At 47.2% G+C, this 144,179-nt stretch overlaps 1 protein-coding gene and 3 pseudogenes across 1 annotated transcript; 2 read left to right on the top strand and 2 right to left on the bottom strand.

Annotated features, from left to right (window-relative positions):
* Positions 1 to 26,230: 26,230 nt before the first annotated feature.
* Positions 26,231 to 27,299, bottom strand: LOC127678172 (tubulin alpha-1B chain-like; annotated as a pseudogene).
* A 4,725-nt stretch (positions 27,300 to 32,024) lies between these two features.
* Positions 32,025 to 32,123, top strand: LOC127679607 (uncharacterized; annotated as a pseudogene).
* A 1,649-nt stretch (positions 32,124 to 33,772) lies between these two features.
* Positions 33,773 to 98,937, bottom strand: Lmntd1 (lamin tail domain containing 1). Its single transcript, XM_052172934.1, has 11 exons — positions 98,861 to 98,937; positions 95,096 to 95,346; positions 92,378 to 92,573; positions 86,088 to 86,274; positions 83,854 to 83,973; positions 81,200 to 81,405; positions 78,619 to 78,791; positions 41,497 to 41,577; positions 41,066 to 41,175; positions 40,382 to 40,526; positions 33,773 to 33,867 (listed from the first exon to the last, which is right to left on the bottom strand). The coding sequence occupies exons 1-11, from the start codon at positions 98,935 to 98,937 to the stop codon at positions 33,773 to 33,775; spliced, it is 1,641 nt and encodes a 546-aa protein (XP_052028894.1).
* Positions 98,938 to 128,714: 29,777 nt separating this feature from the next.
* LOC127679563 (uncharacterized) lies at positions 128,715 to 128,833 on the top strand (annotated as a pseudogene).
* The last annotated feature ends 15,346 nt before the right edge of the window (positions 128,834 to 144,179 follow it).

Genomic DNA, 144,179 nt, shown 5'->3' on the forward strand with positions numbered 1-144,179 from the left:
AGTTTAATCATTAAGCAACTTTACGGAGCACCTTTACAAATTTAAGACGATTGGAAAGTCCGCTTAGTTCACTTTGTTTTCCCAAGCTGTTTATTTCTAACTCACATTAGATACCCCTGACAGCTACCATGTTAAACCGGGACTAGGGCGTCTGTAGTTGGTCTGAGATCAGGGACAAACAAAGGTATCACTGTCACAGCCCCTCCCCCCAGGGACAGGTGCAAAGGGCAGCTAAGAGCCTCTGAGAACTGTGTGAACTCTGGCCCTGGCTCGCATCCTACCAGCCATTGGTCGCAGTGAGTCTGAGAATTGTTTTCTTATCTGTAAACTGGGCTCAGCTCACCCGATAGTGTGAGAGTTAATGGTCTCATGTGTGTCGGAGACCTCCACATGCTGCCCACAGGACTGTCCTGTGACCAGCTGCCTTTGTGTTCAGCCTCGCTCACTGTCGTAGGGACGGAGAGTAGAGCCAGTCTGGCTACCGTGGAAGAATCTTGCGATTGCCAGGGAGCAAGCCCCAAGCAGGGGAGGCAACAGCACAGATTCCCCAGATGTCAGACAAAGGAACGGTCCAGCTTCACATTATCCTTGGCTTTGTGCAAAGCAATGTTAGATCCTGGATCTGCTCTGAGTGTGAGCCCAGCCTGGGGTACACAGCTCCAATCAGCCTGGTCTATAGAGATCTATCTCAAACACACCTTTCTAAGGAAAAACAAAACAAAATAAAACAAAAATAAACAAATAAACAAAAAAAAAAACAAAAGGAGACCAGGCACACCCCAGACCCTTTGTGGGCAGCAACCCAACCCTGGCTTACTGAGAATTGAGTTTGTGGAGAAAGCTGAGGAGCCTTTGTACCCTGCATTCTAGTGAGGGTCTCTCCATTCGCCACCTGTACTTTTGGTTAGGGTGGTAATGCCAGTACTTTAGGTTAGCTCTTCTCGTGGGATTTCTACAAACCCATCTAACAGCCAGACTATCCTTAAATGCATCTGAGGTCTGCGTCTCTAGCCACTCAGGCACCCAGGCACGCTAAACTTGGTCAGTGTCTGTCTCCCTGGGGCAGCACCCAGTGCCTGAGCCCACGTCAAGACCAAATTCTGCTCTAAGATAGAGTTATAGGGGAGGAGGAGAGAGGAAGCGAGCCAGCTCTGCAGACACCGGGTCCTATTCAGGGCTCCTCCGTCCTCTGATGTCATGCGCTTCCTGCTTTCGCACTGCAGAGTCTGGAGGTCAATTGACTGAAACGAGCCGATCACCGCCACTATCTTGCATCTTATTTTCCGTGATCACACTGTCACCTAGCCAACTGCCCCGCCCCCTAATCCCACGACTCTTGGCTTTCCAGCTCGTATTGTCCTCTCCCCACCCCCCAACCCCCGCCCCGGGAAGGCGGCTTTCAAGCAGAGCGTACCAGGAAACCCCACTACTGGTGACTCCGACTGAGGCTTGGGGTGGGGTCGGAGCGAATCGTCTACTCTTCCCTGAGAGTCCAAATCCCTAGCTTAAAAAAAAAGATTTAAAATATATAATATACATGTATATGTAAATTCGTACGTATAGTCAAGCTGGGCGTGATGGTGCACGCCGGTAATATCGCTGTGCAAACTCAGACTTGAGGCAGGAGTTTCGCTGAGAGTTCGTGGTGGACAGGCCAGCTTGTGTTATACAGCGATATACAGTTCAGCTTAGGTTGTAGTAAGAGTCTGTCCAAAGAGCTAAAAAAAAGAAAGAAAAGAAAGAAAGACAAGGGGAAGGAAGAAACATTAATTGTTCAAGTGACAGAACTCTTCCCCTGTCCAGGAGCCCAGGCTAGGCTGCGGGGCAAGACCACTGCACCGTGCACTCTCCGTCCGGGCCCAGCCCCCTCCCCGCGGACACCCGCCACCGCGCAGCTCCGCGCCGCCGCCCAGCGAGCGGGAGACTCCCCAGGGCTCTTTAAATACGAGCTATAAATACCACCGGGCTCGGCGCACGCGTCACCGCCCCGCCGGCTTCCGATTGGCCGCCCTGGGTATCTCATTTGCATATGGGCTGACACAACCCTGCAGAGACCTGGGCGGGAGCGCGCCTGCCCCTCCCGGGTAGGACAGTGGGCGGGGTCGCCGGACCTGCGGATCGCCAGGTCTGAAGTCCGGCGGGGTGTGGTGGCGTGTGTCGGTCATCCCTGCCTCGCAGAAGCTGAGGCAGGAGGATTGCCTCAAGTTCCAGGCTGGCCTGGGCTATGTAAAAATGTCGAGACAGAACTATGATATATGCATACATATGGATACACACACACACACACACACACACACACACACACATTTTTAATAAAATAAACTGGGGCAGGTGGTGGTCCAGTAGGACGTCCTCCTTCTTCAGGGAACATCAGCTCTGCCCGGCAGTTGACACTGGATCTTTTTTGCTTTCTACGAAAAGTTTTCAAGGAGACCCGGGAGCAGATGCAGCGGGTGGCTCCTAGCGGCTAAATTTAAACCACGTGAGATCTGACCCGCCACGGTTCTGTGAGATGACTGGCCACTTGGTTGCTCAAAACAGACTGAGTGCTGTGGTCGCTGTAAGACGCAGTGAGCTGGAGAAGAAAGCCAGCCGCGCTCGGAGATGCAGGACGTACGGTGCCTCCTGGTTTAGATCCAAATGAAAACTGCATCCGAGCCTGGTGCGGTGAAACTGAGGCAGGAGGACTGAGAGCCACATAGTGAGACCCTAACTGCAAACAAACACCCAAGCCGAATTTAAAAAGAAAAAAAAAAGTCAGTGTCTCCCTCCGGCCGGGGTTAAAAAGCCCTGTCCTTAAAGCAGGCGCGGCACATACAGGCGGGTCTGCCAGGTTGTGCAAAGTCGTCAGACAAAAAAGCGCAAGCCACAAACATCTTGCTAAATTATATTAACCGACGTTCTCCCGTGACATCGGTGTAGTCCTAAATAACCCAGAGCTCATTCGGCGACTTCACGTAAGAGTGAAGACAATGCCTCGAGCTTTTTCAAGCGGGGAGCTTGGTAGTTTGCAGTTGTTTCTTCTTTTTTAAAAAGACAAGTAAGCTCTTTGGATTTTAGCAAAAGAGCTCCCTCTCCTGGCAAATGCTTCACCATCCCTGAAACCCAAAGACAAAGACAAAGACCGGGCAGGCTGGGATCAGGGCTATCAGGGCGAGCTGCAGGAGCCTCAGGATGCTGTCAGCTGAAGTCACAGATGTCAGGTTTTAGCTACTGTCAAGTAAATGAAATCACACAGTTGCGGATGTTGCTTTACAGACTTTTAACCTACACATGTCAATAAAAGCCATTTTTTTAAAAAAACCTTAACAACTAACACTGATTAAATTAAAGCAAGAGACAGATGTGTTATGTAAACATTATTTTCTGAGTTAACTGTGTAAATATAGAATATTTGCATGCAAGACACTTTCCGACAGTTTTATTATTGTACAGGGTTTTTTAAAAAGAAGATTTTATTTATAGTTTTAGTTATATGCATCCATGTGAATGTCTATCTCCTGTGTGCTGTGTCCACAGAGGTCAGAAGAGGGAGGGACTCTTTGATCTCTCCTGGAGTGGGTGCTGGGAACTGAACTTGGATCCTCTGGAAGTGCAGCGAGCTCAGGTGTAAGCCTTCTCTCTGGCTGGTCTAAATGCACACTGCCTGGCTGGCTTCACTGTTACCTATTTGCATGCTTAGTAAATGCAAAGGCTTTAAAATGCCCAGAAGGCACTGCTTTAACAAGAGGGAAGCAGGCCGGTGCTGGAAACCTAGCCATCTACCCAGAGCTAGTGGAGACTGGAACCCCAGAGAAGAACTTACCACAGATACTTTCCCCCTAATTACAGTATGAATATTTGTCCTTATACCCACAGACAAGCATAGTTCTCACTGCTAATCAAGGGAACTTCTTTTTGCAACAGAGAAAAGGCATTGCCAAAACCCAAAATGAAACAAAACAACAGAAACTGATAAAGAGAATCCGTGGAACTTAGTCCCAGAGGATCTGTCACAATAAGGATCCTGCAACCGACGCTCAGGGCTTGGGGAGACTGTAAGAACCAGAGGAACAGAAAGTGTGCTATGATATCGTGTCCCTGGAAACACAACTGTGGTTAAGATCATGACGTCCCCTCACCCACGGCTGCCCAAACAAGAATTAGATGACCCCACAGATTCTCTTTACCAGCTTCTGTTGTTTTGTTTCAACCTCAAGGGAGATGCTAATACAGGAGCAGAAGGTCCAGAGGCCTCCACCCTAGAGAAAGAACTATGTGCAGCCAGGAAACGCTGAGAGAGTTTTTTTAAAAGAAGATTTTATTTTTAGTCTTCCCTAGGTAGAATACATCATGGTTATCCAGTGCTAGTTAGTGGTCAGCCCTCTAAAGGGTTTAAAGATTTATTTATGTTATATATGATTACACTGCTGCTGTTTTCAGTCACACCAAAAGAAGGCATCAGACCCTGTTATAGATGGTAATGAATCACTGTTATGTTGATGGGAATTGAACTCAGGACCTCTGGAAGAATAGCCAGTGCTCTTAATCACTGAGCCATCTCTCTAGCCTCCAGGCCTGAGGTTTAAACACAGGTAACATTATCAAGACCAATTAGCAAGCGGGTTGTATTTATGTATATATGTGGTGGTTTGAATGAGAATGGATCCCAATAAGCTCATATTTTTGGACACTTAGACCCGGGTTGGTGAACTGTTTGGGAAGGATTAGGATGTATGGCCTTGTTGCAGGAGGTGGGGCCTTATTGGAGGAGGTGTGGCCTTGTCGGAGGGGTGTGGCCTTGTCGGAGGGGTGTGGCCTTGTCGGAGGAGGTGTGGCCTTGTCGGAGGGGTGTGGCCTTGTTGCAGGAGGTGTGGCCTTGTTGGAGGAGGTATGGCCTTATTGGAGGAGGTGTGGCCTTGTCGGAGGGGTGTGGCCTTGTTGCAGGAGGTGTGGCCTTGTTGGAGGAGGTATGGCCTTATTGGAGGAGGTGTGGCCTTGTCGTAGGGGTGTGGCCTTGTTGGAGGAGGTGTGGCCTTGTTAGAAAAAGTGTGGCCTTGTTGGAGGGGTGTGGCCTTGTTGGAGTGGGTGTGACTGGGGCTTGCCACCTCTGGGAGCTGCTTGTTTTGGGGAGGAATGATCCATGTTCAGAGTTCACTGTTGAAACTGCTCGGAGTTGTTAGGAGGCCTGACGCGACCCGAAATCAGCAATGAAGAGATACAGAAAGGACCCTTGTGTCTCCATGGCGACAGCTAAGATGTCCCGCAGTAAGTGCATTGCCCTCCTCTATAAAACACTGTAGATAATGATCACAAATTGCCGGTCGTCTCTATTCTCTTGACTCAGAAGAAGACTTGGAGGTATTAGACATTATTATAAGAAATTCTTTAGAGAAGGCTTGAGGGCTGAGAAAAGGACTCGCCCTGGGTCTGCCCATGGTGTCCTGCACTCTTAAGAGAATGCCAGGTTCTTCCCTGCCTCTGAACTCAGCCTCTCTGTGATGAGCTGCCTGTCCCCACCCCTCACTTCTGTTGTTAAAGTCTTCCCAGGATGACTTTATTTATATACACCTTATAGGGCAATGGCTGTATTTGGATAAAGCTTCCTCTAGAACAGAGTGAAAGGGCATTCTCAGTGTGGGCTCCCAGGCTGTGTGGCTGTGTCTGCAAGAAGAGGGGGGCAGAGCTTGGTCATGGAGGGGCCATGCCTGCTGATGACCTTTGACTTCTAACCTCCAGAGTGGTGGCTGCATATGCTACATATAAATATGGTTGCTACTTTGTTTCTGAGGTCCTAGGAAGAGAGTAAAGGCCATTTCCCCAAGGCCAGAAACCCTGTCTCCGGGGTATGACTTCACGTGTACCGCTAAGGCCCCACACCTCAAGACAGTTTTAAAGGCCCCGTTCAAATATACCTGGTGGCAGCCTTTTCCTCTGTTATTAAACAGTGACTACACACCATTCAGTTGTAATTCACATTTGTAATATGCACATCTAAAAGCTCAGAGGCGGCTTTGCCGTTGACCCAGTTAGACGTGAGGTGACAGGGTCCTGTCCTGGAGTGACTAGTGAGCTAACAGTTAGGCTAGCAGTGAATGTCACTGTTTATGTTGCAGAAGGTCATCCTGAACTCTGATCTTCCTGCCTCTATCTCCTGAGCATCGCGATTACAGATGTGAGGCAAGAATGCATGCATTCTACCAAATGACCCACCTCTCTGACCTGCTAATTTGTAATCAGCTGCAGGGCTGGCTCTTGAGTCCCATAGGTTTAAAAATGGCCCTTCCCTGTCATCCATACATGCTAAACTCCAGAGCTCTTTCTGTGTTGATACATGACTTGAGTTTTGTATGTTACCAAGTGAGGTGTGCTCCTAAGTCTGGGTTATAATATCAAACTATTTTAGGTTTAAAAAAAAATTATGGGCTGGAGAGATGGCTCAGTGGTTAAGAGCACTGACTGCTCTTCCAGAGGTTCTGAGTTTGATTTCTAGCAACTACATGGTAACTCACAACCATCTATAATGGAATCTGATGCACTGTTCTGATGTGTGTCTGAAAACAGCTGCAGTGTACTCATCTACATAAAAATAAATAAATCTTTAAAAAAATAAAATTTAGAAAAAATTTCAGTTGTCTTAAAAAGCCAATTATTTCTTCAAAGTTATGCCTTATACATAATTTCCTTTAGGTTATTTTGCTCTATTGATCAATAGCCCAAAGGACATGTAATGAGATGTTATGACATCAGGGCCAAACCAAGGTCTCTTCCAAACCTTACTGCCATAGTATAGAAGCACTACAGGACTCACTGTTTACAAAGAGGGTCCCCAGGGAAGCCACATAACTTGTTATGGTCAGAACTGTGTTTCAGTTCGGTGTGGGCCAGTATGACACTGCTGCTTGTATTCTAATGCTAACTACTGGCTCTCAAGATGTGGTCCTTCTTTCAGATAACTCTGGCTTGTGCCAAGATGGCACAATATTGGCCACCACACCATCTGACTTCCAGGTTAACTCCTCAGGCAATAGAGGACATTACCAATATATAAAATCAGAAATAGTAGCCGAAGGCTGAATACTAACTGCGTTTACCTTGCATGCAGGGCAAGCAATACTTTAGAAATCGCTCTCAGAAAATATCAATTCTGCACGATACACTGAAGCAGCATGAAGAATAAAGAAAGGCCCTGTGGCCAAACACATTCTAGAGACAATGGATCAAATGGAGTTCTTTGTTGTTCTGGACAAGTCTGCAACATTAGAGAGAGCCATCTGCTTGTGACGTCTCTGTCGATCATGTCCTTATATCTTTCAAGAAATAGCAAACATTAACGAACAGGGGCATTTTCTGTTTGCATGTGGAGACCATCTGCGCTATCCTTGGGCCCAGAGATGGTGCAGAAAGAGGGACACTGGGACACTGTTCTATGCCAGGTATTGCCACCACCACTTTCTGGCATTAAAAAAAAAATGTTGCTTATCTGTAAAAGTAGTTAATTAGTTTTAGGCTCTTTTAACGCCTTTGGTTATTGTTTATACATCTAAAAGATATGTTTGAAAGATAAGCGTTTTTCTAGTTAACAGATTTTTCAAATATAGTGTAAGGACTTGGGTGTGCTTGTAACAGGAGCTTTGAACTAGTGGTACAAGCTAATAAACCGGAAGTCAGCTTGGCAGCAGCAAATGTGGCCTGGGACTCCTCCTTCCTGGCTGATTGTGAGTTCTAGACTGCTCAGAGCGACCCTCACAGTCTCTGACACCAAGGTTTCTCCACTGCGTGTGTCAACTGCCAAGGTCCACCTGCACTGCCTCTCTGCCTTCCTTCTCCCTCCTCGCGCCCGATGCCAAGAACTCCGGAGCCTTCCCAGTTTCCTTTTCTATCCGATTCCAATAGACCATTTTTTAGTTTCCTTTTGAGTCTGTTTCTTTTTTTTTAAATTATTCTTTTATTAACAGGGCAAAGCTAATGGTTGTTGTGATAGGAAAGAAGCCGCACACTCACTTGAGTTTTATTTTATTTTATTTTTTGCTTTTTATTGACTTATTATCCCCTCATTTCTGCCCTTCACCCTTGCAACCTCCCCTCCCCCCAATAAAACGCACAGGCAAGCAACAAACAATAACAACAGAGAACACCGTGTCACAGTGTGTCCCATGGTATATCCCTGTGTCCACACACCATTACTTGTAAATGCTCACTGCAATGGGTCATTGTCTGTTTGGAGATCTCTGGCTTCTGCGTCAGAATTGGATGTCGTCGGGAGGGAGGGGCGCCTCCTGGCTCTCCTGTTGTTCTGTGGCATGGAGATCCTGCAGCTTTGGATCAGCAAGACTGGCCCTTTCACACATCCCAAATGTTCACAGATGATATAGATTTTGGGGTAGGCCAGCTCAGAGCCCTAGATCTGCGCCTGAGCTGGTCAGCCCATCTCCAGCTAGGCTATCCGAGGCTGTCATTAGGAGGGGTAGGGTCAGCTCTCCTGCTCTCACGCCCCAAGGGATGGCTCGCCCACACCCACACCTCCAGAGCCAGCTCTGCTGCGCTTGTCCAGGTGCGGTCAGCTCCGGGGTCAGTTCTCCAGACTGTCACAGCCGGTGAGGGGTGTCGGGGCCAGGTCTCCCATGCTTTTGCCTTCAAGGCGGGTTCACCTGCACCCCTCCTACCAAAGCCAGCTCTCCTGCGCTTGCCCAGGTGCTGTCAGCCCGCCCACTCAGGGTCAGTTTTCCCTACTGCCTCCGGTGGTGAGGGGGAGGGCATACCCCCAAACCCACACCACTTCACAGCAGGGGAGTGGCAGGGCCAGCTCTCCTGAGCTCTCGCCCTTGCGCTTTCAGTTGGCTCACCTGCCCCTCCCCCGCTCTTGCCCCCCCTCCCCCCCCCCACACACTACCACGATCAGCTCAGCTGTGCGGTTCAGGCAAGGTGTCAGGCCTGCTCTCCTGAATGCTGCAGCTCCTGAGGGGCAGGGCTAGCTCTCCAGAGTGCATGGCAGGCTTTCTCAACTGCAGGAGGTAACAGGGGTGGGGGAAGGGCAGGGGTCTCCCTGTCTCTCTCTCTCTCTCTCTCTCTCTCTCTCTCTCTCTCTCTCTCTCTCTCTCTCTCTCTCTCACACACACACACACACACACACACACACCACCTCTGTGCCTGTGCCATCCTATAGCAGATAAATGGCAGGGTCAGCTCTCCCACAAAGCCTTCCAGGCTGGGTCACTGCAACCCTGCCACCAGGACTGCTGTACTGCTTGGTGGAGACACAGGGCTCGCTTTTCCAGGTGCTGCTGCCGGTAAGAGATAGGGCCAGCTTTCCCTAGAGCTGCATCCCAGGCCCCCGTTATACACAGCCCCTGGACATTCCCATGATTCCTAGCAGTTGCCCTGACCAGGGATATCCCCACGTTCTCCATTTGAGCCATGGACATCAGAACCTACCCCACCCCTGTGGTCCTCAGTGACAGCTCGAGCTGGGACCTCAGCATGGCTCCGGGTGACAGGGCTGGCCACTCACAGCAGGCTGCTCCTTTCCTTCCTGGACTTTCCAGTTCCACCTCTCTTCTCAACGCTGAAGCTGCTCCACTTCTCTATCTTTCCGATCTGACCACAACACACTCACACATTGTGGTGGCTCCCCCTGCAGGCTGGACACATGTATTGCAGGCCTCGGGGTGACATCTTTCCTCTGTGTTGTGTGGCTTGGTGACAAGTGGTATCTATGGCTTGCCTGTGCCATGCACTGTAGGGCAGGTCTGTGGGTGACATGGCGGTCTGCACGTCTATGTCTGTTTGTCTTTCTCCTCCTGGCCTGTGTGGCCTGGATTAGATTAGATTTGAGTTTTCAGAGTGCTGGGTATGAGATACCTCTGGCTATCGCCAGGGATCTAGCTAGGATGAACAAAGGATTGATTGCTATTTGTTCTGCCCCTGACTGATATGAGAACAATACCACCAACAAAGCCTTGTTGGAGTAGGCGTGGCCTTGTTGGAGTAGGTGTGGCCTTGTTGGAGTAGGCGTGGCCTTGCCGGAGTATGTGTTATTGTAGGCGTGGCCTTGTTGGAGTAGGCGTGTTGCGGTAGGTGTGGCCTTCTTAGAGTAGGTGTGACATTGAGTAGGCGTGGCCTTTCTGAAGTAGGCATGACCTTTGCTTAGTGCCCGGGTTGGGGGGACAGCATTCTTGAGATTTTTAAGGAGATTTGTTAATCAAAAAGATTTTTTCCATAGGATAGACTTAGGGATTTTACAAGAAACGTTGAGACATCAGGGATTATGAGCGGTGGGGATCCATTGCTCCCTAGATCTGAGTGTGGGAGAGACCATATCATCAGGGTGGGGGAAGGTGGGGTCCTCCAACAACAGCAGTTCTGGTCAGTGGAGGAACTAGCACCAGTCAGAGCAGGCAGAGCTTGGTGTGAGAAACCAGCACCCGCTGAAGACAGGAATGAGAGGGCAAATCCCATGGTGAGTAAGTATATGCTCGGCCCAGGGAGTGGCACTATTAGGAGGTGTGGCCTTGTTGGAGTGGGTGTGTCACTGTGGGTGTGGGCTTTAAGACCCTCATCCTAGCTGCCTGGAAGTCAGTCTTCCACTAGCAGCCTTCAGATGGAGATGGAGAACTCTCAGCTCCTCCTGCACCATGCCTACCCGGATGCTGCCATGTTCTTGCCTTGATAACGGACTGACCTTCTGACCCTGTAAGCCAGCCCTGATTAAATGTTGTCCTTATGAGAGTTGTCTTGGTCATGGTGTCTGCTCACAGCAGTGAAACCCTAAGACAATGGACACACACTCCTAAGGCACAGAGCAGGGAGGGGATGGACCCAGCTGAGAACCATCGCCTATAGAGACTGGGGATGAAAGTGGGAATTTAGAGCCAAATAAGTCTCCTCGCTCAGGAAGGTCAAGGCAATGTCTGACTGTGGGGGCTCCCTGGGGCACAACAGAGAGAGCCTGGGAGTTATTGTGAATCTGAATGATGGTGAAAGGTACCCGGGTATACTGACCACCTGTGTGTCGGCCTGTCAGAGTGCACGGTCACCCTTGTGATCCTGTTAGAGTGCACGGGTCACCCGTGTGTCGGCCTGTCAGAGTGCAAGGGTCACCCATGTGATCCTGTCAGAGTGCACAGTCACCCGTGTGTCCCTGTCATAGTGCACGGGTCACCCGTGTGATCCTGTCAGAGTGCACAGTCACCTGTGTGTCGGCCTGTCAGAGTGCCCGGGTCACCCGTGTGATCCTGTCAGAGTGCACAGTCACCTGTGTGTCAGCCTGTCAGAGTGCACGGGTCACCCCTGTGATTCTGTCAGAGTGCACTGGTCACCCGTGTGCCCCTGTCAGAGTGCACAGGTCACCCTTGAGATCCCGTCAGAGTGCACGGGTCACTGGTGCAATCAGGATTACATTTCTTTTGTTTTCATTGAAAACTGAAGAATTTGTTCATACACTTCTTTGTGAATGTTTTAAGGGGAACCATTTTTTTTAAAACACGTATTTAATTTTGTTTGTGGACACAGGGCACCACATCATACATGTGATGCCCGAGGAGAGTTTTCTCCCCCCCTCCCCACCATATGGGCTCCAGGGATCAAACTCAAATCATTCCACTTGGTGGCAAGCCCCTTCACCCACTGAGCCATGCTCTGCTACCAGAAAACAATTATGATTTCACAAAAAAGTAACAATTAAAGCTAAAAACTAAGGGAAAAATAAGAAAAAAATAAGTAAAGGCAGAGTAATATATGCTTGCCTGTAAGGCTGATGACCTGAGTTTGACCCCTGGAGGGAAGGACTCCTGAAAACTGTCCTCTGACCTGCAATCCACCTATAAATTAAAAATAACTATAAAAAAGACCTGGTGATATCTCTGTGTATTTGTATATTCTGGAATATTTTAAACTAAAAATTTTTGTTTCTTAAAATTCTTTAATTTTTTTTTACATTTGTATTTCCTGGGAGAGGGTACATACACACACACACACACACACACACACATCCCAGGCATTTCTGTGTTCTAAGTCTCCTGATCTGGTAGTTTGTTATGGCTCTAGGAAATGAATCAGCCACCGTCCCAAACTGTTGTTATTGAAATTGGCCACACTGTAAATTCTTTTTTTTTAAAAAAAGATTTATTTATTTATCCTGTGTAAATACACTGTAGCTGTCTTCAGACACTCCAGAAGAGGGAGTCAGATCTCATTACGGATGGTTGTGAGCCACCATGTGGTTGCTGGGATTTGAACTCAGGACCTTCGGGAGAACAGTCAGTGCTCTTAACTGCTGAGCCATCTCTCCAGCCCCCACATTGTAAATTCTTACAGTCAACTTTGCTATTTAAAAAGACAGAGATTATTGTTATTATTTTAATTATACATGCCTGCATATGTATATGTGCACGTGTGTATAGCTCTGTGAACATGCATGCGGGGCACACAGAGGACACAAAAGCACAGGAGAGCCACTGGGGCTGGAGGGTGCTGCGGTCAGGACCACGCGGGTGCTGCGGTCAGGCCCACGTGTGTGCTGCGGTCAGGCCCACGCGGGTGCTGCGGTCAGGTCCACGCGGGTGCTGCGGTCAGGCCCACGCGGGTGCTGCGGTCAGGTCCACGCGGGTGCTGCGGTCAGGTCCACGCGGGTGCTGCGGTCAGGCCCACGCGGGTGCTGCGGTCAGGCCCACGCGGGTGCTGCGGTCAGGCCCACGCGGGTGCTGCGGTCAGGCCCACGCGGGTGCTGCGGTCAGGCCCACGCGGTGCTGCGGTCAGGCCCACGCGGTGCTGGGAACCGAAGGCGTGTTCTCTGGAAGAACAAGTGTGCTCCTGGCTTCAGAGCCGCCTCTCTAACCCTGCCTGTGTTTCTGTAGGATACATGCAGGCCATGAAACAGTGCATGTGTGTGACGTGTCAGTGTGTGTGTAACACGCGGCACACCTCTAACTCACTCTCACTGGCATTGGTCTCATGTGCAAAACCAGCAGTAATGTTCATTTTTACAGGGAACAGGACTGGAGTCGGCCATTCCGAAGGAAGCCTCATCGTCACATAGCGTAGTCACTGGACTCACGCACGCTTAACCCCGGTTCCGTGAACCGAGTTATTATTTACCAGTGAACGCTGACGTTTTAGAGTCCTCTAGTTTTAACCCTGCTTTGGACTCAAGGGCAGGATGGATGCTCGGAGGCCCCACAGGCCTTCCCAGCAGGTCTAGGCTGGCTGTCCTTCAGAGGCCGCTCTCTGTGGCCCTGACCTCCCGATCACCCTCGGCCCCTGCAAACCTCTCCTCCTCGCAGCCTGCTCTCTTCCTCTGGTCTCACGGGTTTATCAAATTAATTTTTCTGGGAGAAAAAGGCAACAGACTCTGATATCGATCGTCCCTACAACTTCGGGTAAAATGCATGTCTTTCCTCAAAATTTGCTTCTCTTTAAGACTGGAACTTTAGGCGCAAGGGAAGAGCTGTTGAAAATAATAAATGGTTAAATTGTTGTGCCCAAAGTTGAACTGCCAAAGGCCCGGTCAGCATGGCGTGCCTTCTATCACTCAGTCCTTGGGCTGAAAACTCCCAGGAGGAAAGCGGTCCACTGTCCACTGTCCACTGTCCCCTCTCCTCCACGCCCCATACTCCACTGTCCCCTCTCCTCCACGCCCCATACTCCATTCTCTTCTGAGGCACAGCGGATTAGAACCTAGGCCACCCAGGCTTGCTGAGGGAGAGCGCCATCGCTGAGCTGTACCCCAACCCCCGTCTGGTCCTCTGTTCAGCAAAAACACCAGGAGAGGAGAAAGAAGGGGAAAGGTGGTTTAACTCGGAGTGCCCCTGGATGGACCACAGCTAGCAAGTCCCCGGTTCTCCTGTCGCCCTGTGAAGAAGCTGTCGGCAGCCCTGCATGTGTGAAGAAGGAGCTTCAGTGAGGAACCCAGCAGAACACCACTGAAGGTGAGCACAGCTGCTCGGAGGCCTCCCCTCTTCCTCCTCCCATTTCCTTCCTCCTTAGCGTGCCTCCTCTCCTGCCAGCCCCTCTCTACCCCCAGACACTTTCCCTTCTTGGTCTTAAAGGATCCTCTGTTGTTTTGACGGCGCCAGCCAGCAACGCTGAGTAGGAAAGCTAACAGTGTTCATGTCTGCACTTCTGTCACCAGCCCTTTCAGTTAGACGCAAGATTTAAAAACAAGACAAAACAAAACAAACCCAGCTATCTATGCTTTACAATCAGAAGTAGCTTTGAAACGCGATTCTCATTTATTTGCCTTTATTCAAGAAGTGGCGGAGGATTCTGGAATCCAGAGTTCTACTGTGCTCTTGGGTGCAGTTGAGGAAACAGGGAGGAGAGGGAAGGCTCTTTGGCCAGGAGAGCAGCTGCGGTAGGTTCCCCTGTGCTGTGCACGCCCTAGCCAGGGACGGGTGCAGCGATGCACGTTAGACATGCCTCCCTAAAGCTCAGGGTGACCCCAGCAAGCCAGGCTTACGTGAGGCAGCGTGGGTGTGGAGAGAGGAGGCGCCAAGGACACAGAACACTGGGCTCCACTCAGAGTGTGAGTCTGTGTTTCAGTGTCTCTGAGAGCTGTTTACCAAGGGAAAGGATGGTAGAAAATGTACTCATTACGGGGCTGTTCGAGTGTCTAACCCTGACTTCAGTGTCTAAGGTGAACGGCCTGTGTAAATAAAACCAAGATGACCTCAGGTTTCTGTCTGCAGTAATTTTCCCCTGTCGGGCTGTTCTGCGTTGGGTGAAGCTAAACAGGACATCAGCCAGGGCTCCCACAGTGGGCCGGGCTTCCATGATCTCAGAGGCCGTAGCTCAGCACACTGGTGTGGAAATCCACTTCACCCGAGAAAACCGAATCTTTAAACGTTTTAGTTTATTTTTGATTATGTATCTGTGCATATACGGGCACACGGGTGAGAGCAGGTGTCGAACCGGGGGGTCAGGCCCGCTGTAAGACAGAGAGCGCCCCTGAGCTCTGAGCCACTACTCTAATCCCCCGAATGCACACGTTAACATTTTGATGGTTTTGGGATGCATTCCATGTACAGATCACTGGGTTCTAGCTCTCACACTACCCCATGTTTGCACCTGTGATGAACACCCGATGTGGTGCCATGGGACACTGCAGGTTTGAGCAGTTGGTCCTTGACAGAGTTATCTATTTACTTGTGGGGGGATGGGGGAGGGGTGCTTGCCTAGAAGGCCTGAGGTATGGTTTCTGACTCTGGAGCTAACAGGTCTCAAATAGCAATCACCTAGTGTTCGTATGATTATAATAAAGATAAATGGCATAAAACACACAGACACACACATACACGCAGACATACATATGCACTGACACACACACACACACATACAGACATACACAGACACACAGACACACACAGATAGACATACACACATGCACAGATGCACACACACAGACACACACAGACACAGAACTCCACCCCCCACAGAGGCATACACAGACACACAAACATACACACACGCACAGATGTATACACACACAAAGACACACACAGACCCAGAACTCTGCCCCCTACAGAGGCATACACAGACACACAGACATACACACATGCACAGAAGTACACACACACACACACACAAAGACACACAAAGACACAAAACTCTCTCCCACTTGGAGACACACACACACACAAACACACACACAGACACACAGACACACACATAGACACAGACTCTCTCCCACACAAACACATAGACACGCAGACACACAGACAGACACATAGACACACACATGCACAGACACACAGACACACAAACATGCACAGGCATTCAGGCACTCGAGTGTTATCCCAGGGAAATCTGACTAACGGTGACCTGAGTTTTATTTATTCACAGCATTCATTTTAGAACTGTACTGCTGAGGAGCTATAGCACATGTCCAAGAGGAATCCGAGGAAGAAACTGAAGAGAAGCCGGTGGCTAGAGCAGAGCCTGCAGAGAGGGAAAGGCGGACTGGCTTTCAGGGAGGACGCTGGGCTCTTCACACGAAGGCTTTTGGGCCATCTGGGAGAGTTTGGTTTTACTCTTAAGCAGCTGAAACATTTGAAGCTGAAGAATGATAATACTAATCAATTTAATTTCAAGTGGATAAAATAGGGGCTGGAGAGATGGCTCTGTGGTTAAAGTACTTGCTGCTCTTATCAACGACACAGTTCAGTTCCCAACACCCACTTCTTCAAGTTTACAACCTCCGGCTCCAGAGGATATGGTGCCCTCTTGTGGCCTCCATGTGCATTGCATGCACATGAACATTCTCTCTCTCTCTCTCTCTTTCTCTCTCTCTCTCTCTCTCTCTCTCTCTCTCTCTCTCTCTCTCTCTCTCTCTCTCTCTCTCTCTCACACACACACACACACACGGTTAAAAAGAGATGAAATATTTATTTCTCAGACTGGGCCTCACCGTGTAGGTCTGTCTGCCTGGAACCCTATGTGCACTAGACTACCTTTGAACTCACAGAGATCTGTCTTACCGCCCAAGTGCTGGGATTAAAGGCATATTCCACCCTGACAAGTCTCTCCCCACCCTCAGTACATTAAAAATGAATGAAACAAAGCAATTCTGGTCCACACAGGAAGGATGTAGAAGGCTCAGGTGTATGGTAGTTCCATCAAAGGACACTCCCCTGGCCCCCCCCCCCCCCCAATATTGGCCCGAGAACCCTACTGCCCAGATGAAGGCTTCCCGTAGGATTTGTGTAGACCTGACTCTCCCTTGTCACGACCCTGGGGCCCTAGTACTGTGTGATACAGTGCTCACACCCCTTCCCCCCACCCCCTCCCATTTCAGCCTGTTCTAATGAAGATTTCTCTACACGCTTGGCCTCAGTGTTTGGGTCAGATTTGAGAAAATGACTCATTAGTCTAATTAATACACTTTATTTTTCCTGCACAGACACTTGGGAGGAGTCCCCCTCCCAGCCCCCCTCAGCCCCCATCTTGCCCCTTTCCCTCTAGGATTCTAGTGCTAAGGATTAGGACCATCAAGGGAGAGATGCCCAGGGAGCTCTACCCACGGAGCAGAGAAGGCAAAGGCTGGCACAGGTGAGCCATGGAGGAGGAGACAGATTTCTGAATAAATTAGGTGAAGCCAGGATCTAATCATCCCCTTGGTTATATGAATTTCTGTCCTTTCTAATCAGAAGCAAGATCAGTACTTGGGATAAGAATATATGCAGGTTTGCTGGGGAAGGGGAGACAGGGGTTCAGTGGTAACCAACTTTTACGGAAGCCAACTGGTTACTGAAAAAAAGAGGAAAAAGTAAGACTGCACAGGGTGAGGAAGGAGTCGGAAGGAGGGGTCCGTGGTGGAGGCGTCGGTGGGGGAGGGTCCATGGTGGAGGGGCCTGTGAAGGAGTCATCGGAGGTGGGGTCGGTAAGGGAGGGGTTGGTGGGGGTCGGAGAGAACCAGAGAGGGCAATGGGGTGAGTTCGATTAAAATAAACACGTATGTAAAAATGTCATAGTGAGGCCCGTTGTTGTGCTAACAACAAAGAACAGCTGCCCGGAGTATTTTCAGGGTGGCAGAGTTCCTCCAACTGTGGACTGCGACCCTTGCAGGCTGCCAGCTAGGGACCCAGGAAGAGCAGTCACTTCAGCACTGAAGGCAGGACGCCCGCTCTTTCAGACCCTCACTGAGTAACAGGCCCTCATTCCAAGGAGGGCAGTCTGCTCCACAGACTACCCTCTGAGTGAACCCCACCCAAAACACCCTCCCAGAACACCCCAAAGGATGCTTGGCCAGACATCCTGTGGTGCAGCTGGCAGAGAAAATCAACCACCCTACCCACCCTCAAGAGGGGAAGGTTAAGCCCCACCTCCTAAAGAGGTATTTATGGATATTATTCATTATTTCTCAATAAGGAAGATTTGTCTACCATACCCTATTGAGCGTTTTTGTGTCTCTTACATCCAGTGTATTTTAAAATAGGAAGACTAAAACTAGTGAAGAGAGTATAAATATCCCTCTAGTCCAGTGTAATTTTTAAGTAGCAAGTGCATTTTTTAAATTTCAGAGTGACATACTATACTGTGCAGAATTTCATATCTTGTGCTTGACCCCTGCTGAAGTGGGCCTCCCACTGTGTGCTTGGGCTTCCCTACCCTCATGGGAAGGTGTGCCTACTGTGTGCCTACAAGGCTGAGACAGCATGCTCAGCTTTGATAAGGAACACGAGCTGTCTTTGTTGTCCTTTTCTTGGATCATAGGTAAATTGGTTAAAAATTATTTGTGTTCTAGAAAGTAAAGATAGTGACAGTAAATAATATGTTGTTACATTTTTCTCTTCAAAATGTATTCCATGAATGTGTCTGTGTACCTAATGTGAGCAGTAACCTGAAGATGCCAGCAGAGGGCACCAAAGCACCAGGAACTGCAGTTACCAATGTTGTATGACAGCCTGGGTGCTGGGAACTGACCCTGGTTTGTCTGCAGGAGTGGTCAGTGCTCTGAACTGCTGAGCCTACTTTCCAGATTTTCATCCTATTTTTCATAGTAAATAAACTGTTTGTGAGAAGAAATGCAGCTTTAATTTTTTTTGAGATAAAAAAATTTTTTATGAGGGTCTTCATTACATGCACTTACATACTGAAGCCATGGGTGTGGAGTCCATGGAGCTGGAGTTACAGATGGTTGTGAGCTGTCCTGTGAGTCCCCTGGAAGAGCAGCTAGCTCTTAACCACTGCACCATCTCCAGACCCTGGAAACCCAGCTTCTACATTGTCATACAAATCTTATCTACCATTCTCAGTAACAACATATAGATACAGGAAAGAATAGATGTTTGTCTTAGTCAGGGTTTCTATTCCTGCTTAAAAACCATCATGACCAAGAAATAAGTTCGGGAGGAAAGGGTTTATTCAGCTTATACTTCTACACAGCTGTTCATCACCAAAGGAAGTAAGGACTGGAACTCAAGCAGGTCAGGAAGCAGGAGCTGATGCAGAAGCCATGGAGGGATGTTACTTACTGGCTTGCTTTCCCTGGCTTGCTCAGCCTGTTCTCTTATAGAACCCAAGAGCACCAGCCCTGGGCTGGCACCACCCACAAGGGGCCCTCTCCCTTGATCACTAATTGAGAAAATGCCCCACAGCTGGCTTTCATGGAGGCACTTCCCCAAGGGAGATTCCTTTGTGATAACTCCAGCCTGTGTCAAGTTGACACAGAAAACCATCCAGTACAATGTTATTAACCCTAACTTTCATAGCGTCAGAAGTTATGTCTACGATGGAGAGACATTTCAGCTGTTAATAATGCCTGCTACCAAGCCCAATGAAGTGAGTTCAACACATGGGACCTACTTGGTGGAAGAAGAGAAAAAACTCCAAGTTGACCTCTGACCTCCACCTGGGTGCCACGGCAACACACACGACCCACCTCTCAGTACACAAGCACCTGAAAGGCTGTGCTTGGCTCGGAATGCAGGCCCGCCACTGTTTAGACAGCAGCCCACCTATTTTTAAGAATCTTCTTGGACACACCTAAAACACCATGATATAAGACAGCCAAAGTCTGGTCTGTGTTCCTTCTGGCAGCACACCTTCTTCTGGGGAAGGCATATTTGGAAATGGGTTGTTCTGGTTTTGATTCTTACATTGAGAGAGAGAGAGAGAGAGAGAGAGAGAGAGAGAGAGAGAGAGAGAGATCCTGGCACTAAGGAAATAATACAGCCATTTCCCATCATATCATCAGGGTGTTTGTTGGAAGTCTCTGTCATATTTCCCAGTCTGTCTTTCATCGTGGCTATTATTTTGGGAGCATACAGTATTCACAATTCATTTTGTCAAAGAAGAGATTCTGTTTAATGCCAGTAAATATGCATGACTGTTTGGAGAGAGGGGCATTAAGACGTGAGAGAGGGTAGAACTCTGGAGACAATTCAGGATGGTGGCATGTGGGTGCCGTGTCCCCGGCCTCATCTACACAAATGCGGAGGCTGAGAAAGGACGTGGGCGCCGTCCCTGTGTAAATCCATCACTGCAACATTTTCAAAGGCAGATCAGAAACAGATGGGAGAAGCAGTTTATTTTGTTTGGAAAATCAGATTCCCTTCTGGGAGACCTGGGTCAACAACCATCAGGATCTGGCTCTGCTCAAGTTTCCTGGCTCACTCTGAGACTGGAATATACGGTTCAAGGATGGTTCAAGAAAATGTGTGTGTGTGTGTGTGTGTGTGTGTGTGTGTGTGTGTGTAGCGAGAGAGAGAGAGAGAGAGAGAGAGAGAGAGACACACACACACACACACAGAGAAGAGAGAGAGAGAGAGAGAGAGAGAGAGAGAGAGAGAGCATCGAAAGCTAGAAGGCTTGGGATCCTCTGGAGTAGGAGTCACAGCTGCTGTGGGCCACCCAGTGTTGGGTGCTGGGAACCTGACTCAGGTCCCCTGGAGGAGCAGCAAGCAGTCCTAATTGTGGAACCATCTTTTCGGCCCTGGAATTTTTCTTATTTGACCAAACAAGAAACTTGACACTTTTGTAAAATTATTGTTCAATCCACTGTCTCTCTAATCTTTGGGTTGTAGTTAACATCTTATGTAGTTAATGTCTTATGTAATTAAGACTTAACCAAGGATCCTGTGTCTCTCAAGTCTGCCTTCCTGTGGTTCAACTCTGACCTTTCTCTTTTATGACCTTGACATTATGGAAAGGACAGGCTAATTATTTTGCAGACTGTCCTTCGTTTTGTGTCAGAATTTTCTTCATGGTTAGATTTAGGTTACTTGCCTTGGCAAAAATACCCCATAAAGACTACACTTTTCTTATGGTATTGATCCAGAAGGTGAATGGAACCTCTCTGTCCAAGCACTAAGGGCATTCTCTTTGATTGCTAGACAGTGTATTGCTTAATAACTTTTGCTCCTATAAAGTACAATTTTCCAAGAGTTTCTTTAGGGCCAGGGTTTGAAGATGATTCTAGACAAAGGATGTTTCCCTGTAGTGAAAGAGTGTCCAAGTCTGTCCCACATGACAGCCAGTGACACATCTTGAATATAACGAGGCTGATGTTTATTGAAGACATTCAAAGGCGATACAGTGGGAATGTCAAAACTCTCATAAAACACCCTGTGTGCACCAACATCTCCTAAAGTAGACAAGTATTTTGCTTTGGACCTTTTTTTTTTTTCAAATGCTCTAGGTAAAAAGGGGCCAAATGAGGGGGTCAAATAAGCCAGGACTCCCTTTCTGGAGCGTACCGTGAGAAACATGGTATAACATTCTACCATCTTGAAATCTACACATTTTTGTTTTTATCCATGGTTGCCAAGTGTGAGACTGCCAGCCATTTATTCCGGGTTCTCAAAGGCCTCCTTAATTTGTGTAAAGGACTAAGTGTCTTAGTGAGGGTTTACTGCTGTGCACAGACACCATGACCAAGGCAACTCTTATAGGACAACATTTAATTGGGGCTGGCTTACAGGCTCAGAGGTTCAGTCCATGGTCATCAAGGCGGGAGCACGGCAGCATCCAGGCAGGTATAGTGCAGGGGGAGCTGAGAGTGCTACATCTTCATCTAAAGGCTGCTAGGCAGCTAGGATGAGGGTCTTAAAGCCCACGCCCACACCGACACACCCACTCTAGCAAGGACACACCCATTCTGACAAGGCCACACCCACTCCAACGGGGCCACACCCACTCCAACAGGGCCTCAGCCACTAATAGTGCCACTTCCTGGGCGTAGCATATAGAAACCATTTCTAAAGGAATTAATACCAGGATAGCGGCCCTTGCTTACTCCAGGAGAATCTCCCTGAAGATGTTGCGTTGTGCTCCTGTGGTAGGCTTCCGGCAAGCAGTGCTGGTTTATAACTGCCTCAAAGGCATCCAAAGAAGAACAGTTGTTGAAAGGGGGTTTAAAACCTCTCAAAGTCACACGCACATCCAGCTGCTGCAGGGAATCTATACAGCCAGACAGAAAGTATCAGGGAAAGAGTTTTGCACAGCTCAGGGAGGAGAACGTGCTCAGAGCTGAAGCCTCAACTCCTGATGCAGCGGTTGCCTGGGGTTAGGGTGGCGGCCTGGGAGGGAAGCCGCCTCCCTCCTTTATTTCGACCTTAGCGGCTCTGTTCGGGAAGCTCTAGGCAGAGCGAGGGTTAGCACGACTTCACTCTGTAACCCCGGCTGTTGTGATGACTGGCTCACTTTTGGGGCGGGGCGGGGGGGGGGGGGAGAACCTCTGAATCATTCTAAGAAAATGGTGCTTGGTTTGTTGGATGGGCTGTGGCCAGCCAGGTGAGGTCCTGCAAGAACACTGTGTTGTCTGGAGCTATGGTTCTTGAAAGTGATTGGGGTTCAAGCACAAGTTCAGGGAGAACGATTGTATCCCTCATAAAAGTGGACTATGTTCTTTTTAAGGTGCGCAATAGAAGCTGTGACCCAGACTCGCCCCAAAGGCATCCTCGAGGGCATTTCCGTGCACAGATGGGCGTGCAAGCCCCTAAGGAAAACCGACTTTGAAACGCCCACGTCTTAAGCTATCTGCTGTGAACCTTTGTAAAGATTCATTTTCTCTTGCCAAATATAGCATTCAGTCACCAAGTGGAATTGTAAAAATTTACGTTTTCATGAAAATTCCAGTAATGTTTTTCCCTCCTCCACCAACGTCTTCTCAAATTCACCACTAGGGGGCACTGTTGGCAGCGAGATCGATTAGGAAGGAAGCAGAAACCCGCCTATGTCTAGTGTTTCTTTGCTGTGTGTGTTTTTAAAGAACTTTAAATTACTTTCGGTCAGTAAACGAAAATGTAAGAGCTACTCCACTTACAGTTTATATGGACTTGTGTTTCCACTCACCTCAGCTACTGACCTTGTGTGTACTCCATTACTACTAACTCCATTAAAACATTCCTACAGTAAAATGCAGTTCCGTTTTCTCCCAAAGGTTTCCTTTCCCCAGGCGTCGCACACTCCGGCACATCCTGTTTGGAATGTTCCCAGCACTTGGAGACGCCTTAGTTTTTTGTTTCTGAGACAGTGAGGCAATTTTACATTCCGAATCACCCTTTCCTGTCATTTGCTACCAGACCCCAGAGCAGCGAGGGACTTTTCTGGTATCTAGTTCAACTATTTATTTCAGCGGGCGTCCATCCTATCCACTGATGATAGGTTCCCCAAACCTGAAAATTACAGAAAGCCTCTCTATATTTGGGGGGAACAATATTGTTTACAGGAAAGTTTACCTGAAGGTAAATTCTGCTTGCTTCTTCCTGCCCCCATTTATTGTATTAAAGGAAATAAGTTGTAAATAATAGAAATTAAATTATGTTTATTCGTGGGGGAAAAGCTAAGAGGTGGCGTGGAGGGCTTTATTCTGCAGGGAAAGAGCTCCTGGGAGGGAACTAAGGCCCGTGAGGACTCAGCACACCTGTGAGCTACGCATGCATCCCGCATTCTCACACCAGGCTGCCTACAATGGATGCATACAGAGCTGCAGCCTGGGTGTATGTCCTGGCTGGCTGCACTGCAGCAGGGCTTCCAGGCTGTGGACTGCCCTCTGTAAGCCCCGGCAGTGGCTAAGGCTGTGTGGGCAGGGAGGGCAAACCCGAGGCTCCTCCTGGGCGGAGCAGAGTCGCTATCGAACACGGAAGGCAAGTGTGGCCTTCCTGATCTAACATTGTGTCCTTTGAGACCCTCACAGGGCACAGGCATTTACGGGCCGTCTACATAACTATGTCACGTCTTGGGTTTCTGCTCTAACTTCTCTGGATGATGCACTGTAACCTATAAAGTGGTTCCATTTTCTCCCGAACACTTCCTCTTAGACAAACCCTTTCCTCCCCAACTTGATTTTTATCAATTTTTTTTCAATATATTTTTTATTTACATTTCAAATGATTTCCCTTTTTCTGGCCCCCCACTCCCCGAAAGTCACATAAGCCCCCTTCCCTCCTCCTGTTCTCCCACCCACCCCTTCCCACTTCCCTGTTCTGGTTTTGCCTTATACTGCTACACTGAGTCTTTCCAGAACCAGGGGCCACTCCTCCGTTCTTCTTGTACCTCATTTGAATGTTGTTGTTTTTTTTTTAATCACATAAATAACAACCTAGCTAGGACACTGGGTGCATAGGGCATTGGCTCTGTGAGCACGAGCTTTCGTCCAGATCTCCTGCGCCCCATAAGAAGCAGGAATGTACCACATGCATACATATCACATTCACATGAAACACACTCACGTCTGCCACACTCACATGTACCACACTCACATGTCCCATGCCCACATGTACAACATATACATGTATCATACTCACAGGTACCACATTCACATGTGCCACACTCACATGTACCATACTCACATGCACCACATACACATGTGTCATGCTCATAAGTACCACACTCATATGTATCACACTCACATGAACCACACTCATATATATCACATTCACATGTACGTACTCATATGCACGACACCCACATGTATTACACATGTACCATACCCACATGTACCACATATACATGTATCATACTCACAGGTACCACACTCATATGTATCACACTCACATGTACCACACACATATGTATCACATTCACACGAACCACATTCACGTCTATCACACTCACGTGTACCATGTATATATATTCTGCACATACACACACACACACACACACACACACACGCACGAAAGAACTCAGCAGCAGCAAACTCCACATCATCATCTCCATTTAGAGGTTGCAGAGGGGGTGCGTCTGCGTTCTGAGGGTACATCCAAAGCTTCATGCCCTTGAGAACAGCCTCAAGGATGACTCCAGGGCAATCCCCGGCTCCTACCAGCCCAGGCTGGGGAGTGTCCCCATCCTTCAGGTTCACAGGTTAGCCCAGTGGCAGGCTCTCACACATCCTTCAGGTTCACAGGTTAGCCCCGTGGCAGGTTCTCACACATCCTTCAGGTTCACAGGTTAGCCCCGTGGCAGGCTCTCACACATCCTTCAGGTTCTCAGGTTAGCCCCGTGGCAGGTTCTCACACATCCTTCAGGTTCTCAGGTTAGCCCCGTGGCAGGCTCTCACACATCCTTCAGGTTCTCAGGTTAGCCCCGTGGCAGGCTCTCACACATCCTTCAGGTTCTCAGGTTAGCCCCGTGGCAGGTTCTCACACATCCTTCAGGTTCACAGGTTAGCCCCGTGGCAGGCTCTCACACATCCTTCAGGTTCACAGGTTAGCCCCGTGGCAGGCTCTCACACATCCTTCAGGTTCACAGGTTAGCCCCGTGGCAGGCTCTCACACATCCTTCAGGTTCTCAGGTTAGCCCCGTGGCAGGCTCTCACACATCCTTCAGGTTCTCAGGTTAGCCCCGTGGCAGGCTCTCACACATCCTTCAGGTTCTCAGGTTAGCCCCGTGGCAGGCTCTCACACATCCTTCAGGTTCTCAGGTTAGCCCCGTGGCAGGCTCTCACACATCCTTCAGGTTCACAGGTTAGCCCCGTGGCAGGCTCTCACACATCCTTCAGGTTCTCAGGTTAGCCCCGTGGCAGGCTCTCACACATCCTTCAGGTTCTCAGGTTAGCCCCGTGGCAGGCTCTCACACATCCTTCAGGTTCTCAGGTTAGCCCCGTGGCAGGCTCTCACACATCCTTCAGGTTCTCAGGTTAGCCCCGTGGCAGGCTCTCACACATCCTTCAGGTTCTCAGGTTAGCCCCGTGGCAGGCTCTCACACATCCTTCAGGTTCTCAGGTTAGCCCCGTGGCAGGTTCTCACACATCCTTCAGGTTCTCAGGTTAGCCCCGTGGCAGATTCTCACACATCATCACCCAGGTTCCGCATCGGCCTGAAGACTGGAGGGAGGGGCGGGTGCTCTATAAACCATAGTGCTGGGGAGTGCCTTCTATAGAGTCTCCCAGAGCAGAGGAACTGCTGGCTTACTAGGTTCCCTACTTTGCCTTCTGTTGCTGCGGCAGCACCATGACTAAAATCAACCTGGGGAGGAAAGGGTTTATTTTAGCTCACAGGTGACAGTCCATCATCAGAGGAGTCAGGGAGGAACTCAGGCAGGAATCTGGAGGCTGGAGCTGAAGCCGAGGCCTTGAGGACCTGCGCACTGGCCTGCTCACTGGCTCACCGCCCGCTGCCTTTCTGATCTAGCCCCGCCCACCTGCCCAGATGCAGCCACCCACAGTGGGCAGGGCCATCCTCCATCCATTAGCAATCAAGACAACGCCTTGCAGACACTCCCACCAGCCAATCTGATGGAGGCGACTTCTCAACTGATGCGCCCTTCCGCCAGCGTCTCTAAGTTGCTGTCAGGTTGGCAGGTGAAGCTATGACTAGGCAGGGACAGAGAAGCCACAGGAAAACTGCAGAGCCAGCACCCGTACAGCCATCTCCCTCCTCCCCCACCATGCTGCAATGGCAGCATTGACATCTTTGGGAACCACATCACCACGGTACAGCAGGCAGCAAGCCTTGTATTTACCACGGCGAGGGTCACATTTCACCATCTGGTTGGCTGGCTCAAAGCAGGCCTTGGTGATCTCTGCTACAGAAAGCTGCTCATGATAGGCTTTCTCAGCAGAGATGGTGGGTCATAAGTAGCCAGAGGGAAGTGGATGCGAGGGTAGGGCACCAGGTTGGTCTGGAATTCTGTCAGATCAACATTCAGGGCTCCATCAAATCTGAGGGAAGCAGTGATGGAAGACACAATCTGGCTAATAAGGCGGTCAAAGTTAGTGTAGGTTGGGCGCTCGAAGTCGAGGTTTCTACGGCAAATGTCATAGATGGCCTCATTGTCTACCATGAAGGCACAATCAGCGTGCTCCAGGGCGGTGTGGGTGGTGAGGATGGAATTGTAGGGCTCAACCACAGCAGTGGAAACCTGGGGGGCTGGGTAAATGGAGAATTCCAGCTTGGACTTCTTTCTGTAATCAACAAGAGCATCGCTCCATCAGCAGGGAGGTGAACCCAGAGCCAGTTCCCCCACCAAAGCTGTGGAAAACCAAGAAGCCCTGCAGACCTGTGCACTGGTCAGCCAGCTTGCGGATCCTGTCCAGGACAAGGCCAATGATCTCCTCGCCAGTGGTGTAGTGGCCATCGGCACAGTTCTCGGTAGCAACGTCCTTGCCTGTGATGAGCTGCTCTGGGCGGAAGAGCTGGCGGTAGGTGCCGTGCGAACCTCAATAACCGTGGGCTCCGGGTCTACGAACACTGCCCGGGGCGCGTGCTTGCCAGCTCCTGTTTCACTGAAGAAGGTGTTGAAGGAGTCATCTCCTCCCCCAATCAGGCTGGATGCCATGTTCCAGGCAGTAGAGCTCCCAGCAGGCATTGCCAATCTGGACCCCAGCCTGGCCAGTGTGGATGGAGATGCACTCACGCATGATAGCAAGGGGTTAGAAGGCGAGGGTGACCGAAGGAGACCCCGGGTCTCGGTTCCCGTTCCCGACAACTGAGTGGAGGTAAGTAACGCAACCAAGAGGATCCTTTCAAATAAATGCATGTCCACTGTCCTTCCTCAGAGCAGGGCTTCTTCAGTGTATCTGTTTGTGACCCTTTCTTGTCTGAGACCTGTATCCTGCCCTGGGTGTATTAGCAGATAAAACAGGTATATAAATCAAATGTTTACTTATAGGAAGCCTTCAGGCTTTGGAAACAATGTGTTGATGCATATATCATTTTACCATTCGTTACAGACAGAATCGTTTGCACGTTACTGGGATGGATGTGCACGCTTGTTTAGTTCAATACAATTAGATGTGCACTGTGGTAGGAAGCATGCAAAGTCTTTTTCTCCATAATTAGACTCTTGTGCTTCCACAGGAGAAAGCTTTGTATAGACAGTCAAACCCAACAGTTTGTAATATATGATAGTTTTAAATCTGAGATGGGTACTTGATGACGTGTTCCTTAGCCATGTGGTGTCTCTCGCAAAGCGTAACGGTTGTTATGTTAGCAACTGAGAACCCCTGTGTCTGGAAGGCCGAGCAGCTGATAAAGCCCCAAGGACCGTGGAGGAGTTGGAATGTTGCAGGTCCAGAACCTAATTACATTTACCTTAGGTGACCTTTAGCCTAAGGTGACCAAGTAGCCATTCACCTCACACCGCCCTAACATCCTTATTATACGTAGATAAAACCCTTCTGGAATGTGTTCACTTAGCAAACTCCCAATTTCTCTTCCAAAGAAATAGCTCAGGGTCATCAGGGAGCAACTGAGACTTCTCTGCTTCCCCGAGACCGCCTACGTAATGCATTTGAAGTGTCTTGGTTCAGTTACTATAAAAACTTCATGAAATTCCTTTTGCGTTGGAACATTGGATTTGGGGGTTACTTAAATCCATGTTTCCAGGCCAGGGTCTCCCATATTTGGCTCCAGAATAAACCAGCTCTTGTTCTCTTTGAGGTGAGAGTTGGTGCGGACAGGTGCACACCTGTAATGAAGTTTCTTCATACAGCACAGGTGAGTTTTGTCAGAGAAACCCCAGATCCGTTCTGTGTTGGATAGCAAGTTAATTTCCACGCATGTTAGAACCTTTCCCCTGTTGCTGATTTATCTTCAGCTCAACCCTGTGTGGAGTCAGGACTTGCAGCCCGTGGACACCTGGCTTAGAGGCTGGCTGTCCTGGGAGACCTTCATATTCACTTTCTTTGTGTTGCTGTGAAAAAATATTCTCCTATGACTTATATACAGAAACTTAATCATTCTCTATTAAAAATGTCCATCTTAGGTTGTGGGTTCCTTTGGGGCCAGTGAAACCCTTTGAGTATATACATTTATATCCAGACCACAGATCTATGGGATGGGGCACTGCCGTCGTCTCAAAGCGTCCCACCCTACTCTCTCTGCACATAATCAGTTTCAAGCCTGTTTGTAACTTTACTTCCTCCTTCAGACAAATATGCCTGTAACTCATTAAAGACCCCGGGACTTGCGTCAGCCAGCAGGAATGCCAATGAACCGCACAGTTCTAAGCTGATGTTTTCATTAGTACTGCGAGCGCTGGCCGGCATGGGCATCCACACTCTCCGCTGTCTGGCCATGCCACCCCGATCACACCCAGCCTCGTTCTGCATTCTCTTTCAGATCACAGGGCCGAATGGAAGAAATAAACCTTGCTGGTCACATTCTGGAATTCACTTCTAGTCTGTCTGTCTGTCTGTCTGTCTCTCTCTCTCTCTTCTTTTTTTTCTTTTTTTTTTTCTTCTTCTGAGACAGGGTTTCTCTGTGTAGCCCTGGCTGTCCTGGAACTCACTCTGCAGACCAGGCCAGCTGAGAACTCAGAAATCCGCCTGCCTCTGCCTCCCAAGTGCTGGGATTAAAGGCGTGTGCCACCACCGCCCAGCTCTAGCCTAACTCTTACACCTCTCATTATGGTCTAAGCATTCAGTGGAGCCTCTTTCTTCTGCAAGGTCTCACAAAGTCTCATGGCCAGCCTGTGACCGAGAAGTGCTTTCTTTTCTCAGCCATTAATTCACAGTGGACCAGGTGTGCTCAGACTCAGCGGAGCACGGGTTCTATGGAAAGGGTCTCTTTAAAAGAAATGGCAACCGCTTTCTTTCATCTTTTAAAAAAGGGTTAGTGTGTGTGTGTGTGTGTGTGTGTGTGTGCCCATGTGTGTGTTCAGACACCAGCAGAGGCTAGAAGAAAGTGTCAGATCCTTGGAGCTGACGTTGCAGGAGGCCGCACGTGCTGCCCAGTGGCTGCTGGGATCTGACAGAGCAGGAGCTTATGACTGCTGAACCATCTCTCCAGCCCTCACCCCAAGTGGGGGGGGAGATGTGGGTGTCCACCCTCGGACCAAAGAGGCTGCCCTTGCTCTTCTGTGGTTGGCTTAGTGACAGCCAACCACTTCAGCACACACTGGAGCGTCCTGGCAGGAACCACTCCTGGCAGGTTTCGAGAACACCGCGGCCTCCGTGGTCTTCACGGGCCTCGTCCTTTCTTGCCTGGAACGGCCTAGGCGCTGCAGATTTTCTAAGTGTATATTGGAGAGTCTAGTTATGCCTTGCTTCCTGTAATTAAGCCATTTTTTCACAGTACCAACAACAATTAGCTTCTGTCCTTCCCCATTAAGTGATTAGTGTACTCTGTCTGCCCCAGACTTCTCGTAAGAACTCTTCCACTGTGTGGAGACCGCAGTGTGGAGACCACAGTGTGGAGGGACACTCTTTCCCAGTTCCAAATCTCTGTCAGTCATGTTCCCTAGAGAGGCAGCCAGAAAGGGAGATATGTGAGAAGGCATTTCGTGGTGGAGCTGGTTCACACAACCACAGGGCTGAGAGGTCGCACAACAGCCGTCTGCATGCCGGGAAGCCCCTGGAGATGCACACAACATGGCTTAGTCCAAGCGTAAGGCCCAGTGATGTTGTAAGAGCCTGTTGTTCACTGAATAATATCCCAGACTCAAATAGTGTGCAAAGGCAAGGGGTGTTTTATTCTGCAGAAGACTAAAATGCGGGGGGTCCCTCATTCCAAAATGGAGAGACAACCAAATGAACTCGCAGGCTACATTTAAAGTGCGTAGGGGACTCTGGGGTAGGTGGCCTTTATCTTGGCCCATCTCTAGGGACATTCCATTAAAGGGCGTGGGAGCTGGAACGGGTTACTGGGAAGGTCTGGAAACTTGCTGACCCACTGTCCTTGCTTCAGGCTAGGTGGCTGGGCACCTTCCAGTTTCCGACTTGCCCAGTTCTTAGGTCTAGTCTCCCAGACTGCCAACCTGTCACAGAGTCAGCCTAGCCGGCTTTCTCAGTGTAATGGCGTACCTCGAAGCCCAAGGCTGAGAGCCTATGTACCCCAGTGGTGGAAATCCAAGAGTCTAGGGGCAGAGGTTCTGATGGTCCGAGCAACAGGAAGATAGCATTACCCCCTTTTATTGCGCTCACATTGTCTTAAGGATCTCCCAGCCCAGAGTGCCTTCAGACCTCCCTCCCTGACCGAGCCGCAGTGCTCCGGGTCCCTAGCCGCGGGACTCTGCTCTCAGTCCAACTCCGCGACTACATTGTTCTTATTCTCTCAATAACGAGCTATATTTACCTGTGTCTTTGCACATACTTTAAAAAAATAATAAAATATTTTGTTTATTTTAATGAGAACACGTCCTGGTTAGGTTTTTTTCAACCTGGGGTGGAGCTACAGACATTTGAGAAAAGGAACCCTCAATTAAGAGAAGTCCTCACCAGGTTGGTCAGCGGGCAGGCTTGTGCGTCATTTTCTTGATTAATGATTTATGTGAGAGGGTTCAGCCCACTGTGGGCCGTGTAAGCCCTGGGGAGGTTGCTCTGGGCTGCACTAGAAAGCCGGCTGAGCGAGCCAACAAGCAGCATCCCTCTGTGGCCCCTGGTTCAGTTCCTGCCTCGAGCCCCTGGCCGACTTCCTCAGTCATCTATGATCGCTGTGACCAAGATGTGTAAGCTGAAATTAACTCTGTCCTCCCAAGGTTGCTCAGGTCCTGGTGTTTTATCACAGGAGAGAAACCCTCGTTGCTGTTTCTTAGTTAAGACAGTCGCAGGATAGCCGGTGTGACGTCATCACTCATGCAGCACGCATGCTCCCCTCGTATCCACGCCCCTGCGTCACTGTCTTCTTCCTTCCTTCCTCTCTGCCAGTTGTCCCTTCTCCTCCCGTGTCTTGTGGCTTGGTTCCTAATGCATGCTGGACCTGGTGTAAAGCTACTTAAGTAGCAGAAATAGATTTCTCTTCGTAAAGGGCACACTTGCCCTATTCCAGAGAAGTGGAAGGCTTTCCCCTTCGGTCTCCTGGGGAACTGCATTAGCAGAAGGCAGTTGTAGGTTGTTTCCTTCCCTCCTGGCTCCAGGTTTGTTGAGAGCACCACGCTCCCTCCGCCCATCTTTGTGATCCAAGCACTCGAGGACTGTCACGCTCTTTGCTCTTTTGTCCCAGCTGCGCCCACTGTTCAGAACGTAACAGAAGTCTCCTGGGTAGAAGGTCGCGTTCTTGGCAGAGCCTCTGGATTCCAGCACGTGACTCATGCTCGGTGGCTATGCTGAGCTCCGCTTCCTTCACAACAGTCCCAGGGCAAGCTTAATCATTACAGATCCCAGTCAGCGCGGCCAGGGAAGAAGCGGGTCTGCTACACTCCTCAGCATTCAGAAAACAAAGATGTGCTGTGTCCCGCGTGCGTCAGCAGGTGGCAGAGAGGAGAGAGGCCGCGTTGGTGTGCAGTGTTCTGACCTGTGAATGTCTAACGATTAGTCTCCACACACTCCCCGTAAAAAGCGAGCCTGCGGTGACCACCAGTCAGGTACCACACCGGCTCCAACAGCTCCGAGGACCAGGGGCCAAGCTAGAGAAGAACCGTGCCTGGCAGGCACTGAGTGCGTCGCGGGCAGGAGTGAGCCCAAGACAGACAACCCTCCAATGGAGCCACTGGGGTGGGGGTGGGGCAGGGAGGGAGCCTGAGACGACCACCAGACTGATGTCATGAGGCCTGACCAGGAAGCTAGCCTGAGACAGCTAACGGTCCAGCACCACACAGGCCTGGGGGTGCAGACCATACCTGACTCCATACCATACCAGGCTCCTAAGGCACACGCGGGACATAGCACCTATGAGACCACGCCTGAGATGACCCCAGACGCTTGGAGACCCTGGGCACCACTAAGGAGCAAGTAAGTGGTGGAGACATGGAAAAGAGAAACAGAAGGAACTAGAGATTTGAGGGTAGTGAGGAACAGCTGGATGTGAGTAGCCAGCGATGCTACCTGGGACCATGGTGGGGGCCTGGCCTGCGCTGTCACTGGGAGACATGTTTGGATCTGCGGCCCTGCAGCAGCAGGGATGTGTTACCACCAAAGGTCAGGTGGGTGTCCCTAGTCTGGGTTGCTGGCAGCATGGGGACTTGATGTCTGAGGACTTTGCAGCACCGGCCCCACCCTTACCTGGACATTGTGGGAGAGCTGGCCCTGGGGGCTCGGGATCAGGAGAGCTGACCCCACCCCTAGCCAGCTGCAGTACTCAGGAGAGAGGACCACGCATTGTGGAAGTTGTGGGTGAGCTGGTTCTACCACTTGTCTCCTGTGAGGAGAGATACCCCCCTCGCCCCTATCCTCCTCACCACCTGAAGCAGGTAGAAAGACCTGACCCTGTGGTCACCTGAGGGCAGGAGAGCCTGTGCCTGCCCTCACCAGCTGCAGCACTTGGGAGGGCGGGCCTTGCACCTCACCCGGGCAGCACAGCAGAGCTGACCCTGGTGGTGGGGGTGCAAGTGAGCCACCCCGAGAGTGTGGATGTGGGAGAACTGGTCCCGCTGCTTGTCTGCTGTGTGACACTGGCAAGGAGAGATGAGACCACCCCTCACCCCTTGCCACCTGTGGAGGTCAGGAAAGCTCTTCCCAAGGTCATCAGAGTGGGAGAGCTGACCCTGTCCCCCACGGGCTGCATCATTCAGGAGAGCTGGCCCTGGGAGGGGCTGTGGGTGACCTGGCCTGAGGACCTGAGCTGGGAGAGTAGTCCCTGCCTCTTGTCTGATATGCAGTGGTCTCTGGGAGGGAGACATTTTTCTCCCCGCCCCCCTACCCTTTGCCCTCACCACTAGTGGAGAACTGGAGTTGGCCCTAGATGTGGGGGTTGTGGGTGTGTCTGGGAGCCGGCCCTGCATCTTGTCTGCTGGGTGACTGCAGTGCAGATGAGGGGGCGATGCCCTCATCTCCTCCCTCATCCCTTGCCATTTGTTGCAGGCAGGGGAGCTGGCCCTGAGGTCATCAGAGAGGGGGAGCTGGCCCCTGGCTGCAGTGCTCAGGAGAATGGGTTCTGCACCCTGCCTGGGCAGCAGGGTAGAGCTGGTCTGGTTGTGGGGCTGCTGGTCAGGCAGCCCTGAGGGCAGGAGAGCAGGAGGGCCGGTGGGCCTGACCAGCTCAGATGCCTCTCAGGCCCAGATCCAGGGCTTTGAGTTGGTCCACCCCAATGTCTGCCCCATTGATGAAACGCTGGAACACATGCCGTGCCAGTCCTACAGATCGAAACACGGGACTCCACGACAGAGGGCAACAAGGATTTCCAAGAGGGAGGTTCCGGTATCTACAGAGTAGCAGAGGCCAAGGCCTCATTCCAGACCAGCAAGTCATCCCAACGGACATTTGCAAGCCAAGAAGTGTAGACAAAAGGGTGCATTGTGGGACACACTGTGACACACTACAGCTCCCACAACCAATTTTTTTCTGTTGGGGGGTTGCCAGGGTGGAGGGGTGGGTGTGGGGGGAGGAGATGAGATTGGGGTGCATGATATCAAATTAACAAAGAACCAATAAAAATTAAAAAGAAAAAAAAACAAAAATTGTTTTCAAGAATTGTTCTACCTTTTATCCTTTAGTTAATAGTGAGCCCATGGCACATCACAGACTTTCATATCATAACCTGAAGCAGAATCTGCCAAATTATTTTTAGTTCTTTTTTTTAAAGATTTATTTATTATTATATGTAAGTCCATTGTAGCTGTCTTCAGACACACCAGAAGAGGGCAGCATATCTCATTACAGACAGTTGTGAGCTACCATGTGGTTGCTGGCATTTGAACTCAGTACCTCTGGGAGAGCAGTCAGTGCGGCTAAGATAACTGCTGAGCCATCTCTCCAGCCCCCTATTTTTAGTTCTTATGAGAGCCGCGTGTATAAGATACTGTTCTCTGCTTGACCATTGAAGGTGGTTCTTAGGACCACTGGCCCACCATCATCCTGTCTGTGAGCCACCGTGTCAGCATCTCACGCGGAGTGAAGTGCCCTGACTCCAGAACGCACGTCCCACTCCTTCCGGAGCCACGGCCTCTCTCTCTCACGATGCCTTGCTATGCACAGGGGCATGTCACATACTCTCTGTGTAAGAGCTCATTATGCCTCCTTCTGTAGGGAGGAATTACTGCACTGCTAATCATTTGTTTGTTCTGAGTTAATCTTTAGTCTAGGACGCTGGGGAGGAATGTGGGGCTCTGTGGGTGTGGCAGTGGCTAGCCTCCCCTTCTACACAAAGGGCTAATGAGTGGCAATGTGTGCTTCTGAAAGCTAAGGCTGACCACCTGCCCAGAGCGACAAGGCTAGACTTCAGAATGACTGGCTGCCTTTGCAACTCCCCCCTCCCCCCGCCTCCCTCCTCCCATACAACCTGCTGGCTAAAGGTAGGAGTTGGAGTTTTAGAATCAGTTATCTATTGTCTCCCATTGACTGCTCACGGAGTAAATCACGGCTGGGTTTTCCCCACGTGTCAGGTGGGGCAGATCTGGTTTCATGACAAGGTGATTCAGAATTTTTTAAAAAAATGTTCTGTGGTTAAGTCAACCTAAGAGATGCTTCAGGCCTCCCCTCCACTGAAAGGCTGGTACTGCCAATCGGCCCGTTAGAAGCCAGGCCGCTAAGACTTGTTTAGTACAGTGTTCCTAAATGCTCTCATCCCCAGGACTTCCCCTCACTTCAGCAGTCAGAATCACGCGGGGCACACTTTGCACAGAACAGCCCCATGTTACGGGGCCCAGACTGCTGTTCATGACCCTGTAGATGGTAACTGCATTATTTAAGAGTGTCTCCCCAGAGCATTTCTCAAGAATCTGCAGAGATGGGTCTTATTAATTACATTGTTTCTTGTGGAAGAGACAAAGACTTAAAAATGATAAATGTAATGGAGGACACAGCATAATGAAGTGTATTTTTATGTCAAATGTGTTCCCTCCCCCAAGCTGTGAAGACAGCTAGCTGCTCTCTCCACACCATGCCAGTGACATTCGGTGGCACTCAGAACTGAACTGAAGACAAGGGCAGTCAGTCCACAGCCCAGAAACTTGAAACCTAACTGCAGAAGCCAGAACAAGTGTGTCCCCACTGTGCTCCACAGTTTTTAACTGTACGAGTTAAAAAAAATCCTGTATTAAAAAGTACACATCTCCGGGGGGTGTGTGTGCGTATGTGTGTGTGTGTAATGTGTGCTGTTTTACCTGCAGTTTTGAGACAGGGTCTTTTAGTGTAGCTCAGGCTATTCTCAAGGTCACTAGTAACCCAGATTGGTGCAAACTAAAGTTCTTAGATAAGAGCTATACCCTGTTTAGGATTCTTTAAGGCTGATTGACTTCTGTGATTTTGGACAGGAGAGGCCTTGTAGGTCAGGAGCCTAATTATCTTGGGCTACTTTTAGCCCCCATGAGAGCCAATCATGGATTACCTGTGTGTCATGTCTAACATGCCCTGTGACTATTAGGAAAGCAAACTTTCTGGGATGTACAAACAGAGAGGCTCTCTTCCACCAACCCAAAGGCCAACAGATCACCAGGCAGTATTGAGGCCTGCAACAAAGATCATCCCCTTTCATGTAACCTGCCTGCCGTGTCCTCCATTCAGGCTTCTGTCAGTGTCTCGGAAGATAACTTTGGGGTCACTGGACCTTTCTGATTGTTCTTCCCGGCACACGGATTAAACCTCCTCACTGTTTTTTCCTGTTACACCTCTGATGGGATGTGTTGGGATAGACGTGTATCATGGCTAGCTCAGGCTGTGGGAAGTGTGGCATCTGCCCTAAAACTGATTGTAGAGGTTCTATGTGGAAGAAGGCACAGCCTGGGGTGTTGGGTTTATAAATAATGCCAAGGGGCCCTTTTCTGGCTTCTGGCCAAGGACAAGAGTCAGAAGCAGTCACTTTGTACCTTTCGTCCTTAAAACTGTCTGACTCAGTTTTTATCTCCTGCTCTTATGTTTTTTGTCTGTTGGTGCCCTCTCTATCTGAGGTTTTACAAAGCACCCAGAAATGGCTTTGCAGACAGGCCGACTCCTCCCATGTTCTGGACTGGTGGCTATGCCTTCCTTTGAACCTTTACTGTCTCAGACCCTTGCCAACTCTGAGCTATCTCACCCCTCTTCTATGAGTTATCTCATTCCTCTCTTCATGGAAGCACCAAGTTGAACCACTGTTTATCTTGGCTTCTAGAAGTCCCTAGAGCCCCCCAGGCGAGGGCAATGGAGGCAGGGCCAGCTGAGAGCTCACATCTTGATCCACGAGTAGGAGGTAGAGACAGGCACACTGGAATGGTATGAGTCTTTTGAAACGTCCACGCCCACCCCCAGTGACACCCATTCCTTCAACAATGATGCCACACTTCTTAATCCTTCCAAACTGCTGCACTAATTGAGGACCAAGTATTTAATTATATGAGCCTATGGGGACATTCTCATTCAAACCACCACACCTAGCGTTCTTTTGGCTATTGTATTAGACCATTCTGTTATCATTTTAAATTGCATTGTGTGTGCATTCCAAGGCTAGATGAGATCAGAGGATAATTGGTGAGAGTTGGTCTCTACAGGGAATTCAGTCACCAGGCTTGGAAGCAGGCCTTCCTTTATCTGGTGAGTCATCTTCCATTTTGAATATATTAACGTAGACCACATCAGATAGCACATGAAATCTATCATGGCATCCCTGTTTTGACATAACCCATCTACCTGATTTCCCCACAATTTTGTTTGGTTAATGTATTGACTTATTGTTATCTTTTGTTGCATGACTGTAAAAGTTCACTTTGGCTCAAAAATATGCTATCTTTCATTTATTTGTAACAGAACTGTGCTTCTAACTCACACCAAACTCATAAAGTCTGATAAAGGATTTTATTTTAAGATAAAAATGTAATCATGTAGCTAAGTCATGTCACACATCTATAAATGCACACACTCATACACACATACACTGACTCACTCACATACACAGACTCATACACACTTGCACACACACACACAAATGCACACTCACAGGCACACACGCATACTTGCTCGCACTCACACACCACTTGTCTGTATTGCTGCTCCAACAGGGATGGGAATGCAACACAGAGTTTGATTGGCTTATGGTAGTGATGAGTCACTAGGACCAGACATTCTTCAAAGCTCTTGGCTGATGGGGCTTGCTCTGGCATGAGCTACCGAGAGATGACATTTTGGAAAATGGGAAGAAAACCATGGTGTCTTACTGTCTCCCCGTGAAAGGTGTTTGCCAGCTGCCTGGAGGATTATTTTCATCCCCGCACATCCTGCTCACGAGGCTTCCTACGCCCACTTCTGTGCCACCTCCCATGACATGCAAATTCCTGTTATTCATCCTTCAGGTCCACGCCAGGGAGCTTTTATACAAGCATGACTGTGCAGGCCATCACTGAGCGCAGCCCCAGCTCCATCCTTGGCATTGCGGTCTCATCCTTGGTGGTTTATGTGTGCTAGGCGCCAGGGTTAGTGCTTTGATGTCGTGTTTCCTTTAATTCTCTAGACACCACCCAGGGCAGTGAGTGAGCTCCCTGTGTGCTTGGGCAGAAGGAAAAGGATGGGACCACAAGCTTCCTCTCCTGTCTACTGAGGCTCAGTGGTTGCAGATGGCCTCCAGACACAGCTGAGTGGACCATGCAAGTGACCTGGCCATTGTATGATGCACCCACTCACCTTGGTCTGTTTTGGTTTGGTGTGTGTGTGTGTGTGTTGTTTGTTTTGGTGACAGAGTCTCATTCTGTAAGTCAGGCTGGCCGTGACTAGAGATCCTCCTGTCTCTGCCTCCCTACTATTGGAATGACAGGTGTGGGCCACTAAGCCTTGCTTGTCATGTAAACTCTCCTCCACTGTCCCCACACTCTCTTGCTGTCATGGTAACAGAATGGTTACAGGTAACCACCACCAGAGCAAAGACGTGGAGAGACAGCCAGCTTCTAGAGATGCAGATACCTGACATTATGAGCAGCCCCCTTTAGTCTGGGACAGGAGCTTGGTGGCCTTTGGGCACTCCTCTGTGGCATGTCAGAGTACTAGAGGAACAGGGCCGGGAGAACACATACACACACTGTGACTGTGTAAACATATATACACATTCTTAATCCGTGAGAATTCACTAGATTGACTGACCTGATAGGGCTGGGTAGCCCAGTGGCTGTCTGTGCACTGAAGAGGCTGAGAACCCTAAACTGGAGGCTTCAGTAGTACTAACCCGCAGCTGAGGGACTAGAAGGTTCCCAGAAGCCGCTTGTCTTCAATTTTTGTTGAAATGCTGAAGAAAGGGGTCTGATGTCAGTAGAGGAGACACATGGACCAGCAAGAAGTGAAGACAGATGGACAGACAGACGGGCGGGTAGCCAGGTGGGCAACCCCCTGCATTTTGGTTCTGTCCAACTAGCTGTTCTCCTGTGGTAGTTACTGGATACTCTGGGCATTTTCATCTGCAAAGTTAGACAAATATGTTTTCTTAAATCATTGTGAAGAGGAAAACAGCCATATGGTGTGGTGAATATGGGAGAGGCAAATGTCTCCCCCACTTCCCTCCCCCATTCTTATGTCCACCAACATTGTATCTCCTCCTATTTGTCTCTTTGAAAACATTTGATAAGGCCAGTTAACTAAAACCTTTAAGAATTTAAATTTGTCATTTACTGGATACTTAAACACCCAGAGAGTAATATGCACTTTGCCAGAGAACTAAATCAGGGTGCTGTGCACAAACCCCATGTCAATTCTCTGTGGAACAGGAAGGTTGTGTTCACCATGGCTCTGGGGTCATGACCTTTGATCAACGTGGGCTTTATCACTCACGAGCTTCCCACAGATGCTGCTTATACAATCCCAGGGCATACTTTCCTCCAAATTATTATTTTGGCAGAGCAGAAGATGAACTAAGTCTGCAGGGTCTGAACAGAGGGAGCGAACCCCGGAGCCATGGGCTCTGTGAGTTTGGGAACTTGAGAGAGCTTTGTTGGTAATCAAGGCTCTCGGGCTCTCACAGCCAGAATCTAGTTCTGGCCTGGAAAAGGGCATCTGTTTCTTACCTGTGTCCCGACATTGAGCTGTGTGTACCCGCAGCCACCTGTAGGACCCTCCTTGGAAAGCCCCTTTTGTAATGTCAGGCCTAAATCTGTGTCAAGTTCTGCGTTGACAGCTGGGAAACCCGGGGGAGCCTCAACTGGCCTAGCTGCAATCCCCTCCCAACCCTACTCTCACATGGAAGCCCCAGCCCCAGCGGACCTCCTCACTAGGGACCAGACCTAGCACCTGCCTGTCTCTTGGAGTTACTTAAGCAGGCCAGTCACACACACACACACACACACACACACACACGGGTAAAGACCGGGATCAGCTCCCATTCTCCGTACCGTGAAGCAGGTCCTCCACAGTTGACAGGTCCCTGTTACTGAGTGTAGGCCCATAGAGGTGTGATGTATCCTTCCTCCTTGGGCTGTGGGTCCATATGATAAATCGAGGCTGATCTCATTTGTCTTGTGTTTAGAGTCTCATTCATTTTTCCATGTTCATAAACCCTCCCCTACAGGGAGGCTATGAGCCTTGCCTGTAGGGAGAACAGGAGGTGGCCATCTGATGCAGTGCTGGCCCACAGGTGCCATCTAGCATCACTTTCTGGTCTAAGGGAGGAGCCGGGGCACCACTTCTACAGTGATTCCATTGGCATGCATTTAAAAGTTCAGTCAGCGTCTCCAGACCATCAGACTTAAGTGTAGCCCTCACCCTCATCAAGGAACTGTCTCTGCAACAGATGGAGGCCTTTGCAGAAATCCACACTTATCAAACGGAGAGAACAAGAGATCATGTTGAGCCCCGTCACAACAGATATACCAGCAATACAACTCACGCACAGCAGGGTCAGGGGGCACTGCGGAAGAGAGGGGGACAGGTTGTGTGAGAGAGAATGGGGCGTGTGCCCTGAGAACATGTCTCTTAAATGTCAGAAGCTAAACCCGTGAGGTTCCAACATTCTGCTAAACATAAATCACATGAAAGGAGACACCAAGTTGTCCCCTAACCTCTGCCGTGGTATCTAGGCTCTTGGGTGACTGCTGGTGTGTGTCAAGTTGACAGCTAGAGCCAGGCAGACAAGCAAGCTCTGTGGCTCCAGGCAGTAGGTAGGAGTCATGTGCTCAAGGGCCAGGTAGTTGTGACCACCTGAGACTGTGCCCAGGCGACCATGGTGTTACAATCCCAGGACTGGGCTGCAGAGCTAGAGCCTGCAGTGGTCACCTGGGGGTGAGGGGTGGGAGTGGGGGGGGGTAAGTCTTCCCAGATTCACCTGGAGGGAACTGATGTGCAGTGGTGAGGAGAGTCTGTGGCTCCTTTGTTACCTCAAAAAGCCACCAGAGGACACATCACTGACGCTGTTGGCAGAAGAGGCCCCAGAAGGATGCTTTCCCAGACCGTGGGCGACTGGTACCGGCTTCCTGGACTGACACGTTTCTCAGCACAGCCCTGGAGAGTGATGGCTGACTTCTGGTCAGAAAGCTCCGGCTCACCCCCAGTCCTCAAACCTGTACAAGAGGAAGGAAGGAAGTGGGGTGCAGGTCTGTAAGACTGTCCTGAGATGACAAGGTTACCCCATGGGTGGCTGTGCACTCACTGATGGCAGTTTGCCCCGGTGGGGGGAGGACACGGGGAGGGGACATCGCAAGGGAGGGACAGGAAATTAATGGTGGGGCAGGTTGGGGTGAGAAGAGGAAGTCCGGAGAAAGGACTAGATGGGTTTGGGAGCCCACAGTCTCACCTGCCTCTGCTCTCTCTGAGGCACAATCCTGAAAATGCTGTTCAGGAATGCCTGCGGTTCTTCAGCTTGTGCGTGGTGTGGCGCGTACCCGGGGCGAGGGCGGCAGGACTGTCGGCCCCGGCTCCGTCCTCTTTAGACATGCTTTCTTTTCCAGGCCGCAACTGCCCCGCTGAAATTTAAGCAGCCATCAGTGAAGCAGACCGCTGGCTTCCTACGCAGATGCAGAGGTCTGAGTTAGCGAGGTCCTCCGCAGAGCCTACACCTGGAGGGTCTTGGTGTTTTCTGTGGCTCCGACACGCGAACTCAGGCATGCGCAGAGATGGAGTTTCCCTCTGTAAGTCAGTCCTACGATCTCACTGGATGAAGGCAAACTCCAAGAACTCTGTCGGACCGGACCAGGCACCAGCACCGAATGCGATGGGTATGTAACTTTTGCTGCCAGACACTGTCCCTATTTGGAGTAGAAACCATAACCTTTTGCTTTTTAGATGCTTATAAACCTGAAGGATGCAGACAACAAGGTGAAGAGAAACAACTGCATCTACAGTCACAGTAGAAGGGCAGCTTCCACGAGTAACTTTCATTCAGCCAGTCTGTTGCATTTTTATCTTTGTCTCTATCGATGTACCCATTGATCTAAGGCCACAGTGAGGTCACAGGGAGGTAGACACCATGATCGCAAACCTTAGTAGACAGGAAAGTATACAGATAATAAACATGTTCCAAGTACTTTAGAAAGAGATTTATAGTTAACGCGTGCGGGTGTTTTACCTGCCTGTGTGTATGTGTACCGTGCACACACAGAGCCCGAGGAGGCAGAAGGAAGTGTCCGCTGCCTTGAAACCAGAGGTACAAATAGTTGTGAGCTGCCACGTGGGTGCTGGGAACTGTGACCAGGTCCCTTTGCAGGACAGTGCTAACTACTGAGCATCTCTCCAGCCTTTCGATTACTTCTGTAAGTTGGATATACTTGTGTGTCTAACTGTGTCTCTCCTCTGCCTTTACCTGGGCCATGAGGGTATTTGCCCGGAGAACCTGGTGTTGGGCTAGGGAGATAGACTAGTCATTTAGTGTTTCCCTTGTAAGCATAAGGACCTGGGTTTGACTCCCAGGGACCACCCTAAAATTAACAGAATGTGATGTTTTCTGCCTTCACAACTGTGAAAGAAGTCTGCACGGATCATGGGAAGAAGAATTCACTTGTTGGCAGAGATCCAAGAATAAGACACGACTTGGAAGACATGGATCCGTCTGAGTGAATTTTTAAAGCCGGATTAGGGATTATGAGGCAGTAAGGAGGGCAGAGTCCACAGGCAACGGAGCACAGCTGCACGCAGGTCTCGTAGAAGGCAAAGACATGCAACTGCAGCTGCAAGATAAACTGTGTGGATGAACCTGATCTGCAAAGACCCTCCCTGGGATCACCTCTGCCCCTGGTGACTCTAAACCGAGGCAAGCTGACATCAGCTCATAAAGCCATTCCTCTGCCCTTTAGCCAGTGACACTAGCCCTTTCTACTCCCCTTTCCTCTAAAGGTTCTGAAGGTCGAAAGGCTTGCAACAAAACAAAACAAAACAATCTGTACCAACTACTGCCAAACTGCCTCCTTTGTCTGTCATTTATCAGCAGGGAAACTGACTTGGGACTAAGGGTCCCACAGCTTAGCCGCTCGCTGCAGGCCCATGAAGGGATCCGTGCAGCTGTGTCACTACCGTCTGCTTTTCCGAGAACAAGGTCTGTGGGTCTCCAGAGATGCCAGAGAGATGCTGCCATGGATCTGATGATATTCTTTTGATTACAGTTCCCTTGGGCCTAGCTGGATTATGGAGGCTTTCAGAGCCCAGTTCTCAATTATTAAAAGCATAGCACGTGTACAGAGAGCATTTGTGTTACAGAGGAGGGAGGCCTTTAAAAGCGCAGCTGTGGCTCGCCGGTTCTTTCTTAACTGTAGATGAGCTAATAGATGAGCTCCCGCTGTGAGAGCCCATTAGGGTAATGGATGAGCCATTTGCCAGTCACATTTACAACGCGGACCACTGACGCTAGCCACCGCCACCACTAAGCTTGAGTATGACTTGTTCCATGTGGCTGTTCCCTGGGATCAAAGCACAGTTAGCAGTCCAATGTCTGCTAAAAGAGATGGATAAGGAGAAACGGGATGGAAGATCCCCTGGGGCTGGGTCTCTCCCATACCCATGAGGAAAATCTAAATGTGTTGTGGAGACACTAGAGAAGACAGGAGCTTGAGGCGGCCAAATGGATTTCACACAGAACGTAGAAGAACTGAGGAAAAACCAAAGATGGGCTCTTATCATTCTGCTAGCAAGATAACCTAACAGTCAGGGATGTCAGCAAGGCTCAGGGTTAGATGAGCGTAGACAGGGTTTTCCAGAGGCCAGTAATGCAGACCAGCTGAATCAGTGAGGTCCAGATTTGACTGAAAGACCCTGCTTCTGAAAGTATAGTGATCAAGTGATGAAGATTCTCTACCCTGGGGGCACACACACACACACACACAGACACTGGATACACACACACACCTGGGGATATACAGACACAGACACCAGACACACACACTTGGGGATACACACACACAGACACTAGACACACACATACAAACACACATACACACCTGGGGATATACACAAAAACACTAGACACACAGATACACACACACACACACACACACACACACACACACCCTTCCACATCACACAAACACAAATAAAAGAGCCCATCGTTACCTGTGTCTGTAGCTGTGTTTAGTGCTGTGAAGCAGCATTCTACCATGGGAACATATCACAGAGTCTCTGTAACACCAGACCTTGGGGTATGTTCCAAATCTTTCCTATTACAAAAATGCTTATGTTTTTGAACACTAGTTCTGTTATTTTGAAAACAATTAAATTATTCTTATTTTTTGAAGGTGAATGTTTGGAAAAGTCTTTTCTTGGGACAGCTGTGCTTTCGAAGGACTATTTCCTGGGATGTCAGCCTCTCCTTAGCGTACGTCCATCACAATCCTCTTTAGCCTCTCTTTAGCTCAACAGCAGGAGAAACTGTCAAATTACCTGCGAGGCCTGAGAAAGTATTAAGAAGATCGTGCGCATATGGGTAAGACTCCTTTGGTTGAGAAAAGAAATTTATAATGCAGAATTCTTCATTTAATTATAGTTTATGATCTGGATGATGTTTATTCTAGCCTTTGGGGGGCTAAAGCATGAGGCTTGTCACAAATTTAAGGCTGACCTGGGAGACACACTGAGTGTCAGACTGTCCTGAGCTACATAGTGCGTCTTCAGTCTCCTTGAAGACACAAAATCCTTAGACGAATTCAGCTGCATCCGAAGGTTTAACCACGCCCACATTGCACATGGCTCCACCGTGTGGTTGTGAGGATGCCACTGATGGGTGGCTGTCCACGTGGGCAGATTTCTCCTTATAGCTTTCAAATGTGTGGGCTAGTTCTATGGGAGGGTTAGGATCAAGTTCTGTCTTACATTACAAAGTGGCGATACAAAACGAGGAAAGGAAATAGTGGCGTAGGCACGACAGGCAAGTTGAGGATGCTACCTGACATCTTTAATGTCAGAGAACCGAGCCTTTTGCACAGGGTGTATTCTGGACTGAACCGATACAAGCCAGAGGCAGAAGGGAGCAAGGAAGAGGCATGCCAGCCTGTCTGGGAAGGTTTCCCGAAAGCCACATTGTTGTGTGACTTTTCCTGGAGAGACAGAACAGACAGACATCCCATCCCTCAAATGCACCAGGAATGACACGGCAAGGGAAGGATTCGTGGATGCCAGCTTGGAGAAGCAGTGAATTTTCTGGGGAGACTTACAGGAGCCTGGTAATTAAAGGCCGCTTCCTGACTGTAGAGCCCACCCCAGCAAGAATGTTCACTCAGAAAAGTCGCTTCCGTGGAGCCCTCTGCACAACCTTCAGGCAGCTCCGTGGCTGAATTCTCTTTGAGAATGCTGTGCATACAAGCGTGGGATGGGGGCTCCTGGAGCTTGTAAGCTGAAAGCCAGGGGCTCAGGCCAGTACCAAGGGGAGACCTGGTTAGGTACCTGTGAAGAGCAGAGGCCTGTGGAGAGAACTGTCAGACATGTGGACCTCCTTCTTTCTGGTTGGACCTGGATCCTATTTGAAATCAAAGCTTCCACTGCATGTTTATGGCACAAAGCACAGTCACGAGGACAGGTATTTGCCAGTCAATAGAAAATGACAGTAACACATTTGGATCTCAGAGTAGTTATACTTGTTAGCATTCTGTCTAAGCTCTGCCCCACAGTTACCTGGCAACAGCCAGGTAGGTTTGGCCCACTATAAAAGGGGCTCTTCCCTTCTCCCTTCCCTCCCCCTCTCTCCACATGGTTATGGCCGGCCTCTACTTTTCTACTCTCTCCTTCTCTTTGCCTTTCTCTGCCTCTACTACCCTCTTAACCCCCTCCCATGCCCTGAATAAACTCTATTCTATACTATACTATTGTGTATCTGGTCACTCAGGAACGCCTTGGCATAGGCCCACTGAGGCACCCCCTTCCCCCACATGCCCGTAGAACATAATCTCACACCTCTTTCTCTTTTTATGATCACAACAATACTTATTTTGTGCCTCGTTGCTCTTAGGTTTAGAACATTCATTTTGAGTGTGTCTCTGTGTCTATGTGTAGGCATGTGCACCTGAGGAACAGCCTTTGATACCTTGGAGCTGGAGTTTCAGGTGGCTGTGAGCTGCCAGGAGCCATTCTCACAGAGATCTCAAAACCCCCTCCTCTCAGCCATTTCCAGTCTGCTTTCTCTAGGCTGCTTTTAGAAGGAAATGTACTAGTTTAAAGATTAGCCAAGTAAGCTAGATGGTCAGTACATACAGAGCTCACCTGAGTGGGCTCGAACAACCGAAGCTCACCTCTGGTTAGTTACCATAGCAACTCCTTTCCACCTCACCTCCTCATGATTGAAATATGATGTCAAGTTCCTACTGCACCTGCCAACTCTTCCCTGAGATTCTAAGAGACAATTCTGAGCAACTGTTCCTGAGAAATGATGCTAGCCTCCTGAGACTGTTCTCTGAATACAATGACTTTCCCCCTTCACCCCTCCCCACACCGGCTTGCTTGCCTTTATATTGCCTTGTGTAAAAATTAAAATTTGACAGCTTGATCAGAATCAGACTTGCTGTCCGTCTCTTGTGTCTCTTGTCTCTCGCCTTTCCCTAGGTAGTTCCGGGGACTCTGTTGACTGTCCTGCAGGTTGGGACAGTGAGCCACCCAACGTGGCTGCTGGACTGAACTAAAGTTGACTTGCAAGGCCCTTCAGCCCTTCTCAGATTTCTGATTCCGGCGTTCAGCCACAGATGAAGACCAAGCATTGCAGTCCCCGAGATACACCCAGTAAGTCTCTCTACATCAGATATGCTGATTTCAAAGAGCTTTGTACATCATCACTTTAGATGTCAATGGCTAAAGGATTTGTTGGACCAAAATCTGAGCTGTGGGACTTGTCATTTTAACCTCTCTTCCAGAGGTCTGCACTGACTTTTGACTCAAATGCTAAGATTCTTAGGGATTTTTTTGATGAATTTACAACAGTAAAACAGAACTTCAGAGTCCCTTTTTATCTAGACTGTCCACTGCTAAGTCAGGCACACACAGATAATGGCTTAACCCCCTGCACATGTCCTTTGGGGTCCTGCAAGGGGAGACATGCAAGCCTCTGAGAATGACAGGGAATCCTGATCAGAGTTTTTAAGAGTTCCTTCCAATCAAGTTCTCAGTTGATTTAGTCACTGGGCACACATTCCAATTACAGATGTGTTAACACATTTCCTCTTCTCTCTATACATGTGTTGTGTCTATATGAAATATGCTAACATATATTTTACAAATGACAGCACACGTATGTATGTATATGAAAGAAAAATCCCTACAGCTTTCTGCTTAGCAGGCCCTCAGTGAGCGGCTGGGAAGATGGCTCAGTGGGTAAAATGTTAACTGAGCCAGCACGATGACTACCACTCATGTAAAATTAGGCACATGCAGTGACATGTATGTATAATATCATTGCTAGGAGGCCAGATTTCAGGGGTTCTCTGGCCAGTTAACCTAGATCAAGGTTTAATGAGACCCCACATCTCAAAAGAATAAGGGAGGCTTACTAAGGAAGATACGATCTATGCTTGTAGCTTCACATATGAGTAAACACCTCCTCATGCATACACATGTATTCACATGCATTCACATACATATGCATATACATGTATTCACATGCATTCAGCACATACATGCATATATATTCACATGCACTCAGCACACACACATGTATACACATGTATTCACATGCACTCAGTGCACACATGCATAAACATGTATTCACATGCATTCAGCACACACACACACACACACACACACACACACACGTTGTCTTAGGCTTTCTATTCCTGCACAAACATCATGACCAAGAAGCAAGTTGGGGAGGAAAGGGTTTATTCAGCTTACACTTCCACACCACTGTTCATCACCAAAGAAGTTAGGACTGGAACTCAAGCATGTCAGGAAGCAGGAGCTGATGCAGAGGCCATGGAGGGATGATTTTTACTGTCTTACTTCCCCTGGCTTGCTCAGCTTGCTTTCTTATAGAACCGAGGACTACCAGCCCAGGGATGGGATGGGCCCTCCCCCCTTGATCACTAGTTGAGAAAATGCCCCACAGCTGGATCTTATGGAGGCGTTTCCTCAAGGGAGGTGCCTTTCTCTGTGATAACTCCAGCTTGTGTCAGGTTGACACATAAAACCAGCCAGTACACATGTATTTGCATGCAATATATATATATATATATATATATATATATATATATATATATATACACATACATACACACATATTTACATCTGTGTAGTGCACACACACATTTCACGAGTGTTTCACGATGACGGCAATGGCTGGCTTTTGATAGTGAGTCTGTTTGGAAGGTGGTGCAGAAGGAAGATCGGAATAAAATGGAGACAACAAAGACTCCTCATCCTCTGCCTTGAGTTTCAGGCTGCCAAGTTGCCATCTTCAACATGTATGCGCTTGGCAGCTGCGAGGCGAAATGACTAATTGGCAGAGCTCAACTAGAATCTACAGAGCAGACCATGCTGGGATGAGAAGGGGGAGCGCAGGTTGATCCCCAAGACACCTGCTCCACTGTCTCTGCGGGTTAATTTTATGTTTCCCAGTAATTATATTAGTTGCTGAGAATCATTTTTTAAGTTCTAAGGCTGTCAGCTTAGTTTGATGGGGAGGGGGACAGAACGCCTCAGGCCCTGGGTTCGGAGCTGGGCGACTCTGTTTGCATAGTCCTCACTCAGAGGTATAGCCTCAGCAACAGCTGTTGACAATTATGCTTTGTCAACAGCATTCTGAGCTCTGAGTCTGTTCCCAGGTGCTTCGGGCTGCAGCAGCTCAGGTTCTCTGACGCCTGCCTGCCTCGCTTGGTGGAGAATCACTACAAGGGCAGCAGAGTTGTAAATCACGTGACTCTCTCTGATGCCACTCCCCTCTAGCAAACATAGAACCACCACAGCATTTCAAGCAAGGACGGTGTCGTTGTAAAATGACCATCACTGGACTCTGACCCTTTTCTTCTATGTCTCTGATCGATGTCTGAGCTCCATTTCTTTAAGGATTATACACCACACTACAAGTGGAAGAAAAACGCCAGAGAATAAAACGAACATCGGTAATGACATGATGTCTTAAAGGAAGAGTAACTGACTCTGATGTAGGGTTAGGGGGCAGGAAAACTTAGGAGTAGGAATTTTAGATATTTGAAACCTTGGATAAAACGTATGTTTTCTGACATGCCTGGTCTGAAGGGCACAGCCTTCAGTTACAGACCACAGGGATAGCCTGAGTCCCTAACCAGCCTTCACTGCAGTCTGTTTGCAGGACCCAACATTAGGACACAAAGAGATTTTACCTCTAACTGGCCAGGCAAGTGGGCCCAGGGAGAGAGGAAGAAAAAGGGAGAGAAGGAGGAGCTGAAGGAATTGAGGGAGGGAGGGAGGGAGGGAGATCAAGAGCAACTTTTGGATATTGGATCTGTCTTCTGAAAAATCAAAAATTAGGAATTAAAGTTGAAAATGGGAAATGCCAATCTAGAAAATATCTGTACTTTATTCAATTAGTTTTCAGTTATAAATTTTTTTCTAGGTAGTTTGAAGATTTATTTTTATGTGTATGTGTAAATGCCTTCATGTGTATATGTGCACCACATGTGTGCCTGGTGCCTGAGGATGCCTGTGGAGGATGTTGGATCCCCTGGGGCTGGAGTCACAGCTGCCTGTGTGCAGTAGTGTGGGTGTTGGGAACAGAACCCGGGTCTTCTATAAGATCAAGTGCTCACAACCAGAGCCATGTCTCCAGCCCCCTCTTCTAAGTGCTTTTAAAATGGAAAATGATTAATACCCTTTTTGGATATTTAGACATTTTTTGCTTTGGTGATTAGTTTTGTCATTTTGACATACAACCTAGAATAACTTGGACGATCTGCGTGAGGAACTGTCTACATGGTTAGCTGGAGGGTGTCTGTGTGGGATTGCCTTAACCGATCAATAGGTAGACCCAGCCCACCGTGGGCAGCGGCATTCCCTAGACGAGGGTGCTGACCTGTATAAAAGTGGAGAACTCCGGCTAAGCATTTGTGAGTTTGTCCCTCCCTGCCTAGGCCGTGGAGCTGATGGGATTAATCCCTTTGCTGCTGTTCCTCTCAACAGTGAGCTATAACCTGGAATTATAAATGAAAGGAAACATCTCACTAAAACCAAGAGGAGGTGAAGCCAGGACATGAGGGACAGATGCGGTGACTCTGTGTTCTTCCGAGTCTTTAACATGCTTACAAATTTATTGGCAGAGATTGAGTCCACAGATTGGGTTCTTTCACACTGTCTAAGCAAAGACTACTGATAAAACCCAAAAGAACTGAAATTTATTTTTCAAGATCTGTTTCCATTTTAAGTAAAAAAAAAAAAAAAAAAAAAAAAAAAAAAACTGGTTTAGAAAATATGGGCTCTTTGTCCCTTGTTCCCAATTTGCCCAACATTTGAAAGTTTTTAGATATCTGTATAATGGGTAATTTATTCTCTTGCAAGCTGCTGAAATTTTTCTTTCATTTATCCTTTTAAAAGGAGGGAAACTCTACTTTCTAAACAAAGCCCTGGCTACGGGGAGTCCCACAAGAGGGCTCCCTTTCCTGAGGAAGGCAAGTGATAACCCTTTTAAACCTTTCTTTTAAGCTTATTTATTTATTTACTTATTTTTTATTTAAGACACGGGCTCTAGTAATTCAGACTGGCCTTGATCTGGTGTAGCCAAGGACAACCCTGAATTCCTGAGCCTCTTATCTGTCTCTCCTGGGCTGAGATTACAGGCTTTTTCTGCCAGGCTCATTTATGCTGTACTGGGGGTAAAATTCAGGGCTTCATATATCCGGGCTAGCCCAACAGACAACCCCTGTAAATGACACTCCAGAGACATTCAGGGAGCTAGTACTTAATTTGTACAAAAACCAAGAAGCTAATGGAGACTTCAGGTACTCACCATTGTGATCTTCACAGGGCACCGCAGGAGGCTCAGCTGGGCTGTGCAGAAGGAGCCGGTTCTGCAGCTCTCCAAGCTGAAACAAATCAATCTGATCCTGGAACCTCCACTCAGAGGAGCTTAGTAAAGCAGAGTGCTCCATGGTTGTGACCCCCAAATGTTCCTGTGTGTCGTGGGCATGTGCTAACCTTGTCCCTAGGGAACCTCATCTTAGGGAACACCCCCAGCCCAGGAAGACATGGGGAGGGGGGCGCTGTCCCGGAAGTGCATACTTAGTGATGTAACTGGAAAGGAATCTACCAAGGTCCCCAGAGCTGAGGCGTGACTAGACTCTTGCAAGGATGAAGGGCTATTCTCCTCAGGACACATTTCACAGGAGGAAGCAAGGCATGTGCAGACCATGTATTGATCACTGGCAGGGAAGTATTCAGGTAAACCTTCTTGACAAGGCCGTGGACTCACAGACAGGAAAAAAATTCCCCACAACACAATCCTCCAACACAGCGAGAATCTGAGGTAGAACCTGTTTTGAATTTAGGGAGCCTCTTGTGGAGAGCATGAAGATAGACACTTGTAGTTAATATAACAAAATATAACAAAAAATAAATTTTATTACCATAACATAAGTTATATTTTATTATGCTGAGGTCATCACACAATGTTTGCACTCTAAATTCCTAACTACAATCCTAAGCTTATCTGCCTGGGCCATCTCTCTTAGTAGGAGGTTGTGTAAAGTCTCTACGAGAAGTCTCTGAATTGAGGGTCAGGATCCTGGGGTAGATGTTCAGTGGCAGGGTAGATCAAGGTGGCGTCTCCAGTTGCAGAGCAGAGCACTCCTCTTGGTCTCTGCTTACGTACTGTTCGTGGGCATCGCTCGCCGGGTTCTAGGACCGTGTCTTGCATCTCGAGTGAGTGATGTTGCTGAGCTCTGGGTGTAGTGGACTGATCTAGCTTTAGCTGTCTCAGAGGCACTTTTACTATGTTCACCCCACCTCTGTGGGTAGGAGGGATAACTGGAGATACCTGAAGCTCATGGAATCCTTGTTTTCTGTGTTTTTACTACTGATCTTTGAGGGAAGGGGTTGGGGTGGGGGCAGGAGAAGCTCGTTAGGAGTGATTATTGTCCAAAGTCACAGACCTTTCTGGCTGTTTATTCCCAGTGTGGCCATGGAGTCATCAGATCAGAAGCCAGGAAAAGTCAACACACTATCTGTACATTCTTAGGGTTCCTTCTGTTCTCTCCAAAGCATTGTGGTGACTGTTTCTATAGCAACCATGAGACAGAACAGCCCACACAGCTTAGTCAGCTTGAAACTCAAAGGTGACGCCTAATAGCATAATCTTGGCATAAAGTAATGGAACAGACCATTTTCTGAAAATGTACAAGTCTACCTGAGTGTGGAGAGTGCAGAGATAAAGTGGCCCGTGTCTCGGCAGCTAGACTGTCTACTCCACCCCACACGCTGGTGGTGCCTATGTGAACCTTTAGACCCACCAGGGCATGTGGGAAAGTACCGCGTTGAGTGAGGAATTCTTCTAGATACTACAGACTGTGGTGTGGCTTCTTATCTTGGAGATCCTCGACAGGTATTACCAGAGGTTGGTGCGGAACATTCTGACTATCTTTAAATGGTCAGTGCATCCGTATTAAGTTCATTCACAAGACTGGACAGCTATCCCCACTGTCCATTTCTAGAAACTTTTCAGTATACCCACATATTAAACATTTCCCCATCCCGTCTCTCTACTCCAGACTCCTGGGAAGCTGGGCTGTGCCCCTGAGCTCTGTAGATTGCTCTCCTGAGACAAAGTGACCCCCACACTCATTGTTCTTTTGCTCCTGGCTTATGTCAGTCCATTCATGTTGATATGTCTGAATACCACTGTTTATAGATCAATAAGATGAGCATGTATAGTAGCACATACATTAAAAAATCCATTTATCTGCTGATGGTTCTTGAGGAACAAAAGTAGATAATATGACCAGACTAGAAATGTGCTTCAGTTATTACAGAAATACACAGTTGAGCTATTTAGAGAGTTTCCTAACATGTTTCCCCTAGATTAATATTTGAATTAGTAGGGCTGGAGAGATGGCTCAGCAGTTAAGAGCATTGACTGCTCTTCCAAAGATCCTAAGTTCAAATCCCAGTAACCACATGGTGGCACACAACCATCTGTACAGCTACAGCATACTCACAAACATAAAATAAATACATCTTAAAAATAAAACCAGTTGGGATTAGTAGATCTTGGGCATACTCACTGTGGTGCTGAATTGTGACTATCTACTCAGTTGTAACTAAAATACCCAGTGAAGCACATCGCTCTGTATATCTGCGTGTTTGTGAGGAAACTTTCTGAGACAGTCAGGACTCAGGCCTAATGGATGAATTGATTTCTTGATGGATTCATAATCAGCTCACCTTTGGGAGACCGTGAGATATGGGGTCTTGGGGCGGTGTCACCCTGGCTGAAGGGCCCTCTCGGGCCTGAGCAGACATGGTGCTGACAGGATATGCCTTTCTCTCTCTCTCCCTCTGGCTAAACCATAGAGTACATTCCCAAAGTTGGCCCCCAAGGGCTAGTCCCCTTATTAGACACTTCCTCCTCCTGAGGCTGACTACCTAGGTCCAGCTATCAAAGTATCCGAAATCACAAGTCCCCTTTTGGCTGCCATAATTAACATGCCCAGTCAAAATGAAGCAACTCATCCTGACCTGAGTTTCCCCTTTCCCTCGATAAGCCACCATTTTCCTCTGGATCATGCCTATCCCCTCTCTATCCAGAGGCAGTCCATTGTCCCTCTGGGGCAAATATTCCTTCTCCCCTCCCCATATTCCCTTCCCCTTCTCCCTCATCTCCTGTCTCCTGTCTTTTTGTTTCTTATTCCCTGCCCTTTGTCCCTCTGTGGCAAATGCATCTCGTTTGTGCTGAGAACTTGGTCTCAGTGTGTCCTGTGCAGACTCCCATCTTTCACTGCCCAGTTCCCATCTGTTCATTCTTTCTGCTCTCCATCTGCTAAGAAGTGAGGTGACATCGCTGTGATGTGCCCCATGGTCAAGAGTGCCGGGACAGTGCCTGAGCCACATTCCTGTCCCTTAAGTTCTGTTTGTTAGACCATTTGGTCAGACGGACGGAGAAGAGATACTTCCACATGTGCAGGGTGGTCAAGAGGGAGGAATCTTTTTTTGTGGAGTTTCTGCTTTTGCCGAGCATTCATCATTAATTTTCTACCATTAATTCAACTGTGTAACGTGCACGCTTAGGTTATAGCTTTAATGCAGTGATATGCAGAGCTTCTCAGCTCTTAAGATGGTAGCGATTTTACAAGAATCACGTGTGCTGGGCTTTGGACATGAACATCAAAGTGCTTCTCGGGTGGGTTACCAGTTCACTCAATGGTTTCTAAAAGTTCTGATCTCTCATTCCCTTTGGCACCAAACTAGCTTTTCCTTAGAACGTCTAAGGTTCCCAAAGGCACTCAAGAAAAAGGGCAGGGAGTAAGAGACAAAGACAGGAGACAGAGGATGAGGGAGAAGGGGAAGGCAATACGGGGAGGGGAGAAGGAATATTTGCCCTAGAGGGACAACGGACTGCCTCTGCATAGAGAGGAGACAGACATGATCTGTAGGAAAATGGTGGTTTATCGACGGACAGGGAAAACGCGGGTCAGGATGACCTATAGGAACAGCTAATTCATTTAAAATGCAATAGACAGGAGCAAGCTTTGTTTTCTCTCCTGGGATGGGTTGAGGCCTCTGTAACATCTAGGCAGGAGACTGCCTGGGCTCTGGTCTCCTCCGTGGGTGAGAAACTGCCGATACTCCCTGGCATTATGCTAACTGTAAACCATGTAATGTCTTTCACCAGCACAGGCAGAGCCCAGCATGCTGGCCCCTTCACTCTTCCCACACAGTGTACCATGAGGCAGTAAGGGAGAAGCTGGGTAGGCAGGATCAGCACCCGCAGTCGATGGCAACATTGTGTCGAACAGATGGTGGAGACATGGCGACTGGAGAACTGTGGAAGCTGATGCGTTGCTTTGGGCACTGAAAGAAAATGGTATGCTTAGTGCAAGGATGGACGGGTGTCAGGAGACATCTAGGAAAGGCTAAGGCTAGCAAGAAAGGGCTGTTGAAAGGACCTGAGTCAGCACAGAACACCCCAAGACCAAGTTCTAAGCACAAAGGAGATTTATTTGCTCAGAGGGACAGAGGGTGGGGAGTAAGAGACAAGAAGGGGAAAGGGATATGGGGAGGGGGGAAGGAACATTTGCCCCAGAGGGACTACGGACTGCCTCTGTAGAGAGTGCTCTGTCCCAACCTTTTGGGGGTTCAGAGCTGAGGTGGATCACAGAGTTGGATGAAAGCCAAAAAACTGATGATCTCTGGCCTTACATCTCTCTCTGACTGCCCTGGGGGCTAGAACCTGATGGCTTCTGGAAACTTAACACTCTCTTGCTTATTGCTTGGTTGAAGATAGCTAGCTCCCCCCCCACCCCCCAACTCTCTGTGCTTTATTGAACTTTGGGAACTTAACTCTTTATTACTCTTCTGTGCTTCCATAAGCATTGAAAACGTAACTCTTCATGTTTAAATAAGGCTGGGGGAAACTTAACTCTGTGCTTAAATAAGCGCTGATTTCTAGTGAATAAACAGATGTGTATAGCAGCTGGAAATTAAGTAATGGGATTTATTAATAGAGCTTCTTTCTCGGGGAGTCTACTAGGAGACCCCAGCTGGCCAGCTGAGAGGCTCAGAGCTCATTAACTCTTTCTAAACCAGAGAGAAAAGAAAGGAAGGGAAAGAAGTCGCTCACACAGACAACACATACTGGGCAAAGTGGAAAAATGGCTACACCACCTTTCTTTATTGGTTTCAGCTTTTTATAGATTTTAGACAAAAAGTTCTCTAAAAAAGAATTTCCTCATAGATAAAATGTTACAAAAAAGGGGGGAATTACAGAAAGGTATCAGTAACAAGTTCAAAGCAGTGTTTCATAGTGTAAGCTCATTACAAGTTCAAAGCAACAGTTTTCACATGGCCTTGACTTATCATAGTGCACACCATGGCTTCATCCTTGGACCTGAATGATTTTCCTTGAACACAAATTTGTCACAAGCCTATTTCTCTGTCTAGTGTAATATGAAAACTCATTGTATTTCTTTTTATGAAGACTTTACTCACCATTATAAGGAGCAGACACATTCTATTCTTGACTCCAACTTTATTAGATCTTTCTAGAAAAACAACTAAAACCATGTCTTAAAACTTTCTTCCTAAGATTATTTGACTCATATCAGGAATTCTATAAAATCATTAATTCATGTAAACAGCATTAACTCATGAAAGTTCATCTTCATGTGGATCTGCAGGAATTTGCTCAGCAGGGTTGGCTGATGCCCAGGAATCCTTATTAGGGTATGTAATATTGGCAGGAAAGCCAATATTACAGCAGTGAGAAGCAATACTAGGGTGAAGTCTCTTAGGGCCATGCCTCACCAGAGTGCACCCATCACAACCATGCAAAGATGGTGGGCCACCTCCAGGAAGGTCTCCTGCTAGCCTTAGTCTTTCCTAGATGGCTCCTGGCAGTAGAGGAGGCAGACATGACCCACAGCCAAGCAGGAGTTTATCAAGGGATAAACAGCCTATGTTAGGATGAGTTGGTTGTTTTGACTGGCATGTAAATTGTGGCAGCCAAAAGGGAGCTTTGGTTGCTTTACTTCAATACTTTGACAGCTGGACATTGGTAGTCAGCCTCGGGAGGAAGTCATCACATAAAGGAATAGACCTTAGTGGCTGGCTTTAGGAATATAATCTGTAGTTTAGCAATGGGGAGAGAGAAAGGCAAAACCTGTTGGCTCCATGTCTGCCATGCTTGGGTCTGCAAGAGCCCTTCAGCTGTCAAGGTCTCAAGGAGGGTCCTTGGAGGCTTTAAGGACACCCTACATCTGGTGTGGGCTCTTAGGAATAAGGATCGGTGCCCACAGCTCAGTTCACACAAAGACTTATTGCTAGTCCCTCAGCAGGAGAACCTGATCCGGTGTACAGGAGAACCTGCTGAGAATCTGAGGTGTGATGTGTCTGGTTGTGGGTTAACATCCCGCATTGGTGGCATGTCGTTCAATCTTCAGATCTAGAACAGTGGCAATGCCTGAGGCCAGAGCTGGTGATGTCCACCAAGACCCTGTCCCACCAAGCTCTGTGTTCTGCTCTGTCCTGTAATCCCAAGTGTGTCCCAGAGGGTCAGCAAGTCCATGACAATGGCTAGTCAGACAGGAAGAGTCCCCAAGCCTTACCAGTGTTCTCTGGCTAGTGGCAAACCCTGATTCTGCAGTATTTTGTATCTCTTCGCCCGCATATAGCCTTCAGTCCACTTATGGACTTGGAGGTCACAACTCCCAAATCAGGTTGACCGACCCATACTCAACAAGACAATAATAAAAAAAGAGACAAGTTAAGGGTGAGGCAGAGGAAGGTGGTTTATTCAATGTGGCCACATGGGAAGAGAGGGACAAAGACATCCAGCAACATCCCTGAGTTCTTCAGGGTAATGAAGCGAGGTCCCAGTCTAAATAGAGGGCTAGGAATGTGTATATCTAAGTAGTCCTCGCCAGGGTGTGGCCCCGCCCACCATGGACCCAGGCTTGTCTGGGCTTGAGTCTCATCCTGTACACTGGTCTCTTGAGTTGTTAGAACTGTGTGAAATCTCTCTCCAAGAGATCAGTTTCCCCTCTGGCTTGTGCCAGTGCCTTTGTCTAGCATGAGCCTCCTGGGAAATTCTCATTCCTCTGGCTGGGGGTCCATTGTTTTAATGCTTTGATAGAGACACGTGCCTCTTCAGAGTGCCTGCGTCACTGCCATGTCACCCACAGTCTCCCGGAGAATTCCCACACGGACAGCACACACTGTTGTGTGGAAATTCCATTAGCCAAGACCCTGGGGCAGAAATTGGGTTTATGTGTGTCTGTCTCAATAATTGACGATCTGTTGACTTAGCAGTACTGGAAGTGTGACCAGGATCTTTGCAGTGTTTTGTAAGACTGACACTCCCAGAGGAGTTGATTGTAGGGGGCTGGAGAGATGACTTCCTGGGTTAGGTGCATACTGCTTTTGCAGAAGACCTGAACTCCATTCCAAGCCTGATTCCCAGCTCCCAGGTCAGCTTCTCACATTTAGATCTTCAGGCGGAGAATCTGACCTGTCTTCTTCCTGAGGATACACCGGCTCTCACGTGCACATTAGTTACCCTGCCTATAGTTAAAGATCATGGTAAATCTAGTCTTGCTTTTAAATGTGGTGTCTTTATGCTTTCAGACAGGCAGGATGGTGAGACAGAGATTACCTTAGAGCCCAGGTGGCAGGGACACTGGAGTTACACTGAGGTTCTAGCCTGATCTGGTAGCTGAATGATTTAGTAAGTCACGTATACTCTTGATGCTAAAGTTTCTGAGACACAGACTGGAGATAAGGGCGGTCTTGCCACCTCGTGACCTCAGGAGAGATAATGAAGGCTTGACACGCTATACAAGCACATGACACTGAGTCTCCCAGGAGTACTCATTGCCAGCAATAAGGACCAAGGGGCCACGGTTTTACCTCTGAGGACAGCAGATCCAGGCGCTGCCATTTGCTCTCAGATAAAACCAAGAAATAAAACTTTGCTCCCGGGAAGGAAGGGCTCAGAGATATTATGAAGGCACATTGTTTGTCAGTCCCAGAGACAGCAGGTGAGGGATGGAGATTCTGAGAAGACAGGGGAAGGTAACGTAGCCCTTGAACTTTTCAAAAACATGTTGGATTATGACAAAACCAAATAAAACAAAAGCTGTCAGTCTGGGCACAAGCCTGTAGCCATCACAGTCAGGCAAACCATCTGAGGAAGACTATTAAAACCTAAACCTCTGGGCTAGAGAGATGGCTCAGCAGTTAAGAACACTGACTGCTCTTCTTGAGGTCCTGAGTTCAATTCCAAGCAACCACATGGTAGCTCACAAAGCATCTGTAATGGGATATAATGCCCTCTTCTGGTGTGTCTGAAGACAGCGACAGTGTACTCATATACATAAACAAAAACAAAAACAAAACAAATCTAAACCTCTCTGCTCAAATGGGATCGTTTGATATGCACAAGATGAACCACAGCATTTTATTTTAATAAAATAAAATTTTATTAAAACTATATTTTAATGTTGATTTAAAAAACCAAACAAACCACTCGCCCCTCTTAGCTCCCACTTTCTTTATGACAGAACATGCTTAGCAAACAGAGACAACCTGAGGGGTGAGTATGTGGGGGACAGGCAGACTGTCATGTCTCACTGTATGGGCCAGAGCGCTCGCACATTAGGGCTACTGTGCAGTTTCCCATTGTAAACCAAGGAATGGTGCCAAATCAGGGAGGTAAGAGCACAGAAACGTGGGAACAAGTGAGACCTGCAGAAACACACAACTGTGCCTTGTCCTTGGCTTTTAGAGGAATCTTTTAAAAACATAAAACTGCCTGGCTTAGCTATGTTTCTATTGCTGGGATTAGAATCCATGACTAGTCAATGATAAAAGGGGGTATTTATTCGGGCTTACAGTTTCAGAGGGTTAGAGCTCAAGGCCATCAGTGGCGCGGTGGCCCAGTGAAGTCTGTAAACATGATATTTTACAGACAGGGGCAAAAGAAAAAAATGTCTCCTGGGAATATCAGACCTCTCTGTATATTTAGAAGCTAAAAATTTCACTTGGCAATTTCCTAAACTCTCCTCTTTCCTTATAACCGGGACACGGTATAACCAAACAAATATAGATATGTAAGTATTTATCTTATAGCAAAAAAATTCTGCTTTGCTTTGCTCCAACCACTTATGTTATTATGGTAGAAAAGGCATTCCAGAAATTCCAGTCACAAGTTCTTTTTTTTGGTTTTCCAGTCACTGCCTTTCAGAGCAGGTAGATTCCAAACAATAGGCCAGACTAAGAAGATTTACATCTAAAGAACCTCTCAATACTAATGAATATTGGGCAAGGTAGAAAGAATTTACATTTGAGTTGATAGATAGTCCCATAGCTACTACCTTCCCCCACAAGTTAACCCAGTTCCGCCTTTAACTCTTGATTTTGCTTGCAGACAGGCTATCTCAGGCCCACCTGAATAGCAAGGGAAGTTTATGAGGAACTGGCCTTTTGTGTTACAGGTCCCACCTAGGGAGTCCTTGAGAAAAACAAACCTTCTTAGCTTATCCAGATGTGATTCAATATATAGGTTATACTTAATACTCAGGAAGACTCAATTCAGAGGCAGAGAGAGACAATAGATACCTTTTACTCAGAGAGGCAGTAGATTTTCACTAGAGAGAGACTCAGAGGAAGAATGAGTTAGTTAATTCATCAAGCTAGAGGCTAGAGGTTGCTACCTGAGCTAATCACTGGAGCTGATCGCCTGGGGCCTACGATGGCCCTGGGCTTGGGGCCTACGATGGCCCCGGGCATGGCACAGAGAAGAATGCAACCGGCAGACTAGGCAAAAGGACTCTTGAAAGACAGTGCAAGCCAGGCGGCTTCCCAAGCTCTACAATGCCGCTATTTCGCCAGGAGACTAGGCATGGAAACCATCCTTCTTCAGCTCCCGAGCCAGCACGACATTGAGACCAAGATGAAGAAGCAGTTTAGCCGCATAGGCCCTGGACTTGGGGTAAACACCCTACATTGCCTGAGAAAACCTAGCCTTTTACAGATGTATGTGATGCTTAATTCGAGATGTTAACTTGACTGGACTTTGGGAGATACCCGAAAACACATTCAGATTTCAAACCACTTCTGTGGTCATGGGTGTGCTCCGAGATGCAGGGTCCTTATAGACTTCGTTCCAGGATTGCTTCTTGCCACTGATAACACCTTTCCACCCTCTATTACATAGCCTAAGGATTCCTGGGCATCAGCCCACCCTATTGGGCAAATTTACTACAGATCAATATGAAGATGAGTATTCATGAATTAATGCTGTTCAGATAAATTGATGATTTCATAATTCCCGATAATGATTTTATAGAATTTCTAAATTTATGCAAGTAGTTTCAAGTCCCCTATAAAATAGAAGCTGCAGTCGGAGCTCCACGAGCCTTCATGTGTCACTGGCTAAGTCTAGGAAAAGAAAGCAGGCTTGGATCAAGGAAGACTTTCCTTCTCTGTTAGGTGTGAGACCATTGTCTGGTAACTAATGGTCACAAACTGGGAGTGGACAATTTATCATAGGTGCAAGGGCAGAAAATAAAATCTTGGCTGGTTTATGTGCATAAGACTGCAAAATAATAAGACACAAGGCAGATGATTTGTCTCTTGACAAAAGTGTTAACTTGTGATGTAAAAATTATTGCTTTAAACTTACAATGAACTTATTGGGGGAGTAATAGACAATAAATGTTTAGTGATGTACTAGTCTTAATAGAAAAACATGTAAATAATTCTGTTATTCCTTAAGTCTTATTGATTCATGCTGTGGATTATTGCCTTACCAGGAACTTACTGGAATATAAAAGTATTTAGAAAATCATGTAATCAATTATCCTATTTTAACGGTTCTACCTGATAGTCATGTGAGGTAACTTTTAGAGAGAGTATAAATACTGTCTTTAAAGTAGAAGTAAAGTTTGTTAGAGCTTTTCTTTCTCTGCTTTGTCCAGAGACATGTCCAGAGACGTCTCTTCATACATGACCTTCTTCCTTTTCCTTTTTCTCTGGCTCTCAAAGAGTTACTGAACTCTGACCCTCTTACCCAACAGTGAGGGGCCCTCTAGTCAAAGAAAAAACACCCCAAGCAACTAATTTCTTTTTAAATTTGTATACATGTTTTATTTTTAGTTAAAATAGTTTTTTAACTTATGTACTTTACATCCTGCTCACTCGCCCCTCCCAGTCACCCTTCCCATAATCCTTCACCTATATCCCCTCTTTCTCTTCTGAGTGGGTGGGGACCCCCTGGGTATCCCCCCACCCTTGGACCCTTGGGGATATCAGAGTCTGAACCACCAACCAAAGGACATACACGGGCTGGACCTAGACCTTCCTGCTCATATGTAGCAGGTGGGCAGCTTGGCCTTCATGTGGGTCCTGACCGACTGGAGTGGGGGCTGTCCCCAAAGCTGTTGCCTGTAGGTGGGGTACGTTCTTCTAGCAGGGCTGCCTCCTTGTCTGGCTTCAGTGGGAGAGAGAGCACCTAGGGTCCCAGATCCCCTGCTGTGGGCAGCAGAAGTTAATGGTCAGAAACCAGTAAGAACAGTAAGAGAGTTACAAGGGCAGAGATCAGCTTTCAGCCTTCATCCAACGCTGTGCCCCACTTCAGTACCTGAAGGCTGGGGCTAGTCCATGGAAAGGGACAGGGCTCTTAATCTTTCCCAAACAACTACAACTGTAGGTCAAGATCTAGGCATTGGAGCTTACGGGGGCTATTCTCATTCACACTGCCACGTGGGATTTGCCAGACTCTTCCTCAATAATGGTATTGACATCACCAAAAGAAGATGAAACAACTGCAGAAGTGACTGCTTCAATGATGCCAAGTTGTGAGGCAACTAGATCCCAGAAGATGGCACTCCTGCTCTTCCTTCCAACACTGTTAACATGTCCCAGGACAGAGCCCTGCAGTTTCCTCAATGCAATTAACATGTTGCTCATGTGACATGAGCCATGTTGATTTACATGTAGAGTTCTGATCCTGGATTTCAGTGGCATATTACTTACCTATGAACAAAAATAAAATGACTGGGGCAAATTATTTCTCATTCTTAGAAAGCACATTGTTTAACAAGAAGACAAAACCTGATGGATTCAGAGACAACAGAAATGTTTGTCAGAAGATTAGATAACACAGGCTGCTGGGTGTTGGGGTGCACAACTTCAGTCTCACCCCTCAGGAGGCAGAGATGGGGTGGATCCTTGTGAGCTGGAGGCCAGTATATTCTGCATAGCAAGTTCTAGGCCAGCCAAAGCTATGTCACCAGATCCTGTCTTTTAAGGGAATAAAAGAAAAGAAAAAAAAGAACAATCCACGTCCTGCAGTATTCCAAGCATCTTATCACATCTGGAGGCTGAAGCAGGAGGATTAACGTAAGTTTGAGGCCAGCTTCAGTCATAAAGCGAGACCCTCAAAAATTTATTTTGTGGGTTATTTTGCTATAAAGCAACTCTACAATAGTTACTCACGTTCACAGATTTCATGGCTTCCCATTTTCTTATGACTTTGATTTCTTTTTCTTGGTCCCTAAAAAATACAAAGGGCAGGTGTTCAGGTCGACGTTCCGACTGTCGACTTCTTGCGGGAGAAAGAATTGTCAAAGGGCTTCGAGCACCAGGGGTTTCTTTAACTAGAAGAAATCTGTGGCTTGAAGGCTGTGACGTTTAATGGAGGCTTGAAGCAAGTAGCTTAGCAACGACTTGAGGGAAACAGTTTTCAGTTATTATTCATTTTCAGTGAATAATTTAAAGGGAGGCATATTCAAAATATAATCAAAACTGAGAAAAGAACATGACTTTGGAAGGTTTGTGTGTGCACATACTTTGTTCTCAGAACTGCAGACTGACTGCTAGGCTTGAGTGCTCTGGTACGGGGCTGGATCCCCCGTCCTCCTCTGATTCTGTAAGAGGTTGTATCAAGTTGCTTCTAAATATCTGTGTAAATATCTGTTTAAACTGCTCGCTCTCCTGATCAGTGTCTTGAGTAACATTTTTATGTAGAGGATTATAGAATAACACACTGCTTATACAATTTTCCCAGTGATTTCTGTATTCATACCTACCACAGTGAGATAGTGACCAGGGCAGGGGACACGAGGGTCACAGGGAAATGTGTGGACAGAGGGGGGCACTGTCTCCCACCCACTACCTTGGTCAAGCCTGAGGTGACCTGCCCTTCACTCTCAGGAATCTGTGGGGCTTGGTTGCTGCTTTCGCAGATGTTCAAAGCTCTTGTATAAATGGCAGTCTTTGTATGCACACACCATTCTCTGGTACATCCACACTTCAAACCATATCTGCAGAACTGGTAAAAACGACATACAGTGTGAACGTTCTGCATGGCATTGGCGTGCTGTTTAAGTAATAACGACAGGTGCAGAGCTAAACAAAGAATTCTCAACTGAGGAATACCAGGTGGCTCAGCAGCACCTAAAGAAATGTTCAACATCCTTAATCATCAGGGAAATGCAAATCAAAACAACCCTGAGATTCCACCTCACACCAGTCAGAATGGCCAAGATCAAAAACTCAGGGGACAGCAGATGCTGTTAAGGATGTGGAGAAAGAGGAATTCTCCTCCATTGCTGGTGGGATTGCAAGCTGGTACAACCACTCTGGAAATCAGTTTGGCAGTACTTCAGAAAATTGGACACAGTATTACCTGAGGACCCAGCTATACCACTCTTGGGCATATGCCCAGAAGATGCTCCAACATGTAATAAGGCCACATGCTCCACTATGTTCTTAGCAGCCTTATTTATAATAGCCAGAAGCTGGAGAGAACCCAGATGTCCCTCAACAGAGGAATGAATACAGAAAATGTGATATATTTACACAATGGAGTACTATTCAGCTATTAAAAACAATGAATTCATGAAATTCTTAGGCAAATGGATGGAGGTAGAAAATATCATCCTGAGTGAGGTACCCCAATCACAAAAGAACACACATAGTATGTACTCACTGATATTAGCCTAAGTGGATATTAGCCCAAAAGCTTGGGATACCCAAGATACAACTCAGACCGCATGAAGCTCAAGATGAAGGAAGACCAAAGTGTGGATACTTTGATTCTTACTGGAAAGTTGATCAAAACACCCATGGCTCACAGCCAACCAATAGAATGAGCATAGGGTCTGCAATGGAGCAGCTAGAGAGAGGACCCAAGAAGCTGAAGAGGTTTGCAGCCCAGCAGGAGGAACAATAATATGTTTTAACCAGTAACCGTCCTCCCAGAGCTCCCAGAGCTCCCAGAGCTCCAAGGGACTAAGCCACCAACCAAAGAGCACACATGGCTATGGCTCCAGCTACATACGTAGCAGAGGACGACCATTTCAGACATCAACGAGAGGAGAGGCCATTGGTCTTGTGAAGGCTCAATTCCTCAGAATAGGCTAATGCAAGTCAAAATTAGGGGTGAGTGAGCAGGGGGAGGGGGATGGGATAGGGAGTTTTCAGAGGGGCAACATGGGAAGGGGATACCATTTGAAATGTAAATAAAACAAATAACTAATAATAATAATAATGATGATGATGATAACGACAAGGTACATGGTTGGTATTTTATTTTCGGATAACTTCATTCTGTGGTTGCTGAGTTTGGTATTAGTTACATCTGTGGGTGAACCTTGAAGCTAGGACAGGTGGTTGTACCGGAGTGGAGCTTGAGGGTTAGCATGTAATCACAAGGTTTACAGAGGAGCCAGTGTATCACATTGAAGAGTGGTAGACTCATTGTCCGCAAGGGCAGGTTATTTCTGTGTCAGAGATGAGCTCATGTATTGTGCCAACAAAGTAAAAAATAAGTATAGGCTGGTGTGGTGATCATGCCTTCAGTCCCAGCATGAAGGCAGAGATGTGCCCTCAAGAGTCCGCAGCTTAAGGATGCCCTGGCTGTGCAGTAAGTTCCAGGCCTGTGTGAGTAACGTGATAAAAGTCTCAAAAAACCAACACCAGCCAAGTGAAACTTTCTACGATGTGAGGTACTCTGGAAACAACAGGAAAAGCCCTTCAGTCATGCTTACAAGTTCAGAATTACCAGATTTTCCCAGCATTTGCTTACAACAAAGCACCCCAGGCTTTGTAGTGAGGGTGATGGACAGGCAGGCCCACGGTGGGGCAGGTGCGCCATCAGCAGAGACTTTCTCAGCCACCAATGGTTTCCTGAAGCCAGTGAGTCAGGATTCTGTTTGGCACAGCACAATATAAACTTCCTGAGTGTCCGTGGGACTGTGGGACTTACAGCTAGGCTTCCAAGGTGCTTGCCACAGGCAGTAGTATGGGCCGTAGCTTAGATGTAGAAGAGAGCAGGGTATTGCTGACCATCTTCTAGAACGCTCTATGGGCATGAAATGGAGCCTGTATGTTTCATGTATGTCCTTGCAGTCCGGCTGGTCTGAGCATGAGAGGTTTGAGCTATGAAAGCCTGTATCCCAAGAACGAAGGGAAGTAGCTCTACAGCCGTTCTCAGGGACTCCCCTGGGTCATTCTGTGTTTGAGTCTTGGAGGGAGATAGAATAATGTCCTGGGTAATAAAAGCCAAAATGTTTAGCCCCTTATTAATTAATGGCGATGTTTTGAATTCCCCAAATTGTATTTTTAATTGTGTGATGTAATGGATCATTAATGACATAATTCTCCACAAATGGGCTATACTTCTCACTAAAGAGCTAGGGTAAACTTTACACTCCTCACTAAAGAGCAGGTCATAGAATGTATGCAGTGTTGAACAGTTTTGAGGTAAAAGGTCCAGTTATGATGTGACTGGTTATTTTATTAGGATTATGACACCAGAATGCTTATTTGGCTGTTAAAGAAACACCTGTAGGGAGGGGCTCGTGATGCTGTTCTCAAATGTTCCTCTATTTTAAAAAAGTTATAAAATCACATTCTGGAAATCAACAGAGAGGCCACTATCCTCAAACACCAGGTAACTTACTTTCCCTTTGTATAAGTGTTCTTAGTTTGAGAAGGGGACATAGGCGAACACTTGGGCACTCTGCATGCACACAAACAGCCACACATGCACACACTCACACATGTGCACACTGACGCACAGGCACACACGCAACTATTCTGCCTCTTATCAATGGAGAAACCAAGATATTCCACGACAAAACCAAATTTACGCAATATCTTTCCACAAATCCAGTCCTACAAAGGATAATAGATGGAAAACACCAACATAAAGGAGGGAAACTGCACCCTAGAAAAAGCAAGAAAGTAATCTTCTTTCAATAAACTCAAAAGAAAGTAACCACACAAACATAAAAATAACATCAAAAATAACAGGAAGCAACTCTCACTATTCCTTAATATCTCTTAACATTAATGGACTCAATTCCCCAATAAAAAGACACAGACTAACAGACTGGATACGTAAACAGGACCCAGCATTTTGCTGCATACAGGAAACGCACCTCAGTGTCAAAGACAAACACTACCTCAGAGTAAAGAGCAGGAAAACAATTTTCCAGGGAAATGGTCCCAAGAAACAAGCTGAAGTAGCCATTCTAATAGTAGATAAAATCAACTTTCAATCAAAAGTCATGAAAAAGATAAGAAAGGACACTTCATACTCAACAATGGAAAAATCTACCAAGAAGAACTCTCAATTCTGAACATCCATGCTCCAAATGCAAGGGCACCCACATACATAAAAGAAACTTCACTAAAACTCAAAGCACACATTGCACCTCACACAATAATAGTGGGAGACTTCATCACCCAACTCTCAGCAATGGACAGATCATGGAAATAGAAACTAAACAGAGACACAGAAACTAACAGAAGTTATGAACCAAATGTATTTAACAGATATTTATAGAACATTTCACCCTAAAACAAAAGAATATACCTTCTTCTCAGCACATTATAGTACCTTCTCCAAAACTGACCATATAATTGGTCACAAAACTGGCCTCAACAGATACAGGAATATTGAGATAATTCCATGCACCTTATCAGATCATCACGGCCCAAGGCTGGTGTTAAGTTCAAACAAAAACAATGGAAAACATACATACACATGGATGTTGAACAATGTTCTTCTCAATGATAGCTTGATCAAGGAAGAAATAAAGAAAGAAATTAAAGACTTTTTAGAATTTAATGAAAATGAAGGCACATCCTACCAGAACTTATGGGACACAATGCTAAGAGGAAAACTCATAGCTCTAAGTACCTCCAAAGAGAAACTGGAGAGAGTTTACACTAACAGCTTGCCAGTGTACCTGAAAGCTCTAGAATGAAAAGAAGCAAATACACCCAAGAGGAGTATTTCAAATATGGCAGGAAATATTCAGATTTAGGGTTGAAATCAACCAAATAGAAACAAAAAGAACTAGACAAAGAATCAACAAAACCAGGAGCTGGTTCTTTGAGAAAAACAAAAAGATAGATAAACCCTCAACCAGACTAACTAGAGGATACAGAGGCAGTATCCAAATTAATAAAATCAGAAATGAAAAGGGACACATAACAATGGAAACTGAGGAAATTAAAAAAACATCAGATCTTACTACAAAAGCCCATACTCAACAAAATTGGAAAATCTGGATGAAATGGGCAATTTTCTGGACAGATATCAGGGGCCAAAGTTAAATCAGGACTGTTAGATAAACCATCTAAACAGTCCCATAATGCTTAAAGAGATAGAAGCAGTCATTAAAAGTCTCCCAACCAACAAAAGCCCAGGACCAGATGGGTTTAGTGCAGAATTCTATCAGACCTTCAAAGAAGACCTAATATCAATACTCTTCAAACTATTTCACAGAATAGAAACAGAAGGAACACTAACGAACTTGTTCTATGAAGCCACAATTATACTCATACCTAAACTGCACAAAGACCCAACAAAGAAAGAGAACTTTAGACCAATTTCCCTTATGAATATCGATGCAAAAATACTCAATAAAGTTCTCACAAACTGAATCCAAGAACACATCAAAACAATCACTCACCACGAAGTAGGCTTCATCCCAGGGATGCAGGGATGGTTCACTATACAGAAACCCATCAACATAATCTACATAAACAAACTCAGAGACAAAAACCACAGGACCATTTCTTTAGATGCTGAAAATGCATTTGACAAAATTCAACACTTCTTCATGTTAAAAGTCTTGGAAAGATCAGGAATTCAAGGCCCATACCTAAACATAGTAAAAACAACATACAGCAAACTAGTAGCCAACATCAAACTAAATGGAGAGAAATGTGAAGCAATCTGACTAAAATCAGGGACTAGACAAGGATGCTCTCTCTCTCTCCCTATCTATTCAATATAGTACTTGAAGTTCTAACTAGAACAATTAGACAACAAAAGGAGGTCAAAGGGATACAAATTGGAAAGGAAGAAGCCAAAGTATCACTATTTGCAGATGATATGATAGTATAATTAAGTGACCCCAAAAATTCCACCAGAGGACTCTTAAACCTGATAACTTCAGTGAAGTGGCTGGATATAAAATTAACTTAAACAAATTAATAGCCTTCCTATACTCAAAGGACAAACAAGATGAAAAAGAAATTAGGGAAATCATACCCTTCACAATACTCACAAATAATACAAAATACCCTGGTGTGACTCTAACCAAACAAGTGAAAGATCTGTATGACAAGAACTTCATATCTCCAAAGAAAGAAGAAAACTATTCTCAACAATAAAAAATCTGGGGGAATCATTATCCCTGACTTCAAGTTGCATTACAGAGCAATAGTGATAAAAACTGTATGATATTGGTACATAGACAAGTAGGAAGATCAATGGAATAGAATTGAAGACCCAGAAACGAAACCACACATCTATGGTCACTTGATTTTTGACAAAGGAGCTAAAAGCATCCAGTGGAAAAAAGACAGCATTTTTATGAAATGGTGCTAGATCAACTGGAGGTCAGCATGTAGAAAAATGCAAATCGACCTATTCTTATCTCCTTGTACAAAGGTCAAGTCCAAGTGGATCAAGGACCTCCACATAAAACCAGATACACTGAAGCTTACAGAGGAGGAAGTGGGGAAGAGCTTCAAACACACGGGCACAGGGGCAAATTTCCTGAACAGAACACCAATATCTTACAGGCTCTAAGATCAAGAGTCAACAAATGGGACTTCATAAAATTGCAAAGTTTTTGTAAGGCAAAGGACACTGTCAATAGGACAAAATGGCAACCAACAGATTGGAAAAGATGTTGGGCTAGAGAGATGGCTCAGAGCACTGACTGTTCTTCCAAAGGTCCCGAGTTCAATTCCCAGCAACCACACGGTGACTCACAACCATCTGTAATGGGATCTGATACCCTCTTCTGGTGTTACTCATATACATATAATAAATAAGGAAAGAAAAAAAAAAGGAAAAGATCTTTACCAGTCAGTCCTACATCTGACAGAGGGGTAATATCCACTATATACAAAGAACTCAAGAAGCTGGACTCCAGAGAATCAAATAACCCTATTAAAAATGGGGTACAGAGCTAAGCAAAAAAATTTCAACTGAGGAGCATCAAATGGTCGAGAAGCACCTAAAGAAATGTTCAACATCCTTGGTCATCAGGGAAATACAAATCAAAACAACTCTGAGATTCCACCTCACACCAGTCAGAAAAGGTAAGATCAAAAACTCAGGTGACAGCAGATGCTCTCAAGGATGTGAAAAAGAGGAACACTGCTCCATTGCTGGTGGGATTACAAGCTGGTAAAACCACTCTGGAAATCAGTCTGGCAGTTCCTCAGAAAGTTGGACATAGCACTACCTGACAACCCAGGGCATGTACCACTCCTGGGCATATACCCAAAAGATTCTCCAACATATAACAAGGACACATGCTCCACTATGTTCATAGCAGCCTTATTTATAATAGCCAGAAGCTAGAAAGAACCCAGATGTCCTTCAACAGAGGAATGGATCAGAAAATGTGGTACATTTACACAATGGAGTACTACTCAGCTATTAAAAACAATGACTTCATGAAATTCTTAGGCAAATTGATGGAACTAGAAAATATCATCCTGAGTGAGGTAACCCAATCACAAAAGAACACACATGGTATGCACTTACTGATAAGTGGATATTAACCCAAAAGTTCAGAATATCCAAGATACAATTTACAGACCACATGAAGCTCAAGAAGGAGGAAGACCAAAGTGTGGGTACTTCGGTCCTTATAAAGGGGAACAGAATACTCATGGAAGCAGATATGAAGATAAAGTGTAGAGCAGAGACTGCAGGAGAGGCCCTATAGAGACGGCCCCACCTGGGGATCCATCCCATATGCAGTCACCAAACATAGACACTATTGTGGATGCCAAGAAGTGCTTGCTGACAGGAGCCCGATATAGCTGTCTCCTGCGAGGCTCTGCCAGAGTCTGACAAATACTGAGGTGGATGCTCACAGCCAACCATTGGACTGAGCACAGGGTACCCAATAGAGGAGTTAGAGAAAGGACTGAAGGAGCTGAAGGGGTTTGCAACCCCATAGGAAGAACAACAATATCAACCAATAAGACCCCCCCAGCGCTCCCAGCGACTAAACCACCAACCAGAGAGTATACATGGAGGGACCCATGGCTCCAGCTACATATGTAGCAGAGGATGGCCTTGTTGGGCATCAGTGGGAGGAGAGGCCCTTGGTCCTGTGAAGGCTAGATATATGCTCCAGTGTAGGGGAATATGAGGGCGGGGAGTCAGAAGTAGGTGAACACTCTCATAGAAGCAGGGGAGGGGGATGGGATGGAGGTTTCTGGAGAGAGGACTGGGAAAGGGGATAACATTTGAAATATAAAGAAAATATCCAATAAAAAGAAACAAGTAACTTCATAAATATTAAAATACAAAAACGGTAAAGTCCCTGGGCATGATCTTGGCGGGTGAAACTTCAACCATCTTATTTTTGTACTAGGCTTGGGAGTCATTTGTTTCCTAACAGTTGACATTCATTATGATTACACCTGTCACACCTGTGAGGAAATCATGATCACACCTGTCACACCTGTGAGGAAATCATGATCACACCTGCCACACCTGTGAGGAAATCATGATCACACCTGGCACACCTGTGAGGAAATCATGATCACACCTGCCACACCTGTGAGGAAATCATGATCACACATGGCACACCTGTGAGGAGAGTCATAAGCACACCTGCCACACCTGCCACACCTGTCTGTCCCTCATCACCCACAACTCTTTGCCCCCTTGCATAATGTCTTAGGCTCTGTCATTGAACTATGGGCAAGCACAGAAAGATTTCCATAGGCTTTCCCTAAGAACAACTCAGGCAATGACAGGCAACTAACATATATTGGAAGAGAACAATGCTTAACATCTAAAACTCATGTCCTGTGTTCAAACTGTCTCTTAAAAGATCTGTGTATGTATGTGTGCACATGCACATGCATGTGTGTGTGAACATGTATGCATGTACATGTGTGTGCATGTGTGAATATATGTGTGCATGTGTGCATATGTGCATGTATGTGTATGGATGTGCATGTGTGTGCATGTGTGAACATGTGTGTGAGCATGTATATGTGCATGTGCATGCATTTGATTACATGTATGAACATATATATGTGTGGACATGTATATGTGTGAACATGTATATGTGTGTGCATGTGTGAACATGTATCTGTGTGTGTGACTGCTGATGCCCACTGAGGACATAAGAGGATGTTGGGTCACCTGGAACTAGAGTTACAGATGGCTGGAAGCCTTCCATGTGGGCTCTTGGAACTCAGCTATGTCTCTGTTGCTGTGCCTGTCTTAATAAAGTCAGTTATCTGTGAACCTTTTTTCTCCTTTTACCAGGAACTCACTGTCTGAAACTAAATGTAAAGTGGTCCCAGCTTTGTGTGCCATCTGGCACAGATACGACAATCCAACCTAATGATGGCTTCGACAAGATTAGCTGTACCTCAGTTAACAACCCTCAGGGCGTGCAGGTACCACCCCAGCACGCGGCTGCACTGAGGGCAGCTCTGCCTGTGCTATCATGCTGTGGAGAAGATGCAGGCAAGCTTATAATCCATGGATCTCAAGGAACCCTGTCTAGAATTTCAGACTTTATTCTGTTGTTCAGAATGTTGGTTGCCATGTGGTTCTGCTAGCTGTAGCTAAGGTGAAAACCAGTCTTACCCTTCAAAGCCTGGTGTCTGAGTTTCTCTGGACCTCTGGGTCTTGAATCTTAAAGGAACAATGTTTTACATCAACAGGTTAGCCATCTGTGCCATGAGGGATGCCTGGAAATCACTGAGCTACAAACGATCATCCTCATCCTCATATCGGCACATCACAGTGGGGTGGTCGGCTTTGACTTATTTGTAAGGCTGCTTTTCTATTAAGTAAGTTTTACATCAGTAATATTCACTGAGGTCATGTGCACTTATGGATTCTTTCTGCATCCTTGCCACAGCAACGTTCTCAGTGTTCATTACTGCATTCAGACCTCCCTCCATTTCCTTCTGTGTCATCAAGTTACAAAACTGCGCGTGTGTGCAAGCATTCACATGGTATATGTGTGTGTGCATGTTTGTGCCTATGCATGCGTGAATTCACATGGTATGTGTGTGTTTGTGCATGTGTGTTTGTGTGTGTATTCATGCACTTACATGCACTTCACATGGTACATGTATGTGTTTGTGCATGTGTGTTTATGTGTATATGCATATATTTACATGGTGCATGTGTGTGTGTGTGTATGCATGTACTCACATGGTGCATGTGTGTGTTTGTGCATGTGTGTATGCATGCAATGACAAGGTGCATGTATGTGAGTATGTGTGTATGCATCCATGCACTCGTATGGTGCATGTGCTGGCCATGGTCAACCTCAGGTGCCATCCTCAGACACTATTGATTTTAAACCAGATGTCTCACAGCCCTGGAGCTTACAGGTTGACCGAGCAGCTGAAACATGAGCGACAGAGTTCCATCTGTCTCCATGTCTGCAGCTCTAACTATAAACACTGCCACTGTATGCAGGCTTCATAGGGTGGGACTTGGGGCACTGCACTCAGGTCCTCGTGCCTGCAAGAAAAGCATTTTACTGACTGAGCTATTTACCCAGTTCCTGTCATCACATAAAAAGATAGATAAATTTAAGTATCGATAGATACAGAAAGTTCACGAGTCATGACTGCACTCGTGAGAACAACTAACAGACACATGCAAACACCGCTCAGGCCAGGAAATGGAACCTCTCCTTGTTCCACAAGCGTCTCTTTTCCCAGTCATAAAAGACTCTTCCAAGTTTTGATACCATAATCAAGTTTTTAAATTTTGTGTTCATGGAGTCACTCAAGATAATTCTTTGTCTGAACCCTTTGGATCGATAGAATGCTGACAGTGTTTACTGGTGCTATTGTGTGGTTCCTTATGTCAAAATTGATTTATCTACTTGATGGGTGATGAATTGGGCACCTCCAGTGTGAGGTTATTATAAATCAATCCAGATTCCATATGCTATGCCATAGCAGACCTGTTCATCAGCATGTATAGTTACTAAGAAAGGAATTATGGAGTTACAGGGGAAGAGGATGTAAGAATTTTTCTTTTCCTCATCTCTTTATACTTGGGCTCTGGTGTAATGCTAAACACAAGTCACATCAATGAGTCCTCTGCACCTGGAGGAATTCACCTGAGAATTTTAGGATACAAATAGTCATTCATCAGACTGAAGAAACTATTTTTACTTATATTTTTTAAGAGTTTTCTTCTCATGGACAAGTATTAAATTTAATAAAATGCATATTTTATATCAATTGAAATCACTACCTATAATTTTTCTCTTAACATTTCTAGGTGGGAAGTGTTTAAATTTTGCTATTGCTATTTTACTTTACAAGTATGGATTTTTTCCTGTGTGTGTGTGTGTGTGTACCACACGCATGCCTGGTGTCGTTGGAGGACAGAAGAGGGCAGCAAGTCCCCTGAAACTAGAGTTACAGACCGCTGTGAGCAGCCATGCGGGTCCTGAGACCTGGACTCGGGTCTTCTGCAAGACTAGCCACTGCTCTTAACTGTTGAGCTGTCTTTCCTTCCCCATGATTAAGTTTTAAAGGTTAAAACATTAATAAAATCAACCCAACTTTCCTGTGGTAGTTATTCCCAGATACCCTGCAAACCAGAATGCCTCACTAGGAAATACATGATGGAAGCACTGTGCCGTGTCGCAGCTGTGACACACTGCCCTGCATCTTGGCTAAGCTGAGCCATGCACCGTTGATTAGTAGCACTTGTCTAAGGCAAGTGGCTACTGCATTAACCTACCGGAGAGATAAGGAGCCTGAGCCTGTACTAACAACTTAAATCCCTCAGAAGAACACACACACACACACACACAGACACACACACACACACACACACACACACACACACACACACACGAGGATGGCAATAGATACAGAATACTTATCTATGTGGCTGCAGAATGAGGGAATATGGGAATAGAAAAAATGTCTCAAAAATGAGTGTTACAGTAACAGGTTCAGATCTCCATGTAACATTTAAGTCCTTTATGCTGTATGATTATGTCACAAAGAGATCACTTAGTGCAATGGCCCCCTGGAAGTCAAAAGCAAAGCAGCCACACTGCACTGGTCTATAGATATGTGCAGTTAGTGTCTAAAAGGACCAGAGTGGTGCATGTTGGTCTTCCCGCTTGGATGGGGAGGTGTCCTGGGACGGAAGCCCAGGAACAATAGAGTTCTGAGAGGAGAAGGTGGAAGGGCAGCCTGAGACACGGGAGCCAAGGAACCATGTAGCTCTTAGGTTGCCTCCTCAGCAGAGGGGTTGCAGCTCCCAGGGAGGCTATCCCCAGCTCTAGGGGAGGCTATCCCCAGCTCTAGGGGAGGCTATCCCCAGCTCTAGGGGAGGCTATCCCCAGCTCGAGGGGAGGGTATCCCCAGCTCGAGGGGAGGCTATCCCCAGCTCGAGGGGAGGCTATCCCCAGCTCGAGGGGAGGCTATCCCCAGCTTGAGGGGAAGCTATCCCCAGCTCGAGGGGAGGGGAAGCTATCCCCAGCTCTAGGGGAGGCTAGCCCCAGCTTGAGGGGAGGCTAGCCCCAGCTGAGCTGAGGAGTTCAGGAGACTCAGCTCCCTCCTCTTTCCTTCTCTTCATTACTTCTTGTCTTCTTGTTTTCTTCCAATGACAGTCACACAAGGCAGCAAATGTTATAAAAGGGATTTATTGGCCATCCCTGGAGGGAGCAGACAGCAGGGAATTGGACAAAGGGCAGGGCTTATACGAGATTTTTTAGGGGATGGAGTTTTCTAGGGCAGAGATCTCCAGGGTGAGGATCAGTGGGATTTCAAGTCCTGAGCTTGGGGGAGCCCAGGGATTGGTGGGCTTTCCTGTTTAGACTTTTCATCTAAAATTAGCATAATCTGGGGAAGGTACTGTTGATGGGCTGAGGATGGCCTTTATGACAGCTAGGGATGTCTGGGGGAGGGGCTTGGGTGCTTTCCTGATTTGGGAATTTACAAAGTTCAAAAAGTATACAAACTCTATAAAGTATGCAAAGTTTACAAAGGGAGTCCAGGGCAGGAAAAGCCTTCTCTTCCATTTGAGTCGGGGGAATAGCCAGCATTGTGGTCCATCGGCTTAAAACTGGAATGCTGGTTAAAGTCTTTCAGATTTGTGGATGTTCTGTAGTAAAGTTATCTTGGCAAAATACTAGCACCAGTTAACTGTGAGTGATTAGTATAGAGGTGATTTTCACATCCTACGTGTGTGTGTGTGTGTGTGTGTGTGTGTGTGTAGTGAATTGAATTTCAGGACAGCCTGGTCTACACAGAAGAAACCCTGTCTCGAGCTGCGCGGATTAGCCTTAACATCTATTAAGTATCGATGATGATGATGAAGATTATTATTATTATTATTATATCCATTATTGCATCTCTATAAGGTGCTATGCTATGCGCCTTATTTCTCAAGGCGGTGCGAGCGACCCTGCAAACACGGTGGCTTTTGACATCTTATGGGAAATTCTGTGGTTACATTGAAGGGTCTTAAAGGTCACAGACAAGTGGGGCTGGGGGATCTTTAAGGCTGTGGGCGGGGAGCAGAGCCAGTTCCCTTCCTGCCTCAGACAGAGCTGTCTGTGTTTTGTACCTAGACATTCTGCCTAAGATTTATTTTTAAATTTGTCCTTCTGCCAAACATGAGTCTGTGGCGACTCCAGATTACAGCGCTGTGTGAAACAGTGTGTTTCAATGCTGGGGTCTGGTTCCTTCTTGGACCAGCGTGCTTCAGATTCAGTTTTTTTTTTTTTCAATAATTTGGGGACATCTGATGAGCCTCAAGTACTCTCTCCCAGAAGTCACACAAAGACACAATTTTGCAGAAAATACAGCAGCTCATTAAGATGTGAAGATATAACCAGAGTCTGGGTTAATAATGTCACCTCGGCCAGGCATAGAGATGCATGCCTATAATCCCAGCATTTAGGAGGCTGAGGCAGAGGCAGAGGCTTAAGAGTTCAAGACCATTCTGGGACATCGAGGGAGGCCCTATTGCAGAAATCAGATTTGTAAGAGGTAGTGCTGGTGGTAAGGACTTGTTCCCCAATTGGTTCTTGATCGACCAATAAAGATGCCCGGGGCCAATTGTTGGGTGGAATGAAAGAGGTGGGACTTCCGGGTCCTCTTGGGCAAGTGAAGAGAATCTGGAGCAGAAGGGAATTTTCCGTGCTTCGGGAGGAGGGCGGGGCGGAAGGAGCCATCAGCTCTGTGAGATCTCAGGCGGAGTGGCCTTCGCCCGCTTCCCAGCCTGGGCCTCAGGTAGCCGGCGGGATATTAGAAACATAATTAAGCTGAGGGCAGATTTAGGGTGCTGAGCTGAGAGTGAAAAGAGGGGCGAGAGACAGCAGAGGAAGGCTTGGAAGAGCCCAGCCATTGAGCCAGTAAGGCGGGTTGAAACTGAGCCACGCGCGTGTCTGTGTTTCATCCACGGATCCAGTATTCTCTGGGCGGGGTAGCAAAAACTACACTCAACACGACCAAATCAAAACAAACCCCCAAACATCTACTATGACAGCCCTATAAGATTACAGGACGCCTGGCGGAATGAAAATAGCGACTGCGGTCACTGTGGGGTGTGCTGGGAAGTGGTGGGTGTTTTTTCCTTTGTCACCGCATAACATGTAGGACAGTTTTTTAAAATGCAAGATGTGTTTTCCACCAGCCCTCAAGAACTGTAACAGGAGGCTGAGGCAGGAGAACTGTTATGAGTAAGTTCATAGACAGTCTAGGGTACACAGTGAATTTCAAACCATCTTGGGATATAGAATGAGGTAGTTTTTCAAGAATACGTACACACACCCCACACAACCCCCATGCTGGCCACGTGGTTCTTTCGACTGACTGGTTCAATGACGTGTTTATGGCGCTACGGAAGTTAGTTACCTCAAAACAAAACGAGCGGATAGCCTATGATCCTTGTTCTAAGAGCCTTTGTTACAGTTTCGAGGAAGGGTGCTCCACGGCTTCATTACTGGACCTGAGTCCCCAGCACAGGCAGCGCTTAGAGTTGAGGACTGAGGTGAGCAGACTGGGAAGCGCTCAAATCTGAATGGACCCGGGGAAGGCGGGCCTGGACCGAGGACGGAGACCCTCTGTGGCTGCGGCTTCCCCTGACACTGCTCCTTTTTTCTGCTTCCTGGTCACCAGCAGGTGAACAGATTTTCTCCACCATCCCTCTGTCATGGTTAAACTCTGGTAAACCACATGGGTCTACCTAGTCCTCCGTGAAGCAAAATAAATAAATTTCTTTGAATTGTTTCTCTCAGGTATTTGTCACAGAGACAAACGCTGACACAGTCTGGCACTTAGGTCTGAATAGCTTTTAACACTCAGCACACAGCACCCCTCCCCCACCCCCCAGAAGTGTGCTTTTGGCTTACCTGGGTCTGGTTTGGGCTTGGTTGACTGAGGCTTGAGCTGTGTACCCAAACAGTTTTTAGAAACGTCTGAGTCCTGTGAGTCAATCAGAGAACTGTAGGGATGTGGAGAGGTGTTGGGGTTGCGGCACCAGGGACTCTTATTAGGTAAAACAGTTGGTGGGATTTCCTTTTCTCTGGAAGGAGAGGGAGACCAACTTGAACCTCAAAGGAAATTTATGCAGTAGCAATTAAAGAGAGAGCCAATTTAACAAAACAAAAGTGGGCTGGAGAGTTGGCTCACCGGTTACCAGCACTGGCTGCTCTTCCAGCAAGGCCTGGCTTCAGCTTTCAGTCCACTCTTGGTGGCTTTTAGCCCCCTGTAACTCCACTTCCCAGACCCCTCTTCTGGCCTCTGTGGGTTCTGCATTCACACGGTACACAGATATCCGTGCAGACGAAATACCCATGCACATAGAAATGAGTCATAAACAACTTCAGCAAAGTGGCTGGAAACAAAATCAACTCAAGCAAATCAGTAGCCTTCCTATACTCAAAGGATAAACAGGCTGAGAAAGAAATTACAGAAATGACACCCTTCACAATAGCCACAAACAGTAGAAAGTATCTTGGTATGACTAACCAAACAAGTGAAAGATCTATATGACAGGAATTTCAAGTCTTTGAAGAAAGAAATCCAAGACCTCAGAAGATGGAAAAATCTTCCATGCTTTTGGATTGGCAGGATTTATATAGTAAAAATGGCCATCCTGCCAAAAGCAATATACAGATTCAATGCAATCCCCATCAAAATCCCAACTCAATTTTTCATAGAGTTAGAAAGAACAATTCTCAAATTCATCTGGAATAACAAAAAACCAAGGATAGCTAAAACTATTCTCAACAGTAAAAGAACTTCTGGGGGAATCAGGATCCCCAACCTTAAGCAATTCTACAGAGCAATAGTGTTAAAAACTGCATGGTATTGGTACAGCGACATACAAGTGGATCAATGAAATAGAACTGAAGACCCGGAAATGAACCCACACACCTATGGTCACTGGATCTTCAAAGGAACTACAACCACCCAGTGGAAAAAAGATAGCCTTTTCAACAAATGGTGCTGGTTCAACTGGAGGTCAGCATGCAGAAGAAAGCGAATTGATCCATTCTTATCTCCTTGTATTAAACTCAACCCCAAGCAGATTAAGGACCTCCACATAAAACCAGACACACTGAAACTAATAGAAAAGAAACTGGGGAAGACCCTTGAGGACATGGGCACAGGGGAAATTTTCCTGAACAGAACACTGATAGTTTATGCTCTAAGGTAAAGAACTGACAAATGGGACCTCATAAATTACTGTCTCTGTAAGGCAAAGGACATTGTCAAAAGGACAAAACGGCAACCAACAAATTGGGAAAAGATCTTTACCAACACAACATCCGACAGAGGGCTAATATCCAAGATATACAAAGAACTCAAGAAGGCAGACTCCAGAGAGCCAAATAACCCTATTAAAAATGGGGTACAGAGCTAAACAAAGAATTTTCACCTGAGGAACTTCAAATGGTGGAGAAGCACCTAAAGAAATGTTCAACATCCTTAGTCATCAGGGAAATGCAAATCAAAATGACCCTGAGATTTTATCTCACACCAGTAGGAGTGGCTAAGATAAAAAACTCAGGTGAAAACAGGTGCTGGTGAGGATGTGGAGAAAGAGGAACACCACTGTTGGTGGGGCTACAAGCTGGTACAACCACTCTGGAAATCACTCTGGTGGTCTCTCAGAAATCTGGGCATGTCACTTCCGGAGGACCCGCTCTACCACTCCTGGGCATATACCCAGAGGATTCCCCAGCATGTAATAAGGACACATGCTCCACTATGTTCATAGCAGCCCTATTTATAATAGCCAGAAGCTGGAAAGAACACAGATGTCCCTCAACGGAGGAATGGATACAGAAAATGTGGGATATATACACAGTGGAGTACTATTCAGCCATTAGAAACAATGAATTCATAAAATTCTTAGACAAATGGATGGAACTGGAGAATATCATCCTAAGTGAGGTAACCCAGTCTCAAAAGAACACTCATGGTATGCACTCACTGATAAGGGGATATTAGCCTAGAAGCTTGGAATACCCAAGACACAATTCACATATCAAATGATGCCTAAGAAGAAGGAAGGAGAGGCCCCTGGTCCTGGAAAGGCTCAGTGCAGCAGTGTAGGGGAATACCAGGATAGGGAAGTGGGAAAGGGTGGATTGGGGAACAGGGGGAGGAAAGAGGGCACATGGGACTTTTGGGGAGGGGGGATCCAGGAAAGGGGAAATTATTTGAAATGTAAATAAATAATATATCGAGTAAAAAATAATGAGTCATAAAAACATTTAAATAAATGAACAGTGTTTCTTTTCTAGACCTCGGAGGCAGAGCATTCATGGTGCCCCCAAGCATTTACTTAACCAGACCTGGCTAATTAGCCATGGCTAATTGGCTAGTGGATGGTCCATCTGCCCCTCCCCCAGTCCTTCCCACACATTCAGTTTACTGTAGGGAGAAGGACTCAATGCACGAGCAAAGCAAAACATGCTTTACCTCACGAGAACAGGGCAGACTTGGGAGGGCGTTTTCTGTACTGGTTCTTCTTTGTCCTTACTTATGGAAGTCGCAGATGCTGTTGTCCACCCGAACATGTGGCTTCTCATTGATGGAATCACCACAGAGCATCTTTCAAACTCAATGTCCGTCTCTAACTTCTCCCAGGCTTGCTTCCAGTGGATCGGGGTGTACCAGGCGATGGCCTAACAGGGGTGAAGAGAGTTCTCAGTCTCAGTACGTGGGAGGTGCATGATTCTCGGCTATAGCCCACTGCAGTGTTCCTTGGTTCCGCTCTCACGTGTTTGTTTGACATAGGCTCTCACTCCGAACCCCGGGCTGGTCTAGAAATCATGGTGATCCTCCTGCTTCAGCTTCCAGGGTGCTGGTACTAAAGGAGTGGCCCTTTCCAGGTTACTGAGAATTTATTTTTAACATAAATTTTATTGTGTTTTAAAGTTTTCAACCCTAATTACAGAATTCATATATATATATATATATATATATATGAGACAGATCTATGGCAAGCACAAGTGAAATTTACTGTTGAAAATCCCAGACACAATGCCATTTCAGTGATTTTAGTCCATGTGCTGTCCATTAGCTCTCTAGACTTATTTACGTTGGGTTTTCTTTGGGTATATACCAACATAGAGAGGGACTTCTTGATCACATGTTAAGTTTGCTGTGATTTCTTTAACCTGCCCTTCCGTGAGCTCCCACAGCGCAGGAGAGATCTGCTCCATATCTGGATCTTAAATGCAAAACAAGAGCCTGACAAGTCCCCTGCACCAAGGGAAGCCGCGGCCACTAACCAAACGCTGTGACTCCAGTGTGACCGACGGACAGCATCCTGCCCTCCTTTGAAAACCCAGACTCACAGTGTATTAGTGATGAGGGTACAGAGTCATTTCAGGGCGCAATCAGAATGATGGCTGCCTATAAAGCTTCAGGCAGAAGAACCTCGAATCCCCGCATCCCACTCTATGGCACTGGTGGCCGTATTGGCCTTCTGTTATTGTCATGTTTAGGAAAGGTGGTTCAAAGGGTGGCCTAAGTCACACTTTAGGTTTGTCTTTGAAGAGAAACCATAATGCCATCTGCCTGCACTCTATCATAAAGCAAGTGTTACTGAGAGCGCGCGTGCGCGCGCGCGCGCGAGAGAGAGAGAGAGAGAGAGAGAGAGAGAGAGAGAGAGCGTGTGTGTGTGTGTGTGTGTGTGTGTGTGTGTGAGAGAGAGAGAGAGAGACAGAGAGAGAGAGAGAGAGAGAGAGAGAGAGAGAGAGAGAGAGAGAGAGAGAGATCTTTGCTGGTCTGTGTGGCTGTGCCAGAGGGGGTGGGGTGGGGGTGGGGTGGGGTGGGGGTGGGGTGGGGTGGGGTGGCTCTGAAACTTCTCCACAAGATGCAGATTGTGCTCACCTGGTCTGTGGCATGGCTGGAGAGCAGCTCCTGAGTCCTGGTAAAACCTGTCTGCTTTATTCAGCAAACAGGCAGGAATGGGGTTTTCTAGGGAAACCTTTCTTGCAATTGCAGGGTGAGGATTAGCTTCACTGAGGTAAGAATGCTGGGGTGATCTTGTTAAAGAACTGAGTTTTTATTAGGGTCTCAGGTGGACATGGGCTCTCTCTGGCCTTCTTATTAAGACTGTAATTTCTAGCTGAAGAAGCGTACTGCTTTTTTTTTTTTTTTTTTTTTTTTTTTTTTTATCACAGAGTTGGGTTTTTCCAATGGGATAAAACCTAAGGGTGTGGCATTAAGTTTGAGATGCCGTCTGAAGAGGAGGTAGTCTATAGTAGACGGTGTAGTGTCTACTGTGACAGATGAAGTGTCATTGTGTGCTTTGAGCACTGGTTCTCATTTAATGGTGTTATCTGTGAGGATGTTGAGAATGCCCAGCTGAGCCCCCCAGAGCCAGCCTGTGGGCTGCCTTATCTCAAACCACACATATTATGGGGGCAGGGGTTAATGGTTCTGTGGCCTAGCAAGTTTGTCTAGGGATAAGAATCAAAGACAAGAATTTAAGAAAAAATCTAAAGAACAGCTTTCAAAAACAAATAGTGTTTGATTGTCATAAAGAGGGGTGTGATTAGAATGTCATGCATGGAGAAAGAATCCCAGAAAACTATTTCTAACGTATCTCATTTTATTCTGTATAGAGGTAGTCATTTCAAATTAAGAGTGCAAGCCCTTCCATTAGCTTGTGCATGCACGCCCTGGGCATAGAGATCAAGTCTCTGTGTTACATTCCTTGTGCATAGTTCGGCCTAGAGCATAGGTAAGAATCTCAGGAAACATTGTTGGGATGAATATCTGGGCAGAGAAGGTCGTGTATAGCACCTTCTTTATCCCACACTTCTAGATAAGATCAGAAATAAAACCCACCCCGATTCTCAATCTGCCGCAGGTATGGGACGCCATAACTCTAGTTGGTCAGCTGGGGGCACACTGGGGAGGGATGGGCAACAGCTGTTGGTCAGAAACTTGGGTCACCGTGACTATGGCTGGGCGCAAACTGGGGAGAAAGGGGTGTTGGTCTGCCTGAGGCACTGCAGCATTTGGGGGTGACTCTAGCTGTGCTGTGCTGAATGTGAGCGGGACTGAGGGCCAGGGGAACAGAGGCATCAGCATGGAGTGTTGGCAACTTTGACACTCACCTCACCATTGGGGTTGCACAAGATGGTCGTGCAGTCCGGACTTGATCGGAACCTGCTCTGTTCGTCCCAAACAAAGTCCGTTGGTGGCTGTGGCTTTGCTTCCGAAGCTGCTGCCCACACCTTAGAGAAAGCAGTTTGTTGCTGACAAATGCTACCGTGGTTCCACCCAGATCCACATGCGACAGTGCTACTGTTACCCATCTTTCTCAACAGAGAGGGCTTTGGGTGTCATTGAAGCTGGGAAGGCTCTCCCTGCATTGGCCTGGGCTTGGCTAGGACTCCTATGTTCACATCATTTCTGTGCCTCAGCCTCCCGAGGACCTGGGACTATAAAGGCAACTGAGCTTCTAGGTTGTTTTAAAATATAATGAAATGCTAATAATATAATAATAATGAAATGCTAAACAGTGACTGAACACTTAAACAACCATCCAGCCCATGGCCCGTGGGCTGCAAGCAGATCTGGGATAGATACAAGCACAGACCAACTGTACACTGTAGGCTTATTCAACACATTAGGACGTATCTTAGAGGTTTTTGTTTGTTTTGTTTTGCTTGCTTGTTTTTGCAGCTTGATTTTATGGTTCGCAGAAGTGAACATGTAGAGGTCTTATCTCCATGTCATGTAAAACACACACACACACACACACACACACACACACACACACTTACAACCCACAGCTACAGATCAGACACGGTTCAGAGGGACACAGATGGAGTGGGGTGGGCAGCAGGGATAGCCTCCTTAGTGCCTGCTCTCTGAGATGACCACCTCTTTGCTTGTCTTGTGAGAGTCTGTTTTCAGACTTAGGACTTTCACTTTGGAGGATGAACCAGAATAGGATTGTTTACTACATAGGAGAAAGCTGTGGAGAGCGAAGTACAGGCACCCATCCACAGTGCTACAAACCACAAAATGACACTGAGTACAAAGAACAAGTATTCACGAGGCCACTTGTGCCAAGCTGCAGGCTGACAGTAGAGGAAGCTTTCCCTATAGGAATCTAGTGTCACCAGCTCCCAGTGCTCCCAGCTCGGTGCTCTCAGCTCCCAGTGTCCCCAACTCCCAGTGTCCCCGGCTCCCAGTTTCCCTATAGGAGCCTAGCTCCTAGTGTCACCAGCTCCCAGTGCTCCCAGCTCAGTGCTCTCAGCTCCCAGTGCTCCCAGCTCAGTGCTCTCAGCTCCCAGTGTTCCTAGCTCCTGCCATTCCCAGCTGACCATATTGCCTCATGGTCTTTCCTTCAGTTCAGGGCGGTCCTGCAGTCCTGGCTTACAGTTTTCCTAGCTCCTCACACTCCTGGCTGATAGCATTCCCAGTGCATTGATATGTTCTCAGCTCACAGTGTCCCCAACTCACACCATAGTCCCAGATTATGGGGACCCCAGCTCACTGCATTTTCAGCTCACAGTAATCCCAGATCATGGTACTTCCGATCTACCATACTGCCAGCTCCTGGGAGGCCCAGCTCATGATATCTCCAAAGTGCGGTATTCCTAACTCACCACACTTTCGGCTCATGCTATTCCAACTCACCACAGTGCTAGCTCCAGCTGCTCCCCCTTCGCGATGGTCTTAGCTCCTGGTGGTGCCGGCCTGGCCCACAGTATTCCCAGCCTGCTGTATCTGACCAGCTCTCAGCACCCTCCGCTCTGGGGTTCTCAGTTTGCTATGGTCTTACCTCATTGTATTTCCAGCCTACGGTATCACTAACCAACCACACCCCCAGCTCACAGGATTCCCAGCTCACCATATTCTCAAATACTGGTCAAATCTCGGTGTTCCCAGATCATGGTGCTCCCAACTTACTGTATTTTTTAGCTCATGGTATTCAGAACCCAGACCCTGGTATTCCTGGCTCACAGTTTTCCCAGATCATGAAATTCCTGATTTATATCATTTTCAGCTCCTGGTATTCCTATATCAGGATATTTCCAATTCAGTGTATTTTCAAGACATGGTATTTTCTTGTCAAGATATTCCCAGTCCCTGATATTCCCGGCCCCTGGCAGCCCCCCTCCCCCACCCCATTTCTGGTCTATATCTCTTCCAGATCACGGCATTCCCAGCTCACTGTATGTCATCACGGTACCCCTAACTCACACTAGTCACACATCATTGTACTCTTGCTTACTGTCTTCCTAGCCTGTGGTGTTCCCCGTGCACAGTCTGCCTGGCTGATGCTATACCACGTTCAGGTCGCTCCGAGACTATGATGGTTTCAGATCATACTTACTGTCACCGTGGAGCTGGCCTGCAGTGTGATGTTGTGGGGGAACCGGTACAGGGAGACTGCGTGCCCATTCACGTTTTGCTGGAGAATGTGGTTTCCGATCTCCACTTCCTTTTCATCAGAGGAGTTAACGAGCCTCACAAAGAAACCCTTGACATTTACCTCAGCTATTTTAATGTCTCCCAGAGAGCTAGAAAATAAGAAGCAAAGATATGGTGGGCATGAATAGGAATGTCTCTGGCCCACAGTAAGAACCCTGTAGTGAGGTGCATGCCTGGAATCTCAGCTCTTGGAACACGGAGGCAGGGGAGCCACAAATTCAAGGTCAGGTGAGTCTATGCAGCATGTTCCAAGCCAGCTGAGGCTTCTTGAGACACCAACCAACCAATCAACCAACCAACCAATAGAGCCTGAATAATGAACAGCTAAGCTATGGACTCTCTTAGGCAGGAGTCTATGGAGGGCTTGAGGACCTTTTAATGATATATTCTTATTTTATGTGTACAGGTGTCTTGCCTGCATATATGTCTGTGCACATACAGTATTCATAGAGCTCAGAAGTGAACACTGGGTGACCAGAAACCAGAATAACAGAAAGTAGTGAGCCACCATGTAGGTTTGGGAAACTGAGCCTGAATCTCTAGAAGAGCAGCCAGGGCTCCTAACCTCTGAGCCTTCTCCACGACCCCCACAACTTGTGTATTTTATAACCTGAGAAAAAATGGCTTGGCCTATTGGTTCTGATCATGGAAAACAGTGTGGCTATGATTTTTCTCTCTTTTCTGCTCTCTACAGAAGACATGATATCGAACACCCAAAAGGAAATCAAAGGGCTGGAGAGGAGGCTTGTTGGCTAAGAGCACTTGCTGCTCTTGCAGAGGAGCTGGGTTTGGTTTCCAGAACTCAAATGACAGCACACAACCTCCAATAAGGTCCAGGGGATCTGGCGCCCTCTCCTGGCCACCAAGAGCACCACATGCACACGGCACACAGTCACATGTGCAGGCACACAGCCATAAGCATAAAAGGTAAGTCTCAAAGTATGGTCATCAAGAGTTAGGCCACATATTTCTCTTCTGATAAAGTGATCAGGAGGGTGAACAGCCACCGTGAGTCAAAAATAATTCTGAATGTGACATTACACACACATACCATAGGTTTTTTGCTGCTGTGTGTGGAAGTCAGAGTCTAGGTTATGGGAGTTGTTTCTTCTTCCTTCATAGGCAGCCAAGGGATCAAATTCACGTCTTCACCCTTGGTGGCAAGCACCTCTCCCTCCTGAGCCATCTTGTCTGGCCTCCATTTTTTTTTTGGTCTTGTCTGTTCTGTTTTTCTAACCTCCTTACTCTCTAAAATTCAGACTGTGTTGCAGGATATATTAAAAAAGATCCCGCCAACTCTCCTGCCCTGCCAAGTCATAACACCATGTCCTGGCGGGGTCCCACTCTGCTGTTCTCACCGCAGAGCTATTCTCTCCCAGCTCGCTCCCACAGCATCCCAGCTGTGGACCCACATTCTAGTAACCAAGTAAATCAAAACTCTTAAACCTTAATTAGGCAGTCAGAGTTATGTATAAATAATATCACAATTTACAAGATGCCAATAGAGTAATTTAAGAGCCAATTGATAATGATAAAAGCTTTATCCCAGTAAAGCTTTCTTTATTTCTAACCTTATAAAAACATAGCTATTTTGGCTAGTAAATGCCATGCAGGTCCACGTCCAAAGCCATCTCGGTTCTTCTCCCTTCTCCCCCTGTGACCTTTGTCCCTCCTACTCCTAGCTCCGCCTCCCTTTTCCTGTCCAATCACAGGCCTTCCATTGTCCTAATGTTATTGGACATGGAAAATCTTGCAACAAGACTGGATATTTTCATCCACAATTGCTTCTCTTACTTTATCCAATACTGTGAACTGAATGCTAGTCTCAGGTGTTGGCTACTGTATCATACAGGATGGCATCATGGTATCATACAGGATGGCATCATTGTATCATACAGGATGGCATCATGGTATCATACAGGATAGCATCATGGTATCATACAGGATGGCATCATGGTATCATACAGGATGGCATCATGGTATCATACAGGATGGCATCATGGTATCATACAGGATGGCATCATGGTATCATACAGGATGGCATCATGGTATCATACAGGATGGCATCATGGTATCGTACAGGATGGCATCATGGTATCATACAGGATGGCATCATGGTATCATACAGGATGGCATCATGGTATCATACAGGATGGCATCATGGTATCATACAGGATGGCATCATGGTATCATACAGGATGGCATCATGGTATCATACAGGATAGCATCATGGTATCATACAGGATGGCATCATGGTATCATACAGGATGGCATCATGGTATCGTACAGGATAGCATCATTGTATCATACAGGATGGCATCATGGTATCATACAGGATGGCATCATGGTATCATACAGGATGGCATCATGGTATCGTACAGGATGGCATCATGGTATCATACAGGATGGCATCATGGTATCATACAGGATGGCATCATGGTATCGTACAGGATGGCATCATGGTATCATACAGGATGGCATCATGGTATCATACAGGATGGCATCATTGTATCATACAGGATAGCATCATGGTATCATACAGGATGGCATCATGGTATCATACAGGATGGCATCATGGTATCATACAGGATGGCATCATGGTATCATACAGGATGGCATCATGGTATCATACAGGATGGCATCATGGTATCATACAGGATGGCATCATTGTATCATACAGGATAGCATCATGGTATCATACAGGATGGCATCATGGTATCATACAGGATGGCATCATGGTATCGTACAGGATGGCATCATTGTATCGTACAGGATGGCATCATGGTATCATACAGGATAGCATCATGGTATCATACAGGATGGCATCATGGTATCATACAGGATGGCATCATGGTATCGTACAGGATAGCATCATTGTATCATACAGGATGGCATCATGGTATCATACAGGATAGCATCATGGTATCATACAGGATGGCATCATGGTATCATACAGGATGGCATCATGGTATCGTACAGGATGGCATCATTGTATCGTACAGGATGGCATCATATCGTACAGGATGGCATCATGGTATCATACAGGATGGCATCATGGTATCATACAGGATGGCATCATGGTATCGTACAGGATGGCATCATGGTATCATACAGGATGGCATCATTGAATCATACAGGATGGCATCATGGTATCATACAGGATGGCATCATGGTATCGTACAGGATGGCATCATGGTATCGTACAGGATGGCATCATATCATACAGGATGGCATCATTGTATCATAAGGAAGGTATGGCATGGTATGGCATCATTGCTTTTGGTTGTTTTGCCTTCTGTGTACAGACCTAGACTGGCATCTTGTCTCCCAAGTCCCTGAATGGCGTAGTCACTGCTTGTTGGAATCCTTAGATACCTCCACCATCCTATCACACGAAGGTCATAGGCAGAGAGTAGAAGACAGGAGAGTGTTCCCATGCAGAGAGGCTCGAAGTGTCTCCTGTCTTCTGTGGACTCTGCTTGTTCAGTTCATGGGTGAACAAGAATCCCCAAGGCTAGAGGAAAAGGCACTTGAAAGCATTGGCAGGGAAGCATCTGCCAAGTGTCTGTTCTCACCAGTCAGGATGAGAACTTCTTAACTCCTGAAGCACCACATGCATGCTAACCCCTGGAGCACTACATGCTAACCCCTGGAGCACTACATGCTAACCCCTGGAGCACTACATGCTAACCCCTGGAGCACTACATGCTAACCCCTGGAGCACCAGATGTTAATCCCTGGAACACTACATACTAATCCCGGGAGCACTGCATGCTAACCCCTGAAGCACTGCAGGCTAACCCCTGGAACACTGCATGCTAACCCTTGGAGCACCAGATGTTAACCCCGGGAGCACTGCATACTAACCCCTGGAGCACTGCATGCTAATCCCTGCAGAACTGCATGCAGTCCTCAGAAGAGTCTTGGGCCAGGAGTGGGAAACATTTGTTTTAAATAAATAAAATAACACATTAGAGAATGGTGGCACAATTTCAAGCAGCTAGTGGCCAATTTTTCAATTTTAAAATATCAAACCAGGCTTAGTGGCAGTAAGTACAAAAAAATCTGAAGTTACATCAAAGTACATCCTACCTCACCAAACCTCACCAAAGCAGTGAGGAGGCTGGGGGGATGGCCCAGATGGTAAAGGAACTGCAGCCACAGTATAAGGATCTAAGTCCCAACCTCAGAACCTATATAAAAAAAGCCAGGCACCAACAGTTGGGCACACTCAATCCTGGTGCTGGAGAGGCAAAGACAGGTGGAACTCTGGGGCCCACTGGCTAGTCAGCCCAACTTCATAGCAAGCTGCAGGACAAAGAGAGAGAGACCCTGTCGATGCTTTAGATTCACCACGGGGTTAAAAATAATAATAATGGCTGTCCCATTTTCTCCCAGAGACCCTGACATTGTCTGAGGTACAGTCAGAATACTGAGAACATGCAGCCCCTCCCAACCAGGTGATCCCACCCGGACACTGAGAACCGGGGTTCTAAAGTGTTCTCAAGGACTCCAAATTTGCATATCTTAAACAAATTTATCTTTCGAAGCCTGTCTAAATGGCAGCTCCTTCACAGTATCTTCCAGGATCATCCAGGCTGGAAGCAAGCCCAGCCTCACTGTCTGGGCACTCTGTCTGTCTCCTAGACACAGCCCACAGGCCTCCCCTGACCTGGAAGTCCTTAAAGTCAGCCTCAGAAGCGATGCTGGCAATGGCTGCCCATAAAGTGTTTGCCATGCACTTGTGACAGTCAGTGATGCTGGAACCTATGTAAAAAGGCCTGCTGTAGAGACACGCACTGCTGGGGAGGTAAAGAGAGCAGATCCTGGGGTTCACTGACTACTCCCCTAACTTACTTGGGAGTTCCATGCCAATGAGAAACCCTGTCTTAAAAAACAAGGTGTGCTGTTACCATGGAACACACCAAAACCTTAACCAACACAGGCGATAATGTGCCTAAACACACACACACAGACTCACACACACACACATAGGTATACACACATAGTACAGAAACACACACACACACAGATACACACACACAAATATACAGACACAGAAACACAGAGACCCATACACAGATAGATACAGAAACACAAACACAGACACAATGACCCATATATACACACAAAGACACACACACACACACACACAGACTCACACAGACACACATAGGTATACACACATAGTACAGAAACACACACACACACATGTATACACACAGAAACACACACAACCACACCCACACAGACAAACACAGAGCCATACAAACATATATACACAGAGACACATACAGACACACATGCAGACACACATACAGACACACATGCACACACATGCAGATACAAACATGTACACATGCACACAGATACACAGACATATACACACAGACACACAGGCACACACATGCAGAGACACACAGACACACACAGGTACACACACACACACACACACAGGCACACACGCAGAGTTGTATTTAGAAGTATTAAACAGTCTTGTACGCCTTTGCCTTAATCACCACTTTTACAATGGCAGATACTGAATGTCTGTGACAGTGTGTGTCCAGGTGGCAGAACAAACACTCAGGTTTTCTTCAGGTTATCAGTCAAATGACACATCGGGCCTCAGTGGCTGGACACTGCACTCTCCTTACTTGCCCCCTCAGCCCTGAGACACGCCTGTGTACCTTCATGTACTATCAGCTTGTCAGAGCCCAGCCTTCTCCAGAGACTCAGTACTGCAGGGTTAGAAAGCACAGCCTGGGAGAGCCCTCTCCTTTAGCCCCAATAATAACTCTCCTTCATCAATTATCTTCAGGGAAACTGATGGCCATAAAAATAGATCCCTGGTATAAAAATTCATTTTTTCTTGTCTTTTAACTCAACAGCCTAATAGAAGAAAAAGATTAAATCCATCTGAATGATTAGCTAGCAGCGGAAGGCCTGAGAATGAGAGACTGCTGGCAATCTGCATGGACTGTGCTACGTAGTTTTCTCTGGCATCTCTGGAAAATTCACATCCCGTGTTTGGTCCCCTGGAAACTTCTATCAGTTGTTTTAGAGCATAGGTGGTTATAGTTCAGGGAATCTCTTGGGGGTTTTTGCAAATAAATGTATCCAATAACAGTTCAGAGCTCTGCTCTGTGCTGACTATGACCTCAGCGGAAGGTGGTAAGTTATTCAAATGTGTACCTGGATGTAAACTGGCCAACTTCCTCAAGAATCACAGACAGGTGTTTGCTCACGTCCTCGGTTTGGGATGTACGTGCTGTGAGCTTCTTCGATTCTCCGAACAAAGAAAGGAAATAATCCTCACCGTCCCCCAACACATATGTATCCAACTCAGAGCTCGGCTGGAGCTGTCTCTTCGGAGCAATGAAGCTTGGGCCTTTTAAAGAAACCGGACAGGCAAGCAAAACAGACATTTAAACAGTCATTGAAAGAAGCCAAGAACTTTATCTTTGCTCCTGTGTCTACAGAACCAAGTTCCTTTATAAGCGTTCTGCCTCTGCCAAACTCAGTGAGAACAGAGGTGCTGGTGGACGGCTATAAAATGACTGTAAGTGAATATTTTCCCCACTGTCCTCGGTTTCCACAGATTCTGCTGTCCTAAACGCTCAGTGTAGCATGGTACTTGTATAGACTTGGCTCAGGCATCCTTGGGGAATCCACATTCCTTGTTTGCTCCCTATCTTGAGCATGCTGGCTGTTTAGCTGATTGTTTAGCTGCACTAGAAACCATCAGTATTCTTGAGTTAAACACTGAACCTGTCAAATTTGAGGATTATATATTATGAATATACACTTATTCTACTTAGTGCTGGCTATACTGCCCAAATTAAAATCCTACCTTATGCACCACAACCTCTGCAAGAAATGAGGGGGGATGGGGGTTGGGGGTGAATTAAGTGTCTGGTATTTAGCTGGCACGGTGAAAACAATGGCTATGGCTATAGGACGAGTGTTTTGCATTATGGGACCCTGGGCCAGGAATCATCGAATTATAAAAACAGCTCAGATTTTGTTTTAGATTTTGTATCTTCAACAAAAGGTGAAATATATAAAGGTGTAGATGACAGGTGTCTGCCGTGGTGATGGGGCTGTGCCTAGGGCATCTAGCACACTAAGAACAGAGTGAATCGTCACCAAGTTACACCAACGGCCCTAATGGCCACAGAGGCTCCTCCAAGGACTTTGCTGAGAGGAGACACTAAAGTTAAATTAGCGTCCACAGCCTAGCGGGCAGCTCCTCTGGGAAAGGGCGAGGCACGGCATCTTCCCTCGAAGCCCATGATGAGGAAAGAACGCTTGTGTCCCCAGAGAGGAGGGAGGCATTGGATGGGCTTTTTTTTTTTTTTAGTTCATCGAGAACCACAGATGGCACTGACAGGGACAGCATGTCCCAGTGTTCACAGGCCTGATTATGCAGGGGAATTTGTGGTAGCTCAAGGAAGAGGCTGCACCCGACCTTCTCTTGCCATGCAAGGTGCGGTGCTACGCTTGGCTTCCCATTATCAGGAGCTTTAGTTTAACACAAACACAATGGTCTACATGGTACCAGGAGATGGGAAAACACATCTTAAATCTACAGTCTGTATTTGCATAATTAACATTGTACCTAATGCTCAATGGTCAAGAATTTAGCAAGCGTCTTCGGACAACTCATCCGAGTCATGCCAGCAATGACGCACACTGTGAACGTCACGAGAGCCGTGCACACTGCACACACACTACGCTGAAGCCCAGGGATGTGCCAGAAATAAACAAGAACCAGATGAGAACCAGCCAGACCTCAAGTATCCACGGCGTAGAAGGAGCGAGGCATTGGGTACTCATGGGCGCATGATCCAAATGTGGGTTGTTCTAGAAAGAGCTTACGGGTGGGCTAAGGGTTGAAGCGGATTTCTGGCAACCAACATGATGCTATGTGCTGGGTTCCCATACAGGCCCCAAGCCCATCAGAACCCTGCAAAGCTGGCGTCTTAATTTTCACCCTGCAGGGGTGGAGCATTAGAACCCGGGACTGCTGAGTTCCTTTCCTCCCCACTCCACGAAGGGCAGGAAAGAGCTGGTTCTGCGTTTGCTAGGACAGCATCACCCCACCGTGGTGAGCAGCACACCCCACAGCCCTTGTGACCCGGTGCCAGTCGGGCACCACCCAGTTCCTCCTGCCCCACTTTCTCTCTGTTCTGTCATCCCCAGCACCATCTCCTCTTTCGGAGTCTGTTCTGTACGTGAGCCTTGAGTCTCCTAATGGGGCTGGAAAGATGCTGTGTATCCTTTGTGTCCCTGTCCCACAAAGGGCCCTTCCTGCTACACGCTGGACAGTTTAACTCTCTAGCCATCACGGTGGCCCCAGGCATCTTCTCCTTGGAGGTGGTGAAGATAATTGCTTAATCCTCACGGCAGAACTCGCCAGAGGGATCCTCAGAACTAGACACTGGCAATTTTAGTCCTAATCAGTTCTAGAACATGACAACAACGGATCCACGGACCACCATGCCAGCTCTAGGGACCTTAGTCTCTCTAGCAGCATCCAGCAGCAGGGTGGGGGGCGGGAGGGGGGCCTTAGGAACTCATGGCAAATATCATTTCTCCAACGATTCTAGAACATGCTAATGGTGGATCTAGAAGCCATCATGGTAGCTGCAGGCTACTTCCTTGTGGATATGCTGTATTTGCACCTGCGTGTGCATGTGTGCTCTGGGTTTACACCTTCGGATCTAGAGCCCTGGCTAACCTACTCTGCGTGTGATGCTGAAACTGAGAAACACACTCCCTGGGGCCAAATGACAACCCAGGTGGAGGCAAAGCGGGCAGAGGCCAAGTGGGCGGAGGCAAAGCAGGAGCCATGGAACGCGTGCTGTGCTGCGGGAACATTTCAGGTACCCGCACGCGCTTGGTACCTACTCTGCTTTCCCAGGCTGCTGTCTTTGTGGGAGCAGCTCACGATGGTGGATTTAGACGTCAGCGGTATTCCGGACGATAAGGTGAAGCCGCTGTCCTGGGCGCTGGGCATCTGGTAGAAGCTGACTGGCATTTCTTGGGAAAATGAGCAGGACAGCGGGATGAGCGTGGAGCTCGAATCCATTATCTTTGGGAAAAAGTGGACTGATGAGTGCTGTTTTGATGGAGTGATGGTTCCAACTTTTTCTTCTCTTCTGTATGCAAAATGATAATGAACAACGTAAGAAAACCAGCACATCCGAGTCCAGGAAGCGCGAGGTGTTACTCAGAATTCTGCTGAATGCATCATACATCTGTCAGGGAACCCGGCACCCCCAAACTCTGGTTCCCGCTATAGAAGCAGACTCGCTAGCCTTGTCTTGTATATTTCATTTTTAACTTAAAGATCGACAGGTTCTGTAGTGGTGGGTTTGAAAAGTAAAAATCCGTAAGCCAGTATAATGTTTGCAACCAGGATTTCAGCATTTCCTTCTTAGATTTTAAATCGATTTCTTTTACTCAAATCAAGACACCAGTATTTTCCTGGCTATGAGTGTACAAAAGACTTTAGCGCCTGTTCACTGGTATAGCCTCGTCTTTGAATTCCTGAGCTGCTAACTAACCTTCCAATATTGACAAAATTACTTAGATACCAATTGCTTCCCAGTAATAGCCTCCCCTCCCCTGTCATGGAAACCAGAAAAGGGGGAAGAATAGCCATTCTCAAGTACCACAGTAATAAGTGACTTATTTTTAGGAACACAATTTTAAAAATAGTCATTAAGCCTCACATGATTATTTGAGCAAAGTTCCCAAACTACAGTATAATTGTTCATAAGCTAAGTAGTGTTCTCATGATTCATCTCAGGACAAGGTATAATGCCAAAATTAACCTGTAAACCCTACCTGCCCAGGAACCAGACAACTTCCTGGAATGCTGGGAATTGCAGTTCTTGAGTAACAGCAATGCCTCATGGGAAAGTATAGTGGCCACAACACACATCCATGTGACACATGGCTTAAGGCCACTCTCAGACCAGAAATTCCAAGAAATTTGGAATTTCCAAAGTCCATCTTTTTGGTCAGCATTTAATATTTACTAAAGCTTGCTTTAAATGTGGCCCAAAATGGTTGCGTTGGTTTTTCTGGTGAATCTCAGGCTTAACAATGGCTTAAGATGGACTACATCAACATTCCTTCAGTGGTCTCAGAGAAACAGGTTCGTGCATGTATGCGCGCGCATGCATGTGTATGTGTGTGTATGTGTGAGGAAATGTGTGCACACATGATTATATTGGAATGAAAAGTCAATGGGTCCAAACCTTTTCATAGCTCTATAAAACTGGACATTTGGCCTGTTCAGCTGTCCCTATGCCAAGTCACACATTTATAGGATTTGCTATAAATCAGGAACCGACTTCTTTATTTCCCACATTACCTTTGTCTCGGTCACTTCTCAGAGCCCTTACTTCATGGCTAATCCTGAATGTGACAGAACTGTCGTGAGAGAGGTCTGGCAGGCTCAGTGGAAGGTGTCTACCAGAGAGTTTCCAGAGGTGGCTAGGTAAGAGGGTTCTGTCTAGCGTATGGGGTCATCCACTGATGGATTCACAATCAGTGGTGCAAGCTGGGGTCAAGTTGGAGGCAGTGAGTTATCGCACCAGGTCCTGGGCTTTCCATCTTGTTCTGGCTCCTCCCATCTCTGTTCTGGCTCCTCCCATCTCTGTTCTGGCTCCTCCCATCTCTGCCCTGCTTCTGCTCTTCCTCGGCCACACCCCGCCTCCATGCTCTTTCAGTCTCTGCTCAGCCTAAAGGTAATGGAGCTGACCATGGTTGATAGCTCTGAAGCTGTGAGCCAAAATGTAGCTTCCTTCTTCCAGGACATCTCTGCAGGGCCCATCACGTGGCACGGTTCGTAAGGGTGTTAAACGCAGCTTCTGGCTGGAGTTGTTTGTTGTGGTTTCTGTGGGGAGCTGGGACCTGGAATTTCCTCCTCTGCCATCTTCACAAAATCCTCGTTATGAATCATCACACCCAGGGATTCACTCTGCACATCTCTTCCCTGGAAACCTTTTCATCTGGAGATCGCTCTAATCAACAGCAGATGCCACCAAATGCGCCTCTCAGAAAGCACAACCAGAGTTTTAAAGGTGCCAAGAAATGGCATAGGCTTCCAGACTTGCGGGTTTTTTTTTGTTGTTTGTTTGTTTGTTTGTTTGTTTACTTGCACAGTACTCAGTGAGCTCAGAGATGCTCCAAGCACTGGCGTTTGTCTGAGGAATCACTATGCTCTGGAGTGTGACCATGACAGCAGTGGGCAGAAGACTACAGGGCCTGACTGTGTGCACGTGTCATCTCTGTGGCCAGGGACGGGCTCCCACGGGAGGGCTTCTCGCTGCTGTGGCCGAGACAAAGCCTGGGAAATGATTGGTGTTCCTCACATCTGGACTACACTGCACACTGACTCTTGTCTTCCCAGTGTGCTAATTCTGTAAGTGCCCCCATTTTTTTCCTTCAGGAAAACATGCCATCCAAATACATATAAGTCCAGTGTAAAGGTTCCCACTAAGTCCTTGTGTAGCTGGGACAGAGAAACTTGGCCCAGGGACACAGGAAGCCTTAGTTTTGCTGTTAAAAATAACGTCGGACGGCTGCGCACATCCTGGAAAGAGCGAAGGTCCCAGGACTTGGCTTTCACAGCACAGCGGGGCGGATGGGCCCTAAGCTCACCCGTCGGTGGACTCTCTTGGAAGATGGGAGTCTTCTTACTGCTTTGAGTCCTGGTATTTCCCCAGCTCCTCCTCTCTACTTTCCTATTTCTGTAGATAACAGATGCTAAGCCAGGAGCAATGTCGGGATCTCAGGCCAGCACTCTGGAGGGCCGCGGCATGTGGCTTTGAAGATTCTGATGGTCCTGGCTTTCGTGACAGACGGGTGTCGGGTGCCGAATGGTGAACGCGGCTATGTCCAGAGTGGCCCACGGCTTCAGGTGCTATGCCCTCGGGAGCCGAATGCTTTGTTAGCCAACCAGAGAAAACCCTCCCCAGTGCTTCAGCTGACAGATGGTTGACGGCTGTGGTGGACCAGTGACTATTTTACGTGTGGTCCCCACCAATGTTTCCGTGAGCGAATTCTGACGGTCATGGCGCGGTCTGCTGTTGGTGGTGGTTCTGGATAGCTTTTATTCTGGATAGCTTTTATTTTTTGAGCCGATCTCGTGGTTCAGCTCAGGCTTTTGTCCTCGGCCTCCAGTGTGCTGGGGGCACAGGTGCGAGCCGCCGCCACACCTCCACACTTGTTTTAGTCAAGTTTTTAGGCTGATGGCCTTGGCCTCTTAAATGGCAGCTGTGAAATCCCACCCCGGGGTTTATGGAAGAGTTCTGTCTAGGGCAATTTTTTTATGTTGCTCAGAGGTGGGGGCTGGGGTCTTACAAAGCAGAGACTGGGAAAATAGCTAATGTTGTGATTTATTATATTTAGGAAACCTATGGAATTTGTAGTTCTAATGACTTCCCAAATGGTTTTTATTGTACTTACTATTGAGGCGGGGGCTCCTTCCATCACAGAGGTTTGGGACCACACCCCAGTCACTGAGGCTTGCAAGCAAGCACTTTCACCTGCTGAGATGCTTGCCACCCACACCTAAGTAATTTTTAAACACTGAGGCGTGTATGCCATCCCAAACGCCATAAGCCAGACCCCGCTTGCCCCAGTTCACGCTGTTCTTACGTATCTTCATCCTGTATTTTACTGTCTTGCTTATTGATGTTGGTGGCACTGGTTGGAGGCTCTGAAGCTTCCTTCATCTTGGCCAGCAGAGGAGGCGTCTCTTCTCTTTCCTAGGTAAAGAGATCATGGCCTCAGGCAGTGACCACAGCAGACGCTCAAGGGGGACTTTCTTTTTAAAATGACCTTACCTGCTAATCCAACTGTCTTCAGTTTATCAACTTTTACGATTCCTTTGCTACACTGGTACTAGAAAGAACATCCTCACGACAAAGGTCAGAGTCGATAGAGGCAATGCTTCTATGAGCGAAGAATCTGAGACTAACCACAGAGAGACCATGGCGAGCAGCTCAGCCTTTGTGACAAGCAACGACCTCACATCTGGCCACCACTGCCTCTTAGGGAACGGTCTTATGTCACCACGGTTACAGAGCTTCCAGCTCTGAACTCTGCTGTCGTGAAGTTTGTAGACCTTAAATATCGAGAGCCACACCTCCCTCAGAGGCTGACATGTTTAACGGCCTATTGTGCATTTCTGAGGACCTCCGCCAGGATATAAACGTTGGAATCTATCACAGCTCATGTTTTTACAACTCTTCTTTCTTCTTTACTTTCCCTCTCCCTCTGACAAAGACTACACAGAAAACATCTGGGACAGGAATAGAAACCATGTAACTTTAAGGCAGAAAGCAGTTTGTTAGTGGGGCTAACCAAAGTCAATTAACAACCAAATCCTTCCAGTAATACCAAGATCACAAGTTAGGAAAATCCTACATAACTTCATTTCTTCTCTGTGTAGAAGTCCACACTTAATGTTCTATGATAGCCGATGGTGATGGGAGAGTACGGTCACCAGATATGATGTTATAGGCGTCTAGGCATTTGTTGCATACATTATGGAAGGCGGTAAAGGAATGAGTGAACTCATTCAGAAATAATCAGTAATGTAACCGACTGTAGCTAGGCGCTACAAATTAGCAATTCTTCCCATGGAAGACAACACAGTTTCCTTATAATTGTAAATATAATTGTAAATAAGTTGAAAAAGGACAAGAACTTGAGGGCAGTACACATTTGGTTACATTTTCTCGACCTTGAAGATGAAGCCTGTGCCCTTTAAACACAGTAGGGCTATTGAGTGACAATCTAGTTGGAAGATTTATGGGAAGGGCTGAGAATGGATTTATCACTTCCTGATTGCCCCCGCCCGCCTGTCCCACTCCTCCAGTCCGTGTGGTTTCTCAGCTGTTACACGTTCTCATGAGGTCATTATGACCTCATTCATCTTATCAGAGATTCTATTCATAGTTTCATAGTTCTGAGGAAATTTGTATCATCTGAGGGAAGCTTCTGAAAACTTTGAATGTGTGACTGCTTCAGTCTTCCCTCTGCAGGGGACTCTAACGTGTGGATGCTTGAGTGGCCACTTCCTGTGCAGAGGACTTTACATGTGACCACTTCAGCATCCTGCAGTGAATTTTATGTGTAACCACTTGAGTGACTACTTCCTGTGCAGGACTCTGTGTGACCGCTTCAGTGTCCACTCCTCCTGCAGTGGACTTTCCTTGCTCCTTTGCCTAAGTTGTTGCACATTCGTAACAAAACCGATTCCCTTCTTTGCTGCTGTGGAGACGATGCCAAGGACAAAATAGAGCACAAAGAGAATTTTGCATGAGAGCACAGGTAACAGGAGCCAAGATTTGGGTGTGTGTAGGGGAGGAACCAAGATTTGGGTGTGTGTAGGGGAGGAGCCAAGATTTGGGTGTGTGTAGGGGAGGAGCCAAGATTTGGGTGTGTGTAGGACTGGCTTTTACTGGACAGGAACCAGACATATTAAACTCATTAGGTCCTGACATAATGTTTCTTGGCAAAAAGCTTTCCCACACAGCATCTGACGTGCCAGATAGTCATACTTATGGAAAATAAATGACTACTTGAGTCTGACTGAAGTCTAGCTTCACAATCCATATGAATTCAAAAGTAGCTTTACATTCATTTGTTTAATACAGACCTAAACTCCCCAGGAAGTAACCATTGGTTACTGAGAGGGACCAGACATGCCTGCTGGGATCTGTTGCTCACTGTTTTGAAACAGAGGGTCCATCAGGCTCTCGATGGAGCTCCTCACCACTGCTCTCTCTCTAGCTCAGGAAGGACGTGGCCAAACAGTAGCCGGGAAGATGATGCCCAGCCAGTTCTCCAGGCACATATCTGAGCCTGCGTCCGTCCGGTCACCATAACTAAGATGTGGGTGTGTGTAGGGAGGAGCTACGATGGGAGGGAGATGGGAGCAGCCCTTCTGACAACGCAGAAGCTGACTGAAGTGAACCTCGTCCAAAGGCACCGCACCAGGGCATGAGGCAGGTTTGCTCTGAGGCAAACTCTCGTCGGTTTGCTCTGAAGGCTTTGTCCCCAGGCTCAATCCTGGTTTGACTCCTGCCCAGTGTATTCCTGAATCCAAAAGTGTATCTGTTCCTCAACCAGATCCACCCTGCTTGTCTTCGCCTCTGCTCTAAGATCACCCTTCCTCCTGCTTCTTGCTTATCTTTGACCTCAGCCCCTGTGGGGAAAGATTCCAGAACTCTGGAAAGGGAATTAAATCCTTGTGAGAGCAAAGAAATTGTTTCATATCTTGTGCTTTTTATCCTAATGAAGCAAAAATTAAATTCCGTTGTCACATTTATAATACTATTTAAAATATTAGGTAAATATTTACATATGCACAATTTTGAAATCATTGACGAGAACAAAGATCTGGTTTCATATGTTAAAGTCCTCATGTGGAGAGTGTTTGCTCAGCAGGGGGTTCATGAAATTGTTGTTTGGTTGGTTCTTGTGGTTTTTTTGTTTTGTTTTGTTTGAGACATGGTTTCTCTATGTATCCCTTGCTGTCTTGGAGTTAGCTGGGTAGACCAGGCTGGCCTTAAACTCAGAGATCTACCTGCCTTTGCCTCTCAAGTTGTGTGATTAAAGGCATGTACCACCCCTGCCCCGTTAAATTGGCAATATAAGGAGGAGGGTTGTGTAAAGGTGAGCTGTGGATATGGCTTTTCCTTCCGCCTCCAGCAGTGGGGATGCATGTGGGCAACAGAGAACTGAGGACTGGGGTATAGAGCATCGTAGCACATCCCGTCTCCTCAGGCTCAGCGTTAGGCACTCAGTTTCCTATTTGCATAGATAGTATGGACTCCCATCACACAGTCTAAGAAGGCACGGGGTCCTTTCATTTCTTCATTGTCTACATGGACAACAAAGACGCTCTTTTACCTCAACTCAAATGCAGCCTCAAATGCAGACGCTCTTTTACCTCAGTTCGCATCAATCACGAGGGGCTGCCTGAGAATGTCAAAGCGGACCATGGGGCCATTTCTTGGGAGATTAAAGTTTCAGGTAATTTGCTCAACCCTTGTTCATAGACCCTGGGTTGAAGGTGTAAAAGAGGAGTTATCAGAAGCCTGGACTCATGAAGTCAAGTATAAATAGAGGAGCGGACAGATCCAGGCCAGCCCCAAACGGAAACACAGGCAGGCGACGAGGGGCCCAGGCCCAGGAGCCTCTCTCACCCTGGCTGCTTCCTGCACAGCTAACAATTCAGTGGTTGCTACCGCCCATTATTCATTACTGATTACAGCTGCAGGTGTCCGTGATGGGTACAGTCCTCCCAGGACACCCCATGGTACTAATAAATAAAGCTGTCTCCAGTGTTCAGATAAACTATAAAGCTGTCTCCAGTGTTCAGATAAACTATAAACAGATCTCAGTTGGCAACTAATGAGCTTTATCCTCATTTAAGATTGAGACTAAAAGTGATGGGGGCCTTGAGGACTCTTATGTCCTTCATGAGAAAAGGACACCTTCAACCTTCACTGTCACAGCAAAGAGATCAGGGATGGGACATCCTGCTGTGCACACACGAGGATCTGAGTTTGGGTTCGTCACACCCACGGAGAACCTCTGCTGCTTCTGCTTCTTCTTCTTCTTCTTCTTCTTCTTCTTCTTCTTCTTCTTCTTCTTCTTCTTCTTCTTCTCCTTCTCCTTCTCCTTCTCCTTCTCCTTCTCCTTCTCCTTCTCCTTCTCCTTCTCCTTCTCCTTCTCCTTCTCCTTCTCCTTCTCCTCCTCCTCTTCCTTCTCTTCCTCCTCCTTCTCCTCCTCCTCCTCTTCTTAATGATTTATTTATTTAATGTATATGAGTACACTGTTGCTGTCTTCAGACACACCAGAAGAGGGCATCAGATCCTATTACAGATGGTTGTGAGCCACCACGTGGTTGAGGGAATTGAACTCAGGACCTCTGGAAGAGCAGTCAGTGCTCTTCTGCTGAGCCATCCCTCCAGATCCGCACCCCAGCTCCTCCTCCTTGTTTGGCTGCTGTGAGGAGAACCAGCAGGCCTGTCTTGGTCTCTTCCTGAGTGCAGGTGCTCCACCACAGCCTTCATGTGCATCTCTTTTGTAACTGGTCTTGACCTTTCCAACCACACTGGTCCAACCACACTGACCTGCATGGCGTCAGCAGGTGCCTCTGGCTTCCCAACGCCCACGCCTCGACACTTCTGAATCCCTCCAATAAGCATGCCCTTCTCTACCCTCAGTCCTGCCTCAAAACCAAACAAAACCAACTCCTCAGTAACTTCCAGCCTAGCCTTCACCTCACAAAACAGCGAATGCCTACGTTATAGAGGATTGGATAAGGTTCTTGTCTTGTTATTAATACCGATACTTCTACTGCTTGTCTTTTTCATACATTAGTTATGAGTCTTCCTGAAGGTAGAAGACTCATTTTCCTCCAGCGTGTTAGTGGGATGCACTGTCTTTTCCACCTTGGTAATATCAGTTTCTGCAGTCTATCATGGCTCGCTTCCATGACTTCACCTCATCATGGTAGAAGCTAAGCTCTCCAAGTCAGGGAACACTTGGGGACTTGTTCCTTCCCACGCCCAGGGTAGATTCACCATGTTTACTGAAGGAAGAGTCACCATTTCCACTGTGGGAATTACAGCTTTATCACAGACTCACAAATTGCATCTTGGTGGAATTACAAATTAACAAATGCTATTATACCTGAAATAACACACTGGGCACGGTCTAGAGAATTACTGGCACTTCTCGAGGGGAGCTGGAAGGCTCTGAGGGACCAGCAGAGACAGGAAGGAGGTGACGTGGTGGCTCACAGGTAAGGTAGACTTGTTCCGGTGAACTGCTTCAGTTCTAATAGAGAGTTTGTCGAATTCCTTTGGCAATCCCATTTGACTGTGTGTGTGTGTGTGTCCACGCATGCACATACTCATGCACGCACAGGGTGGCACACTTGTGCATACAACTGTATATCCATGTGTGCTTTCCTATATGGAGGCCAGTGGTCTTGGGAAGCAGTGTTCCTGTATCTCCGTGCTGGGATGACAAGCGAGTGTCAACACACACAGCTTTTCTCCTTGTGCTCTGGGGACCAGACTCTTCTCCTGCGTGTGCGTCAAGTACCCTCGTGACCGAGTCATCTCCAGAGCTCTGTGTGATGCAGCACACACCACCGTTTTATCATCTGCTTGGAAAAGGGACCTCAAAGAGGAAGTTAACAGAGGACTGTGACATAACCCAGGGCCCTTGACCCTCCGTGAGAGACATTTCCAGATATTCTGAGCCTCGGGCCATTGTTCAGTCATGAGGTCTCACCACAACCACTGGTGTGATGAGAGGTAATCAGGAGGAGAATGGACTTTAAAATGTCCTTCCTTTCCTGTTGGTGACCTTAAAGAACAGTTAGGAGAGAATGCATTCCTGAGGCGTCTGACCTGGGCCCGGTTCAGGACAGGCTGGTCCCTGTCATCAAAGCACAGCTAGGAAGTAACCAGAGTCGGCTTGGCGCCATTTCCTGTCCCACTTGTTCATGATGGAGCATTCGAGGAGCTAAGATGGGTGTGGTGACTCGAGCAACAACTTCCCCGACCCCAGGGGACTCAGACTTCTGTCTGCTGATCAAGGCTTCTGGCACCGTCTGTCCGTACGCTTAGGTGTTTTCCTGTTCCCATCTCGCTAAGGACAGCAGGAAGTCACTAGCACATGGTTTACACTAGGGACACATATGCCCATGTATCCATGTACACGCACACACACACACACACACACACACACACACACACAGAGAGAGAGACCGCGTGGTAAGAGTGGCCCTAAATGGAAGAATAAGTGACACCAGAGTGGGGGCAGGATGATACAGGTGTGCAGAGGGCAGGGGTGGGGTGTGCAGAGGGCAGGGGTGGGGTGTGCAGAGGGCAGGTGTGGGTAATGACCTCCATCCTTGAAGGTCATACAAGGAGAGTGATTTTATTCTGTAATCAAGGAGACACCGCCCGTCGACAGGCCCAGTGGTGTCTCTCTCTCTCTCACACACACACACACACACACACACACACACACACACACACACATGCGAATGATATCCAGTGATCTAACTACACAGGCTGCGTTCTCTTAGTCATCTTAACTATTTCCACTTGCCCGTTTGACTTCTCCATCTGGGTGTTCTGCATGAGCTGTGCCTCAAACGAATTTCATTACCTCACTTTCCAAACATCCTGAGGACGCTGTCTCCGTCTGCTCACTTCGTAAGAACAGCCGGGCTTCTCAAGCCAAGAGTTTTGCACTCGGCCTTGATTCTTTCTTCTCCTCCTCGATTCCTACAGGCTACATGCGTGCTCCTTGATTTTCTCTTTGTGAGAATGCCCTGTGCCCCCATGCAGCCAGCAGAGAGATCTAAAGCATCGACAGAATCGCTCAAGGTCTTCTCTGATGCCCGGAGACGGAAGGGAAACTGCCAGTGCGTCTTCTATGCTTTCTGACCTGGCTGGAGGGCTTCCTCACGACAAGCTGGTACTCTTCAGAGCCCTGTGGTCTAACCACAGCAGGTTTGCAGGACAGTTCTGTGTCAGCCTGACACAAGCTACTGTCAGATTCCTGGACACATTAAGCAAAACCCTAAAGTGTAAAGATTACTCAGCCAGAAAAAATGTTCCAAGTTGAAAATGTATCATTCTGGCACACAAAAATGTAGCATCAAGTTCAAATTTGAAGGCTTGTTCAGATAGAAAAATGAATGATACTGAATTATAAATGAATTATAAAAACAATTAGCTGTAGGTTAGAAAAAGAATTTGTTTTTTTAAAATCTTTAAATTTCTGTCTGTCTGTCTGTCTGTCTGTCTCTCGGTGTGGTGTGTGTACAAGTGCTCGTGTGTATCTGGGCATGCTTACCCATAAGGGCAGTGTGGAAGCCAAACGCCAATACTAAATATATTCCTCCATCCCTTTCTACCTTATTTCTTTCTCTTACTTAGCCTGAGCCTTGTAAGTAAGAGACTTAATTAGGTCTCATTCTGGTCTCTCACTTAGCCTGAACCTTACCATTTTGGAGAGACAAGTTGGCCAATGAGCTCGGCTGATCTACCAGTTGCTTGCCTCTAAATTCTGTTGCCTACAGGGGAGAGCTACGGTGCCCGGCTTTCATGTTTTATGTGGGTGCTGGAGACCCGGACTGAGTCCTTATGCGTCCATGCCAGGCACCTTACCCACTGGCTGCGCTCCAGCCTGAGTTAACTTTACCCTCACATGACGTCTCCTGCTATCTCTGTCTTATCTGTTCCCATGTAAAATGACAAAACTCTAGCATGGTGTGTCCACAGGCAGCCGGGATGGAGGCGCAGGGAGGTTCTGTGGTAACCCCACTGGACTCTGACTAGGATGCCTGAGGTATGTAGATTCCAGGTGAGACCTTGGTGTGGTTCCTCCCGTCCTCTTCCAAGTCAGCAGTGTCTGCTTCCTGGCTGCTGCAGCTCCATGTGCCCTACACGTCCACTCTGCTGGCGAGAGTCAACAGGCTGTCGACCCAATGCACACGGCTGACCTCGGAGTTTGTTGTACAGTTCGGCGATTCACTCAACTGTAGTTTTCACACCTGATCGTCAACAAACTCCTTGCAAGGAAAATCAACTGGAGACTGAATCAACTGTCTTTCTTGGAACTCAAAGAAGCAAGGAGACGCTTGGGGTCTGTAACAGAGGGTATTCTTACTGTCTACTAGGAAGTAGGTGTGAACCAAAGAGAAGCACTGTTCCTTCCTGGCACTCAGCTCACCAAGGCCGGTCCGCACTCTGCCTCTGCTCTTCCTCCCCAGTCCATCTCAGGGATGGACCTGTCTGACATTAAAGACACAGCAACCTGAATGTGATATTTAAATAATTCTCCATGCCAGTATCCTACACAGCACATCCTATCCAGCACATTTGTATGGAAAACAACTGCATTTAATGTACTTAATCATATTTGTGGTACCTGTAACTACAGAATTTTAGAGTTAGACTGGGTTTGAAATACTTGCTTTAAAAAGATTCATTTTATTATATTAAGGGTGTGTGTGTGTGTTGTATGTGTGCATGTGTTTGCACTTGTGTGTGTGTGTGTGTGTGTGTGTGGTGTACACGGATATGTGCACACTGGGTGTATGTGCCTGTGGATCCAGAGGTAACAGATCCCACAGATTTCCTTAAAGCTGGAGTTATAGGCAGTTGTGAACCACCTGAGGTAGATTCTGGGAATTGAACTTAGGTCCTCTGTAAAACCAGTGATCACTCTTAACAGCTAAGCAATCTCTCCAGCATCAAAATGCTAACTTTAAGTGCACAGTGATGCAAAATAATTCTGGTATGTAATTATTAAATGGTATAAGGAAATAATACCTTTTTCCCTTTCATTTTTTTGAGACAGGGTTTCTCTGTACAGCCCTGGCTGTCTTGGAACTCGCTCTGTAGACCAGGCTAGCCTCGAACTCACAGAGATCCACTTGCCTCTGCCTCCCAAGTTCTGGTATCAAAGGTATGCACCACCACTGCCCAGCTCAAATAGCATCTTTTAAGTTCTTTAATTCTTATAAGGACACAGATTTTATCTTTTCCTTAGTTTCCTTGCTTCTGCCTTGCAGAGTGCCTTCTCACTGTTAACACACTGTGAGTTCAGCGTCCTTTTCATTCCAGTTGATTCAGCAGCAGTGTTGGGTTCTTACTAACTTGTACCTGGGTTGGCACTTTGGCTTGTGCTGGAAGACAGAACAGCACACCGAGCCCTAGGGTGGGTCTGGTGACTGGTGGTGGGTCATGGAGGCTGCTATGCTGGGCAGTGGAGGGTGGGGAGAGTGTACTGACTACTGACAGGAGATGAGGCTGGGGCATTCCAGGCTGTATCTGTCTGGGAGGAATCAACCTTCCTTTTGAAGGAGGACAAGATTATTGGGGTGTGTCTGTGAAAATAGTCTCAAAGAGCAAGAAGACATTTGCCATTATAGAGGAAAAGCTGCTGCCACAACAGGCTGACAGCCAAGGAGGTGACAAGATGTGGTCAGGCTCTGGGTAGAGTCGGAAATGTGGTAGAGTGCAGAATGTTGGTGGACTGAAGTGAAGAGGGAGAGAAAGAGACCAGGCAAGGTGATTCTTCCTAGGGATTTCCTTCTAAGCAACTGAGGGAAAAGAACTTCACCTTACATGTACGCACACGCACACACATGGGAGTGTAAACACTTATATATATGCATACACACAAACATGCATACCCATATACATGCACATACTTGTACATACATACACATACACAAGCACATGCACACACATACACATGCACATACTTGTACATATGTACACATACACAAACACAATGTACACAATGCCTACACACATGCACATGCATACTCATACAAGCACACATACACACAGACACATACATGCATTCACATGCTCACACACATGCACACTCACATATACAAGCACACACACAGATGTATGAACACACGAACATACACATGTGCATTAATACACAGAAGCACACATATACATACAGACACATACACATGCAAGCACACATAGGCACACACATGCACACTCACACATAAGCACATACTCTCACATACATGCAGAGGCATGGACATGGGTACATGTGTACATACAGAGACAACATGCAACATGTTCACGATTTTCTTCAATCTATAAATAAAGCAGTCGCCAACAATTGTGTGAAAATATCACATCATTCCCAAGAAGAAGGAAGGAGAGGGCCCTGGTCCTGGAAAGGCTTGATGCAGTAATGTAGGGGATTACCAGGACAGAGAAGTGGGAGGGGGCTGATTCGGGAATGGGTGGACGGAAGAGAGCTTATGGGACTTATGGGGAGGGGGGAACCGGGAAAGGGAAAACCATTTGGAATGTAAACAAAGAATATAGAAAATAATAAAAAAAAAACCAATTGTGTGAAAGGTTAACTGTTTATCTAATACCTTTCCTCAATGTCACATTTAGCTCCATGAAACCACTTGAACTGTTCTCTGGACAACAGCACATTCGTCCACACACCAATCTAGGATATTTCATAAGTAAAGGTGTGGCATTTTGACTTTTGAAAAGTCACCGCTAATTTGTAGATTTCATGTACTTGGGAGTATTTTGTAAACCTAATCTGGTATTCAACATTTGATAGCAGCTGCCATTGAAATTCCGGTTCCCACACCCTGCAAATGTAATGCTTTGGCAAAGAGTACAGACGCTTGCACTTTGAAATGTGGTGTATTCTCTGCCAAGATTGCGTGCGGCGTTTGAAAACACACCCAGCAGGGCAGGCGGTCACTCGGGTTCGAGGAATATATAACTGTGGCTTCAAAGTTAGCCCGACCTCCTTATGTTTCTCTTTGGACACCTGGGAAATGTGTGTTTTTATCATACCCTGAGGTCTATCTAATACTTATTCAACAAGGAGTATTTTCTTTGGCTGAAAAATGAACATTTTGTGCTAGCTATCAACTCTAAAATATTACGCCCATATCAGATTCCCACTTTTTTGTTTTTAAATATTTAAACCAAAAGAAATCCTGGCTTGCGAACTTTCCAAGGGAAATGGATGGTGTTTGCCAAAGGCACTGCTGGCTCTCTGTCAAACTGCCGAGTTTAAAGACTCTAACCTTGATGACCGCTGCTATTGGCAGAGACCACAGGAGATGAGGACGGCTTGACCCAAGTCACACACTGGCCCCGACTAGTCCTACCCCTGGGCCCACCATTGTGTCTGTGTAAGGTATTCCAGATCTTGGAATCAATCTTTCCAAAGGCTGCCAGTCAGCAGGCCCGCTGCTATTCTAGACTCCTTGGAAGGTCCTACAGCCTGGCAGCACCCTTGGGTCCTTCCTGCTCTGACTTGCAAAGCACTCAAGCCTCGGTCTGAGACCTCCAGCTGCGTTCTGATGCAGGACATGAGCCATTCCTTCCTCCCACCAAATTAAACCTTTTAACGTAATTTTGAAATGTAATTGGTGAAACTGACTTTACTGTAATAAAGCACTCTGTAAATCCGCCAGAGTTTAATACCACCAGACCAAGCTGGACTAGGTTCCGGCAGACAAGGTTGGGCTTAGGAAGCGATTAGACCGACTGTGTTTACTAGAACTTGAAGATCTTGCCTCAATTGTCTTTCTTCCTTGGCGAGGTGTACCAGCCTGGCAGGCACAGGGCGACCACTCCTGTGCTGCTGACGGGTGCAAGCGAGCAGCGGCCGGTCACTGAGCTGGCCAGCAAGCTCCCCACTCTTGGCTTGCACACGGAGAGACCAGGTCCCAGGGGAGCCTAGCCACGGCCACTTGGCTATCAGAATCACACGTCCTGATGTCCCTAAAATCTGAGTATTTGTTTGGAGGAAACCCCAGAGAATGAATAGTTTCAGAGCAGATGTTTTTAAAGTTTTGGTTTCTTTGTTTACATGTTTATGTGATCTGTGGCGGATGTGCACATGCGTTCATGTGCATCTATAGAGTGGTATTCCAGGGCCACGTGACAGTTACTGGGGCTCTTTTAAAAAGTCACTCAGTGAGCACAGCTCAGCTCCCTTGACCTCTCCCTCCTTAGTCTGGCTGCCCAGTGTGGATTTACCTCCCTGACATGGATTTGGGACAACACCTGAGAGGAATGACAGAGGCGGAGGCTGGCCAATGACATCATCTAAAGAACAGAGCCTTAAAAAATATAGCTCTGACAACATAAATGTCACACCATCTTGAAGGCTATATTTCTAAAACCCAGTCGAGGTGATGTTCCCATTGTGACCCAGCCCACACTGCTCACAGGAAGCAGTGCAATGCCCTGGTCAAGCCATAAGCATCATGTGACTTGACTTCTAAAGATCTCAACAGCTTCCCCTCTCTTCCTGTTTTAAGCATGGAAAGTTCTGGTACCACTGAGCCAGGTGGAGTTCGTGGAACTGAACTCTCTCCCACTCTGATCTCTTGACAGCAAGTTTTCTCTTTGTCCCTTAAAAGCGCACATCCTCCTCCTTGGCTATCTCCCCATAGCTCCGCCCCCTGACCTCTAACCTCTCTGTGTGACCCTGTTCTTGCTTTAACAACTGCCTCTGCATTCTATGTCCACATCTGGGAGGCTTTCAGGAGCTGGCGACTTTGGCTAATTTAAACAGGGCTGTTTTAAGGGAAAGAATCAGAGAACAAGAAGACAAGGTGAATATCAGTTAAGAGTTCAGTCACCAAACCCTGACACTTTCGTGGATGCCAAGAAATGCTTGCTGAAAGAGGCCTGATATGGCTGTCTCCTGAGAGGCCCTGCCAGAGCCTTACAAATACAGAAGCAGACGCTCGCAGCCAACCATTGCACTGAGCGCGGGTTCCCCAATGGAGGAGTTAGAGAAAGGACTGAAGGAGCTGAAGGGGTTTGCAGCCCCATAGGAAGAACAATAATATCAGCCAACCAGACCCCCCAGAGCTCCCAAGGAGCACACATGGAGGGACCAATGGCTCCAGTTGCATATGTAGCAGAGGATGGCCTTGTCAGGCATCAATGGGAGGGGAGGTCCTTGGTCCTATGAAGGCTTTATAGATGCCCCAGTGTAGGGGAATTGAGGGCAGGGAGGTGGGAGTGGGGTGGGTAGAGGAACACCCTCATAGAAGCAGGGGGAGGGCGATGGGATAGGGGCTATCCAGGAGGGGGGGAACTGGGAAAGGGGACAACATTTGAAATGTAAATAAAGAATATATCCAATTAGAAAAAAGGAGTTTAAAAAAATTAGTTTGCCACGGGGTTGGAGAGATGACTCCGTGGATTAAAAGGGCTCACTGCTTTTGTGAGGACCTGGGTTCAGTTTCCAGCACTTGTATGATAGCTCACAACAGCCTGCACCAGCAGTTCCTGAGGACCTGACTCCCCTCACGAGCTCCTGGATACACGTGGTATACATACATAACTCTCAAGGCACTCACACGTACACAGGATAAACGAATAAATGAGTATTTTCTAAAACTTAGCTTACCTCTACAGGCTTGGCAACACCCCTGGGATCTAATTACTTGTTTTTTAACGAGCACTGTGGTCCTGGGCAGTATGTTAGTGGTTTTTAACTTAATTATTCCCCATTATGTTTTCCTGAGGCTTGAAGACCAACAGTTTTTCTAAGATACATATTTGTGTCCAAATACTGAGGAGAAAAACCGTATAAAAGAGTTGACTGCCATTAGATATATTAGACAGAAAGTGTGGGTGTATTAAATCTAATTACTGATTAAATCAAACATAAAATGTTCAGGAACAAAGCTAAGACTGTTGCAAGAGCAGCAGCTGGCAATATACTCGGACCCTCCCCCCATCTAGGATTAATATAAAGGTTTGTAAATTGGGTAAAATGGGAGATACAAGTGAATTGAGATGAATAGTTTATTTACAGCTTAACCAAGATAATTCGGTGTTAATTTGGGGTATGCATAGAGTTGCAGATACATAGCAAGACAGAACCTCCCAAATCCTGGACACTAAGATAGCGAGTGGTCATGTCATGTCTCACAAATGTAATCCTGACCGAAAGCATGTTTTCAGTCTACATTCAGAAGAGCCCATCATACTCTACAGGTTAAAGCATTTGCACACAGTAAGTTAGCATGGAAAACAAAAAAATAGCTCTCTTTTCTTTTAATGTTTATTTATATGATTTATATGAGTACATCATAGCTGTCTTCAGACCAGAAGAAGGCATCAGATCCCATTACAGATGGTTGGGAACCATCGTGTGGATGTTGGGAATTGAACCCAGGACCTTTGGAAGAGCAGTCAGTGCTCTTAACCGCTGAGCCATTTCTCCAGCATAGAAACAGCTTTCAGAATAGTGAGGGCTTCCTCTGGAGCAAAGGAGGGATGAGCTAGTGATGGGCTTCGAGGGCAGCAAGCGCATGTGCTCCGTGACTTAAGCTACGCTTGGCCTGCTCTGTCCTTCGATTGTCTAACTACACACGCGTGACCTACATTTTCCTGTTCACATACTACTTATGCTTGCCTTGCTGTTTCCTTCACTCGAGTGTATAATTATACATGTATATTGTACATGTAATTATATGTGTATGTTATACATGTAATTATACATCCATGTTATACATGTAATTATACATCTATGTTACATATGTAATTATATGTCTATGTCATACATGTAATTAGACATGTACAGTACACATTCCTGTTTACACACTGTTACTTCACAGTTCAAAAGGGATGAACATAAATATTAGTAAGTGAATGACAAATGCTCTAATAGAGAAATGGACAAAAATACCAGAATTGAATTCTCATTAGATGTTTAAAAATAAATTCAATATCACTAGTAAAAGGCAAATGCAAATTAAAAGCACAGTGATGTGCTATTTAAAACCCAGCTCATGTGCTCAAGGAGTTTGTCAGCATCCAGCGTCCATCAAGCTGTGGAGGGACAGAAACGCATGCGCATCTGGACACCACGTTAGATAAAGAAGCACTGGCATGGCACAGTTGAGCTACAAACACGGATGGACAATCTCCAACCCAGACACACAGTGAGGCTCACACTCTGTCGTTATCCCTGTGCTCTGGAAAGAACCTGAGAGAGCTGATCACAGACGAAAGAATGAAACCTTCAGTGTGGACTGCAGTCAGAAGTCAAACAACTGTGGTTGCAGACTCCTGGATGGGTGAGTGTTACTCGCAAGCAAGGAAAATAAGCCAGGGATACCAAGAGGGAAGACACGAGAGTTAAAAGTGCAGCGTGTACATCAGCTCGCAGGCATGTCCACGCCAAGGGTCGCATACACTGGGAAAGTGCAGAGAACCCAGGGATCTGATGGACACAAAGTCCCAGAGGACAGCTGTGGCTGCCGAGCTGTGGGCAACAGGGTGGACACATGGGGGACACAAGGTGACGTCAGCACATTGCAAATGTTTGGTTGTGCTTCCTGAGCTGAACAGTAGCTATAATAAAAAGTATTCATTCTATTTTAAAGCCACAGATGTACCTTCAATTAGTTATAAATTTCATTTTGCATTTTTAAAATTTTAAATGTAATTTGATGGCTAAGAAGATATGCTAGCAAGACACCCTGTCTCAAAAGATGAAACGAAAACTCAGCATACATGAGGTGGATGGTGCCTGCAGAATGGCAGCTGAGGTTCCTGCACAGACCTGTGCAGACCTGCATAGACCTGCATAGACCTGCATAGACCTGCATGGACCTGCGTAGACCTGCATAGACCTGCATAGACCTGCATAGACCTGAGTAGACCTGCATAGACCTGCATGGACCTGCACACGCACACACACACACACACACACACACAAACACACACACACACACACACACAGAGAGAGAGAGAGAGAGAGAGAGAGAGAGAGAGAGAGAGAGAGAGAGAGAGAAAGAGAGAGAGAGAAACTGAGACTGGAGGGAGGGAGGAAAGAAAATTATTTGATTATTGTTTTGATACCCCAGATATTTGCCAAGTTTCCAGGAAGAACTGATGAGATTTTCCATCCTTATGGTAGAAATATTCCATACACACACAGTTCTTAGTCTGCAGACCAGGCTTGAGAGTGTGTATATGCAACAGTTGCTTATCTGTTTGCAAACACTCCAGGATCTCTTGCTCTGGCGTCTCCTGACTGGACAGCATCACACACAAGGCTGAGCCTACAGTAACCACCTCCTGCAGGCCAGGGCAAATAGAATAGAGATTAACCCCAGGAGAGCCTCCAAATCTTCCCATAAAACAAAACAAATGCCTTTGATACAAAGACACCAGTTTATGAGGAGGGAGAAATCAATACTTAATTTTCAGTTTTCTTGTTTGGCTTTTGCTGAAAACCAGTTAACTCCTTTCTTAATGGTCTGTCAGCTCTTAACACCTACTTTGTCTGTTTTAGATAATAAAATGCCAGAAGACTTGATACTGTCTGCCCACCTCCCTCTGTGGGTAGCATTTTACCTTGTTTAATAAAATCAGTGTGGTTCCAGAACACGCAAGTTTACCATCGGAAGACCGGGAAGGCTCCGGCGTACATCAGCCACCAGACCGGTCACTGAGCAGGAGCAGCGGCTTCCCGGCCGCTCACCTCTGCCTCTCCTCTCAGGGTTGCTTTGTCTAAGAGTAAGGACCCCTCCTTCTGACGGACTGTTCATTCCAGACCATAATGACCTTCCCTTCTCTTAGCATGACACAGGGCACTGATGATCTTACTAATTCCTCAGGTGCTGATATGGTGGAGACTCTCCTCCCGTCGTCCCCTTCCCACCCTCCTCCTCTCCCGCCCTCCGGTCCTCACATTCTCCGATGGATGTGCTTCTCTCGCTTTCACTTTTCCTTCTTTCCTTATATATTTTTAGCTCTCCCCATGTCCCCCATGTGCATGCGTGCGTGTGTGTGTGTGTGTGTGTGTGTGCGTGCACGCATGAGGCCAGGCAAGGGTGTTGGGCCCCTTGAAGTTGAAGTTTGCGGCTGTCGTGAGCTGCCGCAACATGGCGCTGCATCTCATAACTGAGCCATCCTCCAGCCCCTCTCTTTGCTTTTCCTAAAAGGCTTTTAACTGCCAACGGTTGAAGGTCTATTCCTTAAGGGTAGGTCGCACCGCCTGGTAGAGCCCTGGGCTCTTCCGGGGGCCACAGTCGTGTGTTTCAGTTTTATGCTTTCTGGCTTTACTGAGAGCGGAGGAGAAGTGAAAAAGGGGCGTCGGTTGGGAAAGCCGAAGCTACGAAGGCTTATTCCTCAGTGGGAGGTGCTGTTTGCCCTTTTCAGAACGACCCTTTTATGGATTTCGGCAGGCAGACCGCTCGTCCATCTTCTCCTGCCGAGAGACTTCTGGGTTCTCGGCCTGTCCGAACTCCGCACCCAGGGAAAGCTGTTTGCCTGTGACGAGCAGGAAGAGGGCGTGGGGCGGGCGCTGATGGTCTCTCACTCAATTAGACAACCTTTAACTTTTGCGAAGAACTGATTTAATGCCATGTAAATTCATAAAACCAAAACATATAGTTCTTTTAATGTTCAAAATTCTATAAAGAATGCATTTGGATATCTCCAAAGAAATATCACAAGTGTGCTTGAAAAATGAAATTTGTCTTTCAAGATCAGATATTAAAACTTCTTTATGAAACTGGTCAGACATTAATGTGCCTAATTCCCGGAACTCATGGTCATTTTGGAGGCACACACACCATTTGTACACTAATAATAAATAACGTTTAAAACTAGATTAATTGGCCTTTTCTATGTATTTATTATTTGCACGTGTTCTTTGTGTGTGTGGAGGCTGGAGACAGCCTCACGCACTCTTCTTCAGCACTGCCCACTGCTTGGTTGAGCCAGGAACACCTGGCCAGAAGCACGCTAGGTAGGCTGGCTTGTCAGTGAGCCTTTCCTCCTTGCTAGGATTATAAGAACATTGTGGTTTAAACATGCTTGGCCCAGGGAGTGGCACTATTGGAAGGTGTGGCCTTGTTGGAGTAGATGTGGCCTTGTTGGAGTAGGTGTGGCCTTGTTGGAGTAGATGTGGCCTTGTTGGAGTAGGTGTGGCCTCGAAGTATGTCACTGTTGGGTGGGTTTGGAGCACCTCCTCCTAGAAGACAGGTCTTCTCTGGGCTGCCTTCTGATCAAGATGCAGAACTCTCAGCTTCTTCTCCAGCGCTAAGTCTGCCTGGACACTGCCTTGCTTACCACCTTGATGATAATGGACTGAACCTCTGAATCTGTAAGGCAGCTCCAATTAAATGTTGTCCTTTTAAAAAGTTGCCTTGGTCATGGTGTCTCTTCACAGTAATGGAAACTCTAAGACAAACATCACGCAATACCTAGCTTTCTGTGTAGTTCTAGGGAGCCTAACCCGGGCCCTCATTCTTGTAAGGCTGTACTTTACCACATGAGCTTTGCCCGGGCTCAGCACAGATATTCTGTTCTTTGAAGTAGGGAGGCTGCCCTGGCTAGTTTTATGTCAATCTGACACAGGCAAATGCCATCTGAGGGGAAGAAACTTCACTCCAGAAAGTCCTCCACAAGCTGGACTGCAGGCAAGCCTATAGGGCGTTCTCTTAATTCCTGATTTTGAGGGAGGGCCAAGCCCATGGTGGGTGGGACCATCCCTGGGCTGGTGGTCTTGGGTTCTAGAAGAAAACAGGCTGAGCAAGCGAGGGGAAGCCAGCCAGTAAGTAGCACCCTCCATGGCCTCTGCACCAGCTCCTGCCTCCAGGTCTGAGTTCCTGTCCTGGCTCTCTTTGATGATGGAGTATGGTTTGAAGTTGTACGTGGAATAACTGAAACCCTTTCCTCCCCAAGCTGCTCTGGTCACAGCAAGAGTGACCCTGAGGAGGGCAGAGGCTCAGGCACCATGTCGTGGTGTCTGAGACGAAGAGGGGAAATGCTCCTCAGAGGCGATGTACGTGGAGGCTGGGGGGTTACTCGGTTGGTGAGAAGTACTTGCTGTGTAAGCATGAAGGCCTGGATTCGGGTCTCCAAGATGACCGGCGCCATTTGCCTGTAACTGCAGTTTGGAGAGGGGCAGGTGTGTCTATGTATGTATGTATATATATATATATTTATATATATATATATATATATATAAATATATATATATATACACATATGTACACACACACACACATATAAAATTGGAAAATGCAGTAAAATTTTGACAGAATAAATTGCAAGTTGAGGAAAGCCCAGCTCTGGGAAACAGAGCCGCTGTTCTGAAGAGCAGGGGCTGAGTCTGCTGCTCACCTGCTGGGAAGCACTCGAGTAAGCCCAGAGCACTGTGGGTGGAAGACAGCGCAGGGGCGTCAGCCTGGGAATGGCCCCGCGAAGCTCTCCTGCGTAAGCAGTCCCTTCTGGTGAGAGACCTCCATGGGAGGACAGCCTCGCGCCAGCTTTGTGTGGTCCTGTTTTCCCCTTGAGTTTGTCCGATGATGCTTCTTATAGCTTGTACTTCTTTGTTCAAATTCTGCCTCTCCTGGCCACAGGGAATGGAGCAAAGGCAGCCATCTTCCCTCCGACGGTTACTCGAGCATTGACGCCGTCTGTCCCTTTTCTCGTTCTTGTCATGGTCTAAATATCTTTTTCTCTGAGCAATCATTCATCACATGATACGGTGACCAGGGTTCCTTCCCTCCATGACGTCAGTCCGTCTTCATTCTCATCCGGTGACACTCTCGCCACTTGTCACAGCTTTGAGATGGCCTTAGTGTGCCGTGGAGCAGCTGGTTGCCACTGGCTCCAGGCTCCGAAGGACAAGAGCAATGAGGCCATCTTCACCGTAGTTAGCTTAGTGGGCAACTCGAACCCACTAATGGAAGACGTCCTTTCAGTTGGGGACAGGTAGCAGGCCAAGGGCAGAGAGAGCCCCGCAGGGCAGGGTCACAGGATGCGGTCCTGGAAGATGGAGGTGCACAGAGCTGGGAGATGAACAAGGGCTCAGAGGGTGAGAAGCAGACCCCATGGCCTTGGCCTCTCATTGGAGCAGAGGAGGAAGCCTTGGGCGTATAAAGTCTGCACAGCTAGCTTCCAGGAAGGGGCTGGGTTGGGTTTGGGTGTAAGAGGTTTGATGTGATAGCCGAGACTCACACTGAAAGAAAATCGGAAAATCATTCATTCTAACTGGCACAGTTTAGGTTTAGAAGAGAGGGTCTCAGAGTAATATCTTTCTGTGTGCAGAACCAGCAGGAGCTGGAAACGCGGAGAAGACAGACATGTGAGGTGCGGGAAGGGCAGGTTCAAGTTCGTCATCAGATGCTGAGATGTTACACACGGCGCACAGCCAAGGAAACATACCGCCGGAGGGTGATTTTAGGGGACAGAAATCACGTTGGGCTGTTCGAATACTACTAGGTTATGAAGAAAGAGAAAACAACACCAAGGTAGATTTTCTAATTAAGATTAGACAGGGTAAAGAAAGATATTTGATGCTCTGATGGTTGTTGGAGGCCTTTTCCTTCATTTTGGTTTTTGGACTGGAATGATGTGAGCAGTGTCTGTGAGAGAACAGTGGAGGAGGAGGGAAAGGAATCAGGATGAGGGAGAGGAGGGATCAGGATGAAGGAGAGGAATGATCAGGATGAGGGAGAGGAGGGGTCAGGATGAGGGAGAGGAGGGATCAGGATGAGGGAGAGGAGGGATCAGGATGAGGGAGAGGAAGGATCAGGATGAAGGAGAGGAGGGATCAGGATGAGGGAGAGGAGGGGTCAGGATGAAGGAGAGGAGGGAACAGGATGAAGGAGAGGAGTGATCAGGATGAGGGAGAGGAGGGGCCAGGATGAGGGAGAGGAGGGATCAGGATGAGGGAGAGGAGGGATCAGGATGAGGGAGAGGAGGGATCAGGATGAGAGAGAGGAGGGATCAGGATGAGGGAGAGGAGGGATCAGGATGAGGGAGAGGAGGGATCAGGATGAGAGAGAGGAGGGATCAGGATGAGGGGAAACATCTACAGGGAATGGCTGACTATGCAGGTGATTTTGCATAGCCTATAGCCTTACTTTACATTTTAAAACCTGGTTACTTCTTTCTCTGTGTGTGTTGTGTTGTGTTGTGTTGTGTGTGTTGTGTTGTGTTATGAGAGTGTGGTGGAACTTAAAAGGAAACATCTAGTAGTAAACATGTTTTCTCCTTTAAACAGCAAACTCAGCGAGGGGAGAGACTGTAGGTCAAGCAGATATGCCGCGGAGACCTGACAGACAAACTGGTGTCTGCTCAGGCTTTCTGTGTGTTCACTGATGCCGATCTCTCCTCGTTCCTCACCACCGAGTGAAGAACACCACCGAAGCTTAATTACAAGTCTTCGGAATGACGGAAAAGCTTTTTGTTAAAACACGAATAAGGGAAGAAGGAGCTTGAATCTAACTTTATCCAATTCTTAAATTAACTAGGTTTGAGGATTCTGGTAAGAATTCTGCAGTCCCTAACACACACACACACACACACACACACACACATGGATGCACATGTGCACGTGCACATACACACATACATAAGTGTACACACACATATACACAGACAGATGCATGCATACACACACAGATGAATGCATGCACACAGAGAGATGCATGCATGAACACACACAAACACATAGATGCATGTGTGTGCACATACACAAATGCACACATACAGATGCACACATACACACAGATGCACACACACATAGACACACACATACACAGATGCAGACACACAGACACAGATGCAGACACACACAAACACAGATGTACACACACAAATATACATGGACACAGATGCACACATACACACACACACAGACATAGATGCAGACACACACAGATGCAGAGGCACAGAGACAGACACACACAGACATACTCTCTCCCTTTCTCCCTTCCTTTCTCCTTCCCTCCCTCCCTCCTCCCCACTCCCTCCTTTATTGGAGGTAATGAGTAATCTCCCATAATTATTGGTCTGTATTATGACTTCATACTGTGGAATTTGGAAAATCTTTGCTCCCTTTTCCAAGAATCCTTTTAATGAGATACGTGCCTAGCAAACTATTTATAACCTAACTTAAGCAACTCCATATCTGGGATGTCTTTGAAGAACCAGTCAGGCTACAGGAACTCTCCGGTCTTCTACATTACTTCAGTGCAATGTGCTTGCACACCTGTCTGTGGCAATGTCTGACATACACAGGAACTCTGTAATGGTTCTTCTTGGCTGATGAATTAGCCATTAAAGAACCTATCTACACCCAGGAAACACAAAAGGGAGCCAAGGGCTGTAATAAACTTCTATTTTTTAATGTACCATAATATAGTATCTAGAGAATACCATATATATATCCTAATCCACAGATTCTGTGAATGTCGACTTATCTGGTCAAAGAGGATCTGAACAGGGATTAAAGATCTTGAAGCACGGTGATTCTGAATCCTCTGGTTCAACGATGCTATCACGTGTTCACACAGGAGGCGGAGGGAGAAGATGGAGGTCTATCTATCTGTAAAAGCCACATTTCCCCAGACACCTGAGGACTGAACAGCTGAGACGAAGACGAAGCTAGAGAATTTCCTCCATCTGTGAAGTGAGTGTGTCCTGGGGTCGTACCGTCCCAGCAGGCTGCAGTGCCCAGAGAGACCACTGGGAAAGGAGCCTGTCCACACTGGAGAGCAGTTTTATGTTTGAAAAGGCTTCGATACTGCAGCACCACAGGTCGGGAGGCTGCACAACAGCTAATCCCTGGAGGCTTCAAGACCAAGACACAGGCAGGGGCAGTTTCTCCCAGGCTCATGTCCTTGGCAGGGATACCTGGTCTTTCCTGGCCTTGCCTGTGCCCCCCTCTCCTCTTCCTACAGGGACATCAGTCCACATCAGCTGCAGAGGGAGGGGGCATAACTAAAAAATGAGCGACTTAGATTTCAGAATAAGCCTTGCTCACCAGATGTGGGCATGCGCTGTCAGGGCAGAGAGGGTGCCTGAGGTCACTGGGGACAGTGTGCTGACCACGGTCGGTGGTGTGACTGTCAAACCTGTGAGCGCAGCACCTAGGTGTGTAAACAGGGCAGAGCAGAGCTTGTGAGCTCGGTCAGCTATCACTTTTGGGAGTCACTACAAGCACCCTTCAGCTCTGGACTCTAAGCTGACAAAGGCTGTGAAGACCCCTGGGCGAGTTCAGAGGAGAAACTTGTAGAGTCACATGCTTTTCAGCTATTAGAAAATGAGGATTCTGTGATCTCCCCGCTCAGGGGGAGGCCAAGAATCTCCCTCAAAGCACTTGAAAGAGGGTGATCGGAGCTTCTGCTGTCTGTAAATTAGAGATATGAAAGAAGCTATTCCTTAATACTTCGGAAAATGTTTTACAACAGGAGTTCTTAAAAACTGAAGTTACTAGAGTAGACTTTAAATATAAGGCAAATTTTCAAATGATTTTTAACGTGAAGGCTCCCCCCCCAAGTTAGCAACATACAGAATGCAGTCAATTACTTGTTTATTCAACAAATCAGAAACTTTACAACATTTATTTATTTATTTATTATTTACTCTCTGTCTCTGTCTGTCTCTGTCTCTCTCTTGTACCCCAGAGCACATGTGGAGGTCAGAAGGAAAATGTTCAGGACATGATCCTCTTCCCTCTTCTCCTCTGGGTTCTAAGGCCTGAACTCAGGCTTTGTGGCAAGCTCCTTTCCCGCTGAGCCCTCTCATAGCCCCTCTGTACACAGCCCCTCCGCATGGACTGTTTCTTAAATGCTGTGAACCATATGTTAGGCCCTTTTAGCCTGTGTCTAGCAAAGTTTACTGTAGTGGGGGAGAGACCACAGGTAAACCTGCACACACACACACACACACACACACACACACGCGCGCGCGCGCGCGCGCGCACACACGACCACATGCACACACATGCATGTGTGTGCGTGCATGCACACACACAGTGTGAGACGGCAACAACTTGTATGCAGTAAATTCAGGAAAGGGAAAATTGGGACGGGTGCCACACCAAGTCAGAGCTCTCTGCAGAGGGCCTCCAGGACACACCCAAACAGTGACCCAGAAGATGAATACTAACGCATAACCTTCCTTTGGCCGGACTTGAACTAACTCTGCTTCATCCCATGCTCATAACTTATACCAGGGGGAAACTGAGGCCCAAAGAGGTTAAACCATGGACACAGGAGCTGGCTGGCTGAGATTTGCTTCCTCCCACTGCTATTAATATTCAGTTCAATAATTCAAGTGGAGGCTCTGTTGGGCATAGATACACTGCTCGTTCATTTTCAATGAGCCGTGCAGGGAAATAGGCGCGGTGAGCAGAACTCTGAGTTCCTCTGCCCTCAGTGACATCTGCCCTTGGTTCTGAGGTACCACACAATCCGGGCGTCTAGCTGACATGAGCCGACCGCAGAAGGCAGGTGTCCGCAGAGCAGACTGGACACGTGTGAGATCTCGTGGAAAGCAGACGGTCTGGCTGTTGCTAGAAGGTAAGGCTTATGGCCCACACGGTCAACATGCCTGATGTCCCACAGTCACACGTGCGACCGCTGCCCCTGAGTGACAGCTTTACAGGGCAGCATGCACACACTCGACTCCTGTCACTCAGTCAGCTCTGTGAGGTTCTGCCTCAGGTTCACCTCTTCAGACAATTGTTACTGCAGTTTAAAAGCTGCCTGCGACACTTTCTGCTTGGCCCTCTGGGACTGTACGTGTGCCAATGACTTGTAGGATTTCACCCAAGTGCGACATTTTGATGGATTTCAACCAAGCCTGCCTATCAGAGGCGCCAGGGGAGCAGTTAACAGCTCCAAGTCCCAGGCCGAACCCTTGGAGATCTTGATCAATGGGTCTTGACTGAGTGCAGGCATCAGTGTTCCCAGGATCCATAGCTCCCGAGGGGTGGGGCACCTGCTGCATGGCTGTGGTGGGGGCCCCTGGCGCAGGCGCATGAGGGACTTCTGCACTCTCAACACCACTGCAGTATCTTGGCATACACACTTCTCTTTGGATGGGGAGCTTCAAGTCCCCCATGCCAGTGTTAAGAACTTAGGGAGGGTCAGCACCAGAGCACCCAGGCCTGGATGGAACAGCCTTGCGAGAATTCAGGAGGCCGGGCTTGAAGGAGGAGCCAAGAGTCTGCTCGGTAATGGGTAAGGTCATTCGATCTTTAAGACCATGCCAGCTGCCTCAGTGGTGCACGGGTGTCCTACACAAATGTCAAGATCTGACTTAGTGTGGCGCTGTGGAACACCTTCTTCCTGGCAGGACATGGCTGCCACCTCCATGACTTCTTGTCTGCCATGATTATCCACTCGAGAGAACTACACAAGATTTGGCTGAGCTATCTCTTCCCTCATGGATGGGAGCGGGGCTTTCCAGTCCCTCTCTGCGGATAAGGAAGAGGTTTACAGCTGCTCGGAGAGAGTGCGCTTTTCCACAGACATGTAAAGGCTCCTGCGTTCCCAGGCACCTGAGCTGGCTCTGAGTGGAATCACTGCTCCAGTTTGCTGGCGGTGCCCCATCTAGGGTGGAGCGGACATTTGTTCACACTGCAGCCCAGGGGAAAGTCCATGAAACAGCTTGAAAGCACAAAGGCAGACGACAAACCTGGAGAAGGCAGTGACTTTGTCTCGCTGCAGCCACAGAGACCAAGTAAGGTTCTTAAACCTCAGTGATCACTCAGCAAAAAAGGGAACTGGTCAGCCAACCTCAGCATCACGGAATGATGTGCTCCAAAATAGAAAACATGTTTCTGATTGGTCAACAGTCTGCTCTACTGCCAGGGAGCCTTCAATCTTCCCCCCCCCCCCAGCACCCCCCCACCTATGCTTGCTTATCCAGTGACATGATGCAATTCAGCACAACACAGCAGGTGTAAGGACATCTGAGGGGAAGTGCCTGCTGTGTGGCCTTGAGGACCTGAGTTCAGATCCCCAGGGCCCATCAAAGTCTAGTACAGCAGAGGACACCTGCAACCCCATCACCAGGGTAGCGGTGGGGGAGGGGCTGCGGGGAGAGGTGGGCAGGTGGGATCTGGGTTTGCTGGTCAGTACAGACTCACAGGTTAGGTTTAGGTTTAATGAGAGACCCTGTCTCAAAACAAAAACTGCCGAGTGTTAGAGAAAAACACTGACGTTGGCTTACAGCCATCAGACATGTACACACAAATGCTAAGACTACATTTGTTTATATCTGTTTTTGAACTTTTACAGGCATTTCTAAGAAAAGATCAAGAGGAAGACTTGTTGGGCCCAGAAGAGTAAATCAGCACGCGCGCGCGCGCGCGCACACACACACACACATACACGCACACACACATGCACACACACTTTCAAGTTAGCTGCACACTATATAATGGGAGGGATCAATTCTGAGAATTGCTTCACTAGGCAATTTTGCTCTTGTGAGAACATTGTCCAGAATGTTTGTGCCAGCCTAGATGACCCAGGCCAGGACATGGCCTTTTGGTGTAACCAGGAACTGCACACTCGCAAGACGACCAGCCACTGGTGTCCCATGGCAGTCTGGCCAGCCTTAATATGCAGGAATGAGACGGGGTGCACCCCAGGGAAAGGCGACACTAATGGTACTGCTGGTGTCACTGGGTGTCACACGCCCTGCCTGGTGCTGTGCACGGTGCTGCTTACAACCGGTGGCTCAGCCTGTTAGCTACCTGAGAACCAGCACAGCTACCTGGGCATCAGCAGACACGTGGCCATGTCTCCTGCTAGGATGTGATGCTGGCTATATCTAAATGCTAATGGCCAATCTAACTCTCAACCCTGACACAGCTGCATGGCACCTCTGCCATGCACATAGCTGCCTACAATCAAGGTGTCACTTGCGACTTTTGCCCATAAAACACAAGACCTGGAAGAGCAGGTGACCAGTTGGATGTATGGAAGCACCAACTAAAAAAGGGATACAAATGAATACAGAACACAGCGTAAAATAGGAGCACGAAGCCCCAAGGTTGCCTTCTGTGACAGGCTGCAGGCTGGCTGGGGACCCTGGAGGGCCCATCCCACCGCCCCAACATCTGCACCTCGGGCTTTGTACAGTATACACAACTGCAGATGCCTGCTCGGGGCGCACGGCTAGGGGACACGCTGAGGTCCCAGAAGCCTGTGGACACTGACTCTGCCACCTGCTCAAAGCCAGACACTCAGCTCACCTTCCGGAGCCTGCAGGGCACGTCTGCCTTTCCTTTCCCGTGGCTCACTTTGGCCAAAATGGATGCTTAGGCTGGCTGTTGTGAGTTAATGCAAGATAAATATAAAAAAGCTCCGTCATTACAGGTCGCAGAAGTTCTTTCCTTTCTCTGAAATGCCGGTCATACGATATTTATCTCAGGTAACCTTTGGCTTTAATAAAAGCCTCAGCGGAGGAAGTTTCTAGCCCTTCTCAGGGAACTCTTGCACCTTTGGTTCTTCACAAGTCTTAGCTTTACAAATATCCAGGGGATTTGCAGTAGATGCTGCATACAGCCTGTGTGCTTATGGTCTCAAGTTCACTTTAATTATAAATGTTCTACAGAGGGAGGGAGGGGGGAGGGAAGGAGGGGGAGGGAGGGGGTTAAGGGAGGGAGGGGAGAGGGAAGCAGTGGGGGGAGAGTCTTGGTGCAGTTTCTGAGTGACCATGAGAGGCTCCTGCAGATGAGGCCGTGCTGCCTGTGTGCTCACTCTCTGGAGAACACCTGCACGCACGGGGCTCTCCACAGTATTTTAGAATCATCCTTTCCCGTGGTGGTGGGAACGCCAGTGCCCGCTCGGTCTGATTGCATTCCTGTCTGCATTCTCCATCCCAGTTTCCACACTTAACAAGATAAACACCATGGCCCCTTCCCTTCTCTGGCTTTGCTGGAAGGAGGTGGGGCACCCATTTTCAATGTAAAAGCTTCATTTACTTAGAGTTTAACACTGTTTCCAGCCATCCCCAAGCAGCCCCTGCCTGAGCCTTGCGGTCTGCTAGGGCTCCGGGGACACGGTGGCTTGCCCCGAGCCCCCGTTGGAAACGTGGCACTGCAGCCTCAGGGCCAGTGGATTGAAGCCAATGTCTTGAGGACACACACAGGCACATCAAAGTCAAACAGTAAAGGCTGGAGTTCTCTCTCTCTCTCTCTCTCTCTCTCTCTCTCTCTCTCTCCCTGTATGTTCTCTCTCTATGCTTTATATATTATATATATTTCATATGTACTACATATACACAAGTGTATATATGAACTCCCACCATAACTGCATTGAGGTATCACTACATGTACCGTATGTTTTACTAGTATCACACAACAGAACATCACCCCAACTTAGAAACTGAAGCTCCAAGGGCTTGGGTAACTAATTCTAGTCAGTTTTTTTTGGGGGGGGGTCCAAGTTCAGGAGAGCTGATGTCAGAGGCCAGCTTCTGAGGTGCGTCCCTCATCTGTCTGCTCTCCATCAGTCACAGCTCTCCAAGGCATGACAGCCAATGCAGAGTATCAGATGACACCTAAGACCCTTCAGCACCCATCGCTCGGAGACAGCACTTCTGAATCTCTGCTGTGAAGGCATAAGCAGCAGGGGCGGTGTGGGCTGCAGGGGCCACGGGGGGGGGGGCGCAGCAGGGGAGGCGGGGGCGGCAGGAGCCGAAGGGGCCAGGTCCTCTTGCTCACACTCCTGTGCCTGACAGTGCCAGCTCCTCGGGACTCCTTTTTCTTGCAGTGCCTGTGAGGTTAGCAACCCTGATGTCTGCTCAGAAACAGACCAGTCAGAAGGAAGGTGGCCTTAGAGTAAGAGGATTACCGCTGAAAGGTGGTGCACTGAGAGCCAAAATGGCAGCCAAGAGGTAAAAACCGCAGTTACTACTTTTTGCTTGTGTGTTTGTTTAGCATCACGGTCTGAGGAAATATCGCTGTTTCCTGATTAGAAACAGGTAAAGCTGGAGGTGTCACTACCAAAGCTCAGCTCTGTGGTCAAACCCTGGAAACACTCAGACCCTCTAATGAAATTACCACACAGCGCAGTGCAGACTTGGTCTGGACTGGAGTCCATTCGAGGCTCCTCGTCTTTATTCTTGCTTGTCTGTTGTTGTGGTAAAAATAATCTGAGAAAAGCGACTTAAGGAAGGGTTTCCTGTAGCTCTCTGATCATGCCACTGTCCACCATGGCAGAGAGACCGGACAGCAGAAGCCTGAGGTGGCCTTGTGACATTGCAGCCACAGTCAGGAAGATGAGAGTGATGACTGTCTGAGCTCCCCTCACTGCCTCCTTCCGTACAGGCCAGAATCCAGCCCAGGAGAGAGGGCAGGTCTTCCCACGTCAACTAAATGTACCGACAAATCCCGATGGGCATGGCCAGAGAGGCCAGTCCAACTGAGAAAGCCCGGAGCTGTGTCCAGAAGCACATCTTCTGGGGGATTCTATGTTCTGTCAAGAGGACAACTCTATCCATCACATGTCCCCCAGCTGTCTTTATGGCTCTTCCTGAGCTGCGAGGACAGAACGCCACACCTCAGTGGGGTTTGTCCTAGTTAGAGTTACAGTTGCTTGAAGAAGCACCGCGAGCAAAGCAACTGGGGGGAGGGCTTATTTCAGCTTGCACTCCTGGTGGGCATTGGAGAGCTTAGCTCACCGCCCCAGCTAAGCTGTTTCCACCGGTTTCCTGAGAGCAGAACACCCTGCGGCTGAGCTTGATCCCGGCCGGGTGAGGTAGGGAGTTCCCAGGTGCCTGACCTAAGGCTGATTGCTTTTTCCTGTTGTTTTTAACCCGGCCTTTAGTATATACTGCTGGTCCCTCAGTAAAGCTTTGGCATTCTCCTTACTGAATGACTGGAGTCTGTGTTTTCTGTTAATCCTCCAGGCCTACGCCCCATATTTGGTACAGTGGCAGTGTGGGCACTGTCACACTCCCAGGTGACAGGGCAGTGAGGGCAGGAGCTCAGGCAGGGCAGGAGCCTGGGGGCAGGGGCTGATGCAGGGGCCGTGGAGGGGTGCTGCTTACTGGCTTGCTCCTCATGGCTTACTCAGCCTGCTTTCTTACAGAAGCCAGGACCACCTGACGGGGGTGAGCCCTTCTGTATCTGTCACTAATTAAGAAAATCTTGTGCTCCTAGAGCCATAGCAAGCGTGACTGTTGTGTCACATGTGCGTCAGCAGGTGGCAGAGAAAAGAGAGGCCACATCTACATTCTGCCATGTCTGAATGATTAGTAGCCTAGCACTTCTTGAAGAAAACAAACCTGAGATGGCCACCAGTCCTGTGCAAGGACAGGGAGCAAGCAAGAGAAGCCCTCCTGGGACCTCGGGCTGTTGCAAGATTTTCCCTGTCCAATCGCATTCGCGCAGTGGGAGGCCTGTGATTGGTCAGGAAAAGGGAGGCGGAGCTAGTGGAGGGACTGAGGTCGCAGGAGGATAAGGGAGGAGAACCGAGGTGGCTTTGGACGTGGGCCGGCATTGCATTTACTAGCCAAAATAGCTATGTTTCTATACGGTTAGCGATATTGGGATAAAGCTTTTATCATTATCAATTGGCTCTTAAATTACTGTATTGGCATCTTGTAAACTATAATATTATTTAGACATAAATCGGATTGGGTAATTAAGCTTTAAGAGTTTTGATTTCCTTGGTTACTGGAATGTGGGTCCACCGATTGCAGGGGTTTATGGTGGAGAAAACACAGCTGGGATGCTGTGGGCGCCACCTGGGAGAGAACAGCTCAGCAGCGAGATTGGTGCATAGTGGGACAGCTCCGAGTGGGACAGCTCCGAGTGGGACAGCCTTGAGTGGGACAGTTCCGAGTGGGCAGCTCCGAGTGGGACAGCTCTGAGTGGGACAGCTCCGAGTGGGCAGCTCCGTGTGGGACAGCTCTGAGTGGGACAGCTCCGTGTGGGACAGCTCCGAGTGGGACAGCTCCGAGTGGGACAGCCTTGAGTGGGACAGCTCTGAGTGGGACAGCTCCGAGTGGGACAGCTCCGAGTGGGACAGCTCAGTGTGGGACCCCGCTGGGGCACGGTTGTGGCATGTGAAGCAGGAGAGTTGGCAGGATCATTTTTAGTTTTTCCCAAAACAATGGGCCCCAGGGCAGGAATGATCCTGAGCCAGTCATGGCGCTACCCAGGCGGGCCAGTCGCATGGTGCTACTCAGGCAGCCTGAATGAGGAGTTAGCCAGAGATAAGCACTCAGGCCTGGGGAGTGCGTGGACCATGCCAGAGACAACCCCAGACACTCGGAGACCCCAGGTGCTACTAAGAGGAACAAGTAAGTGGTGGAGAAATGGAAGAGACAGAAACAGAAGGATGTGGGCACAGTGAAGAGAGCAGAACTGGAGATTCCAGGGTAGCGAGGAACAGTCTCATGGGAGCAGCCAGTGATGCCACCTGGGACCATGGTGGGGTCCTGGCCTGTGTTGTTATTGGAGACCATGTCTGGGTCTGTGGCCCTGCAGCATCAGGGATCTGTTACCACCAAAGGTCGGCCAGATGACTTAGGGTATCTGAGAGGAGACCCAGTGGGGATCCAGTATTGATGGAGTAGCAGAAGCCAGAGGCCTAGAATCAGACCAGAGTCATTGCAATGAACATTTGCGAGCAAAGAGGTGTGGCCAAAAGGGTGTACTGTGGGAGACATGGACACACTACAGCTTCCATAATGAATACGTTTTTTCTCTGTTGGGGGCGTAAGGGTGGAGGGTGGATATTAGGAAAGGCAGAGATGGGATTGGGGTGCAGGATGTGAAATCACAGAGAACCAATTAAAGGTTGAAAACAAAAGAAAAAGGAAAATGCCCGACAATCTTTGCTATGGCCAAAGTCTTAGAGGCATTTTCTCAAATGGGGTTCCCTCCTCTCAGATGACTCAAGCCTGTGTCAGCTTGATATAAAATTAGCCACTGCAGGGTCCCTGGTTCTCTTCTCAGACCTGACCAACTCGTTACTTCATTAATTTCAGAGCTAACAGTATCCTTAGAGTCTGCCGTTATGTTTGACTACAGAGACATCCAAGAGCTCCCTGGCTGTCCCCTTGTTTTCAGGATTTATTTACAAGACCATTACTGAGCCCTCAGCTGGTGCACGCACTACCCTAAGGGGCCAAGGTGAGAGTTACGCCAAAGGCTTTTGCTCCATACAGTTGAAAGGCGGTTAACCAGCCCAGCCAGTCAGCAGAGAGTTAAATGATCAAGATCAACCACAATCCTTTCTTTTAAGGAATGAGGGCTCCATGTTTAGTATACGAAGTTTAGAGATCATTTCTTATTATCCTATCAGTGAGAGTTACTACTAACCACAGTTTTCACTGACTTTAGAGATGTGTTTTATGATTGTTTGGGGATGGGCAGTCTTTAAGCCCTGCCAGGCGAGCGGTATATGACGCCTGTCCTGTCCTTACGTAAGGTACATTTCTGCAGTAACCAAGGTCTGTACCACAGAACCACATTTTGGGCTCTGCAGATACCCCTCAGTAACTCCTCTCTCACTGAGCTGACACAAGGAAATTCTTACATGCTAACAAGGTCTCCAGAGCTGGTCTTCTTGCCAGTGTAATATGACGTTCGTGGGCCAGGCTCTGCCCCTGTAACTGCTGCCTATAAAGGACTCGGGCAGCGTACTGCTCATTCATGAGCTGGTGAGGGGCAAGCATGGGGCGGTTCCCCTCCCTCCCTCCTTCCCTCCCTCCCTCCCCTCTTCTTTCCCTTCTCCCTTCTCCCCTCTCCTCCTCTCCCTCCCTCCCTCCCCTTCTCTCCCTTCTCCCCTCTTCTCCCCCCTTCTTCTCCTCCAGCTTTGAAGAGCTTGAACCTGAACAGAACAGTTCCCACTCTCATGGCAACACTCCCCGAAGCTCTGTGTACAAATTCAGTGTGTTCTTTTCCTGGGTCATCTTATGTCTGAAGATGAATGTCGCCGTGCCCAGATTGTCCCTTCTGAGAGCTGGAAGCAGAGCAGCCAGCTGGCTGGGGAGGAATGCTCTGTCTGGATATGGATGACTGAAGACACTACTTGGAGACACATCCTCCTGCATCACACAGCTCCGCAATGAGCTCTTCTGCATTTCTCGAAACCCCGGGAGGACTTTTCTCATTGTAAGGGACCATTATTCATGACTTCCCCAAATGTGCTTTACTGCATATACTCATGGCTGTGAATTGAATGAGCTTAGGAAAGCATTGTGCTTGTAAACAACCCTTTCCTTTTTAAAGACAAGGGTATTAAAGTTAAAATTTTAATGCAATGACCAAATTGCCTATTATAACTTTAAGTTGACTGGATATTCTTGATAAATAAAGACAATGTGTTTTTATAGCTACCATTTTTATCTACATTCATAGCTTAAGAACCATAAATAGCATGAATATCACGCTTCATTTAATCATTTACACTATAACTTGCAAAACAGGGTTTGAGAGACCTCGCCCTGAGTACGCTGGCCACCAACCCCAGCTGTATTCCCATATCAGAAGACCAACTCCTCTCAGACATTAAAGTCTCTCCATTGTAGTTCCCACCCCTTAATTGACTCACTAGACCTCTGATCTGGAAATAATAATTCTTCATATGCTGTAGGGAGAAATTACAGACGTGATCAAGTTAAGCAGTCTGAGATGGGACACTGCCCTAGGTGGCACAGGGTGGAGTATGTGACATCCAAGAGGCATGCAGGGGTGTCAGAGAAAGAAAGGTAATCAATGACGAAACAAAGGCCTGAGCCCTGGAGCCTGCAGTTCGGAACAGCAATGGCCTCCAGAGCAGTCCAGTAAAGTACAGGCTTTCTCTATATCTGAAAGGATCCTTTTTGGTGACTTTACTATGATGTCTTACTTTTCCGTTACTGTGCTGAACACCAGGATCAATGCAGCTTATAAATGAACATGTTTAATCTGGTTTACGGTTTCAAAGGCCTAGAGACCATGATGGCAGCATAAGCAGCCAAGAGCTCACATCTGGATCTGCCCAGTAGGATGCAGAGAGGGCTCACTGGGAATGGGGCTGTTTTTTTTAAACCTCAAAGCCCACCCCAAGTGACATGCTCCTCCAACAAGGCCACACCTCCTAATCCTTCCCAAACAGTTCTACCACCTTGGGACCGAGTGCTCAGTCAATACCTGAGTGTCTGGTGCCCATTCTCAGTCAGACCCCCACAGATGGCTAAATTGAACAGGATACTGTCTCAAAAAAAAAAAAAGCAAAATTCAATTTGCATTGTTTTAAGGTACTTTTATGGCACTGAGTCTGTAGCAGTTTGCAATAAATTCACCAGGCATGGTAGCACCTGCCTGTGTTCTCAATACTTGGGAGCTAGCGGCAGAGGGCTCAGAGTTAAGGACAACTTCAGCTACAGAACAAGTCTGAGACCAGTTTGAACTGCACAAATTTACATCTTAAAACACATACACATATACACATTTACATTCATGTACATAAACATAACATATGCTGAAGCTTGTCCCAGTGGATGCGGAACGTGGTCGGCTCTCTCCCCATAAAACAGCCACAATTAATAGGAACGAGGACACACAAAGGGACACATCAGTTAGAAAATTCACTCTAAGAGCACCGGCGCTCTAGCTTCCAAATCACTTCTTGCTCTCATCACCTAAGTGGATGTGGCCAAGTTCTTCCTTTCTCCAGCCCCCTGTGGGGTGTGGCATGGTGTAGTGGAACAGGGCGTGGTGTGTCAGGGCAGGGCGGGGTGGGGTGGGGCAGGATGGGGCATGGTACCAGTGTTTTTTATTCTCTCCCAGATCCTTGTAGAAACTCTGTGCAGCTGTTATTGAGAAGTCAGCAGATTTGCACCAGGAAGCCAGGAGACTCCACAGCCTTCTGGGCATAGCCTTCCAGGAGAGAGAGATCTCCCAGCAGTGCTTTCACTTTTGAATTCAGAGGAGTAAGGCCCAGGCTTACAGGCCCACAGGAGGAATGAACTCGAGCCAGAGACAACAATACCAACTAGCACGAGAGATAACCAGATGGTGAAAGGCAAGCACAAGAACCCTACCAACAGAAGCCAAGGCCACATGGCAACCTCAGAACCCAGTTCTCCCACCACAGCAAGTCCCGGATACCACAACACACTGGAAAAGCAAGAGTTGGATTTAAAATCGTATCTCATGATGCTTATAGAGGACTTCAAGAAAGCCCTTAAAGAGGAAACACAAAATCCCTTAAAGAAATACAGGAGATCATGGGTCAACGTGGGTCTTCCCTTAAAAAGAAACAGAAAAATCCCTTAAAGAATTACAGGAAAACACAAACAATCAAGTGAAGGACCTGAACAAAACCATCCAGGATCTAAAAGTGGAAGTAGAAACAATAAAGAAATCACAAAGTGAGACATCTCTAGAGAGAAAACCTTGGAAAGAATTCAGGACTCATAGATGCAGCCATCAACAAAAGAATACAAGAGATAGAAGAAAGAACCTCAGGTGCTGAAGATACCCATAGAAAACATTGACTCAATAGTCAAAGAAAATGCAAAATGCATAAAGCTGGTAACCCAAAACATCCAGGAACTCCAGGATACAATAAGAAGACCAAACCTAAGGATTATAGGTATAGACAAGAGTGAGGATTTACATATTAAAGGCCCAGTAAATATCTTTAGCAAAATTGTAGAAGAAAACTTCCCTAACCTAGAGAAAGTTATGCCCATGAACATACAAGAAGCCTTCAGAACTCCAAACAGACTGCACCAGAACAGAAAGTCTTCCCAGCACATAATAATCAAAGCACCAAATGCACTAAACAAAGAATATTAAAAGCAGTAAAGGGAAAAGGGCAAGTAACTTGTAAAGGCAGACCTATCAGAATCACACCAGACTTCTCACCAGAGACAATGAAAGCTAGAAGATCCTGGGCAGATGTCATACAGACCCTAAGAGAACACAAATGCCAGCCCAGGCTTCTATACTCAGCAAAACTCTCAATCGTCATAGATGGAGAAACCAAGATATGATAAAACCAAATTTACACAACATCTGTCCACAAATCCAGCCCTACAAAGGATAATTGATGGAAAATGCCAACACGAGGAGGGAAACTACACCCTAGAAAAAGCAAGAAAGTAATCTTCCAACAAACCCAAAAGAAGATACCCACACAAACAGAAAAATAACATCAAAAATAACAGGAAGCAACAATCACTATTCCTAATATCTCTTAACAACAATGGACTCAACTCCCCAATAAAGACATAGACTAATGAAATATTTCTCATGTAAATCCTCAATTTTATCAGAGAATGTTTATAATTCCCCTTTTAATTAATTTAGTAATGTTTTTTATGTCTACCATTTTATCTGCATTATTTTTCATGATAATCTTCAATTTTAATATGTCTGTCTATATACTTCCTCTATTTTATCAGAAATGTTTTCGATGTAAATCTTTGATTTTATCACAAATGTTTCTAATTCCACATTTAATTAATTTAGAAAGAGTTTTTATATCTACCATTTTACATGTAAAATTTTCCATGAAATAATCAATTTTAATGTGTTTGTCTATTTCTTGAATTTTACCAGAAATATTTTCCATGTAAATCTTCAATACCTGAAAATGTTTATACTTCCACCTTCAATCAACTTAAAATTATCTTTATGCCTATCATTTTATCTATATAATTTCCATGATAATCTTTAATTTTAACATGTTTTTTCTATATATTTCTTCAATTTTATCAGAAATATTTTCCATGTAAATCTTTAAGTTTATCAGAAAATGTTTATAATTCCACTTTCAATCAACTTAGGAATACTTTTATGCCTACCATTATTATATCTATATAAAATTTTACATGATAATCTTCAATTCTAACATGTCTTTCTACATTTTTCTACAATTTTATCAGAAATATTTTCCACGTAAATCTCCAATTCTATCATAAAATGTTTCTATCCCATATTTCAATTAATTTAGCAATGTTTTACATGTCTACCACTTTACTCTTTAATTTTCCATGAAAATTGTCAATGTTAACGTGTTTATCTGAAATATTTTCCATGTAAATCTTTAATTTTATCATAAAGTGTTTTTATTTCCCTTTAAAAAATTCTGTTGTCTAGTATGAATCCATAATAAAGTTTCCGAGGACTGTATTTAAAATTAAAACTTCATGTGACTTGGTTAGAGAGAGAGAGAGAGAGAGAGAGAGAGAGAGAGAGAGAGAGAGAGAGAAGTCGGTGGCGGCTCCTCCCTTCAACCAGCTGGACACCTGTAGGATTCACTAAAGTGACTGTGCCTTCATCAGCTTCTTCCTAAACTTTCCTTAGGATTGAGGTATCATGACAAGAGAAGCGAGGCAGAGAGACCCAGCCCCACCCCACTTGAGGATGCCCACTTGCTGGTGCTCTGTGAGTGTCCTGTGCTTAGAGGACGCTACTTCCAGATCCCACTAGGCAATGGCTGTCAATCATTTCCTTGAGGTGGGTTCTCTGCCTGGGCGGATTCTCAGAGGCAGCTTTAATTTTAGTTTCTCTGAGGGCTCAGGGTGCTGAGCTCTTAATCCCAGCCTTACTGACTGCCTGCTCTTCTTTTGAGAACTGCCCATTCAGCTGATTAGCCCATTTGTTGCCTGGACGATTTATTTTCTTCTTGTTTAAATTGTGTGAAGTCCTTTATAGATCCAGGAGAGAAGGGGGAGAGAGAGAGAGAGAGAGAGAGAGAGAGAGAGAGAGAGAGAGAGAGAGAGAGAGAAGGGAAACTGGTAAGGGGATGGATAGGGACAAAACAGAATGGTGTATATGTCTGGTGATGTCCTAGTGAAGCCCGCAGCACTGTACATCTTAAAAAAACTTATGAGCCTGGTGTCAATCAAAGAGAAATGTGATGTTGTCCCCTCCCTCAGTTCTACTGCAGCAGCAACACCAGGTCCTGCCTCCTGAGTATGGCGAATAAGAACAAAGAGTCTGGTGTGTGTGTGTGTGTATGTGTGTGTGTGTGAATGTGTGTGCTTGAGTGTGTGCATGTATGCTTATGTGTGTGCATTTGTGTGCATGTACATGCATGTGTGTGTGCATGTGTGTACACATGTGCATGTGTACAAATGTGCGTGCATGTCTATGTTTGTGTCAATGTGTGTGTGCACATTAGTGTGCATGTGTTTGCATTTGTGTGCTTGTGTGGTATGTGCATGAATGTCTGTGTGTGCGTGTTTGCATATGTGTGTGTGTGCTTGTGTATGTCATGCGTGCATGCATGTGTATGTGTGCCTGTGCGTGTGTGTGTGTGTGTGTGTGTGTGTACAGGTTGGCACACAATGACTCAGCAACTGCCATGTGCCCACCTCTGCTCTGGGTACTGGCATGCACTCATCCTCAGCGTTGTGGTCCCTGTAGTGACAGAGTACAGGCATAGAGGTGCTCGTAGCTCAAATGGTTGGGAACTAGCTGGGTAAGGACAAAGCACTCAGTGTGTTTTCAAGTGTGCGGTTTCAGTAATGGGTCCTGTATTTAGGCCAGGTGAAACGGAGGCAAGGGAGGGAAGCTGAGGACTTGCAAGTGTGAGAACATTATGCACAAGCAATTTCAGTAAAATACAGGCACCACAGCAGAGGGAGCAGACAGTGGCAGCCCCCATTGCCACACTGTCCATTCTGAATGCAGGGTGCCTTTTCCCTGTTGCTTTTCACAAACTTCAAACGGATTGAAGTGCTTGCTAACAAAGTACAATTATGTGCCCTAAGACGGAGCCACACACTTAGGAAATTATTGATGTGCTAATTGAACAGTGACGTGGGACAAAGAACACAAAGTATCTGAACAACAGGACAACATCAGAAGCCATGGAAAAGGGGCTGGGTTTGAAAGTAGAGCAGCTTGCTTCCCACACGGGGAGCATCTTCCTGATTGCCTCCGCACTACTATGCATCCTGGACCCTCTGCTCCAACTGGATACAGCTCCCTGCTCCGTGGGGTTGTTATACACATTATAATGTATGTAAATTGCCTGTAAATAATACATCATCAGTAAATATTAATCACTGCTAATTAAGGAGCCAATTCCCAGTGCTGCAGGGCGTTCTACACCCATCTTGAGAAGCTTTAATGAAGATGTTGAAGGACAAAGAATTTCCTCAATCAGGCCTTCCTGGCTGAGGCCAGCGATGGGTGTCTTCTTGCCTTACATCTACAAATTTGGTGACAGACTCAGAGACCTGATGGTTGGTTTAGTGACATGTTCCCAGTAACTAGACAACACTGTGATTCCAAAAGGAGAGACAGCAAAGGTCAGTGAGGTGTTTGGTGGAAACCGAATACCTGCCCCGCCCAGCAACAACACTTGTTCACACACTAGGGTTCTGAGACCGTCTGCTCTCTTACCCTTCACGTCCCCAGTCTCACAGGATCCTCTGAGGGTGCTCTAACCTCTAACCTCTAACCTCTAACCTCTAACCTCTAACCTCCCCTGAGGGATTATATGATTGTGTCTTCCCACATTCATCTTGGTTTACAGAGCTGACTTTTCTTCCAAGTTCTGCTTCTATCCTGATGGACGGCTAATGCCTACACTAGCCTCAAGAACTCACTTCTTGTGTGTGTGTGTGTGTGTGTGTGTGTGTGTGTGTGTGTGTGTGTGTGTGTGTGTAAAGCTGATGGTTTTAATTACACCATGGCTGTGACTATCAAAGGTGAACAAGCAGGGTCTGGAGAGATGGCTCAGAGATTAAGAGCATTGGCAGCTCTTTCAGAGGTCCTGAATTCAATTCGCAGCAACCACATGGTGGCTCACAACCGTCTGAAATGGGATCCGATGCCCTCTTCTGGTGTGTCTGAAGACAGCCACAGTGCACTCATACAGATAAAATAAATAATTCCTTTTTTAAAAGACTGAGAATATGCAAAGCGAAGAACTAAACCCACTTCAGAGGCCAGTCTTAACCACACAGGAGGCAGGACAATTTGCAACGTGTCTGCAAGCAGAGCCCCTCAGTGCCCTGGAAGATTGTGCAGCAGGAGGAAGGTTTCTACTGCAGCTCAGCAAGGTCAACTGCAAATGTATTGTGCCCCCAAACCTTTCTTTCCAGAGTGTTGGTGTTGCAATCTTATTTTTTTCTTAATGAATTAGTCCTTTTATTGCACTTTAGTCTTAAAATGTTCTAATTCAAATAACCCGGAAGCCTCTCTATGACGCTCTAGTCCACTGCACGTTGTGACCTCATATGAAGTTGATTGTGGGTTGTGGGAAAAGCTTGGTGACAGTAAGAGCTTGACAACACACAGTGACCCACAATGACCTCAGAGTCAGCCATGTTGCAAGCCTGACGTACTTCCAACTGTGCTCACCTGTACTGGGCATACACCTGCACTGTGGCTGTGGTTCTGAGCAGGTGTGCACATTTTACACGGCAAAGCTGTCACGCTGTGCCGTTCAGTGAACGCTGGGCTCGGAGTGGCGACTGTCGTGTGGTATGAAAGCTGGTATTTTTACTATATTTAAACAGTCTTCTGCTCTTGCAACATAATGGTTTGATCTTGGAAGAGAAAGACTTTTGGTATCTTCCTTCCATCATTATTAGCATGTTAACTCCCGAATGATATACCTCTCAATTATATGATGTTACAATGAAAGAAAATGTTGCTTGAGTTGTCGATCTGAGGTTTATTTAAACAAGTCAGTAAATGAATTTGGGTTTGGGATTAGGGAAGTATTTCCAACGATTTCAGAGGTGACCCTAAATATACTTCATTGCCATTTTACACTATGAACTTCTCTAGAGGGACATTCTTGGCATTTTTTAATAATTACATGTCTCTATCTCGAGCAGCTTTCAACAGTGGCCCCTGATGTGGGCATCTGCATTTTAAAACAATGCACACTGCCATCTGCTAACACGTCAGCACCTGGTGACACGGCTCACCAACGGCAGCTGATCAAAGTCCACATCTGCAAAGGTCCTTTGATAATTTGGATCTCGACTGCTTGTCATAGCTAATTAGATGCTCATTGTCTTAATTTTGCAAATGCAGCTGAGAGGGAGCTCTTCTTCAGGAGGAGCGTTTGCTGGGCAATTACCTTGTCCCTCTCCCTGCTGTGGATCACCGTCCACCCTCTGTTCCTTTGTTAGCCTCCTTTACAGTGTGTGTCTGCTTTGTGAGGGTGAGGCCAGTTAATGACAGATGACATCATTTGGAAGTCTAATTACACAGACACAGATCCCAATGTTTAAATAATGGCTGCAGCAAACAGCCAGTGTGTACTGACATCGAGCACAAATACTCAACCCTCACAGGGGCTGCCTTCTCCCTTAACGTCCTAATGCGGTCCTCGAAAGGTTTAGTTGTCAGTAAGCATCCCAAGTGTTAGGAAGTTTGGTTTTGTGTCATTTGATAAATAAGATGTGAATATTAGTACATGGTAGTATATTACAGGAGGATATTTTCACGCCAGATGTGTATATCCCATCTCCTTAACCCCTTTCTCAAACCCTGATAGAATAATCTCCAAAAGATTTAAACTACCTTTTCAAATCTTTCTGGCTAAGTTCCTGGCACGCCAGACCGTGAATTCAGTTCCATCAAAACTCAAGGGTATTTCCTTTAGGACACGGTAAGGGATAAACAAAAATAGTTTTTCATTGGAGACCCACACTGCTTGCCATGTGGTCTTTCGATGACTAGATTCAGTGGCGTGTTTGTTTCCTGGGTCTGATGTACTGAAGCAGGATAGATTAGGGCCAGAGGTGGCTTGCCACTCAAGGACACTAACTGCTCCTCCAGAGGGTCTGAGTTCGGTTCCTAGTCCATCCACCTTGGGCAGCTCACATCAGTCTTTGGCTCCAGAGCAACTGGGTACCTGTGGCTTCTGAGGCGCCTGCGCTCATCCGTGCATGCAGCTGATGACAGAGGCGCGGCATGGAGTATCTTCCCCTGTGTCTGCTCCATGGCTTTTCCATATATGGAGCCTCCCTGGCCCTGCACTAGGCTGCACTTCTACAGTAACTGCTTTCTGTGATCTTCGTGGTCCCAATACCCTGAGCACCCGTACTTCTTATTTACTGATATTTCTAATAGATGCTGATGGTCACACTGGTTTAGGTGGACAGGCCTCCCCCTGTGCAGGAGCCAAGGCTGCTGTGCAGAGGTCATGCGTGGCAGAGCCAGCGTGTGCCCCTCTCCACAGTCTCTCTTTGCTCAGGACCCTCTCCTGCTGCTTGTGATTTGTCCTTTGATTGTCCAGTCCCCATAGATTCATCTGGGCTCAAGCACCCATTCCCCCTTTCAAAGATCTCCTGCTTTTCTCTTGATAAGCTGCTGATATCCAACCCAGCCCTGAGACCGCCTTTCAGAGTCCCCTGGAGTGCTGCTGGGTCTCCAGATGCCTGCAGAGCATGTTCTGGTGTGGCTAAGTCTGTTTTTCAGTATTCCCTGGCATTCACTACAAGAGAGAGGAAATAAAAACAGACTGAAGATAGGCAAACAGAGAACATTGTATTTCAAAGATAGAAACCATCGTAGTGCAGTCCTCTGGGCTCTATCGGATGAACAGTTGTATGCCACGATTCATATTAATGTAAGCGAAAATTCAGAGCCAAAATGTTTATGCTTTGTTATAAATAGTGACCTGATCATGGACAGTGAGTGAGGGATGTCTCTCAGACGATCTGTTACGATGAATCTGTGCAGTTTGTAATCAGTGCAGAGCTAGGTCCACCTTAGCATGGCCAGGTTTCAGCATTTGGATATGACTCCACTTACCAATAAAAGACCAATACTTGTTGATTAAAGTATTATCTATTTAATCTATTAAACTTGGGTCATACATTTCTTATCTGTCATTGTAACTAATTTTATCCTTGATTCATACAACCCCAGAGGAAAAGAATAACTGACCAACCCATTCGTGAACACCAAGCATGACGAGGATAAAATCTGTTCAGGAAAGTAAGCTGCTATGGTAGACCCACTAACGGTGGCGCCGGGGAGCTGGCTCAGTGGTTTGCAACACTTGCTGTTGTTCCAGGGGACTGGGGTTCCGTTCCTAGCATACATGTTAGGCAGCTCACTATTGCCTGGAATTCCAGCTCCCAGGGACCCAACACGCTCTTCTGGCTGCCACAGGCACCCATGTACAATGTAGTACACACACACACACACACACACACACACACACACGAGCATACACATGAATAAATAGAAATTAAAGAAAATCAACTAGTGGGTTTAAAGTTTTCCAGGTCATTTGTTTCTTTCTGTGCTGTTGTGTCCTAGATAAGCTAACTCTATCTCTTCCTGAACCTCCCACAAGATGTGCCTCTGCCCCACCCCCACCCCACCCCCCTTCCCAGAGTTGGTCTCTCTGAGGCTCTCTTTTCCTCGCTTGGCCACTCGCAGGCAGCAGGAAATCACCTCATCTATCTTGGGTTTTCCTTTGCTTGTCCGGCTTACAAGGGCAGTGATAAATTTCCTTCTCGGGTTCCTTGCCTCTGTACAGATGCTATGACTAGAGAAGCGGTTTTAGCTGCATTAGGCATCTTTTTATGGATGGTTATTCTTAAGCCAGAAGGCGCTTACACAATTTTAATTAGCCAAGAAATCAACTATGTCTTTGGAGGTAAAAGGAAATCCAACCCACAAGTAATGATGATGGAAAAAGATGTCCAGGCATAGCTGCCCCTCCCCCCACGTGGTTTTTGTGCGGTGCCTTTGTAAATCTCACACTGATTTTTTAATTAAATAAGGTCCTATAACTTACACCATGGTTTTCGGCATGAGAGCAAAGGGCATATTGAGAGGCTGTCCACTGCTGGTCCTATGTAAGTTATTCTGTGCAGACTGCAAGCTGAATCTCTTCAAAGCCAACAATCCACCTACTGGTCAGGGCCACAGATTTTAGCAAATGTGTATGTTTAAGAAATGCTGCCAGCATACAAAATTGCTTCGATTTTAAAACATGCAACTTGGGATTGGAAACTGCGCTTCATTTTGAACTGTGAATTTACAGGCGATGTACAGGAGTGATTTGCATCCCCTCCCCCTCCCCGTGCTGACTGGGTCAGGTGCCTTGGACAGAGCCACCAAGGGGGGAGGTCAGTGAGCTCCCAGGAGAGAGACTGGGTAAAAGCACTGCAATTATCTAACCTGCAATTCAGTGAAGCTTTGGAAGGGATTGGCTGGTCAGAGAAAACACTGTTGAGAGTCTCCTCCTTGTGGGATTATTCACGTTAGGATTTTGAGACAGGACATTGATAGGTAGCCTGGGGTGATGACCGACCTGGAACTCTGTGCCCCCTCCCCCCCCCCCCAGAGGGTTGGGGACAGAGCTCAGTAGGAGAGGGCTTGCTCTGTATGTGAGAGGCCCTGGGTTCAGAACTACCAAACAGAAGTATAGCGACCTTCATTGTTGCCCTAACTCTTCCCACTCAGATTTTCCCACTCTTGTCCTTTTCTGAAGAGAATGTGACCAATCTAGTCCAATGTGTGCTGCTCAGCTACGGCTCTGGCCTCCCAGACTCCCGCAGTGTCCGGCAGCCACGGGAACAAGAATTCCCAGAGGACAGCTGCTCCCAAAGCCTGGCTGACCCATCAGACCTGCAGTGGCAGGCAGAGGGCAGAAGGCTTCAGGCCCCGAGCTGAACACCTCAAGCTAACATCTAGCCTCGTCTCTAGACACAGCCCCTGGACGGCCGTGCTCCACTCACTTCTGTGTCAGAACTAACATCCTGGGAGTGACAGAAAAAAGCTCTGGGCATCTGTTAACCTAGCAGACTACTGGCTTTCAGCAACCTAAAGCTAAGAAGGTCACCAGATAGCCTGAGCCTACAGGAAAGCTTCCTTCACATTGATAGAGCCACCTCTCTCTTCACCCACCTGGGTATTTTAAATTTCCCCCTAATTTATAAAACTTCACAAAACTGCTTCTACACTGGAACATGGAATTTGGGGTGACCTAAACTCACATTCTCGGGCCACGGTCACTTAAAATGGCTCCAGAACAAACTATGGCTTATCCCCTTTAACACAAGAACTGTTAGTCGACACCCACAAACACAGTTCAAAATGGTGTGTGCAGATCAAGGTTGAGTCAGTCCTAGACCCCGAGGAGACCCAGAGCTCCAGGAGGCAGCGCTCCAGGCGGTGAGGTGCCTGACCTCTGAGGAAAGGCTGGCCTGTGGGGCACGTGATCCGGGTGTGTCATGACTCCAGGCAAAGTGCCAGGCTGAGCAGACCCGCGAGGCTGGGTGCGGACCTCGAGAGTCCACCAGATGACAGCTGAGGTGTGAGTGAGTTCTTGTGAGCTGCTGTAACTGAGCGCCACGCTCTGGTGTCTTGAACAGCAGAGACTCGTTTCCTCATAGTTTTAGACTAGGAGTCCAAGGTCAAGGTGGCAGGAGGTATTTCAGGCAAGGTTTCTCTCCTGGCTTTGTTGTTATAGAAACCCTCCACTGAAAGCTCAAATCTCTGAAGCCTCTTCCATACCTTATAAGGTGTACTTACACATCAGGGATTTCTAGGGTAACAGAACTTACAGATGACAATCTATCTATCTATCTATCTATCTACAGAGTAATATATACATATACATTACACTACATTGTTTGTTTGTGTCCGTGCATGTGTGCGTGTGCGTGTGTGTGTG

Source organism: Apodemus sylvaticus, chromosome 2 (genome assembly GCF_947179515.1).
Source record: "Apodemus sylvaticus chromosome 2, mApoSyl1.1, whole genome shotgun sequence".
Classification (NCBI taxonomy): Eukaryota; Metazoa; Chordata; class Mammalia; order Rodentia; family Muridae; genus Apodemus; species Apodemus sylvaticus.

Coding starts and splice junctions, on each gene's coding strand:
- Lmntd1 (XM_052172934.1), bottom strand. CDS start 98,937: ATGAAGGAAGCTTCAGAGCCTCCAACCAGTGCCACCAACATCAATAAG. Junction 92,574..95,095: donor CAGCAGCCTGGGAAAGCAGA/GTAGGTACCAAG, acceptor TTTCTTTAAAAG/GCCCAAGCTTCATTGCTCCG. Junction 86,275..92,377: donor GTTGGCCAGTTTACATCCAG/GTACACATTTGA, acceptor CTTATTTTCTAG/CTCTCTGGGAGACATTAAAA.